Genomic DNA, 144,179 nt, shown 5'->3' with positions numbered 1-144,179 from the left:
CGCATTGCTTTGGATTTGTAACTCCAAGGTAGTTGGAGCTTATACACACCAAGCCTAGCAAAACACATTTCCTTGTACCCTGGTTTGCTCTCATTGGTATGGCTCTGATACAGAGATTAGATATCCAGATAGTTAGAAAGAAGCTCAGCTTTATGCAAAACTGTTTCTTGTTCTTGAAAGGTGACGGATTAATGTCCACTGGCTCCTTGGCTGGCACCATCTCATCCTTCATCTTTTCTCCTCAGATATCGCACTGTAAGAAGAGGGAGTGGGGTAGGAACATCCCTGGTTGAGAATGCTTAGTCCAGAAAATTTTGGGTTTGTACCTTAACATACAGTGGATTTAAGTCTATGTATAAAACCAATGAGGTTCCAAAGGTCTTGGGATATGGTTTAATATTGCTAGAAATGGATCAGTTTGAGTATGAGCATCTTATCTGTCTCTGTTCTATAGTCCTTGTGCTTTTGAGAAAAATGTTTGACATTTCAAAGAAAGAAGTAATACAAAATGCAGGAAAGCTGCATGTTGACTAGGGGATCTTGCAGACAAAGCAACACAATTGATTTGTGCATGTTGTCACATATTAATTTTTTATCTTTTTTGAAGTGGTTATATCCTTAAAGTAAGTATAGTTGTTTAGTTTTTAAAAATGTTTAGTTTTTTAAAAAACTGTTTTCTGTTTCTCTCCTCAGCTTTCATGCTTACACCTAAGACACATTTGCAAGGAAGGAACTTGCTTTGTTCTTCAATTATCAACAATTCATCATCAATTACAGCAGGATAGGCTTCTGACTTAACACATGTTTTATGATAGCTCTTGATGAAGTAGGTAATACTCAGCTATTTTGAGTAAGCCCCACTTAAAGTCCCATTAAGTCTTTATTTCAGAAGCCTGCAATGGAGATCAACTGAAATCACAAGACTGGGGTCAGAATTAGAAAGAATATTAGGAAATGGAAACTTTTGTTATCTCCCTCAGTACTACAGAGCTCACAGGGAAGGATACACTGCTGAGGCTGCTTTTCCTACCTACCTCACCAAAGGCAGTTCTGAAATAACTTTAATTGTTTTTGTACTTGAAGACAGTGATTGAAAGCCTCTTTGCAAGTGTACTTTTGTTAAGCAGGCAAAAGCCACTCTGAAATTGCTTTTTATTTTGTCAGGGTAGGAGATGGGGTTGTTTAGCAATATTGATTACCTTCACACTGTTTCTATCTTAGATGGCTGTAACTCATGAGAATTCACTGAAGTTATTCCTGATTTACAGTACTGTAAGAGAAGGGTCAGAGAATATTTAGCTTTAAGAAAATGGAACAGGTTTGCAATTCACTAATACCTGGCATTCCTAGAGCCTTAAATGTATGTGTGTTTGTAGAAAGGCATTTTCTTGGTCAAAATGCTGCTGATGGAATTAGTTTTAGAAATCAGGAGTCCACACCATTCAAATGGTAAACTTCCAACTATCTGCCACAGTGGATTTGAAGTGCAGTTGTGTCTGGAAAATAAATTTTTTCTTTTAGCCTGTACTGCTTGCTTCAGGAGCTTTGGATTTCCACTACCAAGGCTTCCACATCAGTGTTCAAAGGAAACTGAGATGTGCAGCTGATAGCCAAACTAGACACAAAGTTGTTATGTGCCAATATTGCTTATGAGAATGAAATAGTATTTGTTTTGTACAGGACTTAGTTCTTTGTAGGTCTGGAAATGGTGGGATGTAGTCTTTTCTCAGCTACCACTGAAGTTGATTTAGTTAGTGGACATGAGCTTCCTTCAGAAATCCTTCATGAATATTTTTGGTAGTATCAGTATCTATCTGTTAGACCAGAGATTGAATTAGGCTGGAAAAACTGCTTGGGAATACTGCATGAGATGGGTGGCACCATATGCTGACTTGCCACTGCTTGTGCTGTTGCCAGGGACAGGGAATCCTCTACTCCAGACCTCCCTGACCAACACAGATCAGATGCTCCCCTTTCTTTTCTCTTTTCCTTTTTCTCAAGTTATCTGTTTTGACTGCACAACCTGGGGGCCCTTAAGGAAAGTAACCTGGCAAGATCATCAAAGCACTGACTTATGTTAATAACAAAGTAAGAACATCAGTAGATCTGTATTTTCTACCTCTGAAGCAAATACATAGGGAGCAGAAATTACTGACCACTCGGAAGGATGTTTAGCTAACAAAATCACATTCTTTTCAGAAAATAATTTCTCTGACTAGCATCTGGTCATTTCTTGCATGATTCCTGTATCCTACTGGTCATCTTGGTGTATTTTTCCTACCTTACTTGTCCACACAGTACTCTTCTTGCATTATTCATGGAAACCTTTCCCCTGTATGCTATCTTGTTAACAAGCCATTGTTTTTATGTCCTGGTCTGGGTTATACAGGAAGAAAATATCAGTGGGAAAACTTGTATCTTGTTCAGTGTCCCTTCAAGAATGCTGCTGTTTTGTGTATAGCAGCCGCTGCCCTTGAAAGTGGAGACCACAAAGGTGAGCATATAATTATGGCTAAAGGCAGATCCCTGAAATGTTGAACTTTGGCATAGGGCTGTGGTTTGCATCAGAATTCAAAACAAGGTAATTCCATGATATAGGAGAAACAAAGGGGGAGCAGGAGCCCATAACCAATCAACTAACCAGAACAAACCCCTGCTTGATCCAAGAATGTGGGGTATGCCCAGCCCCTGTCCTGGAGGGACGCCTGCTGAGATAAGCAGATTGCTTAACCTCCCAGCAGGACTCCCTGGAAAGGCAACCACTTTGCAGCTACAGCGAGAAGAAGACAGACCCAGAATCCTCTGGGAGACCCTATGCAGATCCTTTGTAACCCATTGGCCTTTACCCTCTGACACCCACCCCCTGTATCCCTATAAAAGCTAGCCCTCTTCCCCTGTGAGGGCAGAGAGAAGCTTGTCACTAGCCTCGCCTTTGCCAGGTACAGACTAATAAAGCTACCTTGTGCGGAACTGCTACACGGGTCTCTCGTCTCTCCCCCCTGGTCTGGCCTGGAGATTGCCCTGCAGAGCAAGAGCTGGAATCACAAGCTGAAAATCACTAAGAGCCGATAGCCTCTCTGTACGGGCACTCCAGCTAGTGGCTTAGGGAAGAAACCGGGACCCGGGAATATGATCCTCCATGGGACCATCTCTCAGGACTGGTCACAGCTTCCTGGGTCAGAGCTACTGACCCCACACCAACTGCCTTATAAGAAAGGATCAGAGAAATGTAAACACAAAAGCTTTCTCTGGAGAAATGTTTGGGGATGACAGCTAGAAATTTTCTTGTGCCTTTGCATCTAAGCATAGCTTGTTGAGGTTTGCTTTTTTTTTCTATAGGAGGCAGATGACTACCTGATTGAACAGTGTTTCTTGAAAGGTAGCTGTCAACCTGCTGGGAATTACAGATCAGAATAATAATTGCAGGATTATCCTAGCTCTGCTGGATGATATTCCTTTCCTAATGCTTCCCCTGAGCTTTGTTTGAAGTCTTTTGTGAGTCTTTTTCTTAGATGGAAACAGGGAAAGAAATACTTGTTTTGCTCTTCTAGCAATCCCTAGATAGGAGAAGGGTTATGAATATTGAATGTTCTCTTTGGACATATTTGGACATATTTGGACATATTTACTGTTGCCACTTTCCAATAAACACTTCATTAACATGACTTATTGAAAGCTCTTTCATGTGATCACTGAAGTGGCGATAAATATTTGGAGCTTAATATTGAGCCAGTTTAAAGCAAGACAGTGTTTCTTGTTGACTCCAGTAATTGCTCTCAGACTACTGATGTCCACTCATCTTTCCAATGAAATCTGATGATCTTACTGTAACTGAAATGCTGAGGATGTTTGAAAAGTGAGAATAAAAAGAGGAACTGAGTTATTTGACACTAGATCTGATAGAGAAGGAAAAGAATAATATTGTAGGAAAGCAACAGATATTGTCTTGTATTAGAGAACCTAAGATCAATATCACTAACTTTTTAGAAGGACCCCAAGTTGTGCTTTTTTATTATATGTTATAAATAATTTTGTCCGTAATACTGGGCCAACATACAAACAGCACAGGAGCTCTTTAAGGAACAGAATTTAAGTTCAATGTGCTCAGGTTTTTGTTGTCTGTGTATCAGTTCTGCATATTTCCATATCCTAATGGTGTTTGGTTTTTCCCCACTGAAACAATTTACCTTCTTTGGGGGGGGGGAAGGCTGTCTTTTCTAGGGTTACTTTTTTGACTGTTGTTCAGATAGATATGAGTAAATAACAGCATCTCGCCTTCAGATATGCTTCATATTCCTTTTAGAGCTCAGCAGGGATACAGTGCCTATACTGCAGAGAGCTACAAAACTACTTTTTCAGTTGGATTTATACTGAGACAGAAGTGGGTCCTGAGGTTTTTTATAGCCACCAAGACCAGAACTCTTACCACCTCCTTGGGCCTGGGAGTAGAAATTCTGGCTGCAGCCCACCCATTTAAAAGCTCAGGGAGTTTTCAGGCAGGACGAAAGTTAAGAAGTTGTTATTTGTTCCACATCAACCTGTTTCAGGTGTTGAAATATTTCACAAGGCAGTAGTCAGTATAACTCAGTGTGGTTTCCCAAGAGCTACCAGTGTCAAAGGTCTGTAGTGGGTTGACCTTGGCTGGACACCAGGTCCCCTCCACAACTCGACAGGGAGAGAAAATATAACTAAGGGTTCATGAGTTGAGATAAGGACAAGGAGAAATCAATCACTGATTACTGTGACAGGCAAAACAGACTTGACTTGGGGAAATTAGTTGCATTTATTACCAATCAAATCAGAGCAGGATAATGAGAAATAAAATAAATCTTAAAAACATCTTCCCTCCAACCCTCCTTTCTTCCTATGCTCTACCTTCTCCCCTACAAGCTGGGCAGGGACACAGGGAATGGGGGTTATGGTCTGTTCATCACACATTCTTCCTACTGCTGCTCAGGGAAAGGAGTCCTTGCCCTGGGTCCTTCTCATGGGAAAGTGTTCTCCATTAACTTCTCCAGAGTGAGTTCTTCCCATGGGCTATACTTCTTCACTAACTGCTCCAACGTGGGTCACTCTTCCATGAGGTGAAGTCCGTCAGGAACAGGCTGCTCAGTGTGGGTCCCTCACTGAATCACAAGTCCCACCAGGATGCCTCCTCTAACATGGGCTCCTCTGTCCATGGGCCCACAAGTCCCTGCCAGAAACCTACTCCAGTGTAGGCTTCCCATGGGGTCGCAGAATTCTTTGGTCATCCACCTGCTTCAGCCTGGTCTCCTCCACAAGCTGCAGGTGGATCTCTGCATCCCCATGGACCTCTGTGGGTTGTGGGGGCACAGCTGCTTCACCATGGGCTGCACCACAGGGGGGAATCTCAGCTCTGGTGCCTGGAGAACCTCCTGCCCCTCCTTCTTCACTGACCTTGGTGTCTGCAGAGCTGTTCCTCTCATATGTTCTTACTCCTCTCTTATCTGTGCAATAATATTTTTTTACCCCCTTCTTACCCCTCTTATCCCAGAGGCACTACCACCATCTCTGATGGGCTTTGCCTTGTCCAGTAGTGGGTTCATCCTGAAGCCAGCTGGCACTAGCTCTGTCAGACATGGGGAAAGCCCCTTGCAGCTTCTCACAGAAAACCACCCCTCTATCCCCCCTGCTTCCAAAACCTGGCCATGCAAACCTAACACAGGGGCTCAGAGAAAAAGTTGCAAAACTCAAGCTGGAAAACTTCCAGAGATGAAGCACAGCTTCTTTAGCTGCTTTCTATACATTATTGTTCATTTGGTATATTTTCACATTGATGTTGTGTTACAGCAGGGATCACTGTAACACGCATACATCAAACCAGGAGTCCCGTGGAAAAGAAGTACATATGGACAGATTAGTGGTAGATGTTTCAGAGATGTTTATTTCTCCAGTCGCATGGCCGGGGCTCTGCTCAGGAACTCCCCCAGTCACGGGACCCGAGGGTCCTTGGCCACACAGGGAAACACAAACCAACCAATTGGGAATGAGGCTGACCAGGGGCAGGGAAACCCCGTGTCTCCCCCCCAGGGCCCCTCTCCCAGGGCTCCATGGCAGAGGGGAGGGACCCCAACATCTCACCTGTTTTATTTTAATAAAAGGAGAATGAAAACAACTGGATAAACACAACAAGAACAGTTTCAAGACAAAACAGGCCACCCTTCTGAGTCTTTAAATGTCCAAACAGATTCTCTGGAACATCTTAGGGCTGACCGAAGGGAGACAGAACTCTCTGGGCGTGCTTTGTGGGGAAACTGAGGCAGGAGAGGGTTTAATTTCTTCCCTCCCCCTTTTCATCCCCCCCTCGGCATCGGAGAGGAATTGTAGGGAAATGGAATTGTATAGGGAAGCCATAGGGTGAAAAACGGATTAGGAATAAACTGGGGATAGGGTAAACTTTGGAAAGGGTTCATAGTGGGTATAGGGTAAAAGGGGAAAGTAGGCTGTGGGTAGGGAAGTTGCTGGGATGGATATTGTTTATAATTTTGTGCATAACGGCTGCCCTTTGATGGAATACCTCCAGGCCCAGTAACATTTGCTGTTTGTAAACCCTTCTTTCCTTGCACTATATCAAATTGTACAGCTTCCCCATCTCCTACACTTTGCAGGAAATTTTTAGGGTTATTCCTTTTAATGGCAGTTCTATGGATGAATAAATCTTCCCCTGTATCATCTCCTGTTATAAATCTGTTGGGGAAGATGAAACAGGAAAGCCTTATAAATATGATTGCCTGACAAAAGATTTTGGGAATATGAAAACTATAAGCGACATTGAAATGAAGGCCACCTTTGAGATACCAAGTCTTAGTTATTGAACAACTGGAAAACAATGGTATGGCCGACTGAAGGTAATCCCCTCTTGATTGAACAATACCCTCTGCTTGCAGACAGGTCCAAGGGTCAGAGCAGACCCTACTAGCTCAGCAGAAGGGGTCCAAAGAGTAGTTTTTAGGAGTTAAAATGTAACACTCTATGGCAATATAATAACTCTTATAGGCTGTATGCAAATGCTATAGGATTTGTATCTTGTACTAGATTGGCTAGTGAGAATTAGAATATTCAGTACAGAAGATGATTTATTGTATTGTAACAAGGACCTCGCTCTCTTTTTACTTACTCTTGCTCTTGCTCTTACTCTCGCCCTCTCTCTCTCTCTCTCTCTCTCTCTCTTACTTACTTACTCTGCTCTTACCTTGGGCCTGCTCCGAGCTGCAGCTGGCAGCTCTAAGCAGTGCCCCTGTACCCACGCCCTTTGCAATAAACCGAGTGTTCCAAGATCTGACTTCAGAGATCTCTCATCTCTGTCTGTCCCGACTGTCCAACCCACCCCAAGCTCCTGCATAAATCCATAGTTGTTTTTTACATTGTACACAGTTCCTGTGATTTTCGTTGCTATAACTTCTCCTATCACGTGCTTGCGTGTTTGTCGTGGGTGCCGGTCCTGCGTGGCCGCTGCCTTGCCAACTCTGACGTCTCGGCCAGGCCCCCACGTTGCGGCTGCTCTGCGCTCACCGATGTTGGATCTATTTAGGATTTATACGGACACTGTTAGGTCCACATCCCCTAACCTTTGTGTTTTTAGTTTGTCAATTAGATTTAAATATAAAGCACCCTGAGTGCCAATTTAATTACATTGTATTACTGACTAGTTTTCTGGCACTATCCTGTCTCTTAACTGTCCAGGCTGACTTCAGAAGGGAGCTACTTATAAAAATATAGTCCCAAGGGCAATGATTAGAAAGGAAAGGCTAAAAGAAGGGTCTGTGCTGAAGGAGGAGTTAGTAGTCAATACAGGCAGAGCAAATTTTGCATATTATCATGCAAAATTTGCCCAAGCTCTTGCATGCGTAAAGAAGACCTCATGTACATACTCACAAATGTAAATTGAAAAACAACCCCCCTACTGAAGCAGTTATTTTAAATAGCCTCATAATAATTTGAATAATCTGTGAATTTATAATTGAAATATTATGTAAAAATAACTATTTTCTAGAAGATGCTTATTGGACCTCTAGGTCATGTGTGGATATTGATTAGTAAGCATTACATTTATTATTTCTGATTAGCCTTAGAAACCCACCAAAACACTGAAAATTATAGCATAAAAGGACACATGTTTAGGGCTGAGTTTGTGCTTAAAGGAAGGACTCGGCATCTTTGTGGAACTTAAATCTCCCTGCACTTGTGAATTCTGCCCCAAATTTCTGACCTATTTGAAGCCTGGAGGAAATTTGCAGGTAAGTAGAGAGAGCCAAACCACCCCCTCTGCTGGGGCTTGCTTCCAGGATGAGTCACTGCCATCCTCCTCTTTCAGCTGTCAGCTCAGGCTTTGTAAGGAATGCAGAGGTGAATTAGCATCACACCTCTAGAGCTGTTACTGCCTGTATCTGCTCCAACCCAACTTTGTCAACTAACTTTGATGTCAGGTTACCTTAATATGCTAAAGTAGGATGAGTTAGGAGTTGATTCATGACTGGATCAGACATCCCTGCCTTGGGGGCAGCAACATCTGTTAGGCAGGTGGGGGAGGAAGGCAGGGAGCGGCAGCAGCTTCAGCTGTCTCATTTTCTTCTGCTGCTGCATGTCTGCTTGAGTCCTGTGGTCACAGGTTGCCCTTCATTAAAATGTCCTTCCTGGACTGAGAGTTTCTGCTTGTTGTTCTCAGTGAGATTGCGGTTTACATGATCAAAGGTTTTAGCTTTGCTTGACATATGGCCACAGGCCATATTTGCTTACTGCAAAAGTGAACTCTTCCTACCAGATGAGCCTGAGCTGTGCAATGCTTTCTCCAGCCCTCAGCACGTGGAGAGGGAAGGCTGCAGTTTGAAACTCGTTTCCTTCCTGCTTTTTCAGTTTTTTAACATCTTCCCCACCTTACTGGGTTGGCACTGCAGTTTCCTAATGTGTTTCAGGAAATCTTTTCCCTGTTCATATCTTAAAGACAGTGCTCATTCAGCTGCGGGCACCAGTGAACCATCCAAATGCTTCAAGGTTGGCCTGGTCACCCAGTTTTAGGGTATCCCAGTTGTTTTCAATCAAAGGATCAGCTGTCATGGACAAAAATTTGCAGTCAGTCCTGGACACTGTAAGCAAAAGAATTGACTTAAAAAATTTAGCTGTAATTTGAGTTTGTTTGGTGGTTTGCTTTTATCTGTAGTAGCCTCTATGTTGTTTTATTAAAAATGATAAATGAATGATTTACAAATGTCTTGCATATTACAGGCTGAGGATTCCTGATCATCTGAAAATTCTTGCCAGCCTCTGAGAAATTTCAGTCACAGCCAAGGTCTTCATTGGTAAAGAAGAAGTTGCTGACATTTGTTAATTATGCTTGTATTTTTCTTGATCAACTTCCCAAATTCAAGTAAGACAGAAATTGATTTGCCTGATGAAATTTATCTGTTGGCATACTTCAGAATTTTATCTAAACTACATCTAGGCTACCTGCTGGATTCAGCTATGTTGTATGCAGGTGTTTTATGTATAGAAATGGGATTTCAGGAGCAAAAGATTGCTTGGGATGCATGCAGATGCAGAACTGGGAGAGGGTATGCACTCCTGCCAAGCCTGGTAACACAGATGTAGCTCAAACCTCTTCTGTTTCTGCTTACGATGACAAAAATAGCATTGCTAAATAGTACTGCCTTTCTTCCTGGTATGAAATCCATTAAAAAGACAGACACTTGCTCTTTTTCTTTTTTGCTGAAGAAGCTACTTGTATTGGAAGTGGAGCTGAAAGAATCTTGCTGTAGGATGTTATGGAAGTACATGCTCAGCAAACATGAATAATGAGGAGGAATATCAGAAAATAGAGGAGATACGGGTAAATGGGACAAGCCATACTGTGAAAGGTTTCATCAGAAGCTGAAATATTTCTTCTTGGTTCTCTTCATATTTTTAGAATTGTTTTCCAGTCATTGCCTCTTCTTTATATGTATTACTTAGTGAGAAACACAGAAAAAATACTGCTGGTGCTCAGCCCCTGCTAGAGTGTAAAATCTGGAGAGGACCTCCTCTCAACTCCCAGTCAGTCTGAGCACAGTCAGAGCATAAAGATGCAGATGGCCAGAATGTGGAGGCAAGAGGGGAGTGTAGGAAATAGCAATAGTCCCAGCGAAGCACATCCTTATCCTCTAAAACTTTATTCTGCCAAATGCCCCATGTTTTCCTTATAGCTAATAAATATCCTGATATTTTAAAGTTACAAAATTATTATTCTGTTAAGATACCAAATCAGATATATACCTTAGCAGAAGTATACCTGATGTATACCTTCACTCATTTTTAGTCTGCTGAGAATGAGACATGTAGAAGTGCAGAACTAGATTCAGATTAGTTGTATACTAAGTATACTTGCATGATAGGAAAAATCTGTGCTATTTCTCTGAAATAAATGTTCCACTTTTCATTTCATTTGCTCACTTTCTCTTTCTTTTGCAGAACCTCTAAATGAATAAGGGATTGTTTGTTGCCAGTTAATTAAAACTATTAATGAGATTATTTTTTTTATCCCAAATTGAACCAATCACTTGACTTCTAGCATAAGAAAGATTTGATGAGGTTGATATGTGTAGCTCAGGAAAATATCCATTTAATGTAGGACTTGGCATTGATTTGTACCAAATTTTTTTTAGAGTTTTGGTTTTGGTTTTTTAATTTGCTATAAAAGTTGTGAATAAAGCTCATCAGATACTCAATCTATCTCTCTAAAGTGAGTGCTAGACACTGAATTAGTCAGGTGTGGTGTTGGGTGTGTTCTTACTTTTTCCACTGCTTTCCTTACCCACATCCTTCCAATTCAATTGTCTCTCTCTTGTTCAGTTTCAGATTACCTGATGAAGATAGAAAACATCTGGTGTCTCCTGTGGGCTTGCATGGTTTAGGATGGAAAAGGTGCACAGCCATGGACAGACTTGGACTAGACTCCTAGCAGACTGCTACAAGACTCTTTTCCACATAACTCTTGCTACACAGCGTGTCCCAATGTGTCTAATAACACCATACCAAGTGATTAAAATCCACAACAATGACCTGCCTTGGGAGGAGAGTGGGGGAAAGGGAAGGCATTGCTATTCCAAAGTCCTGAAGTGCCTGGCTATTCTGACCCCTTTTCTCCGAGCCAGTCTTCCCCAACTTTCATTTTCATACATTCAGCTTTATATTCTTTCAGCTTCCTCCATAAGAACAATTACTGAGGGGCTATAAGTGAACATAAGTCAACCAAATGCTTTCATTATCACCTCTGAAGCTTTGTTATTTCTTGTGCTCCATCCTCTTTCTCATTCTGATTTCTTATTCTGAGTGTGTGCCTCAGGGAAGCATTACAATAACATTTAATTCTGCAGCTCCTGCCTCTCTTTCGCCAACAAGCACATACATGACTGTGAGACCCAGGCAGTGTGCACAGAGCCATCCAGCTTTGGGCTTTAAACTGAAAGAGGGTAGGTTTAGATTAGATATTGGGAAAACATTTTTATGATGAGGGTGGTAAAACACTGGCACAGGTTGCCCAGGGAAGTTGTGGATGACCCATCCCTGGAAGTGTTCAAGGCCAGGTTGGATGGGGCATTGAGCAACCTGGTCTAGTGAAAGGTGTCCCAGCTCATTGCAGAGAAGTTGGACTAGGTGACCTTTAAAACTGCAGTCTAACCCAAACTATTCTATGATTCCAAGATAATTAATCAGGAGGATTTGTCTTCTTCAGGAAAGAAGTTGTGAATGTAGTGCTTTCAAAAATCATGAAGAAACAAGATGATATCCTGTGCAGGCAGAAGAGAAAACCTGTTTAGTCTCTGTTGTGATGTCTTGGAAATAAAAAGGGTATTTCTGCTAAGCCCTTTGCATCAATAAATACTGTAAGCTCTTGGCATTATTAATTGTCCTCACATTCTGTGAAGCAGGAAAACAGCCAAAGGTGAATAATCTTAATTCCCAGTACCTTTACCTAATTTAAACAATATTCAGTGACCTTTAGCCAGAGAATGATTTTTCAAAAGCCTTTTCAAACTCTATTTTAGCATGACATCCAGACTTTCAGCTGTGCCTGAGATTTTGCCAAGCTTAGGGGAAGGTCAGGGCATTATATAAAATATACCAGCTTCTTCTAGCCATGTTCCAATAAAGAAATAAAATAGATCAATAAAGCATGTTGAAGTCATTATAATCCAGATTTTGGAAATTCCTGTTAGCAGAGCACTTGTGGGTATTAACTTAAAATATGTTTCCTTTAAGGATGAGTGGCTACAATATCTGCTGTCACTCAGTGACTGGGAGCTTTCTCTGCATGCAGATACCATGCCCAACTTAAAAATGTGTTGGCCAGGTGGCAGTCTTGATATGTGCCTTATTAAGGACACATTGGTAAAAGGAGAAGTATGTCAAAACTCTGATCATCCTTCAACTAAACTAACCCTGTTTTGGAAGTTTGGAAATTTTTGACTCAGATGTTTGTATCTAAGTAGTCCTGATTAGGCAACCACTTTGTTCCTCTCTATTAAAATAAAATGTTAAATTATTTGAATTCTGTTTGCTTGAGGATATTGATGGGCAATAAAAGACAAATAATAACAAAATCATTGCATTTGATATTATGTCATCAGTAAACCTAACAGCAAAATTAATTGCTCTTCTTAATAAAACCAAAATACTTTCTGTATTCCAGAGCAAGGAAATTACCTAGAGAAAAAGAAAATCCAGAAAGTGCATAATGCGTGACTTGCTATGGCATATTTCCTATTATAATTATAAAAAAATTCCAATCATCACCGGCTGTATTTTCTAGCTGCTCACCTTTTATAGTTCAGGAAATTAAGATAGAAGGAACAGAAAGAGATACGTATTTGCTTTTCCTTTTTTAAGTTTTCTGGGTTTGAATGGATCCTATTATAAAATATGGTTCATAAGTTGAACATATTGAACTACATCCTAGGCTGATCATACATATTTCAAAGAAATGGAGAAGAGCATATAAATATGGATAAGAGTAATTGATTACTTACTTTTAAGAAAATTATTCTATCATGTATTGCTCATGTAAGAAAGAAAATCCCAGGTGTGAAACAGCTTCAAGAAAATGAAATTTCTTGTCTAAAAGAATTTTCAGGTTTTAAATGACCCTAATTTTCTATAGAAGATATTCTTTAAATTCCTCCCATTGTGATGCTCACAGAAGCAAAACAAATGAATTATATCTGATTAATTCTAAAGTAGATGAGATAAAGCTGTTATAGGACTATGCATTTATTTGTTTATTTGTTTACAATGTTCCTAGTCCAGAGTGTTTTGCTGAGCACTGACATGTTTGGTGCCTTGTATTTTAGGGCAGGAGTTAGTTTGCTATAGCTCTGATAATTATAAGGGCATGAGATCTATAAAGAAGTAAAATTACCGCTCCGGCCAGGTGAGGATTTTTTCCAGAACAAAAGTTATACTTAGTTATGGTATTTAATAGCTGAAGGAGTGAAGCTTCCAGAAGGGACCATGCAAGTCTGTAAGTGTGGTCACCCCCAGCTCCTCTGTGAGAGCAGAACGAACTAAGCAAAATGAAGAAGTCAGCCAGCCCCACCTGAGCATGTGGGCTATGGGCAGGAAGTTTAATGCATTTTCCTGTTCTCCAATTCATCCCATTATTCTCCCCCATTTCTCATTACTCCTTGAAATCTAATCCTTACACATAGGAGAAGTCAATCCTAGTGGACATCTGAAGGATCGGGCATTATATGATGAGTGACGTCAGACCTTGATGAGGATGAGTGTGTCCTTCCTCAGGACACAACAAGCATGTTCAATCCTTTTCTTTTTTGTGGTGTTCTGGGAACGAAATACATGACTTTTGTGTTTGAGTTCTAATGCCCAAGGATAAGTTTACAGGACTGACAGTTGCTATAGATGTAGTGCTGTTTGCAGAGTGATCAAGACTTGTTCTGGAAACTACTGACATGAAGACAATTTTCTGAGGAAAGTCTCAACGTAACTGCAAGAGCCATGAACTTCCAAAGGGATATTTAACTTACAATGATTTTGTTACAGTTTGGAGACACTCCCAAAGTGCATGCAGTCTGATTTCATACGATGCCACATCCAAAATATATTCCTGAAAAATGGATATACTCTTAAGCAGAGGACACAAATGCAGAGAACTGTTTTTTGCTCATCAGTTATTAAAAATCTTAACTGCAAATGTCAGGTAGCTTTTAAAAAAAGAAAAAATAAAAATCTTCAATAATGATCCTCCAGAAAGTCTTTCTTGGGTTCCTATACCCGTAAGTGCCTAAAGAAGATAGAAATGAATCTCATAAATGCCAGAGAGAGAAGATCAGCAAAACATTTTCTGTTGAAGTCATCAATTGCAAAATGTTTTCCTTTGAAATCACAACCAAACATAGCAGCAGTTCCTTTCTCAAAAGGTTAAGTAACCTTTTTTCATTTGAAAGACTTTAATTACATACTGTTAGTGATTTGTTACTTTTCAATACTTATTTATAGGGACCTTTATAGCAGGAAAGTTTGGAGTTGTACTTTTGGTAGGATCTTTTTAATTCTTTATGGAAACCTTCAAATGTGAGGTCTTGTAAACCAACCTGTGTTTTCATAAAGTGATATGTAGGACGGCAGACCTCTATTTTAGAAAGGAAGTATAATGATCTATAGCTGTGAAGTTAATAAACTGTCAAGATTCTTAAAAAATGAAAAAATTGTTTACCCTTAACTACCCAGAGATACTGAAATACAAGCTTTGTACCAGGTTATTAAAATCCAATTCCACATTACGGTGAACATTTATCTACTTTTTATTGTTGAATATTTTTTTTAGCATTGTTAATAATAACCTTTTTTTCCTAGATATGTAAAATATAACTGAATCTCAACTATATGCCTGGAAGCATTCTAGCACCAATTAGTCACTATAAATAGTGCATTAGTGGGCCTCGCTTGAAGCTAAATGGTATTGGATTGTTTATTTTCAACAAATGGGGATAAGATGCCATTTTTTTCATCTGGAGAAGCATTCCTTGTGAAGGTGGCTTCAGCAAAGCTGTCTGGAAAGCAGAATTTACTGTTCTGAGTGCAGCAGTCTGCCACTCCTGGATCCCAGGATTTAATAATTTTGCTCTATGGCTCTCTGTACATCTTGGTCACTGCCAGCTCAGGGACCTTCACCCAACACTCCATTGGCCCCATGGGAGTTTGCCACTTTGGCTCAAATGTAGACCGTCTATTGTGTGTCTCTGTTACAGTGGGGATACTGCAACACGCCTATATCAAACCAGGAGTCCTGTGGAAAACAAATATATACGGACAGATTCTTGCTAGATGTTTCAGAGAGACGTTTATTTCCCCAGCCGCATGGCCGGGGCTCTGCCGAGGAACTGTTACAGTCGGGACCCGAGCTCCTTTGCCCGCGCAGGGGAACACAAACCAACCAATGGGGAACGAGGCGGACCAGGGGCAGGGAAACCCCGTGCCTCCCTCAGGGCTCCCGGGGCTACATGGTGGGGGGAGGAGACCCCGACATTTCACCCGTTTTATTTTAATAAAAGGAGAATGAAGACAACTGGATAAACATAACAAGAACAGTTTCAAAACAAAACAAGCCACCCTCTTGAGTCTTTAAATGTCCAAACAGATTCTGTGGAACATCTCAGGGCTGACAGAAGGGAGACAGAACTCTCTGGACATGCCTGTGGGGAACTGAGGCAGGAGAGGGTTCAATCTCTTCCCTCCCCCTTTTCATCCCCCACTCGGCATTGGAAAAGGATTTTTGGGGAAACAATTGGCAAAGGCAGGGTTTTGTGAGGGAAACCATGGATGAAAAAACGGATTGGGAATACACTGGGGGTAATAGGACATAGGGTAAAAGGGAAAGGTAGGATTAGGAAAGGGAGACTGTAGGGGGGGTTTACAATGGAGATATTGTCTAACATGACTATGATTTTTTGCATATATACTGCCTTTCACAGGAACACCATCAGGCCCAGTGACCTGCGATGCTTGTAACCCTTTTCTACCTTGTATGATTTTGAATTCCACCACCTCTCCATCTCCCAAGCTTGGGATGCATTTTTCAGGGTTATTCTTTTTAATAGCAGTTCTATGCACGAATATGTCTTGCTGGTTATCACATCTTGTTATAAAACCATAATTTTGTTTAGCATTATACCATTTCACTGTCCCTAAGATCTTAGCTACTATGGTCTTTTCCTTTTTCCGAGTGGCTGCTGTTTTCTGTCTCGCTGTGTCTTTGCTCTCTCTTTCGGTCGCTCCCGTGTTGGAACTGTGGGGGCTGCTGGTTTCGGCGCGCTTTTCCCAGGGTCGTGTTCGGGGCTGCGCGGGCCGGGCCGGGCCGCGCCGCTCCATTCTCCGTGCGTCGCCTCCTCTGCTCTCAGCTGCGTTGCCACTGCCAGGGGCTGCGCCCACGTCTCGGCTGGGCCCCTGAGCCCCCCCGCGCCCTGCTCTAGCGCACGTTCCGGCTGGGCGCGGCTCCGCTACGCCGCTGCCAGCCGCCGCCCGCGCTCCGCCCCTCTCGTTCGGGCACTTACGGAGCTCGCTCCACCACGCGCTGCGCGGGGCCGGGCGGGCACTGCCGGGCCGTGCTGCTCCTGCTGTGCCTTGCTCCGCCACTGACACTGCGGCCCGCGTGGCTCCACCCGCGTGCGGGAATTGTCTCGCTGCTGCTCGCAGAGCGCTCGGTGCACGTGGCCGAGGCTGCACGGTCCCTGAGCCAGGCTTCCCTTCACCAGGACACAGCTGACATTGCTCAACAGTCTCGGTAATCAAATAATATTCACGAAAATATTCTTCCATCGGCATATATTTTGACTCAAATATTAACTGGGTCCAAACGGTCTTCCAAAAGCTCTTGGTAAGAATTAAATCCCAAGAAACATAGAAAAAGTCCTTAAACAACCATGCCAGGAAGTGTTTCAGTTCTTTCTGAGCTTGAATCAAGCTAAAATTTACAAATCGTTGTTCAAGAATCATTTTAAGTTTAAGATAAATGTCCATATGCGGCTCTGAAAGCCAAGAGTCTTCCCATGGTTCCTCCATAGTTTAGATATGGAATAGCAAAACAAAACCAAGAAGAGGAATCCAAAGTTTCCAGGGTTTACTCACACAAATCAGTCGCTTAGGGATCGGGGATCGTTCTGCCCTCAATTCTCCACCATATGTTACAGTGGGGATACTGCAACACGCCTATATCAAACCCGGAGTCCCGTGGAAAACAAATATATACGGACAGATTCTTGCTAGATGTTTCAGAGAGACATTTATTTCCCCAGCCGCATGGCCGGGGCTCTGCCGAGGAACTGTTACAGTCGGGACCCGAGCTCCTTTGCCCGCGCAGGGGAACACAAACCAACCAATGGGGAACGAGGCGGACCAGGGGCAGGGAAACCCCATGCCTCCCTCAGGGCTCCCGGGGCTACATGGCGGGGGGAGGAGACCCCGACATGTCTCCATGTGAATAAACTGCTAGACTACATTTGCAAGCAGTGAAAAAAAAGGATGAATGTCTGGGGCACAACTGATTTCATTCTAAAGGTAGATATGTGAAAAAGGTCAAATGGCCATGGCCCTAAAAATGACCTTTTCTCTGTTATCTGTTTAACAGAGTCGATGATACAATATATAGTTGAATATCATGAATTTTACCTTATGTGACATGCTGAAGCTTAGTCATCTAAACTTAAATGTTCACAGATAATTATATGTTTTTTGGAAATTCAGAATGGTCACAAAACCAGAAGTAGTAGCCTGAGGAGATGAAAGCTGTGAATATGAACATTCATGGGTTCCACATTTAAGGCTTGCTTGAAAATTTTGGCGTTTCTTTGTTTGTCATCTTGTAAAGTATAATAATACTGCTTTTTAACTGCAAACAATTTTGTGCTCTCCATAAGGAAAACTAGGGCTACAACCACAGTCACATAAAAAATAGACCATGAAGGTATGGCACTAATGATAACTTGATACAAACCTTGACTCTTAACCCTGATTTTAATGTGTATTACATCTACACCTACAAGATAAGTGAATATTAATTACTACAATAGCTATTTCTGTAAAAAGAAGAATATTTGGTCCCTCTTTCCCTTCAGTCTCTTTGAAAGTGTGTGTGTAGATTGGTCATAAATAGCTCCACCTAAAGAAAAATGGTGTGGGGAACTCTTTCAGGATGCAGCTGTGGAATAAGATTTGCATCTACCTTATTTGTGTTATAATGCAGCTCCAGTATATTGACCTTTTGGCTCTGGGCAATGTAAAAGATGTCTAAGAGGCCAAAATAAAAGAGGCATAAAAATGTTTAAGAGGTTGAATTTCCTCTGAGATGAAAAACAGCAGCAGGATCTCAAGCTGAAAACACATAATTAATAAATGGTCAGCTGTTCTCTGTTAATAGAAGCAACATGAAGACCTTCATCCAAGTGATATTTGTAATAGAAGTTCTCAGTTTGGCCATTGGAGTCTAGATCACGCAGGATGAAGACAAGTTAAAAACGGAGAACTAATATCTCTGCTTGGGATGGTGAGAAGGAAAAAATAATAAGAGACTATAGGATCAAGGTTGGCTAGCTATGATTGAAAATTAGAAGTGTTAAACACTGTGTGATATCTTTGGTGTAGATGGAATGAAAGCAATTTTGAAAGCTTAACAAATCCATTTCACTGATGCTCTGTGTAATTCAAAGCAAGTATCTTTTCTGGTAACTTCTGCCAGAGTCTCCTGAAACCCCAATAGTTAGAATAATTCTGTTTTCTAAATTCTAATCTTTCTTTTTATTTCTTCTGAACACAGGAATCAGGGTTAATTTTGGGCAGGAAATTAACTTTGAATGTTATAAGCAGTGGCATGTAGGTAACTTGCAGAGGAACTCTGCAGTGTGCCTTGGAGTCATGGATCCCCTTTCCAGATGCCTGGGGGAACTTGCCACAGCTGCTGTCTAGTCCAGGCGCCTGGATTTGCTTTTGTTGGGGTTGGGATACTGTTGGACTATCGCCATGGAAGTTGCAGTCTGATTCTTTAAATTATGCCTTGTTCTGAAGCACTTTGCAATGAGATCTGTCCAGTCTTGTCCATTAGATACATAAATGTGAGGAACAAATACACTCAAGCTAAAGGGCAGTCTCCCTTCCATCTGCTGATATCTGCTGCCTTTTTGGTACGTTGCATTATACAAGGGCAAGAGGAGGAAATCTCACATTTTTCTAAGACAATATATAGTGCGCCAATGGACTGTGATGGACATTGCAGTATCAGGAGTAGTACTGCCACAAGGCATGTTTTTACAAGCTTAGAGCTTACAGGCAGTGAAAGAGATAAAATAGAAGTGATTCAGGTACTTAACTATAACTGTGAGAGGGACCAATCTGATTTTTATTTATGCCTCAACATATGTTATACATGAAGTGAAGAATTCCTCTAGGGGGCTATACATGTGCTGGCAACCCTGTAGCTGGGGAGACTTCGCCTGGCAGCCGATCAGGAGAGAGAGAGCTTCCATGATCAACCTGCAAGCAACCTCCCACTTGCCGGAAAAGCAGAGCCCCGGGCACCCGGGAAAAAAATGCCCGGGAAATAGGACTATGGGAGGAAGCCTTAGCACATAAAAGCAGTGAACTGCAACACAACGTGCGCCAGTTTTCTTTGGGTTTCTTGGAGGGAGTGGGGGCTTGCCTGTAGGGTCAGACCCCTCTCCCCGCCTCGCCTTTCCCTCTCTTCGGTCCTGCATCCCTCTCCGCACCCTTCCTGCCCTGCTTCGCTGCTTCCTTGAGGCAGCTCGTCTCTTCGGCAGCCCAGTGCTCTGCTGTTTCCCCGACGGAGCGGACGCTGCCTGCACCCAGCCATGGCTGTAGTTGCTGCCACCGTGTTCCCCATGTTGCCTGTGGTACCTGCCCGTGGCAGCCAGCCCACAGCCGCCAGCGCCACAGCACGAGCCTGCAGTAGCCGGCCCGCGGCAGCAGCCCGTAGCCACCGCGCCCCGACCCTGACAACCCGCAGCTGCTCCAGGAGTGTGCCCGTAGCCACAGCAACCTGTTCTTCGCGATGGAAGAGACACGCAGCCTGCTGCTGTTTGGAAAGTGCGCCAGCCCGCTACGGGAGCCACGCAGACACATCGCACCTTGTGGCACGCACGCTCCATCTGCCGAGTTGACGCTAACAGGGTGCCCGGGTTACAGGGGTAACGATTTGTCCCTGTCTTCTGTCTCTCTCTCCGTCTCTTTTTCCCTCTGCTCTCTTTTCTATCCCCCTTCAGTAGGAACACTCACCCTTCTTTATCAATAAACAGTTCTCAGATACAATATTGCTGCATTCGCGCTTTATTTTTGTCCGAAAAATTTATCCCAAAAAATCCTCCCTGACTCCCCTTTTTACAGCTGGACAGGACAACCGGCATAACAAACCTCTGTATGGTTGGCAGATGTGATACAGGATCTCTGGGATACCCATGCTCTGCTGAAACATCCAGCTGAGGCAGGAAGATACCTGAAAACATTGCAAATAGATGGGACATCAGGGTCTAGGCACATGAATTTCTCTTAAAGCAGTGAGAATTTAACTGTGACCTCTTGGCCCTTCTGCTTTATTTGGATCTTTAGTACAACAGGTTCTGATCTTCACTTACTGATGGAATAGTATTTTATGGCTGCTAGCACTTTAAAAAATTTTTTTAAAACATCAGCAAGGCCAAATTTGGGGATGACAATTTGGCTACCACCATTATAAGGGAAGAATACCTTGGCTGACACATTTTAACTGTAGCCCACTTCAAAATCAGAACTCATAATTTCTTTAATAAACAGAAGATATTCATACTGTATTGGTTTTTAGTTCATAAAGAGGGACTATGTGGTCTTTAAATTGTTCTATGGCTTTTCTTAGGATAAGTGTAAGGGAAAAAATATGAAAACATTGCAGCAATGTTTTGAGAAGTTGTTTAAATGGGTGCCTCTTTGGTTCCATGTTGTATCAAATCTGTCTTAAAAATGACAGCTGCTACAGCTGATAAAAATGCAAAAGCTATGGTACAGAAAAAAGGGCATAAGTTACCTTATACCTATACAATAGTTAAGTACTGGGCAAGAATAACTGTCTATCACAGAGGGGTTTAAGTGCATGGCCAACATGATCATTTGTGCCTTTGTGCAGTCAAAGGAAATAACTTCATTTAATTTTCAGAGAAATAATGCATAAAATTATGCTGGTTTTCAAATTAATTGTATCATAGTCAAATAAAATCAGCAAACCTGTATCTTCCCTGATTATAACATAATTTTCTGTTTTGGACATAAACATTTAGTCTAGTAACACTCTGTAAACTGGGTGAAATTTTTCAGTGAAAATGGGGGAAAGAGGGGAGTCTGTGGCATAAATTATTTCTGGTTTTAGACAAACTTGTAATGTGAGGATCCCTGTTGGGCACAATGTGACCTAAAGTTATTACACAGGAAATATAGATCTGTGAGTGCCTCGTGAAAATACAATTAGAAACTCACTTCCAGACCGAGTAAGGAAAGGTATAAGTACGGGAGTAAGAGAATCCTGCTTGGATAACGCTGCTTGCTGATGAAGATTGTGTTTAATGGTGATTGTTGTTGTTGTGCTCCTTCCACCCCTCCCAACCCTCCCATCTTGAACCTTCTTTGTACTCCCCAGTTTTTCTTTTTAAGTAGTTCTCTTCTTTTGTCCTAACATGTAGAAGAATTAAACAAGGCTGTCAAGGCTGCTAGTAAGATCATAATCTGTAAAATTAACCAAAAGATGGATACAAAACTCAGTTTGAACAATAAACAAAGAAAAATAATTATGATGAAGGTCATAAGAAGAAGATGAATCCTCAATTACCACACCAGCCTGGCCATGAAACTATAATAAGGGGAAAAGAAAATCCACCCTAGCATGTCTTATTTTAATTAAACTCTGTCATTTTAAAGTGCTCTCATAAATTTTGCAACCAGATTTATAAATCCTGACTTTGTGCCTAAGTCTGATTGCAGATTGGGAGATTCTATGTCCCCACAGATTTCTATGGATTTATTTAGAATAAATTTGATGTGGGAAAGGACTTTTGTGCAGGCCAAAACAAATACAATACAAAGAAACCAGCAGTAAAAGAAAGCACCTGCAGAACAACAGAGTATCAGTGAGCCTGGATTTCGTGTGCTACAATTAAACTTCTTCACTTTAATGGGTCTTTCTTTAGCATATCTGTGGTGGTGCTTAGTTGGTTTGATAGGAGGAGGTGTGTAGATATGAATAATTTGTGAAGCACACTGGATCTGGGATGTGTTAGGAGCTCATGAGCTCTTCTGCCTGGAGCCCAAGAAAGGCTATTTGTAATATAGGTCAGGCAATATTAGGAAAAATATACAGTAAAAATTAATGCAAGTTGTCTTATTGTCAATTTTGCTTCTTATAATGAAAGCTTTTAATTTAGAAAGAAAACAGTTGTCCACAGGACAGTCTGACGATAATAAAATCATTCCTTCAAGTGTTTATGGCGCCTTCTGAGAGAAACACATCCTATTGGTGTCCTTCTTGTAACTTCCTGAGTCTCCACAGCACATGGAAAGACTGAGCTGTAGAAAGTCAACTTGGCCACTCCTGAAATGCAATAGTCTCTTAAGAGTGTGTAAATGCATTGAGAGGTTTAACAGAGGAAATGGAGAAGGGAGGGAACAGGGGAGGAAGGCAGGGAGGGGAAGAAGGGAGGCAGGCAGGGAGGGGAGCAGGGGGCCTGCAGGAGCTGCTGATCATTGTCTGAGTTGAAATATAATTATGGCACTGTCACTGACACAGTTAATTTTATAAAATTGCTACCTGATCTTTATTGATCCCAACTGTGTTAATTTTCTTCTGTTTCCGTTTCCTTTCTTCTTTGCCTTTGTTTTGCGAGTTCTTTTGCTCAGAATTTGGATTAAAAGGCAGAAGACACTAGGTTGTTCTTTGGACTTAGATGTTTATTATTTTCTTAGCTATAGGACAGCTGCACGGGATGTCCCTCTTAGTTAACAAGTTGGAAAATGGATCCGAGTTCTAAGTTCCAAGGTCTTTTAAGGTCCAAATCACCCTATTATGGAATGCCAACTAATTTGTTTTTACTTATAATCCAATAACTAACTATTCATGATCCACTCTGCAGGTTTTTTTGACCCAATGCCAGAACACCCAGATTTGTGAAGAAGAAGGAGAAATGAAGAAGAACAAATCCACACCCCAAATCTTCCATATTGTTATACATTTATATATTATTATATCCCAGAAACCTAAGTTCTCTAAACCCAGGGTTCCAATACAACTGGACTCTGAATTTATTGTTTCTTTGAAAGAATCATAGAAACATTTAGATTGGAAAGGACTTTAGGATCATAGAGTTCAACCATTAACACTGCTATCTTCACTATTAAACCACAAAATTTTACCAGCAAGGTTATCAACCCACCCTGAGACCTTCTTTCAGGATAGCAGGACACAAACAGTCAAGGAGATTTCTAGAGGGCATCAGGAATAACTTCTTGCTCCAAGCACTGGAATGAGCAGCTAGGGCGATGCACAGATAGATCTGCTCATTGTTAACCTGGACGACATGGCTTTGGGATGTGGTAATCGGTCATAGAATGGTTTGGATTCAAAGGGACCTTGAAGATCATCTTGTTCCTATAGCCCTACCATGGGCAGGGACACCTTCCACGAGACCAGGTTGCTCAAAACCCCATACAGCCTGATCTTGAACACTTCCATGGATGAGGCATCCACAGTTTCTCTGGACAATGGCTGTGGGGTCCAGAAGACAGTGGGGTTCAATATCCTGAAAAGAAGGAGGAAGGAGAGCAGTAGAGAACAGATCCTGTACCCTGTATTAACTTATTCATTGATGACTTGGATGAAGGGGCAGGTGCCTCCTCAGTAAGTTTGCTGTTGGCACAAATCTGTGAGGAGTGACCAATACTCCAGAGGGCTATTAGCTCTTCAGAAGGACCTTGACAGGCTGGAGAGACGGGCAGAAAAGAACCATCGGAAATTCAACAAAGGCAAGTGCAGGGTCCTGCACCTGGGGAGGAATAACCCCCTGCACCAGCACAGGCTGGGAGTGACCTGCTGGAAAGCAGTTCTGCAGAGAAGGACCTGAGGGACCTGGTGGACAACAGGCCGTCCATGAGCCCGCAGTGACCTAGTGGCCGAGAAGTGGCCGAATGAGCAATGCCAGCAGGTCAAGAGAGGTGATCCTGCCCCTCTCCTCAGCCCTGGTGAGGCATATCTGGAGTGCTGTGTCTAGTTCTGGGCTCCTCAGTACAAGAGGGACATGGAGCTCCTGGAGGATGTCCAGCAGAAGGCTATGAAGATGATGAAAGGACTGGAGCATCTCCCTTATGAGGAAAGGTTTAGGGTTGATCCTGTTCAGCCTCGAGAAGAGAGGACGGAGTGGGGCCCTTATCAATGTCTGTCAGTGTCCGCAGGGGGATGTCAGAGGATGGATCGGACTCTGCTCGGTGGTGCTGAGCAACAGGACAAGAAGCAGTAGGCAGAAACTGATGTGCAGGAAGGTCCACCTGAACATGAGGAGGAGCTTCTTTGCAATGCAGTGACCAAGCACTGTAACAGATGGTTCAGAGAGGGTGTGGAGTCTCCCTCGCTGGAGATTTTTAAGAACTGTTTGGACACAATCCTGTGCCATGTGCTCTGGGATGACCCTGTTTGAGCAGGGAGGTGGGACCAGATGAGCCACTGTGGTCCCTTCCTAACCCATTCTGTGATTCTGTGACTTCAGGAGAGCTTTAGCTCAGCTTCTGGAGCAAAATGACAGCTGCGATGACACGGGAAGCAGCTAGAGGGGAAAGGAGGTCAGGAAGAAAAGCAAACTTATCAGGAGATTTCTGTGTGTGGAGGGATGCAACCCACCATTACTTCTCTTACTTTTTTTTGCTTATGGATGAATGATACAGAGCAAACAAATCTAGTCTGTTCCTCTGAAGACTGGAAAATGGCAAGATGTCCCAGTAATTGTTAAAGGACTGGAATGTAGATGTCTCCATTGCAGACAATGCTGTACATGTCTCTTCCAAAGAGGGGCCTTGCCTGGGTGAGGGAAGTAGGACAGCAGAAAGGTCGAGGGCTGGCATCTGTTGCCAGAGCCCTGAACCCAAGAGCACACTCAGAGCTGGATGTCTGGTGAGTCATGTCTTCCCAAAGCAGCTAGCTGTACAGGGTGGAGATTTTCCATCTTTCTCTCTTGGACTTGAAAAGTGGTATCATCTTTCCCTTGAATAAGTGATGAAAAAGGAATTTATAACTGAGGGGTTACTGCAGGCTTGAGTAATGACCTTATATGCTGGACCTCATGTCCTGGTATATTACCAGAAGAATAATGTAATTGAACAAGAACATAATTTTGGAAACTAATCAGTGGGGTTAAAGAGAGATCAAACCTATTTTGCTTAGTGTGTGACCTCCAGAGAGACTCCACACATTGCAGAAGCTTATTAGCAGGTTATAGCAGGTATGAAACGTATTTTCAAGAAAATCTAACTGTATAATTATTTGACTTTGATGAAACTGCTGCTGGTGTCAACTGTCTAGCAGTAATCTTAACACTGTATTGAAGCAGAATGTAGATGGCTTTACAGTTTTTCCTTTTTCTACATCTTGAAATAGTGGTGCCAGTATTGCCTGACATTACTCTTAGCACAAAAAATTACTGCCTGACATAACAAAAATAAAAATAATTAAAAAAGAAAAAAAGTCCAAGTGTCTTAGAAACTTCACTATCAAAAGCTATCCACAGAACACAAGATTACAAGTCCTTATTGCCATGGCCTCATTGCAGTGGTTTTGCTTTAACAGGTTTTTGTTCCAAAAAAACCTAGTCCTGGAATCCCCTGCCAGAGCAGCAAAGTGACTGCCCATCTCAGTCTTTGGGCTCTGGTCATTCACATGCGGCTAAAGATTTCCTTGTACAATAGATTTGTCTGTACCTTTTCTTACAGTAATTATTATACTTCTAGAAGTTGCTGAATGGTTTGACCTCAGTTGCAGCCTAAGCTGATCCTCTTTCTTTACATTTTATTCTGGTAATATTTACTCTTCTTTTGGTATACTACTGGGTTTGGGGAGACAATTTTAAGTACCAAAAGATCGAGAAATGGAATGTGACAGTGCTTCAGATTTTTCTTCAGCTATTCTTTAAACTAGCAAAGAGATTTATGTGAAAATGAAAATATTAATCTTTAGATGATGGGGCGGTAAAATTAAAAGAGGCATGTACAGTATTATTTAGTTATCCATAAATATGAATAATCCGGTAGCATCTTCATTTTGATTTGAAGTATGTTTGAGTGTGTGATGGACAAAGACCTGCTAACAGCAAAGCTGAAACAGGTAGAAATGCTTCCTCTTGGACCACAAATCTTCTTGACCTTACATGCAGTGATAGGTAATTTCCAGAAAAAGGACCCAAGTATGAGGCATTTGTCATGGGAAAGTGAGGAATGTATCATGTTATGCTCCAACCTTACAAAATGTCCATCTCCCTTGCTTACTCATATAAAGAGTTTTCAGCAGAGGAACAGTACAGAAGGTGTGCACTGGATTGTAGACTTCCACCACTGGCTTGTTTTATGTATTGGTTTTAAAGTAGACCTTAAACACAGGATGAATCAAGCTTTAGGAGATATGTTCTGCAAAGTAATTTGGTAAAAACCCGAGGATTAAGGTAGTAAGTTGTCTCAGCTTGTTAGTGTGTGATTCCCTCATACTTTAGTAGTACTCTGACTTTGGAATTTGTTTTTTCTTATAATTTTAACTACTTCTGTTCAATTTTCCTGTTTTACACTACTTCTCACTTAACCAGTAATTGTTCAGAAATTTATAGTGAGAATTCTTATATAGAAATTTTCATGCTGTCTACAGGTTCAGCGGTTGTCATCCTACTAATCTTAAGTAGTGTGGAGTTGTGTTTATCTATCTATCTATCTATCTATCTATCTATCTATCTATCTATCTATCTCTATATATATCTCCTATATAAAATACCAGGGACTGAAAGTTTGGATAGAATTTTGTGGACATGTTTGGTTCATACTCCTAAGACAAAAACAGAGAGGATTCACTGCAACAGATTTATCTCAGCATCTACCCCTAGGTGAAAACCCTGCAGTTTTCTGATACATTACGTTTCCCACTGTCACCTCTTGTTTTTCTGAATACGTCTATGTTCTGTTGTGAAACTTGTTAGAAAGCTGGACTGTTTTTCAAAGCTTCTCCCTTGGCTGGGGCACAGGCATGCAGGAATCAGTTGTTTCTTCTGTGATTCCTTTTATGTTCCCATGGTCCACTAGTACCAAGTATGAGGAAATTATGCCTTGCCATGCTTTTATGGGTATTTTTATTTTGGGTTTTTCTTCACCACCAAGGGTAGCTTCTTGCATATTTTTCTTTTAAAAAGACTTTCCACCAAATTTTGTCCATCACTTTGTCATAATAATAAATAGTGATACTTTTGTGTAGCTAGAGAGAAGCTTGCCATAGATTTGATCTAGCATAACAATGTCTTGACGTACACTAGAGGACACACAATTACTTCCACTAATAGTTAGCAACTATGGGAAAAACTTTTCCTAAAGAGATGGAGCTTAAAAATAGCCAGTGACTTCTGACTCTGGTTGAAAGCTGGGCTGTGTAATGCTAGATAAGGAGAGGAACTACATCACCTTTTGTTGTGAGAGCCTTTTATGGTCCAGAAGGATAATATGGATATGCTTGAAAACTAGAGGACCTAAGGGACAGGTCAGAAAGACAAGTAGAGGAAAGGAAAATGATGACATGTTTTCAAGTTCCTCTTTTTCCCTGAATTATTCATGCCCTCCAAAAGTCTCCTTTCCACTTTTCCCTGTGTTGTTTTCTTTGGTTGTTAATGTTTTCTCTGCCCAAAGATATGCCCATGCCAAGACTACTGGATTCAGTTTAAGGATAGGAGTTCTTATGTTGGTTGGTGGTTCTTTTTCTTGCTTTTCTTGTGCCACTATTATCTGATGCTGAAGCTTTGTAGTGGATACACTCTGTTTTTACCCTCCTTGACGCATTAAGGGGTAGTTAAGGCAAACACCTCATTCTGCTCCCTCTTCTGTAGTTTGCAACTTATCCCCCTCATTGATGCACTTTCATATGCATCTTAAATGGGTCATCAGCTAATCTTGAAATGGCAGATGGTAATTGCTGTATTAAAATTCTACATAACTTATTTGCCATGTAGAACTCCGCAGAATTATATGTGCATCACCAGTGAGTTGATTAGAGATGCCTTAACCATCATATTTTCCAAGTTTTAAAAAATCAATCACTCATAGTTTTCATAGTAACTCAGAACAGGGCAAAGGTTGAAAACAACACAGTTCTTGGAGCACACTCTACATGTTCTGTATCTTTTTATGAGCCCAGTCTAACCTCTGTCTGCCTCCAATGACCCATACCTGAAAGGAGAAAAGGAGAAATATTGTAATGAATCCACTTTCTCCCGGCAGGGTTTCTATTTCTTGTAAAAGAGATGCAAATGAAGAAAAAAACTGGAGTTGCTGAGCATTCCTGCTGACCTTGCCTGCACTGGAATGGCTAAAGTACCATGTGTTGATGTATGTAATGATATTAACATGGTGGAGGTGGAGATGTTGTCTAGCAGAGGTGCAGAGTATTTTCATAGTACAAAAAATAACAAATGACATACCATAAGCCAGCAAAAGTACTCGGCTCTTAGTGAATCTCTTTCTACATTGTGGATTTTGCTATCCATACTTGGGCGGATTTGTTCTCCTCTCCACTGCCAATGGGTATGGTTGTAATTGAAAACTTTGTTGTATGGACAGTGTCCTCTCAAAAGAACAGTAGGTCCTCTCAAAAGTACAGGAATTACAGTGATCTAAAGAGCCCCTTTTGCAAAATATTTGAGGGAAGAGAGCAGGTGACACAGGCTTTAGTGGTCACCACTCTTTACATAGCAGATTGCACCAATTTTAGTGAAGAAGCAGTGGTCTTGCTCAGCTTCCCATATTAGAAGGAAGTCTTTTGTTAGGGTCTTTCAGCAGAGCTGCACAAGAAACTTTGTGGCTTTATTTTCCATAGCCTGGGGTCTAGCTGGATTTTGAGAACTGTCCAAGTCTTGCTGGTGTAGTTATATTACAGATGAGAAAGGTGTCTGCCAAATCAATGAACAGCTTAGGATGGACACTTGCACTGGAGCAGCCACAGGAATGTGTATACTAGGATGAGAAGATGCCTGTGTGTGCCTGTGTACAGAGCAGTCTGAGGAATTTCTGTTGTGTTGATTGGTTTATATTTGTAAATTAAAGACCCAAGTCCTGCCTTAAGGGCTTTGCAGCTCCAAATTCTGTGTTCAGTTTTGGGCCCTTTGTCTCAAGAAAGACATTGAGGTGCTGGAGCATGCCCAGGGAAGGGCAGCAGAGCTGGGGAAGGGTCTGGAGCACATGATGGAGGAGGAGTGGCTGAGGGAGGCAGGGGTGTTCAGTCTGGAGAAAAAGAGGCTTGGGGGAGAGGAATGGAAGGTTGTAGTCAGGTGGAAGTTGGTCTTTTCTCCTGGGTAACAAGTGATAGGACAGGAAGAAGTGGCCTCAAGTTGCACCAAGGGAGGTTTATATTGGATATTAGGAGAAATTTCTGCACAGGAACTATTGTCAAGAATTGGAAAAGGCTGCCCAGGGAAGTGGTGAAGTCCCCTCCCTGGAAGTGCTCAAAAAACATCTAGGTGTGGCACTTAGTGACATCGTTTAAAGATGAAGATGGCAGTGCTGGTTTGTTGGACTGGTGACCTTAGAGGCCTTTTCCAACCTGAAAAATGCAATGATTCTTAATACTACTGAAATACATGCTATTACCTAGTGGAATAAAATTAAATATAGGTGTCACTGGGCAGGCAGTGGGACTGGAGATGTTGGCTGTAAATACAAGAAAGAGGATGTGGCAGTGGTGAAAAGAGAAGTTGAAGGATCCTCCTCCTATGGTCCACAGTCATTTGGAGACTAATAAGGGTTTTCATAATTTTAAAAGCAGAGTGAAAAATTCCTTTTTGTTTGTTACTTACATTAGGGAGGTTTTGAAAAAATTACAACAATTTTGCATTAGAAAACCTGATGTACTCTAAAAGAAACCTATTTTTCCATTTATAATTCACTAAGATGTAGTGATCTTCACAACAAAAATGATGCCACAGGCGCAAGATTATGATGAAACTTATGAGAAAAGCAATATAAGCAACTTACTTATTGATAATAGGCATAACCAAAGCCAACAGACAAAGGAGGGTGGACTGCTTTCTTTTCAAACGAAATCAATTGCTCAATAGTCACGTAAAATCAATGATCAGTGCCATCAGTGTTTTTGCAGCTATGCGCTGAGATTAGTCAATAATTATTTCACTGGATGAGATTTTGGAGTAAGCATAGTTAAATCACATAGACTCATACAGGCATTTCTTTCTGCACTGGTATGCAGAATGTAAACATAGCCATTACTTCCCTTTTCTTCCATGCAGCTTGTGTGGTATGATAAATAAATTTATGGTGTTCCTGGTTACTGCTGCCAGCTGGTGGAGTCACTTTCGCAGAGGAGGTGGTTTATATCACCAGGTTTAGCATTTTCTTGATGGTTCATGACAGAGATTGTCATGTAGCCTGTGCATATTTCTCTGAACAACTGGATGAAATAAGCTGCTTAAAGACCTGCTTAAAGACCCTGCCTTCTTCCAAGAGAACGTAAAAATGAATTTTTCTTACCCACATATTAGGAGTAATAGTAGATTTAGCTATTTAAATGTACAAAAATCATTAGCTTCAGAATGAGGAACTGCTAAATTTACTTTGATCCATAAAATCTGTCTGATTTTCCTTTGTTGTTTAATTTGCTATTGGATATATATTGAAAAAGTTCATGGCTGATTATCTGCTGAAATGGTGCTCCTTATATGTAGAAAACTACCTGAATAAGGAGCTAAAGATCTCTGTGAGAACTGAATTCAAATAGTTAAAGCTTTAAGCATACCCAACTAGTATCTCTTGAAGGATATTTTGTGCTCATCAAGGTCCGAATACATAGATTCTCTGGTGTAAGGAATTGAATGAAGAATGTATTCATTACAATAAATGAAACAACTATAGCAGAGAAAAATACTGTTTATTTTATTATGACATCCAAATTTTTGGAGCCTGATCTGAGAACAGAATTGGTCCATATATAGTTGCAGAGAGAAGGACAAGAGAGGAAGGTATTGCACTAAAGCATTAATCTGTTGACTAACAACTGTAGTGAGATCAGTTTCTCACTGTGCTCACGTACCACTTTTTCCTGTCTACAGCTCAGATTGGCCCAGCCAAACTTTGTACTTCGAGAGAGTTTTACCAAAATAAGTGAAATATTACTTGTTCAAAGGTTTTTCTGGAGGAATTAGTTTGAAATATTTAAGCACTACAAAGTTTTCTGACCTAAATGAACAGTGCAAGAGACTCAGAGGTCTCCTTTACCTTTGGCTTTCTTTTTTACCACCTGGAGAAAACTCAATGTAATAGTGAAATGTGCTATAATATGTCTCTCAGAGGTCCCATTCAGAAATTTACCTTCCTCTTCTTCAGCATTTAAGCCTGACCATTACTTCCTTAGGAATTTAAAAAGGAACTGTTGAGATGTTCATAGTTTAAGTGCATACAGATGTCAAGTTGCTTTGTGAATGATATTCAACCATGTTAATGAGGGGAAAAAGTCCTATGAGAGATACTGGTGAAGATCAAGATTTGGGTTTTCTTCCTCTTCCTTTTTTCATATGTTTCCTTAAAGTGGTTTAAAAATACATCTAAGAAAACTTCCCTCAAAAATGAAAGGAAGCAAATTAAAGGACAGGACAGCATGAAGTTTTAATATGAGTGGATGGTCTAAAATAAAAGATATTTTAAGCAGAAATAAAGAAAACTTTTTTTTGTTTTGTTTTTTTTTGTTTTTTTGTTTTCTCAAAAGGACTTATGCAAATTCATGGTGTTCACGTGTTCTGGCAGTTAAAATAGGGGTAATTCAGAGGCAATTTTTATGTCAAGAACTCTTGAGATTGCAGCTGGGGTCAAGCCGATGTCCTATAGGTGGATGGTGTTTGTTGGAGAACCCGATTTGCCAGGCTTTGAAGCACTGCTATGATGAGAAGGCTATGATGACATTAAGCTAGTGTACAGCAGTTACTGAGGGAACCAGAAATGAATTTTTTTGTTATGAAAAGAGATGATCCTAGAAGAGAAAGGTGAATAATACCAGCTCAGTACTAAACTCTTGTCTCACTTTTCTCCACCAAAAAATAAAGCTTGGTATTTTTTCTTTCTCTTAGCTTTTAGTTGAGAGTGCACCAAGAGGACATCAGGTTATCATGGAAAGACTTCAGCATGAATGAGACTATTGATTAAACTATTCAGATGTCCAAAAATGGTGACATCTGCTAGTTACAATGTTTGTTTCTCTGATTTTCTTGCCATACTCAGCCAACATACTGTGTGTGAGCAATAACTGTAGAACTGGGCCAAACTGTGATGCCTTTAATGTTTTGGAGATGTAGATGAAAGCTGGCCAGCTGATGGGATGAGGCTGCACAAAGGTGCTGCGTTCTGCCTTGATGTAGGTGTCACTTTGAAGGCTGCCTTTCAGTGTGATTCATTCAAAGCATTTCTATTTTATTTCTGTCTGCACAGACTTTGGATGCTAAGCCAAAGGTGTTTTTAAGACTGAACAGGTTTGTTGATATACAGAGTGGGGATAGTAGAGAATAAGCATGCCACAACTGAAATGTGTACATGAGCACTTGAGATCTGAACTGTTTCATTGGTTATGTGATTTTATACGCTCTGCTTCAAGTGAGATTCACTTTGCAGTCTGCATCCTCAGAGTTTGAAGCACAGAATTTTGTTGTGCTAGATGCATCGATTAAATGACTTGTAATTTTCTTTATGTGCTATGGCAAAAGGGAGAAAATATATAGAATAGAAGGCAAAAAAAAAAGTTAAAAAAAAAGAAGAAGTTTTATTACAGCATAGAAAGAAAGGAGGATTTAAAAAATGGAAAGAAAAAAACCTGGCATTTACTAGTTGGCTGCTCATGTTAATCCTCTTTAAGATACACGTGACCTCAGCTGGAAAACCTCTCACATTTTTCAGTCTGTTGTGAAGCAGCAAGCTTAGTGACAGTCATAAGAACCTCTAAAAATTCCTGAGCAGTTTCTAGCCACTCTGTGTCACTCTCTGACTCTCTAGGCTGGCAGACCAGCACTGCTCAGAGACTTGGACTAAGTGATAAATACTAACCCTGCTTCTATATATATCAAGTAGTCTGTTCCAGGACTACTGGTTCAAAATGACATGTCAGAAATTGATGTGTGGATTTTAATGCCATTTTTGAAAAGAGACTTGAACAGAATTTTTATTTTTGAAGTGGAATTTAATAATTTGTAGTGTATGCCAAAAAAACATGCCCTGGAATTCCCTGATTTCAGCTGTTAAGGTAGTTCAGAGGAGTTACTAAAAGTCCTGAAAGGACAAAGCAGAACATAAAGCTTTCCCCTTTGAATGATTACAGAGGTAACAAATTAAAAAAAAAAAGTAAAATAAGGTGTAATACAATAGATCACTTTGTCTCTTACATTGTCAAAGTTGGAGTAGGCTCACATATTGTTATTTTCAGTACTTATCCAGATTAATTTTGGTTGTTTCAAGGAGCTGGATTTTATTGCCATATATGCCCAGAGCTACAGACATGGGGTTATTTCAGTTTTTCTTTTCTGGGAGGGATCCGAAATATATTACCAGGAAATGAGGGCTGACTGAGAACACTAATAATGTGAGACCATGTGGCTCATATGGTCTAACTGTATGGATTAACTGTATGACAATGGTTTTAGACCTTAAAATGCAACTATTACCTTTCATAATTCAGAGGACAGAACAACCTAGAAAAGAAAGAAAATGGTCAGGTTTTGGGGTTTTATTTCACCATTAATTTTTCTGCATTATCTAAGCACAGGAACTGAAGAGAACAGCTGTCTGCTTGAAATGATATTCTATGCTGAGTTCAAGTGAAGTATATTTTTATCCCTTTGGTGCTATCATACTGTCTTTATTTCAACTAAATTTTTAATACAGTGATACTGACTAAATTTCATGTTGTATGATTCCTTTCCTATTGTGAGAAATGAAATATGTAGCTGTCTGGAAACACCAAACAAATTATTTGTCTTTTCTCAGGTATCATCAATTATGAGAGCTTGGGTTTTTCTGTGTATAAATACTTCAGTCAGATTGGTTGCCAGTAAACCTGGTAAACCTATAGAAACTGAATGAAGGGTAAAACATAGAAAATATATATGAAAATATCTATTTTGTGGGATGGTTGTGAGGTGATATGTCATGAATTAAGTATGAGGATGTATTTTGTCATACCAAGATATCACTCTTAAATGAAACCTTTTAGTTCATCCTGGTAGACTCTTTCTTCTTCCTAATTGATTTCCAGGTCCTAACTAGTGTTAATGAATTCAGTGACAATTTTAAGACTGTGTTTTTTAAATATAAGTGTGCCATCTCTGGTTTCACGTACTGCTTCCTATCAACTAAAAAGGTCATCTTAAAAATTCACATGTGAATGTAAATTTAAAGAAACTTAGTTTTTCCTTGTTAAATGCTCCAGTGAGAGTGATTAAAAAGCATCCTGGAAAGTGATACATCATAAACAGAGGAAAAGCACTTTGGGAATGTGACCTTGAAAAGTCTGGGATCCCAGTCCACAAATCCTACTGCCACTAAATTTCTGATGGCAAGTAGTAAAACTCAGTGCAAAGGTTGAATTGTATTTGAAATTATATTTTAAAATGAGCTAACAGTAAAGCAGTGTCTGACTGCACTTAGATAAACCTTCAAGCAGGTGATATATGAAGGATAAAACTTAAGAAAAGACAATAAATGATGGAAGCAGCCAGGCAGGCTGGGGGCGTGGCCCTCAATTTATGCACACAACTGCATTTTCAACATAATTAACTGTCTAATTGAGCATTATGATTTAACTGACACATTTAAACACGTAATTTATTTGAATGCACACTGCTTGTAATCTGTTTCTAATGTTTGCTCTTCAAGATGTCATCAGACTCTAGAAGATGAAATTATTCTTCTGATGAACAGAAAAAAGAACCAAGAGTATATTGAGGAGCCCTGAATGTAAATAAATTTCTGTAACTTGAGATCAGAAGAGGAGCATGGAAGCAGAAAAGCCATGCAGAGAAAGTTAAGTACTGAGCATGACTATAAAGACACAACTTAATTTCAAATACCAGAGATGTGCTGCTCTTCATGTTACCGGGCTGCTGTGCAAATCTGACTGGTTCAGCTGGCACCTAGGCAAGAAGGATATTGTGGTAACTGAGAGGTTTAAACTGCACATCTGGGTTGTCCTGAGGAAAAAATCATGCTTTCAATGTGATTGATATTGCCATATAGATATGGCTGGCTTTTCTCATTCCTGAACTGGGACAAGGGCACATCATCCCTACTCTGTTAAAATATACAGAGCAGCCTGTCAGCAAGCTGCAGAGGAAGGAACCAGAAGTTCCTTTATTCACAATTGCACACTCTCTGGTGTGCCGAAATTTCACTCTCTGGGTGATAGTTAAGCACCTGGGCACTTATTTTCAGGGAAGAAACAAACCAATGCATATTTGGTTTTGTTCCCAGATTTTTGGTTTTTTTTCAGGACATTCTTTCAGGACTTTGTTTCTGAACAAAATAGTTGCAGGTTTCATTTTAACCCAGTAAATTTTAGTAGTTACACCTCATTATGTATTTTGTGGTGCTGAGCTATGAATCTGCTGCTTCAGTTACAGAAACTGCCAACATATAAAAATCCAGAACACAGAGGCTGAACCATTCCTGCTTTTTAGCTTTGGAATTACTTTTGCATACTCTGACAATTTCCCCTTATAAACAAAGCATAGTAACAGCTATAGTTAAGGAATGCAAAACAACTACTGTGAAACTTTGCTGCCAAAATAGAGAAGAAAACTGCTTTTTCAAACCTGAGGTTGGCACAATTCGTGGCTTTTCTCCTCACCTTTCCCTCTGCTCTCCATGCTCCTAAGTCATTAATTATCAGAAGGTAAGAAGAGGAATTAAATGCAAGGTCATGCAAGTAGAAATAAAAATGTATGAGTCTTTCACCCCAAGATGAAGATGATGAATTCACTTATTAGGAGATCCTGAAGTTTATACCAGTGGATTTTGCATATCTGGGTAGATAAGATAGAATAAGCTCAGAAGATAAAAATAAAACAGTGTATGTAAAATGATCTCTGAAATTTGCATGGGTTCCCAAATACATGGCTGCCATGCAGAAGCCAAGAGGAAAGGGAACACTTACAGAAAAACTGGTCTTTGTACCCTTCATGGGGAGATGAACGGAGAGTTAGGAAGATGGACTGTGACTCAGAGCATCGTTTCTCATTTCCAGTTTTCTGACAGAACAATTGTCAGGAGGTAGAATTTCAATTTTGTTGCCCAGTGTGTTCAGAATAGCTCTTGTCAGGAGAAGGAATATTAGAAATATAGTGAGAAATATATTATAGAATATAAAATTCTTTACTATTTTGACCTTTCAGTCTTTTACACCATGCTTCATGGTGATATCCTCCATTCTGTGAAGAATAGCAAGGCTGTCGATACAAAGAAGGGAGCACTTCAAAAAGCTCCCTACTCGGGTTATGGGATTTGTTGGAACTTCTGGGTTAATGCCTCTTCTATTGTACCATTATGATAAAGGAACAATTTCCCATTTGGAAGGGAGGACCTGTGGAAGAGGACAATCAGTGAAATCAGTCCCTAATTGCCTCTAATAGAGTAGTTCCTATTTTAATTATATTGCTCATTCTTGCTTTGCTTGGAGAAAAATAGAAATTCCCATCTTTGGACTCTGAGTTGACTCTGCTCTGGAGGGAAGCAGGAATGGCACCAATGCCAAAAGGCAATCTGGGAACTACTGTCTCCTCACCAAGATTTCTGCTTGTCTGTACACTGTCGTGGACACACAAAGCAGCCTCAGCTGGCTGGTCATCTCCTCCTCCTCCAATGTGCAGAACTGGCATAGCCTGAGGGGCAGGCAGGACAGTGAAAAGATCTAGATTAAGCTGTTTTGCTTGGTGCAAGCTTTGTTGAGCTATCTGGGATAATGATGGGTATCTGGATCAAAGAGTGAATTCTACATTATTCATGAAGATTCACTGAGACTTGGGCATTAACTGCCCCCTGGAAAGCGGCATGAAAAAATATGGAAAGTAAGAAGAAAGTCAATTGGGAATGACCCTACTTTAGTTCAGACTTTATAAAGTGTGTGCTTTCAGGTGGAAAAGCAAAGGGTGAGAAATAAAGATCAAAAACTAAAATAAAGCAACAATTAATGGCAAGATATCCGTTATGTGGCAGATTCATTGCTGTCAGGTCTGAGGAGAGGCCTTTAAATATATGTTGTTTTCAGAAAGCTGAATCGGGCTATTTTCCTTAGTTTCTCTGAAGGGTTTTATAAGTTGAAGATAATTATTAACAAAAAATATACTCAGATGATTAACATAATCTCTCTGCTTAACTTATACTCCTGTCCAAGTAAACATTTATTTATTGTTTAAATTAAGAATAAATAAAAGTCTATATTGTGAAACCTGAAGAGAAATTGATACAGGAGCAGCTCAAGTTTTCCCCAATTTAAGTTTCTGTGGTATTTTGACCTATTCTGCAGTAACTGTTTGTGTGATTTACAGTGCAGCATCTTTCTGTACTCCCTCTCTTCAAGCCTTCTGTCTACCACAGGAATACTTTTTACAAAGAGGTGTTGTGCTACTTGAAAATGACCACAGTTAACTTGGTGTGCTGTTTTAACTGAAGTACAAGTTGTATTTTGATTTAGCAGATGGGTACCCAGTAAAAGGAGATACCTATATATTCAGGGTTGCATGTTCAAGGGGAGGGCCACTTCAGTGTCAGACAGGTCATGCAGTGGGAAGGATTTGCTTTAGCTATAGACACAGCTGACTAGATATGTTTTCTACTCTGTATATTAGCTCCAAATTTCAGCTGTATGCGTCTGTGTGTGTTAAAGAGGAGTGAGAGTGTTTTATCCCACTGGATCCCTCTCTGCCACCATCCCGTGTGAGGGGACTGTTAGGGCCCTGAAGCCTCTAGAAAAGTGTGAACAATACTGATTATATCAATTTATTTTAAGGCAAGAGCCCTCAAATTGTGCTGTCTTATACAGTCCTCTCAACTCTCCTCTTCAAAGTGCTAGCAAGGTGTTAACAAAGAAGAATAAAATTCTGAGGTTAGTGTCCATTTTGTTGTAGAAGAGCCTATGATAAGAGTAGAAACACTTGATAGGAAAGACTCCTCTCTTAACCTTTGGGCTAGATTAAAGGTGGAAGGGATGGAAAAATGCTGGAAGTGGTGCTTTATCCACAGAGGGGGTCGAGCTGCTGCCTGTTTGCAAATTTATATGTGAAGCGTGAGTTTGAAATGTGCTTAGAAATCCATGTCAGTACTTTTTGTTGTCCTGGAGACTGAACTTGTCACGATCTGGGTAAACTGTACCTCCTCACAAATGTGGGGAGGGGGAAGAGGGCATATTTCTGCATGGTAGCTGTTTTGCACAAAATTTTTAAGTCTAGAAGAGGCAAGTCAGAGATACCCTCATCAAACCCACACATTGTCTATTTGCCATACATCAGCTTCTTAATCTTCTTACTAAATATCACTAAACATGATAAAATTACTATACTTTGACAGACAGTGTCTCTGAAGAATAGATTGTGAATGTGGAAAATAGGAACTTTGTTTTCAAAGTAAAAACAGAGGCTGACCTCAGCACTAAAATGCTCCTCTCTATTGAAATGTGGGAATAATGTATGGAGCTGCACTAGTACAAACTGCTGAAGCACCTGGGCGGTGCTCCAAGTGAGTGCTTTTTCTGATGGAGATTTTAATACTTCAAGAAGATATACTATGTGTATTTAGATGCAAATAAAGTGATTCCGTGTAGGACCCACAGGCTGCATTTCAACGCTAAACTGCTATGACAGTGTGAATGATTGACTGCCAGTCACTGCTGAAACATTTCTGGGCATGTATGTGCTTTTGCTTATCTGCAGGTTAAATCCCTTCTTGTGGTAAACTCTATCACTGCTTCAACCCTTAACTGAGATGCTTCTATCCATCTCTATTGATGGAGATGTTGTGCCATTGCTGCTAAAGAAGCCCTGACCACCTCAGAGCTCATCGACTGAAGCCTGACGTTCCTGCATTCATGACCTGCACAATGTCCCAAACAAGATCTCTTTGGTCTCCAGACCAAAAAAATCTACATTAAATGAAACAAAAGGGAAAACCATAGGTGCAAGTGTTGCTGCATATGGCAATTGAGAAAGGAATGAGAACAAAATGGGACCTACAATTCTCATTACAATTATTCTTGGGTAAGAGTGTAGTTTTTCGCTTAAGAAAAATCAAATAACTTTGATATATTCTGTGTCTAGTCTAAGTCGTATGCAGCAGAAGGGGAATGAGCTTACTTAATCTGGTGGGACAGACAGGTGACCTTCTCTTAAGGGTGGAAGTAAGGAACTGGGCTTCAGGTTAAGACAAGGGATCAGAAAGATTCAGTAAATTAGTAAAATTTAGGTCAGTAAATTAAAACTTTGCTTCTTGAATTCTCCTCTCCAAGATTTTGCATAGATTCTTTTCATAATAGAATTCAGCAACTGAATCTACCTGTCACACCTGTGAACTGGGATAAGTATCATCAACCCTTTTAAAAAATGGAAAGATTTGATTTATAATGGAAAACCATGTTTCACAGAAAGTTCAGCACCTGGTCAAATAGAAGAGTAATGCAAATGGAAAATGGTACTGTATAAATTGTATGAAAAATACAATAAAAGTGAATATGGAGTTGCTAAAGCGCCAAGGTTAAATTTGACAATCTATGCAGTTGTATATTTTCTTTACATTACAAGCTTTTTATCTACTGTGAAGAATTCTCCTATGAAAAATGGGGAAAAGGGTTAGAAAACATTCTCAGGGCTAATTCTGTCTCTGATTTTTTCAAAGGTTTTTTTTTTTTTTTTTTTGATGTGCCAAATTCTCTTCACATGCCCAGCCTAGCCTGAGTCATCTCAAGTAAAATCCTGACTCCCTGAAGGTGCCAGCAATCTTTCCATCATGCCAGGTATCTGGCACAAGCAGTTTTAATGGAAATTTACCCTGAGGTCTTGATTTCTTAAGTGCCATGGGGTATCTCAGTGTTTGCATCCAAAAGCTGAGGAAAAATAACACAGGGATTCTGAAAATTGTTGCCTCATTCTGCTAATGAGAAACGCAAACACAGAAAACTCAAGAATAATATTTATGTACAGCACTGTTTAGGTTATGATTACACATATCCTGAATATGAAAAATGAGATGGTATATAACACACTCATATTTTCACATACACAGGGCTTCGGTGAGAATTTGCTTTCTCATGTGGAGAATGCTTGATACTAGGTGCTAATGAGTCCTGTCTGCTTAGAAAAGACCCATTAAACTGTCAAACCATGCAGCCAAATTCATCATGTCTTTTGAAAGAGAGCTTTTATAGTGAGAAAAATCGGAGGGATTTCCGAAATCCCTTTTTTTTTCCTCCTTTTCCAGCTGAAAATTGACTGGCAGGTATCAGCAAATTGAAGATGGGGAAACTTTCAGAAGCATTTGCCTTCTAAATTGCTGTTGTCTGCAGTCTTCTTGATACCAGATTTTTGTTTGCTTCCTGCATTTTCTTGGAAGCTTTTGACTGAGAAAACAAGAAAAAATATTTCAAAGGCTTTTGGATTTCATGCAGAGATTTTATCTTATTTTTAAAATCCGTGATCTTGATGTGTATTTCATTCCTTCTCATTTTTACTTTTTGGTGCTAAATATCATCTTTGTATCCCGCACAAAGTGGAATGCAAAATAATTGAGTAACTTGTAAGACTCTGACTACAAAATAACACGCCCACCAACACCCTCAGTAACTCCTTTTTATTTAAAGATTTGACCTGTAGTAGAGAGAAAAAAGTGTTTTGATATTCTCACAGTTCTATGTTTGCATTAAAATTTCATTAAAAAACCCGTCCCAGTCTGCTGAGATTTTTGTTACTTCATGATTATTTATTCTCAATGACACCTTAGTTTTTAAATGCTTATAGATTTTCCCCCCCCAATGCTGTTAAACTCCTTCTCAACACTGCAGTAGGAGCTAAAATCCCCAGTCAGAACTTCTCAGTGCTAGATTATCTACATTAAACAAATACTTTTAGGTATTTTGCCATCCCTTTACATTTGAAACCAGACTACTGCCTTTCTACAGAGCTGCTTTCTGAAGCTCACAAACAACTTGGCATTATACACAGAAGACTCAGATCAGTTTTCTGAACAACATTTTTCATGCCATGCCACCCACGTATAAGAGTTTGGAGCTTTCCTTGCCTTTTCAGTCTTGCTGTACTTCCTCTTTTATTCCCGTGTCTCCAGTCAACATGATAATGTGCGGCTAGAGGCTTGACTTGTGACTCTTTGGATTTGTTCGATGCAATAAGCTGATAGAAAAATGCCTGGAAAGAGTGTCAAGGTATGCTCACTACATCTATAAATTATGGAGTTTTTGTGGGCTTGAGAGGTGGGAACTCAAGCTAGGCTTGAACTTTAGGTCCTTCACTTTGCTGTGTTTGTTGTAGCATTACCATAAAGGGGAATGCTTTGTGTGTGCTTCGTAGCATTCCCCAGGGGAAATATCAAAATAATAGCTTCTTTGGAAAGATACAGCTGTGCCCAGATGTTGGCACAAACACTATTAGTGTGATAAATGGGTGTGACACCATGTCAGGTGTGTTCAGCCTCAGGTACTGAGGTTTTGTTATTCCCTGGGATGCTCAAGCACTGAGAGGAGAGCTGGCAGAAAGCTTATTCACATCGTGAGAGACCACTGATGGCATTCAGGCAAACCAGTCTGGGCTGCTGAATTTTCTGGCTGATGTTTTAGTTCTTTGCAGGGTGTAGGTGTAGGACTTGCAGGCTTTTCTGGTAAGGATTTGTGTTTGGAACAGACAGTGGATAGACTAATCAGGGCTGATGGTGAGATTCAAAAAGGAACCATTTCATAGTGATGATCTCAGTTATGCTCTAAAATGTTTGTTCAGGAGAAAATGTCAATGAATTGGAAAAAAAAAAACCTGAAGAGAAACAATAAAAAGGCTATGCACAATGCCAGATGCCATTAGAGGCTGAAGTTTTATTTTCAGAACATATTTTTAGAAACATTGCTTCAAATTATTTCATCAGTCTAAAGAAAATTGTACCTTATACCTTTTTGTTCTGCTTTTAGAGTGAGTTTTTATGGAAGAATGGGGCTGTTCTGAGTGTTGGACAGGTTAAGCCCTGTGCTTTCAGGAAAGCTCTTTGAAGACACTGAGTATTGTTTGTTGTGTTTGCATAGTGGTCCTTGCCCTGTGATGAATAATTGAAGTAAAAGTGGCTGGTGAGATACAAATAATCAGAAGAGATTTTGTGAGTATACTGTAAGTGGGATCAGCAGACAGTTATGATCCTCTTCCAGCTTCATGACCTCCTCAGGACTGGGCTCAGCTGATGGATAATTGTAATGAAATTCCCAGAATATAACAAATAACCCCCCAACACCAAATAAGTATTCTTTACCCTGAGTGGAACTAATAATTGGAAGTAAGGCTGGAACTCAAAGAAGAAAAGCTCCTATTTTTCTTATTTTTAGTGGATAACATTGAGAAGCAGTATACACAAACATACTCCCTGGGAAGGCTACAAATAATGAGATCACTAGAAAGCTGGCAGGAATTAGGAAAAGGAGTTTTCTGCATCCAGCCTTCCCCAGGTCCTACCTTATGAATTTCCCTGAGAATTTCACAATTGTCCTAAGCTTTGCATGCATGCTATCCCCATACCACTGAAGGAGCAAGCACCCTTTTCCCTTCATGGGAGAGTGTTAATTGCTATGCCCAACGGGCAAGCATGTGTTCTTCTGGCTAGTAATCATATGATATTTGAAAGCCATTATTCTGCCCAGCATTTGTACTGGATGTTTGTTGCAGACAACTGGCTTGCTAGGAGCTGCCTCGGGGTCGTCTGGGTATTGAGCTTTTGGTTTGATCTTGGAACCAACTTCCTGTGTAAATAAAGGGTAAACATTAGTTAAGAATGTCTACCTTAAAGTATCAGATGTTTGAAGATGTCATGTGTTTCTTCATTAAAAGGCCTTTGAAAATTAAAATAAAGGTCACCAGCAAACTCAGTTCTCTAGTTAATGCTTTTTGCTGGTTTGATTTGATCCACTTGCCTAAGCTTATTGGGGGCAGCCTGTGAAACGTGCATCAAGAGAAAACAACTTGGCACAACATGCCACCTAGCCCTGGCTTTACTTGTAACTAAGTGCCATGGAAATTAGCTTGGACTGTGGGGTGACCAGGGAAGGTCCTGCCTGCAATCAGTCTGTGCAGTCACGTGTGGGCTGTACAGGGAAGTGAGGGATCAGCTCTCAGCACATCAGTAGGTGGAGGCAGAAGTAGGATATATTCAGAAAACAGGCAAGCACTACTTTACTGTATGCAGTCAAAAGCTACAATCACTTTGCTTTTTACTTGTGTGCATTTAAACCAGATAAACTTTTTTTATGCCTTCTTTTCTCTCAGTGCCAACTATTACAGGTGAGTTATAACTGAAAATACGAAGCTTTAAAAACACTGAAGTTTTACAGTTGCAGCATGTTGGTAGTCCAGGATTTCTTCTTTCTCACATAAATTTGAAAGCACAGTTGTGCTCCGAGCTCAGTGCCTGCTGTTTGAATGATAAAATGGTTTAACTGATCTTATTTTTACCCCCAAACCTAGTTACTAATTAAGCAATACCTGTAAGAGCAGTAACTGCAGCAATAACATCTCACTACACTGATCTAATCTGAAGCTATTAGCAGCTGCAATAGCTATACCACTAAGAATTTTTCCCCTTTGGCATATATTATACAGGCTGTCCCTTGATTAGGTCAAAAGTGCTTGAAGGGTATTGATTTTTGCTCTGTTTTAGGAGAATGCATCTCTTTTTAACACTTTATTCGCTCAGTTTGAATTTGAATGATCAGGTGAAGCAAATGTATTTATGCATCTGATTACCTGTTTATCTGGTCAGGGGAGCTCTGCGATAACAAAAAAATCCCATTCTGACTCCTGAGCTGTTGGAGATCCCGCGCTCTGCGGTGCTGCCCTGCCCCTGCCCGGTCACACATGCGAGCTGCCTGTAAACCTTTGCAGTGTATTTAACAAGAAGTGGTGTTGCGGTGCTGCTTCCTGACACCCCAGAAAACAGCTGCGCCTATGAAAATGCCTGTTCCGTGAAAATAACCCGTGTGTTCTCGTTAGGCTGACTGGGGTGGGGGGGTGGGGGGGTGGTGTTGCTACGTAACTCGGGGTAACACCGGGGCTATATGTATCCTTTTCGTAAGTCCTGATCCCTTGAGAGATTTCTAGAGAAGTATCATGGAAGTGAGAGAGGCCGATCAACTGCGATACTAGAAGTTCAGCCCCCGCAAACTTAACTTTTGTTGAAAGTTTTTCAAGAATGAAATTGGATTAGACCCAGGGATGACGTATCCTGTTTGATTTCTTTTCCCCTTGTGCTCTGACGAGCTTTGTGTTTAGGCAGGCTTTTGTTTCTGGCTCTGAGTTGCTTTAAAAAAATTGGCAGTGTGTCTCGGGGTGTCGGGGGTGATATGCTTGCATTGACTGGCGAGATTTGGCTCGAGCTGCTTGCGAGTGCTTTGTTCTTCTCACCACCACCCTCAGGTCAGTTGCGCAACATGCCCCTGCGGTTTAAAAAGGGGAAAAAAAAAAGGGGGGGGGGGGAACCAACAACAACAAAAAAAGAGAAATGCTGAGTAATGCCAGCGGTTTCTCAAATGGCTGATGCAAACCTGGAGAATTTGCATCATCATTCAGCTAGAGTAACTTGGTATGACAAGAGCTTAAATACAAGTCCATGCGGAAGCTGAGCTGGTTTCCAATGATAGGGCAGTACCAGCTCACAGTCTGAAAACGCAGGTGTTTCTGAGCTGGGCTTGGATCGCAGGAAGGGCTCCCATACTCTTTAGGAGCTTGTTACCTGTGCGTAGGAGCAGCTAGAAAGATAACAGAAGACAGAGAAAGAGCCAAAGTAGTTGGCTACCTAGAGTGAAAAAAACCCCTTGAGTTTCTGCTGAAAACTTTTCTGCCTGTGCTTGCCAGCAGTGTGCTGGTGGCACTGTAGCATGTTTAGGAAAGCTGCTGTGCCCGCAGTCTCTAACGGAAGCTACTTGCAGGGACAAGCTAATGGCAAGTTGTCCTCTATGGACAGCGGACAGCGAGCCCAGGAGGGAAAAGTTGTGCTGAAGAAGAAAGTGACGCTTTTGAGGGGGATATCCATCATAATTGGCACTATCATTGGAGCTGGCATCTTCATCTCTCCCAAAGGCATCCTGAAGAACACAGGCAGCGTGGGCATGTCCTTGACTGTGTGGACAGTGTGTGGTATCCTCTCGCTTTTTGGTAAGTCCCTGAAAAGTTTCTAATTGGTCTAGAGGGGCAGCTGGTGAATTATTGTGATTATTTCTCTGATTTTACTATTGGATAGGAAGTCACAGTGCAGAGCTTAAGCACCAATGGGACTACAGGAGGTCTGTGCTGCAGGATGGGTTTTGTGGAGGGTGCAAAGATTTGCAATCCCTGTTGCCGCTCCCGGCACCAGCTGGTGAAAGTTGGAAGCATATTTTTTTTTTAATGGGTCCCTAAAGGAACAGGAAAACCAAATGTCCATTTCCCCCCGTAGAATGTGCTGTATGTATATTTTTTCTCCTGTCTGTAAGACGTATTTATGATTTGCTTGTAAAGCCCCCGGCAGCTGGATGAGCACACTGCTTGAACACCACTGAAATGTTTAGCCAGCTCAACTTAGTTCCCTAGAGGATAGAGCAAGGTCTGAGAGGAATAATTCCCATTGTATGTAAGCTGTATTGGCTTGAAGGGGAGCAAAACAATAATACTAATCACCCCTCTTCCCAGCTCTTTACTTCCTTCCTCACTCCTGATGTTGCTTTAAAAGATTGGGCTACAAAAAACAGTGTGATGGAAGCAAATGTTCTCTAGGAGTTTTATTGCTGGCCTGCTTATTGTGGGAGTTTTTACTAATTCTTTTTGTTCTTGAAGAATGTTGAATTCTGAAGAAGTCCAGTTAAGTTGTTCTGTACACAAAACCCTCATTCAGAGTGGAAAACTCCACCCTGGCCTCTGTAGGACAGAGGGTTCATTGACCTAGTTAATGAGTTAATCTCAAAGAAACTGAAGAACTAACATGAATATTGGCTTTATTTGAAAGGGAAGCTACTTGTTTACTGGCAGGAGGTGAAGAGGAAAAAGAGGGACAAACGTGTCTCTTAATAGGCGGAACATGCAAATGCCACCTTGTGTAAATTTGCTCTGAGCTTAAAAGAAATACTCTTTTCAGGCTAAACCCACCCAGGCCAAAAAAACAGTCTGAGTAAGTTAGGACCCATTTGGGTCAAATGGTAAGTGTATTGGTACAATGTGCAGCATAATCTCTTGTACAAATGTGGAAGTTCTGCCTGCAACAAAATTCCCCTGCTAAGAAAAACCTCAGATGCTATTTGTAACCCTGTCAAAAGACCTTGGTCTTTTGAGTTACTTAACCCAGAATTTGCTTAAGCACTACATTTCTGGATGTAACTTTAGTAGTAGTAATCTTCTGGCTATGAAATAAAGTCTGTACAACAACAACAACAAAAAATCTCTTTTATCAGACAGATTTTTTTAGGTCATTTTCCAGACCTCTAGATATGAGTAACTGTGTAATTTGCCACAGCAAAAGATAGTATTTTGTTCTCAGAATCGACCTGTTACAGTTTATTTTTTGGTTGTTGTTGCCTTTTTTTTTTTTTTTTTTAATTTTTTAAAAAATTTAGTTCCCTGCATGACTCAATTGTAATTAAATCACATGTAGAGGTCACTTAAGGTCTTGCTGAGGCTGTGTGCATAACATATATTAAACCACAATTTCATTTCATCCTGAACCTCAACAGAAGAGTCTGGCAAAAGAAAATGCAAAACCAGCTTTTTTTTTTAATGTGTCTGCAAGGATTCCTTTAAGTACATCTTCATGTAAGCTAAAGAATAGTGGATAAAAGTTGCCACATTTTTGCAAAGCCCTGAACAAAACAAATGAACAAGGCTGGAGAATTTGTCATCATGTGGTACAGCTTTAATGGGCTTGTACATGTGATGTGGTTTTGACAACTGTAGTTTTTATCTAAAAGTGTTGTAGCGTAAAAGCATGCAGGCAAGAGAGCTGAAATGAGTTCATGTATGTTGCTGATCTTAACTCTGTGTGATGCAGTGGTAACAAACTTTATTAATGTTTATTACTGGCTTCTCAGAATCTTCCAAAAAGGCTGCCTATGTCTATTGGTTGTGAAACAGTATTGATGTGGTCTACCTATGGAGCTGTGAATCCCCAGCTCTGTAACTGGCTGATGGTTCCTGACCCTTCACTGCATTTTTAGCACACAAAAACACCCCACCAGTGTTGAAAATCCATGACTAAGCCATCCCCTGAGTTTTGCATATAAAACATTAGAAGTAATGTTGAGGAAAATTCTTATTCTACAGATCCTGCTTCCAAATTTTGGCAATTCAGTTGCTTTTGTCCATGGCTGAGGAGAGGTAATACAGTTTTCAGACCTTCAGAGTTTGAGCCAGGCATCTCTAAGGCTGAAAAGAGCTAATCAGCCTTTGATAACAAGCAAATGTGTCAGAAGTCTTTCATTTAGTGGTGCAGTCTGGCTGCCTGGGAAGTAGAGTGGGTGGTGTGACACCCCATTTTGTTGTCCCTCTTCACAAGATGCAGAGGAGTGTCAACACTTATTGCAAATAGCTTGGCCAGTGGCTTTAAATAAAACTGAATAGATGCACAGTTTGGTTAACTGCGTATCTAGTTGAATGAATTAAAACGTACAAAATTAATTGGAAAAAAATTAAAACATATAAAAAGTAGTTGTGAAACCATGACAGGTCTGTTGGTTAGGCTATAAATGTTTTGATAGGTATTTCTGGGTATTTCTCATGTTGCCACAATTGAATTCTCACAGGTGCCCTCTGCTATGCTGAACTAGGAACGTGTATTAAGAAATCTGGTGGTCACTACACCTATATCCTGGAGGCCTTTGGCCCATTACCTGCATTTGTGAGGGTCTGGGTTGAACTACTCATCATTCGGTAAGTGTATTGTGACTCCTCCATTTCTTTTCTGATGGCAATGCACTTGTCAGTCATAAATAAAAATCTGTGATATATGTTGGGCAAAACAAATCAAACATATTTTGGTCAATTAACTGTGTTCTTTTACTATGGTTGCTTCAGAGAGTTTAAAAATGCTATTTTGCTCATCAGCTTTGAAATGTTCAAGAAGACGTGTGCATGTATGGGGGGAATAAGAAAACTCCCTACCACAAAAATTCAATTACTTGCCTTAATTTTGCTAGGCTTACGACGTCCACTGATGTCACTAATAATGTTGTTAGCCATACCTAGATATAGTACAGTGAAGAAGGAAGTCGCCTTTACATTTTCTCAGTCTTGGCACTACCTTCTGGAGCAATTGCTCTTGTCTGTGGATACAGGAATAACTCCTGGTGAAACTATTGTCCAGTAGTTTTCAGAGTTGGGGCACCATATATGCTTTTTATGTCAGATTGGGCCCTGATTTTTTGCTTTTGTGGGGTGTTGGAGAACTTGACTCTTACTGTGAAAAGCGCTAACTGACCAAATAAAGAAACATTGTCTTCACATACCTAAAATGTCCAATATACTGCCTTGGTGTGTAAGTCTGTGACTCATGCAGCCTTTGACATTGTAAAGAAGAATTACAATATGAAGGTGTTGAATCATGTAAAATAAACTTTCATAATGTAAATGGATCAACATATCAAACTCACGTGTAGCCTTTGAACTTCTCTTTTTATTTTTACAGTATTGTTGAGGTTGGAGATCTTGATACATGTAGAACAGAGCAACTCACACAAAATGACTTTGGGAATGCTCCATCCCCGCCTCGGGCTGGTTAGCACTTCTTTCCCCTCTCTTCCGCAATCAGTAGATTAGTCACAAATGAGGCACAAGCCTCATTTCAAATCACAACTGTTTACATAACATTGACATGTTCTAGCATAGACTGTTGAGTTTAAAAGTGCTGATGGTGCTGAGTCATTATGAATCTGTAAATCCTTATGTTGTTTCCAGAGGAAATCATTTTGTATGTCAGATGGTCCAACACAACCTCCCCACCCAAATGTAACCTTTGAATTAACTGCATGTTTTCCATTAAATATGATGAAAGGGCAGATGTCTCAACTGTATGAACCTTTTGCCAAAAAGGAAAATCAGGCAGTGGAATGAGACCTGTGTTTTCACAGTGCTATGAACAGCTATATCAATTCACATCAGAGAATCAACCAAACGGAATAGTATTAGAAATCGCCCTCTTAATCTGCATCTTGTTAGGCAGAGACACCTTATTAACCTAGGCACAAACACCCACAAGAATCCAGGCATCATAAATTCCTCTCCTCACAAAATAATTATTTTTTCATATATTGAATTGTCCCTGGAGTGTTGTAAAAACGCTCTTAGTCATCATGATCTGCCCCACACCCAGAAAATAATCATCTTGCATGGGAGAGAACATCAGTGGATTCTTTAATCACCCAATCTGAGAGGCAGCGAGGAAGGCGTACATGTTGTAACTTGCGATGATCAGAGCAGCACTGCTGAAACTCTGTGTAGAGTTTTATATCTGGCTCCTGCATCAGGAAACTAATTGGCTGCTGCTATCAAAGAACTTGAGACCTCATATGTGTTTGTTTTTTGTTTTCAACAGATGAAGTTGCACAGATACTTCTCAGCTAGGCTGGTTTTTCATCTGAAAAGTTGCAGGATTATCACACTCATAGGCTGGTGAAGCAGTCACAAACAAAATAGAAATTTCCTGCTCTCATATATATCTCTGTAAAGCCACTACTTGACAGTGGAGGACACACTTAACAACTCTGCCTCATATTGATTAGGTCTGCCTTACATTGCACTGCTTCTCATCCAGTGCAACTGTGAACTTTTTCTCTCCAAAAGCCTGGTTGTGTGTGTTTTATGTATATTTATATACCTTTGAAGAAACCCCAACATCTACTTTTCAAACAAGTGGAGACAACAGTGTGAATGCATTGTCTGTAGAGCTTCACTGTAATGGTTGCTAAACAGGCTGTGTGAGAGTGTGCTGCCAGGTGCCTGACTCACCTGTGGTATATGATGGGACACTGTCCTGCTCCTCAGCTGGTGTCTGCTTGTATCCTTGCTCCTCAGTGAAAGCTAGTCATGAACTTTCTACCTGCTCCTGAACACACAGCTATTGAGGGCTGCCAGCCTGCCAGTAGTACGGCAGTCAAAAGGAAAAGCACAGAATCAGTAAGGTTGAAAAAGACTTCCAAGATTATTGAGTCCAGCCATTAACAGCACTGCTGAGGCCACCACTGAACTGTCCCTAAACTCCCCATCTGTATATTTTTTTAATACTTCTCCATTCTTTGAACTTCCACCTCCACTGATTGACTGCACTGCCAGCAACTTCTCCCCTGAGACATGGGAATGTCAGAGACACAGCTATTTATTAGAGGTATAATTAGGAGCTATGATTTAGAAACTTAGTGGTGTGGCCTTCTTTAAAAAGGCTTTTCCTTGAAATAGGAGGGCAAAATTCAGGTTCTGGGGAAAGGAGCTGGGGCTGAAGAAAAAAGTCTGGGACAGCTCCAGAGATCTGATCTTTCCTCTTATCTAGGACACTCCAAAACTACATATGGCAGGCTGCAGTAATTAAAAACCAGAAGCCTGGTGATCTTCTGATATGAATTAGAAATATTGCACTGAAGTGAAGTCAGTAAATGTCTATGAAAATCCAGACAAAATTTGCAAAGCCGTTTGCTGACCAGTGAGAGGAACATCCCCACGGGTGGGAGATACACATGCAGCAGCCCTTGCTCGTCCATGCAGAAACTTTCTGAGGAAGATATTTCTGTTCTGTGCTTCTCTGCATCTTGGTCCAGCTCCAGGTGTGACTTCTGTGTTGAGTCATAACACAAAGAAAGTGGGTTTTGTTTCCAGGTTGCAACTCCCTTGTGGAAAATTCTTTTATTGTTTGATGGAGAACAACAACATCTCTGCAGAATTTTTACCGTGTTCCATAGATTTTTTAATCAAAATTCTGTGAAGTGTTGTAAATGTTTTAACAAGAAATTTGCATGGACTTTTGTTCAACTCAGAAATTCTTCAAGAATCATATGGCCTTTTGTACTACAGTGCATGTGTGATAAACCACAGATGCCACCAGCTGTCCTAAGAAGGGTGACAATGTCCTCCCAAATGGAACATGAACAGTAATATGCGGGCACAGGCTAATTTGCTACTAATGTGTGTCAGTGCTAAGGCTTTTGTCAAACAATTAGCTCCTCTCAAAGAGAAAGGCTGTACGAATATTATGAACATTTCAAATTTGTAAATGCAACAGCTTTGTGGGGTGTTGGATAGCTTAACTCTTAATACGAAAAGCACTAACTGACCAAATAAAGAAACATTATGTCTTTTTTCATATTTCTTTGTTTCATGGTATTCTGTGGTGTATTTCAGGGATTTTTGCTCTCACTTGCAGTGCTCAGAAATTGTAACTCAATAAAAGAAACAAATTCTGTTTGTATTTTAGAAAATCCCATTTGGACTCTCTCAGAATTTAATAAAAGATCTGGGTAGGTTTTGGATACTTATTTCAGTAAACCAGAATTCTCAGCTTGAATGAAATTAATTTGCTTGTGTCTCTGGGGGGTGAGATATATCTGGCCACTAAAATTCACTGACTTTTGTGCAGGGTTTTGCCCATGTAATCCAATTCTGGTTATGTTTGCTTCAAGTGAGTGAATGAAGATTTCTGCTGATACTTTTCCTTTTTTGTTATGACTGCTTTGCAACATGGAAGTTGTAAGACCCACCCTGGTAGCAATTGTTGCTGTCAACATCAGAATCACTGAGTAGTGCTACATTCAGAAACCACAGTACATGTCAGCAAAGCTACAAGAAAGCACCAAAATTAAGGTTCACAATTCTCTGATAGTGAAGTTACAGCATAATCCTACAAGAATAATAACTATGTACTATTGCAGATTAATTTTTTCTCTTTTTTTTTTTTTCACTCTAGCCCTGCTGCCACAGCAGTGATATCATTGGCATTTGGACGCTACATTTTGGAGCCTTTCTTTATGCAGTGTGAAATCCCAGAAGTTGCGATTAAACTTATTACAGCTGTCGGCATCAGTAAGTATCCAATTTTAAATTTCAGGGAGGGGTAAAATTATATCAATTGAAAAAAAAAAATAGCACACTGAGCAGGTAGTTGTTTGATGTAAATTATTAATTACTGTGCATCCAATGCCGGGGGCACCTGTGTGACATTTGGCCTGGGTGTGTGTGTGTTAGTGAACTAACACAGGAGTAAAAAGAACAGCAGATTTTATCAATGGCAGGAAAAATCTATCACCAAGGCTGATTCTGTTGCCACTTGAATTAATGGCCAAACTTTCATAATTTTTGTAGAAGCAATTTCAGTCCATAAGAGATGGTGAGGCAGTGCCAGAGATATGGAAGAATGATTACCTGTTTTTAAGTGCTTTGCACTACCTTGGTTTTAGGAGGCAGTTGAATGCCAAGTATGATGTCATGAAGAAATGTAGTTCTCTTGAGTGCAGACAGGCAACATGAGATCATCTTCCCCAGTCCCACTCTTTCCATCCTGGCAATAATCCTTATTGAGGCACTTGTGGTTCAGGAAGCAGGAACTGAATATTGGGAGCAGAACATACAGCCTGGTGCATGGTTGTTGCCAGCTTGTTGTCCTGTACTTGCTAACTCTGCATTTAGTGTAAAAGGGATCATTTAGGGTTACAGAAAGCCAATATTTGCACTACAAAGAGGGACCACTACCTTGAGAGCAGAGGCTTTTCGGTGTACCTTGGCTGGTGTGGAGGGTGCATGAAATGGGATGGCACAAAAGGTCGTGGGAATGGGACTCTGGAGCTTGTAGCATTAGAGGCTTGTTTCCAGGTCTGTCTGGTCACTGGTGAGGATGCTCCTTGTGGGCACACATTGGAATTCAGCTGTGCTGGGAGGGAGTACAGAGTACACCTGAGTAATTAGTAACAGATTGTTCCTTTCAATTTGCTCAGTGCACATATCAGAAACAAAAAGACTGGAAAAAGGAATTAAGACATGCAAAATGATCAAAGGCCCACAGGAGACCCCCTTCAGTTTTGCACAATAATAGGTTCAGATGACTTTTTCTTTCTTCAGGGTAAGGATTTCAATTGACATTGAAATTTCCAGTCTCCAGGTTATTGTGGCTTTTTGTGGGAGCTCTCTTGATGAGATTTCCGTTCTGCTGGGAGTGTTAAAAAACTCAGTATGTGAATGCATTCCTTTCTAACTTAATTATGCACAAACTATAGGTTTCATAGGAATAATTGAATTAAGAGCTTGAATTTTGGGGTCAATGACTTTTTACAGCTACATCTGTCTAAAACATTTCAGTGCAAGGTAAGAGTGAAACAGATGTTCAGTAACCTTAAGGTCACTGAGACAGAAGGAATGTTAAGTGAGTGAGGACTCCATCAAAGCATTTTGTTAATTGCTTGTGATTCAAGCATAATAGGTGAACAATTTGAAATATATTTTTATTACTTGTAATTTAAGTTAAAATCTGTGTGATAAGCCAGGGCTTGGCAAAATAGTTGAACAAATAAGTAGCATTGCAGGGGAGGTGGAGTTAGGCGGAAATAATCACAGCCTAAAGGGAGAGGGGAGGTCACAGCAGATGCTCAGAGTGCAGAGTGGGTCCATACAGCAGAGTTAGGATGAACTGGTGTTTCACTGAAAGAAGAGATTCTTGTAGAAAACTTGTAGTAGTGAATGGGATGACACTGATAAAAACAGTGATATGTCAGATTGAGGCTTTATTTTTTGCAGTATGCTCTACAGTGGAGTTTCATTTGTAGTAATTCTTAGAACTTCTGCTGCACTTAAGCTCAGGGATCCCAGAGTGTCTGACTGTTATCCTTGTATGGTAATCAGCTGCTGTGGTGGTAATTGTTATGAATGTTTGGTATTGGACATGTAGGCAGAGTGATTGGCAAGATTAAGGTGGTGAGCTGAACAGACACTTTGGAGCCTTGAAGATCTTATGAGCCAATATAATGGTTCAAAAAGTAGTATTTGCTTCCACTTCAAATTTTAAGTTAATCAGAAAGTGAAATAACACGCCTTTTTTCTTACCCATGCCTGGTTCCTTTTCCTTCCTTGCCTGATGAGAGAGTGCTGGTTGTGTATATGTCTTTATTGAACAGGGAAAGGCAGTGGATGCACCACTGAACTCTGTCCTTGGCTGAGACTTTGTTCCATTGTTTTACCTTGTAGTTTCTCACTGTACTAGAAAGGAGAGGGAGAAATTTTGAAAAATCTTCAGGCGATCCCCTGATCCCAAACACAATCAGTGTTATCTAAAAAATTTCTTCCAGATGTTTGTCTAAACTGGTCTTAAAATCTGCAGTGTGGGAGTTTTTAAACCCTCACTAGTATTGTAGCCCAGTTTTTTCTATCCTTGTCACAATACAGCTTTTCTCTTTCCTTTTTTCCCTCCCCACCTGAATCTCCATTGATGCATCTTAAGCCTATTATTAAAAGGTTGACTGAGGTGAATGCAACCAGGATTATGTTGGGGAGTGGCAAGTACTATTGCTTCTCTACTAGCTGCCAAAAAATATTTCTCATAGAGGGGCTACAGCCATTCTGCTCCCCACCACTCCCCGTCTGTGCCACTGCAGTGAAAAAAAATGATGGTGCAGAGGAGATGTAGATCAGATGAGAGTTAAAATGCAACTACTGGACATGGTGACCTTTAAAAATTCCTTGTTCTTTCTTTATTACTTATAGGAAGAGACATATGCTGGGCACAAAATTCCCCTCAAAAAAACCTGTTCAGAGCAATCTTGAACAATCTGTAAAAGCAAATTTTCTATTCTACAATATGCTGCTTTCATTTTTAGTTGCCATTATTATGTTTTTTTTTTTTTTTTAACATGACCCAACCAACCACAATGTCCAAACATTTCAATGTCTCACTAGAGAGAAGGACGCTTGTGTGGATTCTCTTTAGAGATGCCACAGCTTTCTGAACCTCAGAAGCAAAACCTTACTGTTCTTTTCAAACTTAGAAATCTCTTGAATTCACTTGGTGTTTCTTAAGCAAATCTTCATAAGGAGGAAAACCTAGTCAAATACTGTATGTGCAGATCTCAATTTGTCAGTCTGCCATAAACTTTTTCTCAACTCCATTGATTTAACTGTATGTGAAAGAAGAGCAGATATCTCAAAGATTTTTATTACACTATACATTTCATAGACTCATAGAATCATATAATGGTTTAAGTTGGAAAAGATGTTAAAGATCACTCTGTCATGGGGAGGGACATTTTCCACTAGATCAGATTGCTAAAAGCCCAGTCCAACCTGGCCTTGAACACTTCCAGAGGCAGGATATCTAATTACTACAATTTTATGAAAATAAATGGCCAGGTAGAGGAGAGAGAAGCTGGATGTGCCCCAGCACAGGGAAAGACAGATGAAGAAAATGCAAGCAAGAGACTAGCCCTTCTAACTGCCCAATTTGTCCCAGCAGGACAAAATAGCTCTAGGACATAAAGCAAAGGGATGTTTTCCACCTTTGTTCTGATGTTGAAGGTAGTCTTTTTAGGAGAAAGAGTTTAAACTCATTTTTCTCTTGAAGTGAAAGTTGGTAGACCCCTCTATATTTTTTGTTTCTTGCCATGAAAAATATCCTATCACCATGCCTATCATTGCAAAAAAGGCCCTACATTCATATATTGCTTTATTTGTAACTATTAATTCTTTTCCTAGTGGTAAGCTTAAATCTAATGGTAACAGAGAGGGATAAATTGCACTGTGCAAAGGTATCAAACTCTTCTATCAATATGTAGCCTGAATAGGAACTGAGCCTATTCCAAACTTTTCACATGGCCTCTATATCAGAAAGCAGATAAACAGGTTTCAGCCATTATAAACTGTGAGACTGAAAACCAGTTGTCATCTCACATAAGTATTTACATTAAGTCGTGCATTTTGGGCATTTTACACTGCAAAAACATATAATTTCACCCTCTATTATTTTTTTTTTTTTGGGAAGTCTGCCAAAAAACTCAAATACCCCAAACTTTGGCTGTTAGGCTTGAAAACTGAGGTCAGCTGTACAGGTCTATCAGTGCTTGCTGGCAAATGCTCCAGCCCCAAGCTTTATTGGTGTCTGTGTGAGTCTATAATTAGATGCCCTTTTCTTCCCTCATCATGGCAGATGTTGCAGATGCCACTCTCTACGGCTGAAAAATCTTCAGACAAGCAGTTTACATTAAAATATCTCTTGGCTTGCAGGGATATGCTCTCAAATGCTCTTCCAGCTATGCTCTGATAGGTGCTTTTGTGCTTCCTGTGGCTTTTAATTGGCTCACTAGGGTCTGCAAATTGAGGGCATTTTTTGACATTTTTTGAATGCCTTGACCCTAAAAGTCTGACAAGTTATGGGAGGGCAGTTTTCTTGGTCTCCTGCTGAGGCAATGGTACATATACTCTGAAAAGTAGGCCAGGATGTAATGCTCACTGCTGCTTCCCCCATTAGATTTTGTTATCCATCTATAGCTATGTCTATGGGAAGGAAAGAGATTGTGAAAAACATGCTAGGTGTTTCCATTGTGTTTAATTGTTCATGAACCCCATTTTGTCCTCCCTCCACACTCCTCTTGGTTGGGATTAATCTTGTTTTTAGCAAGGTGTTTAGTTTAAGGTAATCTTCTATGCTCCCCATAAAGTCAGTGGAGAAAGAAGAGGAACTTCCTGAAGGTAGACTATCTCATCTGGGATAGACATCTCACAGAGGTATTGTTATCCATCCTCTGGAGCTAGTTGTCTCTTCATTGAGGATGCAGCCACACTTAATGCATGACTTTTAGTTAGAAAAGTTAGAGTTCTCCTTTCTCTGCTCTTTTTCTGAGAAACTGCTGCTTCCTTCTGATCTTTGCTTGTGATCCCTTATCAAAGTGTCTACAATCAGTTTCTCTACATATCTCCAATAGGCCCTATTCTGAAGAGAGGTGTTGACTAATGGCCATAGTCCCAGAATATAATGTCCTTCCTGAATCCTGGCACAGCTGTCATAATCTTTTCTTGCTTTTTAGCAGCTTTCTTCATGACTCCACTTCCCCATTGCCTTTCATTACCCAGTTGCTAACACAACCATTACTATGGTGCTGGTACATGATACTAGTGTAACGCCCACATTTCTAGACAAGTGTCATGCTCATAGAACCATTGAGACTAAATATTTTATTATAAAATTCTACCACTATTATTAGTAGTATATAATAAGCAATAATGTATTTATATTATGTAATAGTATATTATAAAGAAGACTGTAAACTCTTATAGGCTAATAAGTACAATAAAATAAAATTTAAAAAATATAAAACTGGTCTCAAATCTTCTAAGCCCTTCTTAGCACTTAAGTCTCAGCCCTGCAGCCTGAATTACTACTAGTGCAGTCCTCCAACTCTGCACTTACTCTTATGAAGGACCATCAAAGGACATTTGTATCAAGGGACTTTTTATGAGGGCAAGCAGTGATAGGTGTCCTGATTTCAGCTAGGTTAGAGTTAACTTCTTCTCAGTAGCTGTTACAGGGCTGTGTTTTGGATTTGGAATGAGAATGGTGTTGGTAACACACTGATGTTTTGTTTTTTTTCTAAGTCCAGTTTATCCAAAGTAAAGTTTATCACTTTTTCCCTGTTTCATGCTCTGCCAGTGAGGAGGTTCACAAAAGAAACTTGGAGGGAGCATAGCTGGGACAGGTGACCCGAACTGACCAAAGAGATATTCCACACCATAGAACATCATGCCCAGTATATAAACTAGGAGGACTTACATGGAAGGGCATCTGATCTGGGTTTGGGAATGGCAGGGTCTGGTTCTGTTCAGTGGGTGGTGAGCAATTGTCTTGTGCATCACTTGCTTTTTTTCCTTTTTGTTATCATTATTGTTATAATTTACCATTATTACTGTATTTTACATTGTTTTCAATTATTAAACTGTTCTTATCTCTCTTATCAAGTTTTACTTTGATTCTTCTCCCCATTCCAGTGGTGGGTGGGGAGAGAGAGGGGGTAGTTGAACAAGCAGCTGCTGGGTTTAATTTCCATTTGTGCTTAAACCGTGACAATGGGAAAAGGGGAAATGGCTTCAAACTGGAAAAGGACTGGTTTAGATTAGATTTATGGAAGAAATTTTTATGATGTGGGTGGTAAGACACTGGCACAGGTTGTCCAGAGAAGTTGTGGCTGACCCATCCCTGAAGTGTTTGAGGCCATACCATCCAGTGCCATTCTCATATGTGTATCAGGAAGGTGAAACCAATGCATTAGAAAACCTGGAGGAGCTCTCTCTGCTCATGTTACCTACTCTGACCTGTACGGTGACAGACTGATTGCTGCAGTCAACCTGAACTCTGAGTAAGCTGGATATCAAATTGTAGATACTCTTACCCAAAAAACTCCTCCTTGACATTTTCTTGTGCGCTGGTCCATGCCTGGGCTTCACTTTCTGCAGAAGAAAAGTATGATATCCTGAGTCTTCTAGGAAAATTAAAATAAACCACTGCTTGACTATGGCACTAGATTTTTTTATAACTTAAACACTTTTGGTCAAATGAATACTTTAAATATATTTTGCTTAAATGACAGTTGTTAGTCTTGCTGGTAATCAAGCCCCATGAAAAGAAGGGGAGAGTCAAATAGCACTAATATTCATCAGCAACCTAAAGGGTTAAATGAGTCAAGATATGTCAGTGTAGTATTGCAACAATAGAGTAATAAATCAGGGCCCTGGGATTTTCTGGTGCCTGCCAAATAGAGGTACACAAGGAAGTAAAAAAGTGAAGAAAAAGTATTTGGGTCTCAAGTGAAACTTTGCAGAAATCCGAATGACTTCTTTGTGACTTAGAAAAGAGCACTTCAGCTCTGAAATATGGTGAGATACAGAACTGAGTAAAGATTTTGATCTTTAAGATTCTTTTCTGGCGAAAAAATTTTGTTAGGTGATGTTGTGAATATATATCTACTTGTAAATTGCTCATTTGAGAGTGGGACTGTCTCTTTCCCAAATAAAAATTCTAGAAAAATATTTTTTTTCCTGGAATTTTTATTTTATTAAAAATATGTTAAAAATACATTGGGATCCAGATTAGTTGGAATTTTCTCCCTTTTCCATTGAACTCACACTACTTTCAGTTGAAATGAGAAGATTTTAAATATTTTTTAACCTTGCTGGTGAGGAGAAACTGTGTAAAAGACTCGAGATAAATCAGTGGGCTTTTTTTCCAGAAAGCCTGTGCCGTGCCGGAGTTACAATGCTAGCTCCTGCAAACTAGCAAATTGTGCTTTTATGTGTCCTGAGATGTGTGATGTGGCTAACGATTTATGCAAACTGGTGCTCTTGAGAGAGCTTGAATTACAGGAGGATTGAGATGAGGAGCTACTTCATTAGCTCCATATGATGGCAAGAAAGAGAGGAACATACTTGACCATGTTCCCCTGAAGCAGCAGGAGAAAGAGATTTTTTATCTAATAAAATGGCTCCTATTTTCCATTCTTTAGGGAAATTTTTATTTTGTTTTTAATATCTAAACTCCTTTATTGATTCTGTTTAAGTAAACTAGAGTAACTGGCACTAGAATGCCAAGACCTGCCATCCTCCTGTCAGCCAGTGCTGTAGGAAATGCCAGAAGATGCTGTCCCTAATCCAGAAGGAGATGTGAACTGACCAGACAGGATGTAAAAACCCTTCTGACTGATCTCTCCACATGCTAGTGAGGTGCAGACATGGGCTTTGTTTTCAAGAATTAAAAGGTTTCTGTTTCTTCACTGATTCCTAGCAAGGATGGGCACAGTACTTGCACTCTGGCCCTCCTGCATCTCTGGTAGTATGACAAAAACAGGGGAGAAATTGGAAAGGAGGACCAGAAGTAAAGCAGTGACAAATTTATGCATGGCCTAAATGATGGTGAGAAAGTTTAATATGATTATTAATTGTTATTGTTTTATGAAAGATGTAAATCTCTACTCAAAGCAGTGCAGACAAAGAAATCTGGAGTGACAAGGATTGGGCAATTAATTTCTTTCATCCAAAGCAGGGTCCCGTCAGCCCATTGTCTACCAGCAGCTGACAATTCTGGGTTAATGAAGCTGTAATTTGGTGTGATGGATGTCAGGCAGAGAAGGGACAGCTGGATGGTCAGTGCAGTGGATGAGGCATAGGGGCTCAGCTCAACTCTTTGGTGTGGTGCCTTGAAGGGGAATGGGGGAAGTGGGAGGACAACAGCTGGAGAAAGTTATCGGGGTGTATTTCCTTTAATGCATCAGGATCTGTTGTTTTTCTGACTACTATGCTGGCAAAGAATTTTGTGAAAATTTTTTCTTTCTCATTTTTCCCCTCACAGCACTGGTGATGGTCCTGAATAGCACAAGTGTCAGCTGGAGTGCCCGCATTCAGATGTTTCTTACCTTTTGTAAGCTTGTAGCAATTCTGATAATTGTAGTCCCTGGAGTTATCCAGCTAATTAAAGGTATGAGATGAAAAGTAAATGCTTTTAAAGAGCTTTTATCTTTACTCTCTGCAATCTTTCCCCACTTGCCTCCACCACATAATGCTTATAGCAGCAAAATCTCTTAATTAGTCTGTGCTTGCTTAACTGAGGCTCTAAACTGTCATACCATTGATTAGAAGTGGAACTACACTGGGATGACCTGGTATTTCCTTCAGCATGCCAATGAGACTATTCCAATCAAACTTGCTTTTCAAAGGAGCAAATGGACTACTCTACTCTCTAATTTGTCTTTGGTCTGAACTTTGTGAAAGGGACAGGATGGGATTTAAAGACAGTTGGGCATGCACCTCCCCAGAACACATGCTTAGTCCAGGCAGGATGTCTGCTCAAGCTGTGCTAGAGTCCCTAGTCATGGTACATATGTGGTAGAGGGGGCTCACAATTCACAGAATCACAAAATCACATGGTAGTTTAGATTGGAAGGGACCTTAAAGATCACCTAGTTCAAACCCTATGCCATGGGCAGAGATATCTTCCACTAGACCATGTTTCTCAAAGCCTCATCCAAAGCCTCGAACACTTTCAGAGCATCCACAGCTTCTCTAGACAATCTGTTTGAGTGCCTCATCACGGTCACAGGGAAGAATTTTTCCTAACATGCCTCTGATGCCCTCTGTCAGTTTATAGCCATTCCCCCTTGTTCTGTCACTACATACCCTTGTAAAGGCCCTCTTTTCACTGACAGATGCTCAGCTATCTGTAGAGGCTTTTCCATTCCAGCCCTCTGAGCAGCGGATGTGAGATGGTGAGAAGGCCCAGCTCACCCTCCTTATAACAACTACACAGAGCACAAACAGCCATTCAGCACAGAGGGGCAGAGTAGGGAGCAGTCCTGAGTGATTTGGTGGCAGATTTTATCTAAGAAAAACTATCACAGTTTTTGGCTATGTCCCAGGGGATGCTCTTTTCTGATGTTTGCAAACCCTCCCACCCGAGTGAAGAGCACAGTGTTAGTCTGTGCAGTGAGCTCAGTTTCTCAGGGACAGGTGGCTCTCTGTGGTTAGTATAGACTCTGAAATAAAAGTTTTCCTCTGTAATACTCTGCTGATTCACTATTTCTGTTTTCTTGTTTTTCACTTTCTTTCTGGCAATTGCAATGCTGTTTCTTGTTGCACATGATACATGAAATGTGCAAAATTTCTCTCTTTTCATATCCACCTCACTTTTCCTAGACCTTTGGAGCAGGTCAGACCCAGGTTTGGTTGGGGGTTCTTGCCCTGAAGTAGTAGTGTCCCTGATTCCCCACTGGGACCTTCCTCTGGCCGCAGTTTCTCCCTTAACCAAAAATCCTCTCCTTCAATGGGAATTTTGACTGAGGGCTCAGTAAAAACAGAGTAAAGGTTAGAGGATTTGACTCATTGCTAATTTAACTCTGAATGAATGGTTTCTTCCTGCTCTGTATCTGTGGAGGATCATTGCTTCTTGGGAAATTTGGGATATGGTCGGGACATCTTACAAACCATAAAGCACTTTGTAAATGAATAAGAGCATAACAAAAGTCTTGCATATTTGCATTTATAGATAAATAGATAATTTTTACTTGGTGTAATATTAATACAGTATTGACTATCATGGTAGGGAGCTGCTAAACTCATTTTTCACTGGTAGAAATGTTTAAGATTTTGGGTTTATTTATCTTAGGAATGTTGCTTTGCCAGCAAAGTTCCTTCTGATTAAAATGTTGAACAAGTGAAATTTTCATCATCAAAAACTACTGAGCTCATTCTGCTCTTTCATGTTGATGTAAGTCGCTGCTGGAAATGACAGAGCAGTGAGTGTCATCAAGCTCAGAATGCTTTGAAACAAACTAATAGGTAGGATTCTCCTATTGCATGAATGCAGATGCTGCAAAGCCTTTTACAATTGCTGGCAGATTATGGCTGAAAGGATTGGGTCAGAATTTAAGGTCAAGGGCAGAACTTGATGTCAGTGAACTGTTGGGTGATTAAATGTTCCATGATGTGTTTTTATATATATATATATATATATATATATATATATATATATATATATATATATTTTGTTAAGTAGTTATGACCAAAGATCTTATTTTTTAACATTTTTTTGTTGATGTTGCAGGAGAAACACAGCACTTTAAAAATGCCTTTGCAGGGAATGATGCCAGTGTTATGGGATTACCACTTGCTTTCTATTCAGGAATGTATGCCTATTCAGGCTGGTAAGTGGATGAAATTTATACGTATTTATCCTGAAAACAAACACTAACATGCTCTAACAAAGACATTTATTTATATGAAGCAATGAGTAGCACATTCTACATCTTTTGCTAGGGTATCTACATCATACAGCTAGGGTAGTTCTAACCACTGTTCCATATGCTCAGTGGTTATAGTGCAAACAGCTCTACAAAGGAAAGATTTTTCTTTATCACACCACAAGGAAGGAATATTCTTCATTTTTCATTAAATATTTTAATAAAAGGATAAAAGGAGTAATGAAGCTTTAATTTTTTGAAAAAGTCAGTAATTATATTAAAAACAAATCTGTGATTCTGTTACAAAGCTGTATGGCCCTTAGCCTTGCTTTATAAAAGCAGTATTTGACAAGTAAGAAGCAATGAGATTGGTATGGACCACAAAATAGAATAAAAATCTCTAGATTTTTACACTTCTTGCTCTGAGAGATTTGGGCCACACTTAACGAGAAGTACAACTGGCTTCCACAGAAGTCAAGTGCGATTGACTGTGAGGAAGGGTATGAGAATCTATCTTCAGGTATCCTGCTCAGAACTTTCAAGTTCTTTCTCTCTTTCCCCTCCAAAGTATATGGCAGCTGGTTTGAAAGGTGCTGCTGCTTCTCAAATCTGCCTTTACAATTTATTCATGCTCATGAGGGCTCCACATTTTGCAGTGCCAAAGGGCTTTTGCAGCAGCAGCATGGGGGGAAGAAAGCAGACTACAATGCACAGAGTGGGCTTAGTTTGAGATAGCTTTGTCTGCAGGTCTTCCCTTTGCTTTCCATAGCCTCACAGGCAGCCAAGTTCTTTACCTCGCACAAAAGGCGAGAGCTGAAAGATAAGGGGGTTTATTTATTTAATTTGGAGGGACAATGGGCTGAGCATTGGAGTTCTCTGCCTGTCTGTAACTCCCTGGTTGCAGGAGCATTATAAATCTGCACACTGAAGTATGAACAGAACTTTATATATTAAATGGCAGCAGGGGAAGAAACCCAAGAGAGTCCAAAGCCTTTATCTGGGATATATATGAAAGAAAAGAGCCTGGCATTTTGAAGCCTCAAAGAAATGGAACTGATTATGAGGACAATCTCTACTTTCTTCCCCATCTCTCCTATAACTGCCTTTGTCTCTCATATCCATACATGTTATGGTTTCTCACTTTTAAAATATTAGGCTAAGTTTTTGTATGAAAGCAATTTTAAAAGCTCTTTAATATTGTTCAGAGTTTATTTCCTGCAAAATGCTTCATCAAAAATACTGTTATTCTGTTGCTTCTTTCCCATTTTTCACATAACAGTTCAAAGCCTAAAATAAAAATAATGTCTTTTTTTTTTTTCTCTCTTTACACCTTCTGACTTTTATTTCAAGGTCCTTATTTTCCACTTACAAAAGAAATTAGCAGGAAAAAGACCTAATTTGGCTTGTGGTTCTTCCCAGCTCTCTATTTTTCTTTGTCACCAGCTAAAATTCATCACCTCAGAGCACGGAGGAGCAGACCATTAAGTGGAGTGTTAATATCCTTGCACCATCAGTTTCATGGGGCTAAATCAATACAATTAGCTGAATATGAAGGTGTGTTGCAAGTGTTGGTGATGTGTCCTAGGATGCAGGCAGAATTTTATGCACAGCGCACAAGACTGTTAACTTTTAATGATAACAGCTTTGAAGAAAAGAAAGGCAGTATCTCTTCTGTGCGTGGGTTCATCCTGCCAAGAGCAAGTGTAGACTATTGGGTATGTAAAATGCTGGTTGAAAAAGGACAAATGGAGAAAAGAATGCAAGGAAATGTCTTTGCATCAATAAAAGGACTGATGCTGAGCTATCATAGAATGGTTTGGGTTGAAAGGGACCTTAAACATCATTTCATTCCAACCCCCCTGCCATGGGCAGGGATACTTCCCACTACACCAGGTTGCTAAAAGCCCAGTGCAACCTGGCCTTGAACACTTCCAGGGATGGGGCATCCATACCTTCCTTGTGCAACCAGTTCCAGTCCCTCACCACCTCACTGTAAAGACCTTCTTCCATATAGCTAGCCTAAATTATCTTCTGTGCTCTATGCACTAGAAAGTTTAAAACCTAATGCTGAGGTTTTTGCTTAAGGTGACAAAGAATTTCATGCTCAGTCACAAAATCACTGTTTTTAAAAAGCCATGAGCCAGCGTTAACTCATTCTGCTAACCCAGTTCTGCTCCAAGACTTGTGATGGTGCAAAGCTCCCAGACTTTCTGCCAAATCAGTTACCAGTTGTTTATTCACTGCAGCACTGCTGGCTCAGGTGCCATTTATCTTTCTGCACAAGAGCAGAAGGCCAGCATAGGCACTGTATTGACTGCTGTGTTTAATTAGCCAAGATCTGCCTTTGGGCCTGTCTCCGAGCCAGGCACAATTGTGATCCAGCCAGGCACAGACCTAGTACTAATAGATGCAGAACAGAGAGTTCATTGACCTTGAGGCTTACGGTTGCTTTGTATGCAGGGCTGTGCCTGGTGAGCAGTTCCTATGAATTCCCATACAGAGCTGTGTCTTGAATGCTGCTGGAATATGATCAGAGTGCAACCTGTACTGAAGGTTGTGCATGAGCATGCAGAGCTAGCAGCTTGTGTTTGAGATTCTGTGCAACAAACTAGCATGAAAGTGCTTGGTTTGGGAGGGGTTTTTCTAAGGCTTCATTTATTTGTATTGTTAAGAAGCCCTTGCTGAGTACTCTGATGAGACTTTTTGCCAATATAACCTGAAACTGTAAAAGACAACAAGCACAAATGGAATATAAAGTTTGGAGAGTACATGTGTGTGTGTATGTATGGAATTAGGGTAAACCATAACCTGCGTAATATGTCAGGGAAAAAAAAAAAATTTACACACTGACTTTACAGAGTTACTGTCTTTTTTTCCCTGTTTTGCTGTCTTTTCTAGGAATTCCCTTCCTTATGTGGGGATGAGGGAAGGTTAGCTATCACTCTCTCCTTAATCCAAACACGGGCCCGCAAAGTCTACTGTAATTAACAGCAGTGCTTAACTGAAGGCATCCTCTTGATTCTTAGTGAAAGAAATACAGAATAAAAATATAAGAATATAAGAATAAATCTTATAATACGTTTTATAACTATTTTCTAGGTTTTACCTCAATTTTGTTACCGAAGAAGTGGAAAACCCTGAAAAGTATGTACTTAATGTTTTGCTTGACTTTTGGAAAATGATTGTGAAATTTAAAATGTTATCAAAGTAGTGATCTTCAGAAGTTCTGTATGCTGGTCAAACTGCTTGCCTTCCAGCAGATCCGGTATCCATTTGAATTGCAACTGCTTGAAGATTTGCTATTTTTGGTCTGTTGTGACCTTGTTATGTATTCTGCTTTTACGTGCACAGAAAGCACAAAATTAAGTAGATCTCCAGGGCTCTGGTTGTCCCCCTCAGGATCCGAGTAACTGTCAGTGGCTTCTTTCAGTGGAAGTTACTGGTATCCTGTCAGGGAAATCTTGCCCAAGAAACTTATCTGCTGCAATATTTGTCAGTTTTGCTGTGTTTAAATATTAATAAAATACTTAGTTCTACTTGTTTTAGATGTCTCAGAGATGCAGGATCTTGAATACACATCACACAGCATCCAATCCAATTAAACCGAATAGGGGATATGGGTCAAAGCCTGTTTCCAACTGGATATGAACACTCTCTCATCACCTGCCTGTAAAACATGGCAAGAAAAGTTGTTCTGTTAGGGAGAGTTTGATTTGTCCCATCTATTTTGGTAGATATGTTTTGGTATGTGGGGCCAGTAATAAAAAACTATTAACCTTTTCTAAAAATTAGAGAAAATATGCCTTTTCAGATTAATGTTTTCTTTGAGGAAGATTAACTATTTACTTGATAAATTAATGGCTAAATATAATTTTCTGGGGTTTTAAAAATAAGATAGCTGGCTGGGTACCAAATTACTTATTGTTTTAAAATGACCCCCTGCACTGCACACTCAGATAGTACGAACCTGAGACATGTAGGGAAAGAAAATCCCAAGCCATTGATTGGGCGCATGCAGAAAGCTTTTTTTTAATTTCTTCAAAGTCTGAACCAAACCTGGTGCTGTTTCAGAGGCCTGAAAATTGTTATAAGGAAATGGATGATAAAACATGAGGCTGATAGAAAGACTGGCAGATTTCCATTGTTTCAGTGACTTTGAGGTGTGTTGTGTGTTAGCAGGCTCTTTGATGTGATCAGGACATGTAGACTGAGAATTGAGTGATTGGAATCGCAGACCAGACAAATGCAGGTAGAAAATACTGCATTAATATTTATGACTAATCGTTATGACAGATACATATATACAAATGGGTTTTTCACTGGTAGTCTTTAAGTTCTGATAAAACACTGTTTTAGGAGCTGTGCTTTAGTAAAACATGATTCTGGATGTATTTAAAATGTGTAGATGTGGCACTTGGGGACATAGTTTAGTGGTGGACTTGGCAATGATGGTTTAATGGTTGGACTCAATGGTCTTAGAGGTCTTTTCGAACCTGAAGGCTTCTGTGCTTTGTGTCAGTGGAGAGCAGCTGGGTAAAGTTTCCCAGGCCTGGGACACACAATAACTCAAGCTGGATGATCTAGGGTTTAACTACCAAGTATCTGTGCTCTTTATAAAATCATGGGAAGTAGACATTAAAACCAAAAGACAACCTACAAATTTTTTTACTTTTGAAAAGTTGTTGTATGACAGAACGACTTTAAATATGAAACTAAACGAAGGAGTAAAGGGATTCTGGTCCAGGACATCTGCTGCTTCAGGAAATTCTGGAGAGATAGGAGCCAGAGTCTTGGTGGTATGATCAAATTCAGCTAGAAGCAATATAATTTGTAAATTATTGTGTGGTTACCATCTATACTGTGTGATGTTTCTAAACATGCAGATGTCTACACCCTTTGGGACTTTACATACACATCTGTGTCTCTGCAGTTCTCTCAACTGGAATTCTTGGAAATTTTCACTGTAGCTGTTTTGATATATATTGAGGTTTTTTGTCATTTGAGTCAGAAGAGTTCCTATTTTTGAACATTTTTCTCTGCTGCATAGGACAGAAAAGCATAGTTCCTCTTTTTTTTTTTTTTTTTTTTAAGAACTAAGCACCCCTTGAAGCATGATATATCTCAGCTAAGAGAAGTGGTGCTGGTTCAGTTCTGATGTTTTTTTTCCATTGCAGCTGGGATGTCAGGGAAGAAGACTCTGTCTTTTCCCATCTCAGGAGAGCTTCTCTGTTCTCCAGGTTATCCTTGGAGAACTGCTGAAGTTATTTGTGCTGCTAGTGAGGATGTTGTGCTGGAGGGCAAACCACATAACCTGGCTGGTTTAGGGTATTCCAGGATGGCACTGGAAAAACCAGCTCAATATTACATGTGCAATGTTATCATAAGGCTGTTAAAGCTTCCCTTCGTCACTCTTCCTCTTGAGGCTGCACTTTGAGAGGATGAGAAGATGCCCAGTTTTTACAATCTCCATGCAAAGGTATAATACAGAACAGAAGAAGGTGGGATTTTAAAAATTGCTAAAAAGTGGCAGGTGATGCTGGGGCAAATAAATTGTTACTGCCTGTGCTGACAGAGACTGCTGCACCCCCTGTAAATGGGGATTCTGGACTCCCTTGAGCTGAAACAAGCAATTAAATGAAACATTTGGAACATATTTTTTTATCTGGTTGCCACCTGTGAATGGCCCTGTTGGAAAGATGTCCTTCTGAACCAAGGCCTGCTTCACCATTGTTCCCAAAGCTACAGGGCAAGGGAATAGTATGGATTAATCTCAGTGGCAACTGCCTCAGCTCCCACTAAATCCAGTGCAAATGTTAGATGAGCCACTAATTGTCCTGCTGTTGTAGGCATTTATTAGGACACAACTGCTTTTTTTTTTTTTTTTTTACCTTATAATGCTGTCTTTCCTTCTTGCTGTGAGCTTTTTGCCGAAGATTGCACTGAGCAACCTGGTCTAGTGGAAGGTGTCCCTGCCCATGGAGGGAGATTGGAGCTGCAACTTTAAGGTCCCTCCCAACCCAAAATATTCTGTGATTCTACTGTATTGTACTTCTCTGTAGATATGATGTAGCTGATTTTAAACAGGAAGAGGAAAGTGCAGGCTTGAACCACTTAGAGCCTGTAAGAGCTTCAGGTGTGCAATTTGTAATGTTTGTCAATGGTTAGGGATGAAAATTACTTACAGCAAAAGAGGTGACTACAGTGAGGTCTTCTGCCCTGAACCTGCCAAAGTAAATATTTGCCTGAAAATCAGTCACAGTTGTGCATTTCCAGGTGTGTGACAGCTTTGGAAGTAACTGAGGTGAATGACCATCTCCATCCCCATGTGAACCAGCAGGCTGCAAACCCCCAATGAATGTACCAAAGGGCCAGGTTTACAGCAGATGGATGTCAGGAATGCTCTAGCAGAGAGTGGGGATGGGGCTTTGACCAACCTTGTCTAGTGGAAGGTGTACCTACCTATCGCAACAAGATTGGAACAAGATGATCTTTAAGGTCCCTTCCAACCCAAACCATTTTATGGAGGTGGGCCCTAGAATATGTCCTGAAATGCATAGGAAGGTGGAAACATTTGATATTAGACATTAAATTTCCCAGATAGGGATTGCATTTCTTTATGTGATGTATGGCGCCAGGAAAACCTTTTGGAGTATGGCATGTGCCGTTGGGAATGCAGGAGAGAGGCGGGGAAAGGAAGATGCTTGTGCCCTTGCCCAGTCCCCTTTGTGCTCCAAGCAGCTGTTTGTAGAGGCAGGAAGGGCTTCGAAGGCTATGGGAATCTGTGGAGGTGCAGCAGCCTGCCCAGGCACAATAAATTGCAGACTTAGGTCTATAAGTATAGATAAATACTCTGGGCCCGAGGCACTGAGATGCTGAGGCAATATGAAACCCTAGATAGGAAAAGCTGAAACAGAGACTGTGGGAATAAGCGAAGCAGGGAGAAAGCACCCTTTACATTACAGAAGGGAGAACAGAAAGGCTTAAAAAAAAATTTCAAAGTGAATGTCATTATTTTTGAACAGAGTTTTGGAAGTAGTGTTAAATTTTCACTTTGGAAATGCCATTGTTCCTTCTTTTGTGTAAGGACATTATTATAACCCCAATTATCATAAGATGTAAAAGTAGATGTTTCTGTCTCATGCTAAAACCCCTTTTGTTGTCTAATTTTTAAGCCTGAACTCATTTCTTTATTCCTCTTTGTTCAAGTGCTTCTCTCATGCAGCTATTAGTAGGACCTGAAGAAACATGAACTTAATGTTTATTTTAGAAGAAGCTATGGTTGCAGTGTTAATGTACAATTTTTTAAAATAGCCTGAAATAATTTTATTATCAAGAATATGTGGAACAACATTAAAGTACGACAACAAATTTATTTTCCTTTTTTTGAAAATTATGCTTTGCATATACATGCTGGGTGAATAGCAATTTTTGTTTGAAATAAAATACCTAAATAATCCTTGAAGCAGAACTTCACCAAAACAAACTTGTGCAGCCACATCACATGCAGCTTTGATCTTTTTGATTTTCTTGCACTATAAGGATCAGCCTCAAACTGAGGTCTTATTGTATTGCATTGTCTAAATATAGATGAATGAAGAAACAGCCAGGTCTCTGAGAGAGTTTGTCACCTGAAAGTTGACAGGAGCCATGTGGTCTGGAGCAGCAAATTTAGAGGACTAGAAATCATGCATGTTGAACTTTCGGACTCAGTTTTTGTACATAGTCTTTGTTCTCATCTGTATTCTTGAACACCCACTATGTAATCTCAAGAAATAGGCTGATTTTTTTCAATCAAGACCCCAAAAGCAGCTCATGCCCAAAGGGCTTTTCCCTCTTCCCTTCCCAGGCTGAGCAGAGTCCAGGATCAGTGCTATATAGTTCATCAAGAATTTTGGCGGCCTCCAGATAAGATGATAACACAGGAGTGTTTTCACATCATAGCAACATCTTCAGAGCCTTGTCAAAGTCAGGGCCAGATTGTGTCAGATGCTGGCCAAAGAGAATCCCACTTTAACAAAATTGTGCTTCATCCTCACTCTGAGTAGATGATTGGCCTAAATGCTTCAAGTTGTGAAGATTAGGCTTGAATTGGAAGAGAGAGAAAATATTATTTCACTTTAAGGGGAGGGAAACTTAGACTCAAATTCCCTACTTCAAGGCAATCTGAGATCAAGTGGGCAACTAGAGAGAGGTGTCAATTTATAGCTCTTGTTTTACTAAATAATTTTATTTCTTTGGCAGTATAGGTTTTTGTTGGTGTGGTTGAACTTAGGAAATATTTTTCATTTGGTGGACAAAAATAATAGAATTTCAAAGGATGTGGATTCTGAAAGCATTTTACAGCATGGATTACTTTGCAGTTGCAGTTAAATACAGCTGCTATTTGGCATAATCCTTTCTTTTTCTCTCTCTTTTTTTTTCCCCATTTCTTTTCCCCTCTCCCTTATTGAACCACATCATTTGCAAATATTCCATTTCTGTTTGCAAAATAACTTTGGCCCAGCCCAGGCAATCTGTCACTGTTTAAAAAGTTACACAGTGGGAAGAACATATTATTGAGATGTATAGTGTTTGTAAGTGTGATCTCAGATTGATAAATCATGTCTTGTGCTGTTGAAAAACCAAGAAGTGAATTGCTTTGCTATGACCTTCAGGTCTGAGATTAGTCAGTTTCTCTATTAAATTTTTCCAGTGTTCTTCTTACTTCATTCATTCCTTCTTCTCCAAGGCACTGAGAAACAGTAGCTGTATAGCAAGTCACCAGAGCTTGATGTCATCAGACATTTTGTAAAATCAGGATGATATAATCTATTTTTATATTGTTTTTAAATAATGTGAGTATCATGTCTAGCTCATGTCTGCTACCCATTCATTCTAATTACAGAGTCAATTTTGCATCTATGAGGACTGAGTGAGAGAAAAAAGTATTGGGGTGTTTCCTTCAGTCTGTCTGAGCATTATACAGATGCAGATGGATAAGAGGGGAATGGTGGCTAAGATGCTACAACTCTTCCAGCTCCCTTGTTATTTGTAGCCATCTGATTTTTGGCACTTTGCATTAAAATGCAGCCCTCTACCAAGGTCACTCAGAAACTTGAATTGCACTGTTGCTCCTTGTTGATCTAGCTACTGATTAGGGATCAGATTCCTAGTAATAAAAAAAGTAAAAAATATTTTCAATGTTAATTGAGGGGATGCAAGCCTTTGCTATTTCTGCCTCTCTGCTTCTTACATATTATTTTGTTATTTTATAATTTAATGACAAGATTTACTCTGAAGAGGAATATTAATATCAGTAATCTTAGACACCAGAAATGTTTATCTGCCTGGAGTTTGAAAACTTTCTTGTGTCATTGTATTCTACTTATTCCTAAAAGATACATTTGACTCCAATTCATTTTCTTCATGTCAGGCTACAGTGCCAAATATTCAGTGCAGAAATGATAGGATTACATTGTGATATTTTGCCTGAAGATAATCAAAAGAGACAAATGCTAATCTTTCCAGTATTTTGTAAAGTCCATTTGCTCATGTGAATTCATCAGATTACCTTAAAGGGAAAGCCAGGTTGGTTAAGTGAGTATTTGCATTTTTTCCTCTGTATATTATTTGTGTCTTGGTATTTTTTTGTACTTGAATACTTATTCTTCATCATAGTGAGGATACTCTAATTAGCCTCCCCCCCAGCTATTTTTATGTCTCTTTATTAGGAGTTTTATACTTTCTAAATTTTACTGTATCTAGAAGCATTATAGTCTGCTTAAACTCTTTCAGTTATCTGGGAAGCAACTCAGATGATACCTCATCTGAGTTGCTTCCCAGATAACTGAAAGAATTTAATTTAAATTCAACAACAATTTTTACAGTTTATTCATGCCCTCTTTAAGTGATAAAATCATATTTTCAGATTTATAAAATCCTTTAATGGGGAGCTGAAGCTGCCAAATAAAGAAAACAAATTCATTTACTAGCTCAAATGTACTTACACGAAACCAAGCATGGGTTTTGCTATTTGTAAAAAGTATGAAAACCATTTAATTAAGAACATAATTCAGTAGTATTTGTGTGTGTGTGTTCGAGAGGGACAAATAGACAATTACTAGCTCTCAGGGGAGTTGACTCACCAGCATGAGACTGTTCTTAATAAAATGATCTTTCCTTTACTTCTGCTCTCTCACTAAGCTTATTAGCTCCTTACTATTTGCATGCCTCACATCTTCGGCTCATTCATTATTGTTTCTTTTAGAAATTACTAATAATTCATTTCTGAAGCTAAGTATTTCAGTCTTGGATGCGTGTTTTAAATGGATTCAGATTTCTGAAATCGTGGTGTGGGAACTAACTTTTTTCCCTTCATAAATTTCTTTTATTCTTTTTAGTGAAAGGATGTCACTCTTGCTGGAAGTTGGAAATTCTCTTATTAGTGGGACTCGAATATTCTGAGTTGCTTTGCCTCTATTTATATTCTTTTCCCATTCCTAGTTTGGGAGATTTTAGACCAGGCTTTTCAGGGCTGCATCCAACCTGGCCTTGAACACTCCTGAGTTCTGGCTCCAACCTTTCCCCTCTTCACTCTCCATCCCACCCCCCCAGGAGATGTGCCATAAATGCCTTAACCATGACAATCTGTTGGTTCTGGTGACAAAAAATGTGATTGAGTCACATGTGTTACATGCAAATGATTCAAGGGTTGCAACTTGCTTGTGAGCCATAATTGGGGTCTGTCTGTGATAGGATTTGGTGGGGGTCACCAAATCCACAAAATATTTCCAACCAGAGGAAGAAGGGAAACTGTCATGTTAACTGTGTTATCAGCTTGACTTAAAATGGGAAAAGGGTCAGAATGGAATTGGAAATGGTAACCCAAACTAAAATCCAAGTAATTGGTTTCTTTCTGTTTTCATTAACTTCAATTACATTGGACTGGATTTTTGGTTTTGATAATGTGGATAATGTACTATTGTAGTGAAGACAGTTCTTTGGCCCCATAATTTTTGAGAGCTCCAAAACAGTAGCTACCATATATAATATAATTACCTGAGGTTGCAGATTCGGTGCTTCTGTTCTTATTTTCCTTATTCTTGGCCATTGAACACAAATTCCTCCCACCACACCTGGGTGTCCCCTGTCCCACAGGTGCATTGGGTCCTACTTAACAGCAGTGCTGTGTCACAAGAGAAAGGGAATAGAGAGCACAGCTGGAAAGCACACTGTGCTGTGCAGTCTGAGTCTGGAGGGATCCAGATGTATGCAGAAAAACACTGCAAATCCCCTGCCTTGTCTTTGACAGATGCACTTAGTATCTGAGCAGTGCTCTGAATTCACCAGAGCAATAGATGCAGGCAACAGAGGGGCTGGGAACATGACTCACTTCATTAATTCACTTGTCATATGGGTGATCACAGGAAGCAAAGGCTTCAGCAGCAAGGATAACAAAAAGGCTGCAGATTTCATTGGGCATTATTCCTCTTCCTTACCTCTGCAGACAAGCAGAGACAGCCACTGTGTGAGCCTGCTGCTTTCCAGTGGCTGCATTTTTTCCTTATGCATTTAGTTAGGGACTGACCTAAAGCGTGCTGTTACAATCTACGATGTTCAGGGATGTGTACATGACACGCATTCAATGCATATTTTTATTTCTTTTTCCTTTTCCCGTGTGCGGTTGCTTGCTTTTTTTCCTCCTACCCCATTTTTTTGGTGGTTATATCACTGCTGAGTCCTGTGGTGAAATTCTACACCATGAGAGAGATGACCCACAGGTACTGTATCTTTGTCACTGGCAGCTGCTTTCTAAACACCAATTTGGCATTTGAATTGGTTCAGCTGTCTTCAGGTCTTTCTATCTCCTACTTCCACTTTATTATCTTTAAATTTTAATGTAAAAAAAAAAGAAAAAAGATGTTCTGTTTAGAAATTGACTGCAGTGAAGAGCTGCCTGTGGCAGGATTTAACTGATACGCCAGTCAATATATGTAAATCAGAAAAGAGACTGATGTGATCTATAGTGTCTGTAAAGATTTCAAAGATGTACCTTGATCATTAATTAAGACAATAAGGATGTCTTATTAAACTGCAGTTCAGAAAACTAATAATTCACTATTGAATGAAGTCAAGGCAAGGTCACTTGTATGTTCTAACAAGGCCTTCTAGTCAAGGCCTGTTCTAACATTCCTTGTATAAAAGGCTCCTCTGATAAAAGTCGAGCTGAAGGCCATGGAAATATTCAGGACTAGGTAAACCATGACACTAGGCAATGCAGATTTCATACCTAAACTTTGAGGGCACACTAAAGAAACACAGTAGTTGTCTTTTTCTATGTATTTTTCTTATTTTTGTAGACCAAATTATTATTTCATACAGAGTTAACTTATAGCACACACCTGGCATGGGTGTTGGAGAAGAGCGAGTGGGAAAATGGAAGAATAAAAATGAGTGCTATAGATGCACGGTTAGATACAGTATTGCTTTGCTGGGTTTTAGCTGTGGATATGTGTGTTGAAATTAATAGTGTTACCTCTGCTCTTTTTTCCCTAATTGTCTGATATAGAATCTGATTCTAACTCCTTTTATGTCTCAGACGTGTAATAAGGATACCACAAAGACATTAGTCAGAAATCAGGAAGGTAGTCAGCTACCAGAAAAATCAAATCTATTCAGCAAAGACAGGTAGAGGATGGAAGGAAAAAGATAAATTGCAAGGGTAGAGAGTGTAATACCATACTTCTATATACCACGGGTTTAGTAGTGATTCTGTTCTGTTTGTGCCGTTGGGAGGGAGGATGGTAAGGCAGGGTGGGAGTACATGCTGCCTGTGGATTTGTCCCCCCCTAAGGCAGCATCTACATTAAGGCAATATTTCAGAAGCCATTGCTTTGAAATGTTTTTTTTCCATTTATGTAGACTCTGTGGCTGAAGATAAAAGAACCAACTTGAAATGAAAATGACTGAATGAATTCCTTCATAATTCTGGAGACAGCTGACACTTTTTGAAGATTATTTGTTAGAACTATTCAATAGTTCTAAAAATGCATCATTGGGGCAGGATCCTACTGCAGGAGAGATGGGTGGGAGAGGTTCCTGCAAACTCACTGGATGAGTGGACATGCAAATGCCTGGGCTGCTGTGATGCATGTCCTTATTCCTTTTTTTATCCAGGGCCAGTGGAGAAAGGGGGTCTGAGCGAATCTCTTCTGAGGGGATGAGGATTGAGCAAACTAGTCAAGGGGAAGGTGTCCGTACCCATAGCAGAGGGTTGGAACTAGGTGGTCTTTAAGGTCTCTTCCAACCAGAACTACTGTATGATTTCAATCTTTTGATTTTTACAAGTGACTGCTTTCGTTAATTCACTGGGGTCAATGGAAGGTGCCATGGCCAGGTATGGGTGAGGTTTTGCTTGCAGCGTACACAGAAGGGGCAAACATATACGAGGAAGTGGACACTTAGGATACAAGCCCTCAAACAGATTTTCCTCTGCCAAACTGTGGGACCTCATTTGAGGAAGCAAAAGCCAGGGAACTCAGCTGGAGCTTCCTGCCCTCCCTCCTGCTCCAGAGCAGAGAAGGTGTGTCCTGGGTGCTGGGACTGTGGCTGGCTGCTGCAGAGGCTCCTGAAGCCACTCTGTTTCATGAAGATTTGGTGTCTCCAAGGTGTGAGGATGTGACAAGCCCACATGATGGCCCCGTCTGTCCCCACAGTAGCTATCCAGTGTGTGGTGCATGGTGCCATTGCACAGAAGATTGCTTCTTTCCAGCGCTCATGGCTCATTTTCTTTGCCAATGTGATAACCTGCTGAGTGTAAGGTTTGTTTTCTTTCCTGTTGCTGATTTTACTTTTTTTTTTTTAATAATTTCTGTTTGTTTATGTGAATCATGGTTACTATGAATCAGCTCTCCTAAGGAAGTAAAACAAATGTTTATCCACGGTCTCTGGGTAGCTGGAAAAAATTGTAATCTGCTTTACCAGCAGGGTAATGTAATGTAACACAAAATATTGTAACCTTTGAAGTTTCCATTGCCCTGGATTTCCCTTCATTTTCACCAGCTGAAACATATGCAAAACTGTTCTAACATCTATTTCAGTTGCACTGAGGGACATAACAGTACCTGTACAGATGGGTGACAGTTTCCTCTTTATGGGGAACCTGAACTACTCAGCAAAACATTCATTGCGGGAATAAAAATTCCTTGCAAGACCGATGTCCTGCGGAAGGTCCAGAGCTGTAGAACAGAGTGTATTTTACTGGAGGGATGATGGATTTCTCAGGGCTGAGCAGCTCTTCTCTTGGCCACAGGGAAGGTTCCATTATACATTTTCATTTTCTTTTGGTGGTTCATAAGCAGGAGGCCTGACTGAAATTATCGGAAAAAGAGATAGACAACAGTGTGTTAGGGGTAGATAGAAAAATGAGTAAATTCACTAGAGTGACAAGTCCAACTGAGGTGGTTTGGAACAGACACTGCAGCTCCACCTCACATTCTTGTCTTCGGTCCTAGGGGTGTTGCACTCTTTGGGAAAGCAAGAGTGTTTTATGGAACTTCTAGTGTGGGTGCTTGTGGGATATGCCCAGCCCTTGCCCTGGAGGGATCTCTGCTGAGACAAGAGATTTTGCAATCGCCCAGCAGGACTCCTTAGAAAGGCAACCACTTCTTGGGTCATGGCGAGGAAAGGTGGACCCACAATCCTTTGAGAGACACTATGCAGATCTTTCTGTAACCCATTGGTCTGTCCCAGACCCTCTGTAACCCATTGGTCCCCCACTGATCCCCTGTATCCCTATAAAAGGAAGCCCCCTGGCTCTGTGGGGGAGAGAGCTCGTCCCTGGCTTTCCCCATCGCCAGAGGGAACCAACAATAAAGCTACCCTCCTGTGGAACCAGCCACACGGGCCTTCTCATCTCTCTCTGGTCTGGTTTGGCCTGGAGGTGCCCTGCAGAGCTGAGCTGAAATCACGAGCTGAGAATCACTAAAGAGCTGATAGCCTCTGCAAGGGCCCCTCTGCCAGCAGCTGAGAGGAAGACACTGGGCTCGGGAAGGTGATCCCTTTCGGGACCATCTCTCCGGACTGGTCACCTCTTCCTGGGTCAGAGCTACTGACCCCACCACCAGCTGTAATAGGTGCTGCTCTGCAGGCAAACCTCTCCCAGGTTTTCTCCTTCCCACTTTAAAACTGGAACCTGGTTTTGTCTGATGTTTGAGCTTTTATTTTTGTATTTACCAACGGCATTAGCTCTTGTGGAGGTGACTCAGAGTACTTGTCTTAATGTTTTGATCTGAGATTTAAATCTGTGCTTCAGATAGCAGTGAAATCTCACTGTAAACCCCAGTCAAAACTATGAAATTCCTTATGAAATTGTAGATCAGCCTTTTCTCTTGGGTACTGTCAGTGTTGGTTTATAGCCTGGGTATAGAAAAAGGGGTCTCACAGCCATTTATCCTAGTATTTGTGAAAGCAAGCCACCCCCACTACCTATGGCTAGTGATATAGGGCAGTAACAGCTACTTTAATTCATAGTGCAATGTTGTGATCTGTATGTGGTGCATCCTCTCCTGGAGCCAGAAGGGGATGACCCTCTTTTGCCACTTTTTATTGCCTTTTCTCTTTTATGCTGAGCCTCAAAAATGAGGAAGAGCAGAGTGCTAAGGCAGTGTTAGGTAAGCAGAGTGTTATACCAGAGCATGTAGCAGCATCTTGCTTGCCATTAACAATAAATCTTTTATTGGAGCACCATTAGGCTGATGCTGGCACCATCTGACAGAGGTGGTGAGATGACTGTCAGAGAAAGTAAGACTGCAATTTTTGCTGAGGTAAGACACAGAATCAGAGAATAAAATACAAACAAAGCAATGGACAACAAAAATTTCAAGGGCCATATTCTCTTTATTACACTCATGCACATCATGATTGGAGTTTTATAATTGCACAAAGAGTCATTAACATGTGCTGTGCCACCATGAGCAGTTATTCTTTGGAAGAGCATGGTCAAAATTCCAACTGCAATGGTATTACCACACACAAGAAAAGGAATATGTTCCACTTGGTTCAGCTAGCACTATAACTTACTCTGACACAGTCTTTTTGGATGAGACATTAAATGGGGCTCTCTTATTTGATTGTTCAGCTTTAATAAGTAGTGAGATTGCTGGCTTGTATTTAAGATATGTAATAGTCATATCAAAACAAGACAATTTGGCATTGTACATCTTTCCTGTAGATGAGTACATCCTTTCTTGTGTTACAGCAGAATTTCCATCAGAGGAGCATTAATCTTAGCTAGTGAATGCTAAGATTCTTATTCCTCTACACACTCCTTCACTGCATGGTGGCTTTTTTATGTGAGTGCTTATGGGTGTGCAGATGTTCTGGGAGCAGGTTTTGATCACTTACAGTGTAGCTTACATGATGATATTTGGCTGTGAGTATGATGGAATTTTAAACACATAGTGACAGTGGTATTTTATTTAATGAGTATTGTTAACTAACTGACCATTAGGGTTTTTAGAAATTTAAATTACAGTACAGCCTATATCCATGAAACTGTAAACAAAGAGGATTTATATAAGATTATAAATGCTCCAGAGGTGCTGTGAAGTGAATAATCTGCATTTCTCAAGTTGCAGTGCTGTTGTTTATTATGTCAATCCTCATTCACTTGCAACACTTGCTGTTGAACAAGTGCTGTTATTTGCATCTTCACCTTGTCATTATGTTTTGTTCATTGTGAAAAAGTGGACTTTATAATAACAATATTTAATTTTTTGAAGTATGATGGAATGGAAATCCCTTACAAGAACAGTTTTGATATCATCATTTTAAAAGATCTAACAGCAATTTAGAGACCTCCTCCATAGATCATGAGAATGGATAATAAATAGGAGCACTCTGATGTGGCAAGAGGTTTAACTTCTATGTGGGGATATTTTAAAGAAAAGATTTACATTCATCCAACACTGTAAAGGAATGACAGGCACTTCTAGTTTATAATATCTATTTATTACAAGAAAACACAGTTGCTAAGCAAAACCAGACAAAAGTAAAGATTTATCCACAAGAAACATAGAAGACCATGAAATTCCTTTTCCTTGTGCAAAACTCCCATTAGAGAGAAAGCTGCTTATGAGTCTAAGGAAGAAATATTTCAATGGATGTGAAAATAAGCAGAAATGCTTTAGGATTCTTGCTTGGTGACTGTGAAGGCTGTGAGGAGAGGGTTTTTCTTAGTTGCAGGCTATCCCAGACATGAATAGATCCAAGCTGTAGGCCACCTAAGCTTGGTATTGAGTGTTGACAGATCATGATGCTGTACTAGAATGACCCTGGACCGCAATGAATTACATATTTTCTCTGCTTCTAAGAACATAATTTTGTCCACAGTGGCCCAAATCCTGCCATTTGCTTTGTGCTTAGTTTGGTTAGTGAAAAAATGCCTAGCAAACTATTGCTAAACTAACACATAAACTTGTCCTGTTGACCAGAGTGGGTGTTTTTAAATGGGGGCCTGCAAGAAAAATGGAGACAGGATTTTTAGCAGGATCTGTTGCAATCTGTCAAAAAAGGGGTAATGATTCTAAACTAAAGGAGGGTAGGTTTAGATTAGATACATGGAATAAGGGTTTTATAATGAGGATTGTAAAGCAGTGGAACGGGTTGCCCAGGGCAGTGGTAGATGACCCATCCCTGGAAACATTCAAGGCCAGGTTGGGTGGGTTTCTGAGTGATCTGATCTAGTGGAAGTTGTCCCTGCTCTTCCCAGGGAAGTAGGACTAGATGACATTTAATGGTCCCTTCCAACCCAAACCTTTCTATGATTCTACGATTCTCTAGGTTTAATTTCAAACGTAGGCCTCAGGGAGGCTGGACAGGGTGCTTATGGAGTACCAGGATGTAGGGATTTTTGATGGCACCAGTATATGGTCCCTTTAGGTTGATGCTATGGGACAGGATAAGAGATAGTGTGGTAAATTCTGCATAAATCCTCATTACCACTTCCATTTTAAGATGTTAGCATGTGCATTTCTGACAGAGGGTACACTGAACAGTGGGCAATTGCAAAGACGAGTCAGCCTTAAAATCCTGAGTCTCATTGATTACGCTGTCCAAGATAATTGAAATAGACTAATAATTCTGACTATTTCATGTCACTACTAACTGCAGGGAACTTGATTTGAAGCAGAATTTCAGGATTAACTCTCTAAGGTTATGTTTAAGGTTATGCTTAAGATTTCTCAGTTTGAACGCAGAAAAAGAAAACCCCAGCCTTACTGGTCATTTTGAAAATTGTGCATATTTTGCTTCATGATATAACTTCATCACTTCTTAAAAAAGAGAAGGATAAGCTTTTCTCCTATGCCTGTGATTGTGGTTTCAGCATTATGAAGGTTTAGTGAGAGAGGATTTCAGCTTACTATTTCCTTACTCAAAGCACAGAAGATAATAAAATAAAAAAAGTTGATATTCCCATCTGAACTCCATTCAAATGCTTTCAGTTACTGTGTGCTGCGAAGGCATATTTAAGCTCATATTTGGAGTTTTCTGGATTTCTATTCTATGTTAGAACTCCTACTTATTTCAGTGTGCTATATGGGCTGTCCCACATCTGTAGGTAGTCTGCTGGGCTGTCCTTAGGAAGACCATAATTTCCCTGCTTTCTGCAGAGAAAATAATTTATCTGCCAGATAGGCTCCTTCATGGCGGTGCAGTATTGTTAAGACATCTCCCTTTAATTTCATTTACACCTTTTTGTATCTTTTAAAATGCTAATGCTTTAAGGCACCTGCATTTACCATTTTTCTCATTTTGAATTCCTTCAGAAGAAGAGCCTATCTTGGTAATTGGTATTTCAGTTTCTGTGGTGCTCCTTATTGCAAGTAACTGCTCTTTTCATCACCAAGTGGTGCAATTTTCATTCATCCTGAAATATCAATGGTAACATACAGCAGCAAATTGTTCCTTTATGATCCTTGGCATTGTGGAAACCCTCCTGCTCAAAATTAAATGTCAAGGAATTTAACAAGTATGAAAAATCTGGCTCCTTTTATGCACATGCACACAGAGACATATGCTTTTCCCTCCATGCACTGTGCACCTAAGCATTCCCAGGCTGTGAGCTTGAGTGGCTCATTTTGGGAATGATAGCAGCCTTGCCAGCCTGCTCCCTTGCATTACTCAGAGTGTTTCTCTGTCATTTGCTCTGGCCCAAATTAGAAACATATGTTGTCAGTGTAGGCAATAGATATACACATAGATCAAGGCAGGGCTCTGCTTCCACCCCAGCCCTGCTCCCTGCAAACACTGAGATACTTGTGGGAGTGTGGGGAGGGTGCTGTGACAGGCAGCATGGTTTTTAGTGGGATTCCTTTCACAATCACTGTAATCTCTTTCCCTGGCCATGATCTTGTTATGCAGTAGCTGATGACTTAGGTTTCTCAGCTATGTGGCCTGATCAGCACATTTCCCATATCAGGTTCCCTTGTTTCTAATTCTAAATATCCTTCACTCCCCCACCGCCAACTACTGCCCGTGGTCCATCTTTCCTAAGAAAAGTGATCCTGCCTGGAGAAAGTAGACCCTGCTCATAAATCAGGTGCTTAGGGAATTAATAATTTCAAACTCCCATGAGAGCACCCTGTAATAAATTTAACTACTTTTAATACACAATTACTTCACTTCCTGCTTTTTACATTTATTTTAAGTCTGGCAGTGATGTATGTGTTGGTGTGGAGCAGTTAAGAGGAGGTTAGACCCACTATCACGTGCTAAATAAAGCAGCTTGGAGGAAGTACTTTGGATTTTGCCTCTGTCCCTTTCCCCTCCATTTCCATACAGGAGCTGGGTGCAGGCAGGTGTTTTGTTTTTACAGCCCTGTGTCAGGTTTGTCATTATGGCTTCTTTGCCTCCAAGCAAGCACTGTGATTTACTAGTGCTTCTCACCATCTCACATATCCTATGCTACTGGCAGTGCTGGAAGCACTTCCAATAAACAGACCTCAGAAGAAAATAAAATGCTGGAGCTTTTGAGAGAGCAGAGGTGCTCCTTTCAACTCCTGGTTGGGAGAGATCTGGGCAATAAAGGTAAAATCTGAAGTTTTGCCTCTCTGGTGGAAAAGATCACAAACTTCCTTGAGGACATTAAGGTTTCCCACAAATGAAATAAAAGGAGGGTATGTTAAATGATGATGTAGGAGAGAAACAGAGAAGTCATTAATCAAACTCAGGAGTGACAATATATTTGAATTTGAGTCCTCTGGATTTAGACTATGCTGCCTTTTAAAAGACAAGATTTTTTGAGAGTGGCAGACAACTTTTTAATTACACGTTTGACCTAAACCCCACTTTTATTGCAATACACTATATAAATGACCATTGTCTTCTGGGTATCTTCACTGCCATTTCAGATTCTGAAATGTAAAATGCACTTTGCTAGAGTTCCTGCATTTTCCAGGCACCTGGCTGTTCTCTGGTTAAACCTCCCTGACTCTAATAATAAGCACACTTCAGTTCCTAGGGTAGGCCTAGTTTCATGCAGGTATGACTATAGCAATAGGAAAGAAAAGCAGGCTTCTTGGAACTTTTAGGTTCTCAGGAGGGATGTAACTTGGGGCCAAATTACAGTGCAAAATACAAGCCAGGTTTGGTCATCCACATGTCTTTTGGAAACAGTCGTAAACTTTGTACAATAAGTTTGCTGCTGAGGTAACATGAAGATGTTCAACACTGGCACTTGATGTATTTATGGAAATAGAGTTGACTGAGAAATCACAGGGGGTGATTGATATTTTATATTTCAAGTCTGTATTCAATTTCTTCTTTTAAGGAGATTTTAAAAATTAGGCCCCATAGTAGCTCTGTGTGCTTCCTCTTGTGCTCAATTTCTAGCTCCTAATAGCGTTCACATGCCTGCTATACAAGAAACGGCTAAGCAGAGACAGAGAGATTAATATTTAGTGCTGTAATCTCAAAAGTCCTTTGTGGATTTAGCTGTCATCTTTGTTATCTGCTGTGTTGGCATAGTTTTCTTTGTGAATGCCAATATGAGATATCCACCTCATGCAAAATGATTCAGGCTCCTCCTTGACCATGATGAGTGTCTCTGGCTGGTAGTCCAAGTTTCAGAGGAATCCATTCTGCTCTTCAAAGAAAGGTGTTTCATAAAAGGTATTGACTTGACAGGGTGGGACTCGGGCCATGACGTCAATGAGCTCTCTCATCAGATCTGGTTTGGCAATCTGAGTTTGAACACAAAGACATCACAGCCAATTTTAAATCTCTATTAAAATAAAGCAAATCCCCTTGTGAGCATAACAGCTATTCTCAGTTTCTCAAGGTCTGTGAAGAGATTTGTTTCTTGAGACTTGAGCTGGGAGGGTTTGCCTGAAAGGAGATGTTTTATGGAAAAGAGTGTTACCCTGTGCAATTAATACCTAAGTCTTAAGACAGTATTTATGCTAAATAGTTTTTGAGGAAAACCTGCTGGAAAAAGTGCTGGAAACATCCAAGAAGTTAATACAATTTCCTGCCCTTTGCAGCACACTTTTAACACAGTATAACCCTTTAAAGTCAGTTGGTCATGGAAGATCTTATTTACGAACTGTAAGCAATTATAATCTGAACCAGTGAAGTCAAGCACTGGGAAGTAAATAACTAATTAGCACAGCAGAAGCTCTTCTCTTGCTAGGTGGTAGAAGGCAAGAAGACTGCAGACTGTAGCCTGATTCTTCACTCTGTTATCCCAGTGTCATGCTGCTGTGTCTCCGAAGTAAGAACTATGGAACCAAAAGCTTGGAAATGAAGGACTACAGCAGTAGCATCCATGGAACATGTGGTGATGTAAATGAGAGTGCATCTTCATGACTAGGCTTTCCTTTCTTTCATCCCTCCTCTCAAAATCAAGAAAAGATCACAGGAAGGGAAGTTATGTAATTGAATATTTTCTAAGCTGCAAGCCCACAGACTGCAAGTTCCTCTGATCTGGAACATAAGGATGGAACATACTGGGAGGCAGTGAAGGGAAGAGATGATTTGCTGATGGGAATCTTCACTACACTAAACAAAATAATAATAGCTTGTCACTGAAGTCAGCAGGTGCTGAGACACTGGTTAGCATCTACAAATATGTGGATTTGAGCGGTGCTGTGATGATTCCCATCACTTTTGTCTCTCTATTCCTGGCTTTGATTCAGTCCTGAGAGGTGGCCTCCTTTGAAGTTTTACATCCACCTTTTCTCCAAGCAGATGGTTGAGATTGTAGTTTTTTTCACCAGTTTTTTTGACATGGTGACAACTATTTGATCCCTTTAGTGTAATGTGTTGTCCTATACGCAGCTTTTTTGCATGAAAAACATGTCAGGGATAAGTGAGTTTATACCAAAATGTACTGCTTGCTGCCCAGGATTTGGGATTGCTGCAGGTCACAGAATGACTGCCTGGGAATGGTGAGAGACATAGATTGGACTCTGGAACACAGCGGTTACTAAGGCAAGCCTGTATGTCTTCTAATCTTGCACTGAAATTCCAGGAATATTAAATTTTTCTTGCCACTTTCTGTATTTGGTTATTTTTTTCCAGTGTCAGGTTATTTGGATAAATTTGCTCTTGTGATAAATTTGCTCTTTTTCTGCCAATCTTTGGTGCTATGGGAGTGCAGTGGATGACTAGATTTTTTTAAGAGTGCCAAAATCTGGAAAGAGTTCATTTGGAAAATTGCTTAGCAGATTGCAAATGGTGAGTAAATTAACGCACAAGAGAACTTTTGAAACTCCTCTGGTAGTAAATTTTCAACTAAAGAAATACAGAATATACAACATCATGTTCATGAAAACTAAGCAAATCCTTGCCCATAAATCACGAGGGAATTAGGAATTCCCTTCTCTCCTTCTTTACTATTTTCAGTCTAAATTTATATATATAATTATCTTCCACAATTTCCCTACTACAGTAAAGATGTCATTTTATGTAACTTTATCAGTAGTTAAGTGATTTATTTAGGCTTTTTTATCTATGTTTCCTGACTGGGTTCTTCTAGTGCAGCTTTGTCCAGGAAGGTTGACTATGATGAGCATTTGTAAAACCTGGCTTTGAAATGATTGCAAGGAAAAGGTTTTGGTATGATCTCTAAATGACAAAGAATGTGGCAACAAGGTGCTTCACCATTGTGAACTCAGCTGGTTTGGAGGAGTGTCTTAGACTCTGTGGTTGTCATTTCATAGAAAGAACAGCCCTCAGTGGTCACAGCTCTTAGTGCTCACTGTTTGCTGTCATAAAAGTTGCCATTAACCTGGGATATGTGCTGTACATTTCTAGGAATGTTCCTCAGCTGATTTATTGCCATGGTATTTCTTATCCTCAGGTTCTTGCTCTTGTTTTCTTTCTCTTTTCCTTTTATCTTTTTTTCTCTTTCCGCCTTCTCTTGCTTGCTCTGGTATTTTTTCTTGCAAAAATATTTGTAGGAGGTAGAGATGTACTAGAGCTGATTATCAGAGGATCTATGATTCTGCAACACTGAAGGTTAAATGCAAATCTAGTGGTTATCCTGACTGACTGAACTGAATGGCCTAGCTGTGGTGCCTTTTACAGGCTTTAGAGGAAGGAAATTTGTTTCCAAGCAATATGCAGCACTGCTTGGCAACAATTTCAGCCCTGTATAGCCCAGGATGGGCTAGCTGTGTTCCCAATGCTGAACTTCTCGGTGATAGTAGGCTCCTTGGTGACTCATTTCCTGGGAATGACAAGGTAAATGTGCTCTTTGTTCAAGTGTGATTGTTCATTACAGTTGTTTTATAGATAGAGCAGAAGGGAAAGATTTAGCTCTGAATAGTAACTAGGGGATGGGTAAGTCTTAAAAGTTATGGAGATTCAATTCAATTTAAGTCAACATTCATCTGCATAGAAGCTATCCTAATTGCCTCTCACCCACTTTTTAAAAGACTTTTTAATTATATGGTCAATATTTTCCTGATTCAGATTTCCTCAGATTCCTTTTGATACTGATTTTCTTCAAATTTTTGGGCGAAGACATGAGTATTGCAAAAATACTTCCCTGGCAGCAGCTTCCCATTCAAACCAAAGAGTAGCCTGCTTGAGTATCATCTTGACGCTAATGCTCAAGACATTTCCAAATAATTGTATAGGTTTGGAGCTAATATCAAGGCTAGGTTGGATGGGGCCCTGAGCAACCTGGTTTAATGAAACATGTTCTTGCCCACAGCAGGGGGGACTGTAAAGAGATGATCTTTAAGATCTGTTCCACCTCAAACCATTCTATGATTCTATGATGATTCTTTGATCAACGCCTCAAGGTCTACTCAGGCAAACAGCTGGTTTTAAAAGAATTGTTCTTGCTTTTGAAATCTTTTGAAATATCACTCTGAAATGGAGTGCAAAAATGGGAGTACTGCCCTATAGTAACAAGTAGCCGCTTCAATGCAAGTCAAAATCCTGGGCTTGCTTTAAGTAAATGAGATATTGCAGTCTCCTGTATCTGAGCACTCTCAGTGCCATGGTTTTTAAGCCATTGACTGTTCTGAGGTCTTCATCAGTAGGATGAGATTTGTGTTCTGCTTCTAAGATTTTTTTTCCAAAAAAATATCCTACTGATATGGTCAAGTTTCCCATCAGAACTTTTAGCTTTGATGAATCAAAATCTTTAAAAAAATAAAAGTGGAAAATACGTTTTTCTTGAATTTTCTCTGTCTAGTCCAAAAGTCTCACCTAGCTGTGAGGCAGCTGTTAATTTGTTTTGTATCAGAAACATGGCTTATCAGTATTGCAGACCCCCTGTGTTGTGTGTGATTCATAGAATGCAGAAGTGAAAAGGTGGCAACTTCATCAATAGAGGCAATTCAATGGAGAATAGAACCTAGGTATGATTTTTCATATTTAGAGACAAGATTTGGAAGTCTGGAGAATACCTAAAATATTCCAAGAAAATTAGTACAGTGATCCTCTAGGGAAAGGAGGTAGTCTTTATTGCTAATGGCATTGCAGCTTTTATTCCAGCATGGAGATTGTAGTTCACAGCAGAGAGTCTGATGGGATCCTGTTGCAAATTGGGAACTGCCTCTTAAAATGGATGGATAGAAAAGACACAATTAAAGCTCTCACTCCGTGGTTTTACATATGGTTCCTACCTGTCTGCCTGTGCTTTCAGGTGATTTGAGGACTAAATGCAAATCTGAGTGGAGGTGTCAGTGAGAAATGAACTGTACTGTATCGCTTATCCCCGAAATCTTGAAACTGGCCTTTTCTTTCTGTCTAAATCTGTCACTGGAAGCAGTGGGTAATAAGCAGCACTTGGAAGGGTTGTGCAGGTATACAACAGCCCTCTGAAAGCTCACTCCTGCCAGGAGGCAAAAGGAGCTGCAGCCTGAGCACTTGCTTCCCTCAAGAACAAGGACTTGGGAGCTTAGAAGTCACAGCATCCCTTGTGCTGCTCCAAGCGCTGAGTTATGATTTGCAGGCTTTTTAATGAATAGTGCTTGCCGACTAGTTCTGGCTTGTTTAGGGTTTTTTTTCTTCAGAATGTGTTTTTTTCTGTTGATATTACTATCCAAGGGCATTAGTGCTCTTCAGCATAACAAGGCAGGACTTGCAGTGCTAAGAAAATGGTCATGTTTTCAAGCATGATTCTTCCCCCCCCCCCCCCCCCCCCCCCCAGTTTTGAACTGCCATTTTGTTTTATCAGAAATTAAACTGGGATTTAAATTAGATGTGAATACAAGGTTTTTAAGAAGAGTTAGAACAAACTAAGCAAACAAACTTAATCTGTTACGTTTAACAGTATGCTTTCAGTCATTTAAATGGTATTTGTGAAAATAGTCCAAATTTGCTATCTTTGGCTGAAAACACTCTTTTTAAGGTTGGAGTAAGGGCTGATTTCTCCAAAAGCTTGGTGGTTGAAGCATTCATCTGCGATGCAGAAAATATAGATAATATGCCTGTTCTGAGAGGCTTTAATTCCATGTACCCCTACCTTGAATCAGGATTTAATTCAATTTTCACCCTGGTCAGGTAAGAAGCTTAACCCTGCTGATTGCAATACATCTGGCAACTGACCTACAAACCCCATTTTGGCATATGTTATCAACACACACAGCTGCAGTATTTCTTGGGTCCGTAACTGTGGGTTTTCCAGCAATACAGCACATGTATTCTGGGCTCTTTGCTCTAGTCCTTGCTGTCATCTTCTCCATCAATAAACATATCCTACAAGTTGACTGGCTTCCCTTTTTCCCATTTCTTCACTTGAGATATGTGTATGAGGTAGCTGTGGCTTAATACGGTATCATGATGTCTACCCAGTTTTGGTGTTACATTACTGGCGTGATCCTATTACCTACCTGTGTGTCTGGGTTAATGGGAGCATTTGACACCGTGGTTTCTGAGGTGGGCAAGATGTGCAACAATGATACTGTCCTGCTTTACTTATTTATAAATAAATACATTTATTTATTCAGTCTCAGGTTAGATCTTATTTTCAGCTCTATATAGCCATACTGATGTGAAGGATCTATTTGAGAAATAAGGACTGGTAGTGAAAAAAATCCTTAAATTATGACCTGGTTGTGTTTCTTCGAGAAAAATATCAGAGAAGAATGGATCTTTGCATTGGTTTTCAAAATACCTTTTCCTTTGAGGTGATTACAATAGTCCTTTACAAATGTGCTTTTGATCTCTTCCTAGTTCTGTCTTTCCTTTCTTCCAACTGCTGAGGTGACCTTCACAACAATGTTCTTTAAATATGGCAACCTCTTAATCCCTCCAAAAGCAGCTTTAATATAGACAGCTGGAAGGACCCAGCCATGAAAGAGGAGCTCTCAGCTCTCCTCAGAGGGACCGTACATACCGTCGCTCTCAGCCTTGGAACTAAAACATTCGTTTCAGGTCTGAGTTTTTTCTTGGTGTGCTGTAGATACCAATAATATTAAGTGGAAAGAGACTAGGATAATTCTTGAGGCATCTGGGTTTTCTCCTTACTCAAAGATTTGCTTGCAGTGTGGCTTTGGACAAATTCACTGTGCCTCTGTTCCTCCTTTCAAAAACAAATAATTCTGCTTTTCTGACTAGAAGGACATGCTATATAAAAGTTTGGCATTATTATATATTTGTTTGTTATTGTTCTGTCTTTTAGCTAGGATGGCAGGGGGGTTGTGCTTTTCAATACCATTTGTGCTGTGCTAAATTTACAAATTTGTGCTGTTTTTATTTCTGTGTCATATTCTATGCTCATGTTCCTCTGAATAGTGAGAGAGATAAGTGGGATGTGGTAAGGTGTGTAAGGGAAGAAACACACCCAGGAGGAAAGGGCAGAATTTTGCATGCCGGATATTTTGGTATCCAGGGGAAGATGTTGAACACCTCCAGGTGTTTGGGTTCAGCTGGCAAGTCAATCTCAGTAGGCAACTTAAATGGGAAGTGGGGCACCAATGGGAAGCATGGGGACCACAAGCCCTTTGGTGTCCCCAAAAGACTCCTCCCTCAAATGGCTTCTCACCTCTTCACTATAAACTTATTTCCTTTGTCTAGAGGGTTTTGTTTATTCCTTTTTTTACTGGTAGTTTCTAATGATGATGTTTTGGGATAACCAAATTTGCATTCACCATCATTAGTGGCTTCTTCTCATGTTATTTGTTTCATGTTTAGGGATTAGCAACCAGATTGCAAAATAATGAGCTACCTTGTGTATTTCAGAAACATACCCCTCGCAATATGCATTTCAATGATTATCGTCACAGTTGGCTACGTGTTAACAAACGTGGCTTATTTCACTACAATCAGTGCTGGGGAATTGCTGCTTTCAAAAGCTGTAGCAGTGGTAAGTTACAGAAGAAAAATACAAAGTATATTCCTGCTGCAGTCGTGTTTATTGATATTATTCTTATTTCCGGGGGGGAGAAGATTGGATGGACACATCCAGTCAGGTTTTGGTATGGTGGCACTTATTAGCATCTCGGTGAAATTTGATATTTGACTGATGAGTGGGATTGCACTTCAGGCCATCGGTAGCATTTATAATGCAACATTGGACTGTATTTATTTACCTCTTATAACAAAGTCAATAGGGTTTAAATTTTATAGCCAAGTACATGCTTGAAAAATTCAGTGCTATATTGTAAGCTCAGCTCCTGGGAAGCAGGAATCACAGATATTTATGGAAGAGAGAGCTCTGAACTGTCTTGTGTAGCAGAAGATGGTAACTCTGTCTCTGCACAATATGTGTCCTGAATACTCTGGAATCGGGTTGCTGTGAATACTGGAGCTCATTTGGGAAGGAGTTGCAAGGCAGCCTGGCTAGGAAATCCTGCTTTGATTGTTCTTGCTGAATTGTGGTGATGACACTGATTTTTATATTTATGGTATCTGAGTCACAATGAGGAAATAAATAGTTCCATTTCTTTGTCAGTAGTGACACTGCCTGTGGGTATTTCAATTGATGTGGGTTTTGAAAAACCAAATTCTGTAGTTAATAGGAGATCTAGAAAGAAAACATTTTATAAACATTTCATAAATTGTGCATGTTGCCTGTGGTGCCCCAAAGTCCAGTTAAGGCTCTTCTGCTAACCTGAAACCCTAAAGCATGAATGGATGGACTATACCACTGGGTAGTGCCAGCTGAGTGCAATGAAGGCTGTAGAAAAAAGATATTAGGTGTGCAGATCAGACCTTGATCCATTCAGACTTGATCTTCTTCTTGATCCATTCAGACTTGGTCTTCTTCTTTGGAGCCATAATCATCTAAATTGACATGAGTCAGGGCCTGATTCCACCTCCTCATCTTTGCTTCAACTGGAGATCTTCCACATGCTCTCAGGGATAAGGGTAGGACAGCTTAGCAGTAGTAGCTGTGCTCTCACAAAGAGGCAACAAATGCACAGCAAAACTTTCAGTGAGGGATGCAGAGAAGGGGTATAACTAACACTATGATAACTTGCTAATAGAGGACAATTATCTTCCCATTTTATGAAAAGTCATTGTGTGTGTCTCTCTCTTCTCTAACAGACCTTTGCCGAACGACTAATGGGAAGGTTTTCTTTAGCTGTACCAGTGTTTGTTGCTCTCTCCTGCTTTGGATCTATGAATGGCGGCATTTTTGCGGTCTCCAGGTGAGCACTGCTGATGTTCCTGGGGGTGAGGGCTTGGGAAACATAGTGAAAGTATGGAAGCAAGGGGAAGGGAGAGTAGAGTTCATTCCTTTAGCAGGACATCATAAATGACTACACTGTTTACCAGGTGTAGGGCTTTTTCTAACTTTGTTTAGGGTGCTATTTTTAAAATCTTTTGAATGGTTTGGAAATGAATTGCTCTGAGGCTACCTGTTAATCAATGGCTGCTTCTTTTCATGTGAAGGAGGAAAATTGGAGGGAAAATATTAACTCATTCCAAACACCAATCATGGGACACCTTCAGAGATGGTTTTGATTTCTGCATGTGGGTTTCTCCTGCCAGTGCTTTCATTTAGAACACCTCAGACAAGACTAAGAAGTACTGCTGTGCTCTGTGACTTTCATGAGCCACTTTATGTACTCACAGTAATGAGCACGTTTAAAGTCTGTCCACATTTATTTCCCACCAGGATGTTCTTCGTTGCATCCCGCGAGGGTCACCTTCCAGAAATTCTCTCCATGATTCATGTCCGCAAGCACACTCCTCTGCCAGCTGTCATTGTTTTGGTAAATCATACAAACAAATGTTCCTGCACTAGAATTCATATTACAGATTTGCTCTGGAGGATTCAAACAGAATTTGGGCACTGCTTGAGTCTCATCTATTAATTTGTACATGGGCTTTGGGCAGGGCGGAGGACAAGAGAAAGAGGAGTGAGATTTGGGAGTTGTTGTTATTCTATCATTTCTTCCTTGCTTTCTTGCCTATCACTGCAATCTAATTCATGTCTTATTGCTCTAAATTTCTAAGGACCTGCTAGTGATGAGCTAGTTCCCTTTCAGAGAAACAAATTACAGTTAAACAAACAAAAAAAGGATTCAGTTAACTGAAAGTTGAACTAAACACCAGCATCTGGGAGTACCCTAAAGGCTCATTATACTACCTTATAGTGAAAAATGCTAACAGTTTTGCACTAAAATAATGGAGGGAGAACCCTCAGCAGTACAGCATAGTGGTGATTAAAACATGAGAGAACATATGCCTGGGAAATAGTCTGTGAATTTTCTAAGGAAAACCACTGGTGCTTTGGTGGAAATCCTATTACTGACTTTTAAAATAGCAGGAAAGGTAAATGCAGGCCATGTGTTTGCTTTGCAGACTAATTTGTATGGTAAAATATTAGGCTTAAGTGTCAAAATACCAACTTCAAAGTTCAGTTTGCATAGTGCCAGGAAGATTTTCACTTAACTTGCAGTCCTCATAATCGTGGGTGTTCAGCCCCTCTTTTGGGATCAATGACTGCAATGTATGTGGATAGGCTGCTGCTATATTTAGGGACTTCCAGCCAAAGCAAAAAATGCACCTATGAGTCTATGCTAGTAAGATCAGATGCCTGTGGAATTTAAATTGGTTTTTCCTATTGATGCCTATAAGCTCACTGCTGAATTGTTGAATTTTATATGTGCACTTATAACCATAGTCTTTGAAATTTTGAAAATTAGGCAGTGTGATTATGGTGAAAAGTTTTAATGAAATGAATTTTCCATAAGCATTTAGTTTGAATTTTATTTCTTTGGGCTTACTCATACCTTGTGGGTAAATTGCATTGACTGTTTTTTGTAGAATGAAATGCACAAAATGTATTAATATATTATTTTTTTTCCTGACAGACATTTTCTGCTATTGCATATGGTCCTGTTACACCAGTGCATTGATTTCCTTTGAAAAAGTCAGATTCTCATATGAAGATGGCTTTCCTTCAAAGATTGCAATTTTTTAGCTCATCTTATTGCAAATAGAGCCATGACAGGATACATCCTACATCAGTAGTCATTTTAGCATTTCCCTATTTTATCTCTCCTTCCAAATTCTGCACACTGCAAGAAACGAAAGAGCTCTTGAGGATAAACTGAGAAAATGAGCATCTGTTTGAGGCTTTTTAAGTTAAAAAACAAAACAAAACAACACTTTTTTTGGAATTAAGACATCTGTTTATGTGTGTATGTTGTTAGAGAGACTTCCCAGTCTGAGCATTCACGAGACTTCCCAGCAATCACACTCCCAATGCCAGGTATGTCAGTGCTGAGACTGGAGCCCCTTCACAGTGGTGGCTCTGGTGACTCGAAGGGTCACTGCTGGACTCCTGCATATCCCACTCACAGGCCGGGTTTCCCCACTGCTTCGACCCTGAGTTTCCCATGGCAGAGTATCATTCCATAAAGCCACTTAGTCCCAGTGCAGGAACACAGAAACAGCCAAACTGGTGCCCCCGTAGAGGGACCCCCAAAAAAGGAACCCCATGGCTTTTATACCTCACAGTCTCCCCAGGCACAAGTCTCGCTCTTCCTCCAGAGTCTGGTTCCTGCCCCATCTCCATGTCCATCCACTTTGCTGGCTTCACTGGTCTTCATCTCCTTTGGTATCAAAAGGGTTGGCAATTCCTGGCACCTGCTGTGTCACCCAGTACCTGTTCATCTGGCTGGAGTCACTAGTCTTTCATACCCTTTGTTATTCCAAAGGTTGGCAATTCATGGCCTCTTGTCTTGGGCTCCCGCACAGAACTCAGTCTGTATTTCAATCTGCATCTCAATTTGCAAGTCTGGACTAGATCTACCTGGACTAGATGTATTCCTCACCAACGTCCTGGTATTTGACAGATGTGTATAGTAACTGAAAGAAATCATGCAATCTGATTGTAATCCTGCTTTATTGTATTTTTTCTTGATAGCTCTCCGCTTGCATTATTATTGTATATAGCTTGCATTATAGTTATAACTGAGATTTTAAACTTTTAGAGGCTGAGTCTTTAGAGAAGAAATCTTGCCCAATATAATTCAGTGGTACAATTTCCTTTGACATTTTCATAGAAGGAGTTTGCTTAGTATCTATGTGTAAGGAATCAAGTACTTCATAAGTCGTTAGAGGTTGGAAGTGAGAGACCCACATTTGAAATATTGATCCTTCTGGTTCAAATCCATGTTGTCTGCATTGCTTTGAAAAAAAAGAGAGAGGCTGTGAATCTAGATAAATAATACAAGTTAGTTTGCTCTGTGTAAAAATTTAGCCCAGTGTTTTACTGCATCTGCAGCTATTTCATGTGTTGCCTTGTTATAAACCTAAAGGCTCTCACTTCCAGGATCTTCCCTCTTGCTGAAGAATGAGAGATATAGTGAATTTGACTTATTCCTTCATGCCCAAATGCAAGGACATTTTTTGTCCAGATACTACTTTGAAATAGATCCATGTAGTCTACACTAACCATCTAACTCATGACAAAACAATCTAGCTTATACATAACCTTCTGCCTGCCTCACAGAAGCCTTGTATATCAGACTAGCTTTTTTTATGAGGAGCTATATTTATTATGGTGTTCCCTCTCCTTCTTGCTCTTCAGTAGCTGCCTGAGTGACAGCTAAATTCTTCCTTCTGCTTATAAATATGTGCATTTACAATGTGAAATAAGTCTACACCCTGCAAGTCTGAAAGGCAAGCCCAAGCTGGTGCCAACCCAGTGTACCCAGCTGGCTTCTTATAGTGTGAGAATGTCCTCTTTGTGCCATGTCCTCTTTGCTCACTTCCCCTTTGAAGCCTGGGGGACTAAGACTTTTTCCTTCCACAAAACACCTAGAAACCTCTACTTTCATACGATCAGATGTGACAAAAATTTAACTGTTCTTATCATTTGCATCAGCAATAAGCAAGTAAACCTGCAGTGGGCTCATATCCCATGAAAATGCTTCCCAGGATGTTCCACCGCTTTGGTGGTGAAGTGTGCCTGTGTATTTTGGTCTGGGTCACAGGGGACAGATTTGTATTGACTATGTGTGGCCACTCAGGACAGATATATATTGATCCAAAGTGGTCTCAGGGGACAGCTAGACATTGATCGCACACCTGATTGCATGACAAAGGCAAGCCTAAAGTCTGTGGCACTTTGGTGTGTGCATAAGGCTGTGTTGCTTGTCCCTGTGGAAAAATTTGACACCACTGCTGTAAAATAATAGAGATTGATCTACTAAACCCCTCTTATGCTCTGAATTTCTTTTGCAGCATCCTCTCACAATGATAATGTTATTCAATGGGGACCTCTACAGCCTCCTGAATTTCCTCAGCTTTGCCAGGTGGCTTTTTATTGGACTAGTAGTTGCTGGGTTGATTTATCTCAGATATAAACGTCCTGATATGCCTCGTCCTTTCAAGGTAACATCTGCTCTCTACTCTTTTACCTGAATCCTCCCTCCTCTCCATCCTGTAGTCAGACAGCAAAGGAGCATCTTCTGATGTAACAAGCTAACCTCTTTTTCAGAAAAAACAGAGCTAGGAGAAAACAGTGTTTTGCAGCGAAGGCTTAGAGTTTTCCTGCAAGGTCCCCAGTGCTACCCCAGCTGTGTTCCATTCTGGAAAAGAATTCTTGCCTCTTCCCTATGGTTGGGAGCCAGAGGCTGAGGCTGTTGTGCTGAGATGAAGGCGTTTGCTCAGTTCTGCCCGTCTGTTTTGTTCAGGCTGTGTGATGTGAGCTGTGTGATGCAAGCTGTATGAAAATACCTTGAGCCCTCTGCAGCCACAGAGGGTTCAGACTGCAAAAATTGGGATTACATGTGCCAACATGATTTTCAGCCAGTCCTCCATTTAATGTCTCCTTTGATAAAGGCCTGGATAGTTTTACCACCAAAAAGTCATGTCAAGCATAAGAGTTAATATAGAACATTTATGTCATTGCATATCCAATATCAAATATGCCAATTTTCTGTGCAAATAAGTGGTTAGTATGATTATTATAATATTTGGCACTTGCAGTGGATTTGCAGATGGAGTTATTGTGAACCCAGAAAGAAAATGCTAATAGTCCAGCCCCTTGAACAGTAGCTACTTTGGCTGTTAGTACTATTTTGGCTAACAGTACTATTTTTCTGGCTTGTTTTAAGTAATATCTCACAAAGTAAGTTGTCCCATTGTGTAGCCAGAAAGATAATATCCATTATCAAAAAAGTGGAGAAATATATCCCTATTTAGATGCTGCCAAGGAACCTATTTTGTGAAGAACTAATAATGCATATTGTTGCATTCATGTAGGTATATTAGTAAATACGGAGATGAACAGTACAACCTATTTTGCTTTGATTAAAAAAAATGCTTTGACAGTGTACAAAAGAGGAACAGTAATGCTTTTAGGCATGAAAGGAAAAGAGCAGTCTCCAAGGAATTCTCAATTCTCCATTAAACTTAATGTCTCATAAGCCATGCCTGTAGGCATTTCCTTCAGAGAGTTGCTAACAGAGTGATTGTAGTGGTGTTCTTGAAAATTGAGCAAATAAATTTGATATGGTTACTTTGTGTGCTTTTAACAGTGACACTGGCAATGCTATCAGTCATACAGTCAGAAAGTGCTTTTCCGATGGCTATCATGTTCTTAACACTATCAAATATCTTTATCACTAGTCAAATTCCTGTTTAATTTGCTCTCTTCCTGCTAGATTTTTATTTTTACCTTAGGAAGAAAATCAATATGTTCTTAATAGTTTTAAAAGGTGACTTGAACTCCTGGTTGTGTTTTAAAATGTTTTCTAATGGGTAATTATCAAAGCGGAAATCTTTACTGTGGTTAGAGCTGCTTCCTTTATGTTGGGGGATTAGAGGAAGAACTTTTACAATGTAACTTATTTACATTTTAAAGGATGTAAAACACTGGAGAGTTTTAGAGTGTAATTAAGAGACTTCTGTGGTACTCACTGCATAGCAGTCTGCAGGGCTTGGCTTCTGCAGTCATTGACATTTTGTGTGCCTGTTCTAGATACCCTTATTTCTCCAGAACTGTCCTGTACTGCTGGGTCTTATCCAATATACATTTCATGGAAAGTTAAACACCTTAGTCATTACTTTACTTTGATCTTTTTATTTAATGGTTCTTTGTGTGGTTGTTTTTCAGGTTCCTCTATTTATTCCAGCGTTGTTTTCCTTCACTTGCCTCTTCATGGTTGCACTGTCACTTTACTCTGACCCAGTGAACACAGGGATTGGATTTGCAGTAACCCTGACTGGCATTCCTGCCTACTACCTCTTTATTGTATGGGACAATAAGCCAAAGTGGTTCAAAAAGCTTCTAGGTAAGTCCTGGTGTGGGACTTCTTCATGCTGACTCCAGGAGTTTCTCAGAGCTCTCCTCATGTTTATAATTTCTCAGTCTTGACATTTAGGGACTAGGAATTTTTCTCTTATCAAACCCAGGAGCTTTTTGGCATTTTCTGTCATGTCTCAGAGATTTTGGAATACAGCTACTTGAATCTTTGGCCACGGGATGCCAGTGTTGAACTACATTACTTGGGCAAGAGAAAGAATATTCTCTTTAAGGTAGACTGGATAGATGTGAAGATTTTTCTGCCAGCTGTGACAATCAAGGTGAATAATTTCTAGCTTTTGAGATAACACAAAACTCTAGAAAGAAGTCTTGGTGCCTGTGTAGTATCTCTGGATGGGCATGGAGTACTGGCTCAGAGGGGAAGGCACCAGAAGCCAGTCAGTGAGGGAAACAGCTTGTTTGCTTTGCAATTATTATCCCCAAAATAACAACAGCAATGACAGAAAACTGATGCTGACAGTTTTGAGGTGGAGCAGAGTGGAGATTTACTTGTGAAATAAACAGATTTTTGTTTTCCCTGAGAAGAAGCAATAAACCTTCTGTGTTGAGTCATTAAGCTGGCATTATTTTGTGAGTGTTAAGGGACACCCATTGTATAGCCTGAGAACATTTACAAAAGGCACTGAGTGAGGATAAATTCACTTAAGGTACCTCTGTGAGATATAGAAAAGAAATTGGGCAGCTGCAAGCTTGATATTCTAACCTTGAAACTGTATGTCTTACATAAGCATGAAAGTGTAATTCCAGACATGAGGTTGTTCCAGTTTGGTCAAATTTAGAAATACATCCTCTGAGAGACAGTACAACCACTCCTCCCCTCACCAGGTTCAGGAAAAATAAATTTTCCTCGAAGGAAAGTGAAAGAGATAAAAACTATTTATTTAACAAACACATGGGAAAAGGATAATAATGCTAAATAATAAAATTTTGCTGTGGAGGAAAAACCTGGGAAAGTGTTAGAGTCCTCCCTTTGGTCTCCTCGGAGCTGGGGCTTGGCCCAGGGCCAGGCCCTCTGTGCTTGGTGGAAAGTTCTCCCGATGTGTTCTGATATTGAAGCAGTCCAGCAGAAAAGGGAGAAAATTTGAAATTCCAGGGAAGGAAAAATAAGTTCAACTCTCGGTCTCTCTCCAGAGAAGAAGAAGCTCAAAAACTGGCCAAAAGCTGACTGGAAAAAAACCCGCAAGCCAGGTGCTTCCTCGCTCCCCTGCCGCAGCTGGAAAAAAGAAGTCGCTATCTCTGTGTGACCTTGAACAAGCTGCAAACTGCTTTGAAAAAGTTTTGCTCAGTTTTTCCTTCCTCCTCTCAGGCTCAGTTTAAAGGCATAGAAAGGCACAAGAATTAATTTCTGGGCATAGGGCAGTGATATCATGATACACATCATAAAGTCACCCCAAGACATTGGTAAAGGTCAATAAAAAAAATGGGATTGTCATTTAAGAGGTAAATTTTTGCCAGAGTAACTGGGTAACTTTCTATGATTTTTTTTTTACAAAGGAGAAGGTGATGAATCCAATATACTTAGACTTAAACAAAGCATTTTTTGTGGTACCAGAGGGGAAGTAGGAGCCTGTTACTCTGAACACACTGCTGTGCCACCAATACTGTTCCCAAGCTGCTTCATGTGCCCAGATCAGTGCATGGGCAGCTGGTGTGGGGCTTTGAAAAGTCACCTTCTTGAGGCATTGACTGGTTCAGCTGCCCGGCTGTGCTTCAGCAATGAGAGATGGCTGTTGCTCATAAACCCCATAAGGTGCAAAAACCTGTGTACAGACCATGGGTACAGACCAGCCCCACATAAGGTCAGAGGTAATATCCTGAATAGGCTTTGCAAGCATCAGAGGAGAGGGATATTGAGCAGCCAGAATGAGTAGCAGGATAAAAGAGCCAGCCTGAAGATACATGCATTTCTGAAAGGAGTTTCAGGCTGATTACACTAGCAGAGCCCTCAAATGGATTACCCAAGGAATCCTCTCCCAAGACTGAATGTCTTTGTTCTGTACCTATGGCATTTACATTGCCCATTCTCCTTACAAAATTGCTGCATTGAACAAAAAGTAACTTCACAGTTTGAAGGGTTTTTAGGTTCCGGGATGGTATTTTGCAATGAGAATAACATTTTGTTCTCTCCTCTTCCAAAGGAATTTTGCTGTAGCACTAGATATGCTGGGACAAATAATTTTCAGCTAGTACAGGCTTCATTTGACCTCTGCATTCTTGCTTTTTGGAGAAGTCATGTGAAAATGAAAAAAGTTGAGCCTAGCAAATCCTAAGCAGCAGATCAGTGTGTAAAAGGATGTGTCACCAGCACAAGAATGCTTCTATCTGCCCTTCCTCAGTTGAAAACTGATCCTTATACTTAAAATGTCTATTTCTTTACAGCGGGTTGAATTGTGAGGAGGTAAAAAATTGAATCCTACTTTTTTTCATAGCTGAGCCCTTGCTGGAAACGAGATCTTTTTATATAACAAAATGTCTCTGCCAGGGTTATTTAGCAACACCAGAGGATGACACTTGTTCACTTAGGACGAAGTGTTACATGCTTAATTTGCTTCTCTTTGTTGAGTTTGTGATGGGATCCATGGGAAATTATCTCAGCATTTTGCTGTTACAGATTTCATGTCCAGTCAAATATATGTGTTAAAAATCATGCTTTCTTTCCTCACCTAAGCTTTACGTGGTGCTTGTGTAGATACCAGGTCTGGGTTTTCTTTATAAGGGTTGTCCCCTGGGACCCATTTGTAGTGAATTCTCCTCTTGAAAAGGGAAAACTAGGATTTAAAGTGGGCTGGGGAAGTTATCTGCACTGTCGTGGTATGTTAAGTTGTCTTGTGATAAATGTGAAACTGGTCCTGTTAACTCTAGGTACTGCTCCAAGCAGACAACATAGAGGTACTGACTGGAAACAGATTGGAACATTTTCATAGGGGAAAATGCTCTTATACTGATTTCTTCTGAGTACATTGCAACCAAAAAATGTGAAGAATACCAGCTCCCCAACTTGTCTGCTCTGCTGTGGCTTCATGCCAGGAGAGAGAAAAACTGCTGCATTGAAATGGAGGACTGGGCAAGGTCTTGCTGTTGGTGGGTCTTTCCACTTAGGTGAAGAAAATCACAGCCAGCTCTAGAGACACCCAGAATTTCCCTCTGCTGTTGTGCCCTTTTCCAAGAGCTGTTATGCCATTGCTCAGCTTCAAAAAATTCTCTTTTTCCCTTTGCTTGTCCTCAAAGCTGGAAAGGGCTGGGATGGTGGGGGCAAAGACCTGCTGGTTTCCTGCTGCTGGCTTTCCTCCTGTCCTTCATCCCTGCTACACTCAGCCCAGCTCTGATGTCCCCACTATGGGTAGGGAAGGCAGATGGGAGGAAAATGTAATGCTTGGAGACTCTCAGCCTATCTGCCCCTATCAATTTATGGTCTAAGTGCAACCTGGCTTTGCACTGAGCTGGTGACATGCAGAGAAAAGAGGAAAGGATGGTAGAATCTGCCTTAGACAGGAGGTCAGGGAAGTGGTTTCAGTTCATAGCTTCTGTGAGTTGCACTGTTTTACCCTCCTGGCTTTGCACTGGTGTCAACATCAACAATCATGCCAGACATTCAAGGAAAATCTGAACTTTCTTTTACAACAATTCCTGGTTATTTAAAATAGGATACTAAAAAAGAGTGATAAGTGAAAGGAATGATAAGAAAATGTTCTTTTACTATTCTGTATATGGTGTATGTAAATTAACTGTGCCATTTACGCATCAGTACCCTAAAAAGAAAACCACCAAAAGCACCACAAGGAAATACATGTCCAGTGACAAAAAGAAAACATGAAGTTGCTTTGGATGTGTGAAATTCTTAGAGACCTGTGAAGCTTTGTAATCATTATTTCATTATTTCCTTTTATTGGTTTTTTGTTTTTTTTTTTTTTTTTTTTTTTTGCTTAGGCAGGTCTTGGCCCAGATAAATTAATTTATTTGAACTCTTCTAGACTTTTATTTCACATAACATCTTGATTATAACCAAGCAGTTATGCAGAGTAGTAATTTTTAAAGATAGCCTTTAAAAGCATGCAGACTTTTATTGAATAAGATTATGCATCCATACCCTTCCATTATTATTGTATATGTATAACTTTGGATCAGAGGCAAAGAAAACAGTTAAAAAGAAGAAAATTTTGAATTTAAATTATATATGTATGTGCAATATATATGACATCTATGTGCAAGTAGGCTTTATAGAAGCTAAGATAATTTTCCTGACTGCTTCTCCTTCTTCATCTCTCCTGCAAACCATGTGTATGCTTTTATCTTTGCAGGCAGGGTAACCATAACATTGCAAATCCTCTTGGAAGTCATCCCAGCAGAGGAAGATCAGAAATCGTTATCGTCATGATCAGCTTTTGGGTTGGTGTTTCATTTCAACCTGAAATAAAAAGAGTAAGGAGATTTATCCCCTTTCCTAACATGCTGCAAACTGGTGGAACAAGACACAGTCGAGATGGACACCGAGCAAGTAACTTTCCAGAACTGTTTTTTTACAATGCTGTTGCAACCTTTTTTTTAATGTGGTTGGTTGATATGTAGAAAGCAAGTACTTGTGCTATGAGGAAACCCTTCACTACTTGTTTTGGTACCATGTTCTATTTTAACAAACTGTAAGTTCAACAAACTGCAATTTTGTTTGCCTTGTCCCTGAAGATAGGTTTAAGTGATGTGTAATAGCTGGGTGTACTCTGAAGAATATATCTTGCTTGTTGTCCCTGGAGATCCCAACTCTCACCAGAGCAAGGGTGAGATATAGCTGCTGAGTTTCAGATACTACATTCTTCCCATTACTCTGTTTGGCAGCCTGATTTGACTTCTTTTGACTCACTGGAAGGCCCATCACACTGATGCAGAAGCACCACTCCCCAAACCTTTGATATGGCAAACTCAAGGTTTCTTCATTCTGGAGTTCTTATTACATGGCCAACAGAAACGTCTTTTGAGACTTAATATTGTCTGCCAGTGGGGCAGGAAGATTTTAGCATGGGAATTTTAGCAGTAATTTTATGCATGTTAAATTTTTTACCAGGCTGGAATTGATCACTGATTTTACCAGTGTTTCTTTGTGTACCTACACACACAAAATCCAGCACAAGTTGAGCAATGACTTTCAAATGAGTCACAATAGAGTTCACCTCTATTGCTGCATGAATATTTCCCATCTGGAAGCATATGATCCTGCAGTTATCAGTCAGGCAAACCTGATTTTAAAGTTTTATATTAGGGTTGGTGGGCAGAAATAAATGTCACTGGTGGGAACATGCTATAGACATGACAATAAATGCAATCCTTTTTTATGAATAAGGTATAAGGCAGGCTACAGCAGATTTGTTGATTTGAGTAGGATGTGTGCCTGATCTGTGGGCTTTTCACTTAAGCACGCTCCAGTTAACAGGGCTTTGGAACACTGAGGAACAGGTGCTTTTCATGTCTTCTCATGGGTTTTATCTCACCAGAAACAGAGAAAGGCCTTCAAAACTGATAAAATCAAATGAAATTCATTTCCAGAACTATTTTTGAGCTGAGCTTCAGCTCAAATATGAGCCAAAATTTTGCCCTTTTTAAAAGATAGTTGTATAGATAAAGAAGTTTCTTAATACTTAGAAATTGTGTTTTATATTCCTAATGACTACTCAACCTTAAGGTTAAGGTTTATTATCACTCTGTTGAGAATATAACACGTAACTATTGGATATATTAATATTTGAGCTGTCTGATTTCAGCAAGTCATGTTCCAGGAAAATTCTTATGGAACTAAGCAACATTTAACTTCCTAAATTGGGAGAAAAGCACAACTAGTAGCCAGACCACTACAGTAAAGGGAGACTGTGTATTGTATATGTGTTGTATATATCCAGAATATCTACTGCTTTAAAGGTGTACAGTAATATGTCTTAAATATATACATATTTTTTGATTTTGTATCTCTGTGGTGGAATTTCATAAAAGTAGGGAAATGCAAGTAACTGATTATGTAGAAGAGCAGTAGTTTAAGACAGAGAAAGCATTTTGCAAACAGTGTTTTTCCATAAATGTTTTCTGTTTACAGTAACTTAAAGTGTTATTTGAAACTTGTTATAGGCATACATTTTGAGAGAGGTTTTTTTGTTGACAGTGAATGTGTTTATTTAGTACTTACATTTGGGTCACAATTCTGCCTTTGAAGTTGTCTCCTGTCATCCCCGTTCATCAGGATTTGTCCTCTCTCATCATGGAGCATCTTCAAAGTACACAAACTCTACTCCTCTCTGACAGAAATAAACTGTCTGGCACCCTCCAGGAGTGCACCTAACCCATTCCTCCCCTAATGAATACAAAGTGCATGGGATCCAGAGCAAAACCACCTCAAGATCAACAGTGGACGCAAGTTTTTCACTCAGACTGTTTCATTCCCATGTATTCATTCCTGTTGTGCCACATTACTTGAAAGTTTAATTGTAGGCAGTGTTAACTTGTAGAAATAAATGGGCTCCATAAATATAACCTAATGTTGCTTTATTTTCCCATTGTGGTCTTTAAGGTTTAGAAATGTTTCTGAAGCCTGATTCAGTGAATAATTTTACTAGGTTTAGTTCATGTAAAGGGTTAATTTGTCCCAAAATCGTAGGACTTGTTGATACTGAGGTTGTATATTTTAGGAAGGAAAAAATTACTTGCAAAATAAAAACCTGGGTTTTTTGAAGGTGCACAGGGATTTTAATTTCAGGTTTAGTTTCTTTAGCACATGCAACACAGTACAAAATAATGAAATTGGGTTTCCACTGTATTATGAAAGTCAGTATTAAGGATGTTTATTACACTTGAAAGTGAGTCATATCTTCAGATATTGAGGAAAACCATTTTTTCTTAAAACATCGAGTTCTCTCTTGACATTAAGTATTTTTTTAGTCACAAAGGAAATTCTTCTAGAATTTCTAAAGGATAGACTTTATATATACTTTTTCTTATTAGGGTCTGAGGTGGTCAGGCCAATGAGACTATTTTTGTGGAGAACTTCAGTGGTTCTTTTTTTTCCTTGTCTTTTGCAAAAACTGGATGTGTCAAAAGAGATTTCTTTTGGTTTAGGTAGCTGCAGCTGGTTTTTTTTTTTCTTCTTTGAATTTGTTGTTTTCTGGGGTATACGTAGAAGTATCACTGAAGGCAAGAGAAAGGAACATATTACGTGAGTAGCAAATACTGCTGAGCTTTAGTATAACATAGAGAAGCAGTTCAGCACCTGAAGCCTCTGAAGGGGCTGACCTACCTTTGCATCTCCTTATCTGGAACATCAAAATTCCCCCATAAAAATTATTTATTTTCAGTTCAGTTTGCAATAGAGGCTCCTTTTGACCACACTACATTTTCTGTATTTTTCAATCTGAATGAAAAACACCCCAAAAAATTTGCTTGCCAGAAGTTCATTTGCCTTTTACTATATGTATGTAAATATAACTCTTTGGCTGAATGTTTATACTCCTGCTTTTTTCATTTTCAGAGGAAAATCAGACTTCAATTTAAGAATAGTTTTCAAATATTTTTCTACAGAAGAAGGTAGTGGTTACCTATATCCACAAGGTGCATAATTGTATTGATGTAACAAGATGAAAAGGATTTCCTATTACGTTCAGTGCCTCCAGAATTTTTGACTCACGCATTAGCTATATATCAGGATCCAAACAGATTTTAATTAGCATAAGTCTTAGAGAAATGGGTGTTGATCTTTCTTAGGAGGAATTAGATATTTCATTTTTTCAATGTACCTATCAAATATTGTGTTTAATGACAAGCAGACCACAGATAGCTTGGACAGTAGAACATGGAGCAGGTAACGAACATACTGAAATCCTGTACAAAAATTGTACTTATGTTTGCAAAGGATGCAAAGTACAAAGTCTGGCACTTGAACCCAGGCAAGAGTGGTCAAGGGGAAGAGCAGGACAATGTGTGATGACCCCTGTTTGATTATAGGGCAGCTGCCTAAGGCTGGAGACTGTTCTGCAGGACAACCATCCTAAAAAAGTATACTTGTGTCCATGCCAGCTTGTGTCCCACCTAAGGTGCTGTGGAGTCCCTTTAGCCTGGCTCTCTCCCTGGCAGGATAACGCTCAGGGAAGGCTGGTGCTGCCAAAAGGAGATGGCAGGTTGAGATATCCCTGTGCCTTTTCTGTAGACGACATCATTTGTGATTTTTCTTTTGCCCCTTAAACATCCCCCTGCATTCTTTGAACCATTACTCTCTGGTGGAGTCTGGAGTAACTGAGGAAAGCCTCCATGCCTTAAACACCTCTGGGGATTTGTTGGAACTTGGCAAACTGATGGAGTTTTCTGGTTGTCTTCAGAAGCCTGTAGAATTTTCTTGTGTGTTAGTCCATGTTTAATTTGAGGGATGCTGGATGAGGGATGAGGGAGCTGGCAGAAGAGCTTGCAAAGCCACTCTCCATTGTTTACCAACAGTCTTGGCTTGCTGGTGAGGTTCCAGATGACTGGAAGCTGGCCAATGTGACATTCATTTACAAGAAAGGTAGGAAGGAGGATTGACACTTTACTGTGCCATAAATTGAGTCTCTCCTGATGGGAGAGAATTTGCTGGAAGTCCTTGTAAGGAGTTTGAGAGATAAACTGAGACGTCTCTTCTAGTTTCAATGCTTCCAGATAGTTGTTTATTAAGTCTTATCAGAGGAACAGAGCCACTAGCGTGACCCAGGTACAGCATAGAAGGAGGAAAAGTAGGAGTGAGTCTAATTATCAAGATTTACACAGCCTTTTAAAGATATTTTAACCAATAGTTGCTAAAAACGTACATTATTTTCACTTTCCTACCAATTATTCAGAAACATGACTAGGAACTGCAGAATTTTCTATCCAATCATTCCAAACTACTTTTACTGCAGAGTATGGAGTAGTAGAAGAAGGAGAAGAAAGTTTAGAGAACAACAACAATCCTCCATTTTGATGTTTTTTACTCTTATCTATGTACTTCAAAGAGAAGCCTAAAACCTCTAAATTTTTCACCCTGTGACAATCTTACATAGTAGTCTATCACCTAATTCACACCACTGTATTTTCTAGTTGCTGTCTGACTGTTGGCAATTTTTTCCAAGGTTTGAAGCTAAAGCAGTGTTGTTCAGGGGGGTAAGAACCCTTAAAAACAGGCAGAGAAATATTCTCGGCACTCTGGGTTCCTACAGAGGATCCTAGTAATTATTTGCCGGTTCGTTTGACCTCAGTACCCGGCAAGGTAATGGAACAGTTTATACTGAGTGCCATCACAAAGCACTTACAGGATGGCTAGGAGATCAGACCCAGCCAGCATGGGTTTAGGAGGGGCAGGTCATGTTTGACCAATTTGATCTCCTATGACCAGGTGACCTGCCTGGTAGATGCAGGAAGAGCTGTGGATGTTTTCTACCTGGACTGCAGCAAGGCCTTTGACACTGTCTCCCACAGCATATTCCTGGGAAAGCTGGCAGCCCACACCTTGGACAGGTGCTCTTTTCACTGGGTTAAAAACTGTCTGGGTGACCAGGCCCAGAGAGTGGTGGTGAACAGTGCTGCATCCAGTTGGTGGCCAGGTACTAGTGGTGTCCCTCGAGGGTCTGTGCTGGAGCCAGTTCTGTTCAGTATTTTTATTGACAACATGGATGAGGGTTATTGAGTCTTTCATTAGTAAGTTTGCAGAAGACACCAAGCTGGGAGCATGTGTCGATCTGTTGGAAGGTAGGAGAGCTCTGCAGAGAGACCTGGAATGGTTGGATGGATGGGCTGAGTCCAGTAGGATGAAGTTAACAAGTCCAAGTGCAGAGTCCTGCATTTTGGCCACAATAACCCCATGCAATGTTATAGCTGGGGGCGGTGTGGCTGGACAGTGCCCAGGCAGAAAGGGACCTGGGGGTACTGGTCAGCTGCTGACAGAACATGAGCCAGCAGTGTGTCCAGGTGGCCAAGAAAGCCAGTAGCATCCTGGCCTGGATCAGGAATAGTGTGGCCAGCAGGACCAGGGAAGTCATTCTTCCCTTGTACTTGGCACTGGTGAGGCTGCACCTTGAGTACTGTGTCCAGTTCTGGGCCCCCCAGTTTAGGAAGGACGTTGAGACGCTTGAACGCATCCAAAGAAGGGCAACAAGGCTGGTGAGGGGCTTGGAACACAAGCCCTATGAGGAACGATTGAGGGAGCTGGGGTTTAGCCTGGAGAAAAGGAGATTCAGAGGTGACCTTATCACTCTCTACAACGCCCTGACAGGTGGCTGTAGTCCGGTGGGGGTTGGTCTCTTTCTCCAACCAACAGCTGACAGAACGAGAGGACACAGTCTTAAGCTGCACCAAGGGATATATAGGTTGGATATTAGGAAAAAGTTTTTCACGGAAAGAGTGGTGAAGTATTGGAATTGTCTCCCCAGGGCGGTGGTGGAATCACCATCCCTGGAAGTGTTTAAAAAAAGATTGGATGTGGCACTTAGTGCCATGGTTTAGTTGAGGTGTTAGGGCATGGATGATCTTAGAGGTCTCGTCCAACCTGGTGATTCTGTGATTCTATGATTCTGTAATTTGTTTTCTGTTGTCTTTTTGTGAAGGAGCTCTTGGGGAACACGTCAACAATTGACACCATTTCTGTTTACATTTGCTTTCTTGTTTCTTTTTATATTCAAAGAAACTTTTGAAATAATTTTTCCTTGAAGTGCAAAGATCTAAATGGATAAAACACCTATTCCAACAAAGGATTCACTTTATCAAGAGAGAGTTTGGATCCTCTTTATACTCCCTGTAACAGGAATGTCTACAGTGTTGTGATGTGTATCAAAGGTTTGATATTTTCTAACTATGATGTTGGCGATGATCCAACATGGTTTTAAAAATGCTGTGGCTGCAGTCAGTTTTATGCTCCTGTAGCTCATTCTCAGCTCCCAACAGGCTACAAAATGCTCCCACTGCTAAGCTTTTCTACAAGCCTTTTTCAGATCCAGGAACTCACCTACATCTCCTTTGAAAGGGCAATGCCATCCCTTTCTTTGTGGTGCACCTCAGCACCTAGAGCTGGATATTAGCAGGTGACCTTAGCTTTAGACAGGCTCTTTGATGATCCCAGAGCTTGTTCAGTTCAAGGGAAATTGGAGTCCTGGGTTTTAAAAAGTAGCTGGCTTTTGCAACCACCTCTCTCAGTTGTATTTAAAGTGTTTTGGAAAACTGTTACATAGGAATTTTGGTGATTTTTTTAAGGGTGATTTTGTGTGTGTGTGTGTGTGTGTGTGTGTGTGTGTGTGTGTGATTTTTATTTTTTCCCCCTCCCTGTTAGTTATGAGAGGTTAAATGTTGTGGGATCTTTTGCTAATTTTACCCTGTGCCTTTGGCTCTGCCTGAAGAAAGCCATTTCTCTGCCACTCAGTCGCTACAATGTAATTTGATCTAAAGTACATGTGTAATTTGCTTCTAGCAACGCTGGCTCATCTTAATTATGACTTCCAGCTGATTTCTAACAATACTTTTCAATGACTATGCATAGCATAGCAGTCAGACTGGTGCAGATGAATAACTTTTCTTGAGTTCTTGAACTTCAGCTTTCACACTATCTATGTATCAAGTTGTTTAAAACATCAAGGCAGGGTCTCTGGCTTAAACTGGATGGAGGCTTTCAGAAGGGCTTGTGACACAGCCCAGGACACAATGAGTGCAAAGCCTGAGATGTTTTAGATTCTATATATGTGTGCATTCTTCCACATTTGGCAAAATTTCTGGGAGAAAATTAGGAAAATCTGATAGGTGTAAGTGTGACCTCCTAGGCAGATGACTTCCCCAGTGCTTTCTTCTACATTCACCCTGACATTTTCACTGAGAACATTTCTATTCAGTGCCTCTTCTGCAAGCAAGCTCTTTGAAACATCTGTATTTAATTTTAAGCTAGGTGCTGTTCTTGCCCATCTGCTTGTGATTTTTTAAGCCTCCTCTTCCTTTTCCTCACCAGAAAACTGGTTTTCCAGTTTTTTTGTAACAGTACTTTTAAAAAGTAACACAGTCATGAATTAGGGTCACATAAAGGTCTAAAGCTGTTCCAAGCAGCTCCCTCCTCACAGGCTCACATAGTTTTGTTTGCAGATTTCAGCTGGAGGAATTTAAAGTTTATCACAGCAAATACTCAGCTCCTCTTGGCTATCAAGGATGTGGTGTTTTAACAGAATCCTTGCATTTGCTCTCCAACACCCGATTAGAGGTTCTGACATGGCCAACTTGGCATTAGAAAATTTGGGCACGTGGCAAACGCTACTCGAGGTTATGAAAACTCTGTGGCGACAGTGAGAGATTTGGACAAGATGAAAGACTACATGCACAGCAGTGAATTTTATGATTAGCCATCTATGCATACTTAATTACTTGCATATTTTCAATTACCAATAGCTTCATTAAAAAAAAAAAAATCTATTGTACGTTTCTAGGGGGGCATTTCAGGTTTCCTGAGTTTGGTTTGGTTTGGTTTGGTGTTTGTTTGGTTTTTTGTTTGTTTGCTTTTGTTGTTCTGTTTTGTTTTGGTTTGTTGTTGTTGGTGGTTTTTTTTTCTTTTTGGTTGTTTTGTTTTATTTTTTCGTTTTTCTTTCCTTTTTTTTGAACATTATATTCAGGACAGCTCCCTCAGATGTGCTGCTTGAAAGCTGGGGCAGACAAAGAAGCTTTTAAGGGAATTCTCGCTGTATTCTCACTACACATACTGCACAGTGCAATTCAATATTCATAAATTACTTTTGGCTGCTGCTAGTATTTCCCATCTGTGTTTGCTAATTCATATGCCAGATATATTTAAAATGAATCATTAAACATCAGGGGACTTGATGCTTGTTCCACATGCAACAGCTCACTATTGAACAAAACTCCAGTGCTTTGTACTGATGCTAAGCCCTAGCTACCTTTGATTTTATAATAAATATAGGAGTCAGAGGCAGAATAAATCAGATCCTGTACTGCCAGATTGGCAGAGATGATTCATCATACTTTTCTGACAACACTGCATTTGACTGCAAGTCTCATGCAGCCCTACTTTAGATCATACAAAGGCATCTGGATGATGAAAAGCAGGCTGGCTTAGAAGACAGCATACAGTGCTGCACCATTGTCATATTTATTTAGTGGCATGTGTCTGCTAAAATGCTTCAGGTTGTAGCTCATGGTAATAGTTCTCCCTTGTGTTGAATTCATCTTGGCCCATTTTTATTCCTTTACCCATATTTTAAACAAAATTTATTTTCAAAAACCTTTCCAAAATGGAAACACAAAGCCTTTATCTAAAGCAGACACATGTGGGTAATAAAATAGCTAATCTCTTCACTCACTTAGAGTGCTGTTTTTAGAAATGAAATCATTATGCGTTAGTCAAAAGGTTAGGTGGTCACCCAAACACTTTTGTTCTTCCTGCTTTAGAAAAAAACTGTTTACTCAAGTATCAGAAACTCTGTAGTCCTACAGATTGGAGTTTGATTTGTTGCTGCTTGGCTCTTGGTGATGGATGTCTGCACCAAAGCTCTGGACTTGAATATTGAATATGGATCTGAAACCCAAAAATTTATCTGGGCAGAGGGAGCAAGGGGCCTGTGACCGTCTCCCTGTCCTGCCTTGTTCATGAGGGGTTTGTGTATCTGTCATAAGAACAGAGCTCATTTGGAAGCTGCTCTCATGGAGAAATTGTAGTTCATTAATGTTCTGAATATGCCTGCACAGAAACTACAGACTGGTGCAGCACATTGTGTTGGGCTTTCTCACAATTTTTCAAGATGTTATTTGAGATGCAACTATGTTTGGCTTGTATGGCTTTAATTTGGTTTTCTTTTTTATAATACAAATGATTTGCTGTATATACATATACATGTATGTATGTATTCTTTAGGGTTAATGATGCAGAGCTGCACTCCTGTGTTGCAAGTTTAAGACAATCAATGAAGTATTACTTAATGCATGCCAACTTCTTTTTTAATACTATTTCTAAAGTAAATTGCAGCAAGCACACAGCCATCCACCATGGAATAATAAATTGATATAGAATGTGTGGGGAAAAGGCAATAAGCCAGAATCATTAACAAGCTTAGTGCACTACTCCAGCAACACAAAGCAGTCATAAAGTTGAGGTTGGAATTGCACACAGCAAATGGTGTACACCAGTAAATCTGGCCCCAGTAATTTTTTTGCAAATGACATACAAGCCAGAAAAACATTTAGATAATTGAAATTAACACTTTTAACAATGATCTATAAAGCAGTGAATAATAATCAAGAGGTTCTTTCAAGCTCTTTGTAGTAAACCTATAGTACTTCACAACCTATTTTTCTCCAATATAAATGAGATGAAATAACACAGACCCTCTTTTCCTTAAGAATGGAACATCTTTTTTGTAAGGTATCATACCAGTCCCTACTTTGCCAAACACTGTGCATGGAATGAAGGCTTGTTATTTTGGTCTTGGAACAAAGTTAGTTAAAAAAGGAAAAGATAATAAAAGAGCTGTTGGAAAAACATTAAACAGGTGTTTTTTTGGTTTTTTTTTTGTTTTTTTTTTTTTTTTAATTGATGCAAATTTTCACCTGTGTTTACTCATATCAAAGTGACTGTGCATACCGGATCATGTGAACGTAACCTTTGGGTAGGTAGAAAGGCTGCTGCAAACTTTGTAGTCCTTTGGAGGGTATAACCACTACTGGAAGACTTTGGGTATTCTTCTTCACTGATACTCTCAAAATTAAAAAGTTTTCTATTTTGCGTGTAATCCATTCCATATTTTTCAATGTTGCTCTTAAAATACAACCATTGCCTTTCTTTCTAACTAAATTGATGAAAGAGGAGATTGAATCTGTCAGGCAATTAATCAGCTTTTTAATGTTGGATCAGCTGTTTAAATCACTGTTTGACCACATTATTGGCCACTGCCTCTCATTAAGCTGCCTCCCAAAGCCACCAGGCAGGGAGCCTGCTGTCTTACAGCACCCCATCCAGGCAACAAGCCTTTAAAATGAACCTGGGAAGAAGTCTGGGTGTTAGTGGGAACACTGCCTTGCATCATGTTGTGCACAGATTAGACCCAAATCTGTGGATTAGAACTAAAACTCCACCAGAACCCCTTTTAAAACAGAGATAGTTTTGCTTACCTGAGTTCTGTGCAGAAGTCTGGTCATCGCTTTCCAGTCTATCAATCTGAGCTCTTTCATGAATACCAAACTCATTTCAAAAAACCCAGATTCAGTAAAACAATTTCTGTAGAGGAAGCAGCAGTTGGGAGAGCGATGGAAATATGGGTTTGCATTAAATTCCCGTTCTTTGTCAGATGATAAGGATGCTTCAGAGGTACTACTGCAAATATTTAAAAAAATCCCAATTTTACCAGACTTATATGAAACATTTTTTTCCTCAAATAAAAGCAGATAAGCATGTGTGTGTGAGAGAAGGAATAAAGCGTTACAAGTGGGAGAACACATAAGAGCAAGCTGCCAAAATTTTGGGACTCTGATATTCCTGTGTCTTCTCCCAAGCACTTCCAAGCACCAGTCTTTCAGGTGCTGCCACTGTGGAGAAATTTGGCTGTAGTGGTTCTCCCTGTATGAGTGGTGGAAAAGGTGCAATGTACCTGGGAAAGTCATCAGCCCCCATGGAGAGGCAGCCCCATATCCAGTGGAACTGTGGAATATAATGAGAGCAAAGTCTCAGAAAAATTGGTGGCTTTTGAGAACCCACCCAGAAGCCCATGTTTGTGACAAATGTAAGGTACTGGAAGCTCTCAAAACATGAAGTCTTTTATACCGAGCTACCATAAACTGTATAAAAGAAATAGAGCCCCAGAGTGAACATAGCGGTGCTTTCAGTGTTGTATTTCTCTGCTCCTGTCTCTGTGGGGGATAATTAATTCAGCTCCCTGGAGAGGCAAACACATCTCAGGGAAAAAAAAAAATAATAAAAGAAGGCTCAGTTCCTAAGGGCATTTGTGAAAGCTGAATTATTTTAGGAGGCTGATAAAAAGGAGAAAGATAACAGTAGGGAGACAGGCTGAATTGAGGATCAGGACAATATGCCAACAGAGTCATTACCTGTAGGAAAGAATGGGCATAGTTTTCTCCCTATGTATTTCAAGTCCTGGTGTCTTGAAGAGGAAACTAGGCTTAAAGTCCCCTTAAAGTGGGATGCCAGAGAAACAGACCTATCTCTTCTTCCAGAGGAAACTGATGGCTGCTGGATGAAACCTGAGGGCAGGTAAGAAATGCTGGGGACAAGTTATATTGACCAGGACTGAGCTGAAAAGAGGTCAAAACTGTTGTGGTGTTCATTTGTATGAACAGAGAATGAATGTTCATATAAACCCTTCAAAATCTCTGATTTACCTTCCCTGTTTTTCCCCATATTTACATTCAGGGAACACATGCATTTGAGTGTGGGTGACATTGTACCAATTAACAAACTGTGGTTTCTTGACAGTTGACTCATATTCAACAGTATTTGAGGAATATTGTTTTGAAATCCTTAGTCTACAATTGAGGAATTATATCCATAAAAAAAATTTGTGTTTGATTGAGACAAATACTGCTTCTGTTCTGCTAAGGCACCTATTGATGTTGTGGATGTCCCATCCCTGGAAATATTCAAGGCCAGGTTTGATGGGGCTTTGACCAACCTGGTCTAATGCAAGGTGACCCTGCTCGTGGCAAGGGGGTTGGAACACAGTGATCTTTATGGTCTTTGCCAACGCGAACTATTTTATGATTCTATTCCAAACATTTACGTTCAAAGGATAACAGGAAGAGCATGCACAAAGAGCTTCAGTTACAATTACACTTTTGAAAAAAATTAAATAATAAGTGTTGGGGTTTTAGTTTAGTCCTAGTTTTTTTCCTGTTAAAGGAATTTTTTCCCATATGCATGTTGCTAGGGGACAAATGGCCATACTTAAGAGAAGACAAAAGGGCCTGACCAGGCTTTTGTTTTCACCTGAGTGTGAGTTCAGTTCGCTCTCAGCGTCTGGAGAGAGAAGCTGCAGAGAAAGGAGCTACTGGTTCCTTTTTTCGGCCGTTTTTTTCTTTCTGCTGGAAACAACGCCAGGATCCCAAAGCTGCTTTCCCTGCCCTGCTGGAGGCTGGGCTGTGGCTGCCCTGCCCCGCTGCTGCTTCGAGCCTTCGCTGCATTGTAGCCGTGCTCGCCCTGCCTGCCTGGACCTCCGGGGGGTTCCCCTTTTGGATACATCTTGTCTGCCACCCGGGATTTGTTTGTGCCTGCCATCCCAGCCTGCCGTTCCAGCCTGCTGCTCCCGAGAGTCCGGGATTGGCTGCCCAGTGGTTTGTGAAGCTTTTGTTCCATCCTTCCCCGGGATCCCAGGGCACCAGTGCCGTGTGCTCCCCGAGCTCGCTCCGGAGTGCCCCCTGCAGCCATGGGGAAACCATTGCACCTGCCCTGCTCACCGGGAGCCGCCAGCGCCCCTGCTGGCTGCGAGCGGAACTGCACCCGATGGGAAATAGCCTGACAGCCGAGAAGGCTGGGATTGGGTTTGTGTTTGCTGTTACTGCTATAGTTGTTGTTGTTTTTGTTTGACTGGTTATATATATATCTAGATAGATAGATAGATAGATAGATATAGAGTAAAGAACTGTTATTCCTATTTCCCACATCTTTGCCTAAAGGCCTTTGATTTCAAAATTATAATGACCCAGAGGGAAAGGGGTTATATCTGCCACTTCAAGGGAGGCTTCTGCCTTCCTTAGCAGACACCTGTCTTTCAAAACCAAGACAATAAGTTAAAAGACAGCAACAGATTTTGGGTTTATTTTGTGTAGCGGGTTTGGTTTGTAACCGGGCGGAAACACCAATTTAGTGTAGTGGTCTGGTCCAAAATACTCATTACTGTTTACCTTCTGTGAGATAAGAATTAGGAGAAATGCAAAGCAGGCACAAGACTTGAAAGAATATAAAAAAGTTTATTAACAGACCTAAAAGAAGAAAAAAAAATCATTGCACACCTTCAGAACTCTTCTCCTCCCCCCACCTTTCTGCCTTCTCCAAGTGACAATGTAAAAAGACAGCCCTTGAGATGTTCAGGCTGTTTACCACTTCCATAATAACCTTGTTCAGTCCATTTAGAAAGAGGAGTCTCTCTTGTCCATGCTATGAAACACATTATCACAACGAGACAGTCGCCCACTTCCAAATAACTTTGTTCAGTCCATTTAGGAAGAGGAGTCTCTCTGCTCGCATGTGAGCCCCTTCCCCCAACTTGCAGCTTTTCCCACAACTTCTTTTGAAGGGTCCACTCTTGAAGTTTTTTGGGGTACAATTTTAAGGTTGAGCCGTTCAGAAACAAAAGTTCTCTTCACCCATCTCTGGGAGCATTTCATCTCTAAGAACAGAGGCCCTTCTCCTTCCCTGGGAGCAAAGGGTCTTCCTCATCTTCATCTTTAGGACTATCTCTGGGAGCATCTCTAGGAACTGAGGTTTTCTCCTTTCCCATTTGGAGCAGAAGTCCTCATCGCTTCCATCTCTCCCTGTCCAAACTTCTCATGAAATTACAGCTGCATCAGCATCTGCCTATCTCCGCGCAGGTGCTTTTGCTCACAAGTACAAGTTGAACGCTCCACCCCCCATGCCTTCATGAAATTACAACGGGTACTCTGATATATCATAGCTTCACAACAGAATTTCAGCTTTAAGCATCTCCTCTTTCTCTTCCCTCAGGTTTTCAGCTCTTCATAGCACTAAAAGGGTTAATCTCACCTCGGCCTTGCAGCTGGAATGTTGCTTATTGCTGTTGATCACATGACCTCTGCCGGACAGCGGTGCAGCTTTAGCTGAATCTTGGCAGCACTGGAGAGGGGGGTGTGCCTGTCTGCCCACATGTCCTGGGTTGAGGTGTATTCTATTACCATCCTCATGAGCTGTTGAAATCAGGTGGGGCAGTGTTTCCTTGCCTCCTCCCCCAGACTACCTTGCTGTTAATGGCCCATCATTGTCCTGCCACATGACTCAGCGATAACTCCCTCCGGACTATCTTCTGTTAATGAGCCTAATCAACACTTGGCCTCATGACTCATTACCCCATTGTGAGATGCTCCACCCAGAGGGAGGAACCAAGCATCCCATCGTGGATATAATCTGAGATGCTGAACACCAGAGACAACCCTTTCCACTGGATTTCCAGAGGACAGGTGCTACACAGCCACCATTGGACCTTCTGAGTAAGAGCAGACCCCTTCTACTACAGGATCACCGCTTCAGAGGACTGCAGCCACCATTCTACCAGACTGCTACCACCAGCCTGCCTAACAGGGACTCAGGTTGTATCTTGAGTCTCTCAGTTTGAACCAGTGTTTTCTTTTAGTTTTTTTCCTTTTCTTTAATTTCCCCATTAAATTGTTATTCTGACTTGGTGCCTCCCACTGGTTTGTTTTCAAACTAGTACACCACAGCAGGGCTGTGGTGGGGTTCTGTGGGTGGAACAGGGCCCATCGGCTCCAGGATGGCCGTGGCCTGGCCCGGCCTGGCCTGAGCAGGGCCTGGGCTGGGCCTGCTGGCCCCCGCACAGGGCCCGCTGCCACCAGTCCCAGCACCAGAAATGAGACAGAGAGGCTCTACCTCGGAGTTTCCGATTCTTAAGTGTGGATCACAGAGGCGGTCACAACTTTAAGTGGCTTAAAGAATTGTCCATATTCAAACTGGCCAGCTGATAGGTTCTGTCAGGTCAGAGAGGAAGCTGTAAGCACCCCTTTCCACGAACATCACTTCCGGGACTATGCTTGCTAACCCATGACATTTTGGAACATCTAATTTGATATACTTTAAACTGAGTAACTGAGTATTCAAATTTAAAAGGAATTACAGAGCCATAATTTAGAAATTGTAGGCTCTTTTTGGAATGGTAATATTTTTTTTCCTCTTAACTGTGTTCGTGTTGCTTATGGGGTTCCAAAAGTACTTTGAAATTTTTGCTTACAGTTCAAGTCCATTCCTAAAAGATTCTGGTCATTTTAAAAAAAAAGTGCTTTGCTTTTATTTTCTACACAGTTCTTAGTCTTGTATTCTTGGCAATGCTAGGAGCAGACCAGGAGCTATCATTCCAGAAGCAGCTTTCTGAAGTCTAGGCAGACTTATGGATTTTACATTAACAGCCTATTTTGCAGAAATCCTTTACTCTTCATTGACGCAATACAGTCTGATGAGTATCATGATGCCGCTACATTTTTATTTATGTTTCTATTATTACAAAAATTGATTGTAACTCCACTTCAGTCAGTTTTCCTATCTATTATAATATGCCATATTCAATAGGCTTTTTTTAAGACAATAATTTATGTTTAGAAGTTCTAGTCCAGAAAATCTTATCTTTCATAATTTCTTTCTGGTTTTCATTAAGTTTATTTGTAATGATTGGTAATGCTCAGGGTCCTGCATTCTGATCTGCAGCTTTTTTGTCTTCCTGCCAAAACCTTAAGCATCATTCTCCTTTCCTTGATACTCAGTGTTTGTTCTTGTGAACCACTACAGGGTTTGCTTACAAAGAGATTATTGTTAGGACAAGGGGGAATGGCTTCTAGCTGAAGGAGGGTAGGTTTAGAAAAAATATTGGTTAGAAATTCTTTGCTGTGAGGGTGGTGAGGCCCTGGGACAGGTTGCCTAGAGAAGCTGGGGATGCCCCATCCGTGAAAGTGTTCAAGGCCAGGTTGGGTGGGGTTCTGGGCAACCTTCTAGTGGGAAGCATCCCTGCCTGTGGCAGAGGGGCTGAAACTAGATGATCTTTAAGGTCCCTTCCAACTCAAACCACTCCACAATTCTATGAGTACCTCAGTAGAATACTTTTATAAATGTAAGTATGTAGGAATTTAATTTTCTTAATGATCTATAGCTGGTTCAGCAATTAAAAAGCAGGAATGATCCCGTTAAATATCACTTTATAAAAAACATTAGGAAAGACCTGCTGTTGTGCTGTGTTATAATGTCATCTCAAGTTTTCCTATTTCTTGTTCTGAAGGTTACAGCTTGGAATATGAATATTCAGCTATCTTCAGTCTGGTGTCAAAAGTGTTCTAGTAACTGAAAACCCAGAACACACTAAATTCCTTACTGAATGTCTCTGTATCAAAATAATTGGTATCGGTTCAGCCTGGGGTAACCTTTGTGTAATGGTACACAAAGTACCTCCCCACATTACCAAAATTTCACATAGTCAAAACTCATAGTTTTTTTTCACCTACAAAGATTATAGTTTCCGTTTTAGTCTTTATAAAAAGTTGTAGTTATAATAACTTTATAGTTTTCTTTTTTCTTCTCATGTCCTACAGCAGAAAATTTTTCTTGGCAATTCCTTTTGTTTTCTCACTTTGTATTTTAGGAGTTACACAGAGAAAGGTAAAGCTCTACAAGGGTTGTCTCCTTTTGGATATATTTGTTTACACATATATATGTAAATTGCCAGGAGAGTACTTTCCTTTGCTCCTTATTTTTTTCCCCTCTCTTGAGTGGATCAAGCTGCAGCAAAAAAGTTATATTCCATCTGCATGAAGAGCCTTCCAAAAAAAAACCTAAGCTCAAATTAAGGGCTGACTTCAGAGCTGTGGGTGCTGAATCTTTGAAGATGTATGCATTTCACTTGCCTCTAACCATATGAAAACTCAGTACTTAGTGCAAGACTTGAAGGTCTCTCTAGTCTCTGGAGACAAACTGGTCTTTCCAGGAGGCAATGTGAGCTATTCTGGTGTATGAAGGATGAATTTTTCTCTGCCTACCTTCTGCTTGTAGTGCGGTTGTACCTTCTTGTCTCTCCAGCACTGTTGGACTTTGCTGCCTTTCACACACTCTGACACATCTCACCTCACAGCATTTTGAGAATGGTGGGTTTTCTCTTCACCCTCTCTGGAGCAGTCTGGTTTCCCCACTGACCACAGAGAACACCCTTAGACTATAGGAGAATATAAGTCACACATATGATGCCAAGGCAGCTGAGAATTTAGAAGAGATAAATCCCACTCTTTGAAGCAGTACTGATAAACCCAACAAGACTATCCATCCAATTTGCAGTGCACAAGACTGAGTAGGAAGCCAGGATAATATGCAGAGGGAGGAAAACATTTGGGGAAAATGCGGAATAAAGGGTGCTTCAGTCCCACTCCAAAAAGTATGTTGGTGTCTGTCACTGGGCAGATGGAGTGACCTACCTTTTGCAGATTTTATAGTTATGGAGTTAAGGGAAAACAGGTTTTTTTACTATTTTTTTTTTTTCAGTAAACCTTGGATGCAAAAATTTGAAGAAGGTACCAAATATACAGTGATCAGTGCCAGTGATGGGAGCCTCCAGTTCAGATCTTCACACTCCTGCAGTGTTGCTGGGGACTCTCTCCATCCCTTCTCCTGAGGCTGCTTCACTTCATCCAAACCCTTTTGTGGTCAATGCAGGCAGTAGGAGCAACAAGGAATCCAAGAGGAATGCTTAAACAGTCATGGCCATAAGGGATTTTTACTCCCATACTCCTTCTCTCTGGTCCCACTCAGTTTAAAATGCTGCAGACAATGAACCGATGGTTTATTTTCTGAAACAAATAAGCACTTCAGAGAGAATCTAGTGTCCTGATCAGAAGAAAGGCAGCATTAAAAACATGCAAGCAGTAAGAGGAAAATTTATTGTTTATTAGAAAAAGAATGCTTTGCAGCCCTAATCTGTTACTAAAAATTCCCATTCATCCTTGGCAATGCGATCAATCTGTGCTGAAAATTTAGTCTTATATGCATGAATTTGAAGTGATTTTATCAGTGGTTTAATATATCAGGTCCGATAAACTCCCATATCTATTTCAGTTAAATTTAAATTGATCCACTTAGAAGATAATTTTGACTTTCATTATTTTTGGGGGGGGGGGGGGCTATTTCATTTGTCTCAGACTGACGTTATGGAAAAAATGTAATTTAGCAGCTGGGGGATGCATGCACACTCCCACATGTGCATGCAGACACACAGACACCCTCCTATTTATGTAGCAGAGGTGCCTGTGTGATGTTTTGGATTTACCCTCTTGGTTCCTCAGTTCCTGATACTGTATTTGGGTCAGACTTTGGTGTCTGAACTGCAGTATACCTATGGAAAAAACAATTTAATGGGTAACAGAGACTTTTCTCAGTTCAGCTGCAGTCAAAACTCCATCTGCAAGTCAGAAAGTGTAGTACAAGTGAAAGGTATTGTTTCCAAAAGAAGGTGAAGGGTGCTGAAGAAGGAGACGTGTGAGGTCTAGACCCTGGATAAACGTCAACTGAAATAAGTTGTTGTTAGGAAAGAGGTTTCTTTCTTCTTTTCTGCAAAAAAAAAGTTAGAGTTATGTAACACCTCTCTTGTGAGAATCAGCTGAGTTAGGTTGTTCAGCATAGGAGAAGGCTCTTGAGAAAGCTTATTGCTGCATCTCAGTATTTACAAGGAACTTAGAAGATAGATGGGACAGACTTGGAAGAATTCCTCCAGAATGAGGAGAACTGTTGCTCTCAAGAAGGTTTGATTAGTTCTATTCATTAATGAAGGGTATCAGCTATGGCCACTATTTAGTTGAATGGTCACAGCAAATTTTTGTTTTTGAAAACAATGTGATTAATATTATGATACATTTAGGTGGGGACTATAGGACAAGGCATAATGGTTTTAAGTTAAAGCAGGTTCTGTTTAGATTTAGGAAGAAAATTTTTACAATAAGAGTGGTGAAACACTGGACAAGTTCCTAGAGAGGTGATAGATGCCTCATCTCTGGAAACATTCAAGTCCTGCTTGGATGGGGCTCTGAGCAATCTGATCTAGTTGAAGATGTCCCTCTTCGTTGTAGAGGAGTTGGACTAGATGACCTTTAAAGTTCCCTTCCAACCTGAACTATTCTAGGATCTTTTTCAGGTATGTTAGGCAATGCCCATAAGTGGAGGGGAATAGGGAGAAAACCCCCTTTCTCCAATGTATCTGCCAGTGGTTTTTGGACTGCCTCCCACCAGTGAAAACAGAAATAGCTCCTGGAGATGTGGAATAGAGACAAGATCTCATCCCACATGAGGGTTCATGTCTTCCTCTCATATGAGGCAAAATACTCCCCATTTCCCATTGGCAATGCATGGATCAGGACTGTGCCTCTTGTGGCCACCAGTACCAGGAGAAAAAAAATTGTACAGGCAAAACACTACACTCATAGTCAATTTACAACATTTTTTTTTAGTACTGACAAGTAGGCATTGCTGCACTTCTTCTCTGAAGTGCGTGAAGTCATTGAACAATCACAAAAAGAAGAGTGAGAAAGGCCATGAGAAGTACCCCTGCTGTGGTATATTTCCTCTGTAAAGATGTCATAGACTAGTTCCTTTTATTTATAGCTATATTAGCATATACTGAACTCAATTTTTGAAAAGGTATTTTGCTATAAACCTACTCTCTGTCTTTATAATTGTTATTTGCACTCCATAGTCAGATGAAGTTATTAACAGAAGGCCTATAAATTCAAGTCCTGGAACAGAATATCTGTCATTCAACTGAAGATGTCAGAATAATAAACTAAAAACATTAAAACCCTTTCCAAACTGAGAGGTAGACCTCTTGTCCAGAGATCTGAAGACCCTGAGTCACCTAGTAAAGGCAACTGGCCCCCTCCATCCACTGTTGCACTGTGAATTAAAAACTAATGACATTTGTCATGGTTTCCACTGCAGCAAAAGAAGAATAGTGGAAATGGAGTACTTGACCCAATATACAAAACCTCAAAAGTTTCTTACTGACTCAGGAGGTGACTCCCTATGGTCAGTCTCAGCATTTCCATGGATGCAAGTATCCTGCCTGTGCAATAAGGTTGAATCAATATAGTTGTCCTATTCCTAAGTGCAGCAGATATTACAGTCTTGCAAGCTGTCTTCTCAACAGAGGGAAACAAACATTTTTATTGTTACAAAGCTTATAAAACAGCAAACAGAAACCTCCCTTTTCAGGAGAGCCTGGCACAGGTGCTAAATTCTTTGAAAGTTACTTATCACCACGATAACTGTCAATGGATGAAAAGTCTAAAGCACAGCCTGAAATATCTTGCTTTTCCAATACTCTAAATCCACTTGGGAAGGCTCCTAGTGGCAGACTGAGCATGGTTAGTATACTGGTGCAAGGATTGCTCATGGATTCAACAGGGAAGAGGGGATCTCCTGGAATGGTATCTAGCAGTGCCACCTTGGAACACTCTGCAAATTTATGCTTGGATGACCCTGAAATGTTGAAATACCCTGACATTCAGAGCACTGTGAAGCATGTATTAAGCCTGCCTGCCTTCTTGAAATATTGCCTTATATATATTAAAATATAGTGCAAGTTTTTGTGAAACACCTAATCCCAGAAAAAAAACCCTTTAAAATCAAAACACTGGGGTACATTATTACTACTTACTCATAATTTCCATTGATTAAAATACTAATAATAGTGATCATCATCACCCTGCTGTATCTTTCCTTTCCAGTGCTCTGGCAATTTCTGCACCACATGTGTGCTATTCAGACAGTTCCTCTTAAAATACTTACTTAGATTTACTGATAAATGTGTGATTTGCAAATGCAGTCCCCAGCTGAGTAGTGCATTCCTAGTTAGCAAACCACTTCTGCCTCCTATAAATAAGTATGTGCTTAAGTGCTCTTTCAAGTGTGACTTAGATACATAATATTGGACAGGGCAATGGTCCAGTAGAAGGCAAAACTTTTTTAACATGCTGTACAGAACCACCATTTATTTCCTGCATACAACCTCTGTTCTGAGGGCCAAATTTTAGTTTAGCATGTGACAAACCACACTAAGCAAAAGAGCAATGTTTCTGTCTTGCACTGCTGTTAGTTAAACTTTGCAAAACTGGCTTTTCAGTTATTTAAAAAGTATTATTAAAAAATATCAGGAAAAAGGAGAGGGAAGAAAGAAATGTTATAAAAATCTGCAAAGATAAGTTATGTGGCTGCTATGAAATGAGAATTCTCCTGCTGGAATATCAATAAATAAAATTAAAAAAAAATAGAGAATATCAATGGAATAAACTGTAAAAGTCACCTGATCTCTATATAGGAGGAATTAGCGCATAAATGCAACTAACTCTCTCAACCTTTCATTTCTGGGAAAGGTGAAATTTTAAGCCAAGATATGTTGGGGCCCTCCCCCCCATGCCGTGGGGTCCTGGGAGAGGGGCCCTGGGAGAGAGGCATGGGGTTTCCCTAGCCCCTGGTCAGCCTCGTTCCCCATTGGTTGTTTTGTGTTCCCCTGCGCGGGCAAAGACCCTCGGGTCCTGTGATTGCCACAGTTCCTTGGCAGAGCCTCGGCCATGGGCTGGAGAAATAAACGTCTCTCTGAAACATCTATCAAGAATTGGTCCATATATATTTCTTTCCACGGGCCTCGTTGCCTGATACAGCGTGTTGCAGTATCTGCACTGTAACAAGGATATCCTCCATTACTCATCTCATTAGTCATCTTAAAATAATAATAGGTATTGCTATGCTAGATGCCTGCATCCCAGCTTTTCACCTACCCCGTTGAACAGGGAGTGCAATTAATCAGCTCTTCTAGGGCTAGCTGTCCCTCTGTGAAATGTCATCAAAAATCTGAGTACTTTTTGTGAGGGGGTGAAGGATATAATTCTGGAAGACTTCTCTCAATGTTAGTGTATTTTATAAATGAGCCTCAGGAACTGGACATTTTCCTACTGATGTTTATGAAGTACTTAACCATCTCAAATGGCAGAGGAGTTAATCTCAGGATTAAAATCACCCTGGTTTCTTTCCTTTCTTTATACTACTACCTGTTGATTCATATGTTGCTTCATTTATTTGTAGGATTTTTATATTTGCATACAAGAATCACAAGAGAAAAATTGGGTTGGAAGGGACCTCAGCGGATCGTTTGGTCCATCCTGGAATCTGGCTTACAGGCTGATACTGAGTGTGTGAGTAGGACAGAGAGAACTGGAGATGTTAGGCATTATTACCTCTGAAGGTCTGTGAACCTTTAGGCACTGTTCGTGATTTCTCAAAGAGAAAGCAAACCTCTCCTACGGCATAGCATGACAGCACACATGGGGCCAGCAGATAAAAGCATTAAAATGGCAGAAAGAGGAATCAAAGCACCTATTAGACTGAAGATAATAGTAAAATAAATTTTTACTTTTAGGATTTCACATGTATAATTGACCTTCTCCCAAAGTAACAACAAATAGGACAAGATGAAATGTCTTCAAGTTGTACCTGGAGAGGTTTAGACTGGATATTAGGAAAAAAATTCTTCATGGAAAGGGTTTCCAAGCATTGGAATAGGCTGCTCAGGAAAGTGGTTAAGCCACCATCCCTGGAGATATTTAAAAGATGTGTAGATGTGGCACTTAAGGACAAGGTTTTGTGATGGCAGTACTAGGTTAGCAGTTGGACTCACAGTTTTAGAGGTCTTTTTCAACCTAAGTGATTCTTAATGATTGTCTTAAAAAGGTGCTACTGTTGAAGGAACAGTTAAAGAAGGAAGTTAAGGCAAGTCTGGATTTTAAAACAGAAAGAGACCATAGTTTTCTTTGTAAATAGGCCTGTCAGTGCAGCCCACTCACCCAACTATAAGGCAGATTTTCACATCTCTTGAATTTTTGGTTTGTCTAAGGTTTCTTTCTTTCTTTCTCTTTCTTTCTTTCTTTCTTTCTTTCTTTCTTTCTTTCTTTCTTTCTTTCTTTCTTTCTTTCTTTCTTTCTTTCTTTCTTTCTTTCTTTCTTTCTTTCTTTCTCTCTTTCTCTCTTTCTCTCTTTCTCTCTTTCTCTCTTTCTCTCTCTCTTTCTCTCTTTCTCTCTCTCTTTCTTTCTCTCTTTCTCTCTTTCTCTCTTTCTCTCTTTCTCTTTCGTTCGTTCTTTCGTTCTTTCGTTCTTTCGTTCTCTTTCTTTCCTTCCTTCTTTCTTTCCTTCTTTCCTTCTTTCCTTCTTTCCTTCTTTCCTTCTTTCCTTCCTTCCTAATTCCTTCCTTCCTTTTTTTATTTATTTTTTTTAAACGCAGACATGTACATTTATGTATATAAAAGGTGAATTGTTTTTTAAAGAAAAGTTTTGGTCAGGAACAATTCATTACTTTCACCTCCAGGCACCACTCTAATGACCAAACCCAGCTCCAGGTTTAGAGGAATGTAAAACTTTAACTTCTGGCGCTCCTCAGAAAGAACAAGTATGTATTTTATCACCAGCTGCTGAATTTTATAGCATTGAAATCAAGAGCCAGCTGAAAGCCGACTCAGCAGATTGTACTTGTGATGCAGGCAGAAGAATGTCTAAATTATTTTTGCAGGGGGCAGAGTATGTAATCTAAATTAATACAGAGGAATTACTTCATGAGTCACCTCCTCAGCTGCTCTGCACTGCACTAGTTGAGGACCAGAGTTCAACACTAATATTGCAGTTGTAGCACTGATTCATCTGGTTTGGATCTTCATATCTTTTCACACAGACTGAATTTTAATGACACTCAGATTATTCAGACAACCACACTAGTTAGGCCATTAAACCAAGCATTAAATCCAAACTAACTCTCCAAGGAGCCTACTTCATTTAATATGAGGCTGTACAGTTTTTCTGATGATTCCAGTGAAATATTTGAAATATAGCGTATTCCATCAAAAGAGAAACAAATGTGAGAAATACATAAAAGCAGGCAACATTGCACAATTACTGCTGGGGTTTTCTTCTGCTTGTAGGGACACCAAAGAAATTTCATTTTAAACCACATGGTCACCCTGGGTGTTGCATTGTGTAGACCTGCATTTCATACTTACTATAAGCTCTCTGGAGAAGTCAGTATTGGAGAGCAGAGCAAGTGGAAAACAGAGATTTCTTCTCACAGTCTTGAGGAATTCAGAAGCCCCGGGGTTTTGCAGATATTTATTTATTTAGTTTTGCTTTTGGGGAGATGGGAGGGGGAAAGTATGTGTGTTAAACCTGTGACAAAAATAATAAAAAAAAAACCTCAGGAAAACTAGGAGGAAAAAACTTTTTTTTGAGAAACTTGTATAGCCTCTTACATGTGGCAGCCAGCAAGTGAGATCTGCTACTGGGCTATGAATCATAGAATAATTGCTGGGCTTTCAGCAGCAATGACATTTTCAGGACATACCCTAGGTTCCTGAGGGTTGCTCCATCTGGCTAGAAACCAGGCCCCTCTCACTAAAATCAGCATATTTTTAAAAATTAATAGTAAATTAATAAAAATTAATTTAAAAAATACTGGATGTTTGGAAAATCCCATATATTTCAATGAAAAAATATTTTTCTGGAATTTTCCTACTTGCTTTGTTTGGGGTATTCTCTCAGAAAAGTGTCAGCATTTATTAAGACACTCCTCTGGTCTGGTTTTGCTCCAGCAAAGCATGGCCTCGTTCCAGCCTGCTGTTAATGACAGTACTGGAGTGACACACACCAGTCCACTCATTATGGTGCAGAGGGAAGAAACTGCACAAAATAGTCTATTTAACAATAGAGAAAATAAGTAAACTTGACAGGGTTTGGAAGCAGACTAACTATAGTTAGGCACTGGCAAGTGTAAGAAGCATAATGTAATCACATGCTCATGCTTTTATTGAACACAAAATTAATTTGAGAAAGAAAAGTGGAGAATGGTTCACTCCTAAGTGATATCTCTTGTAAGGAGATAGCTGATTTCTCCAGAGGGTTGCTTAAGGAGAAATTTATATTTTGCTCCCTTGGGGTAGGGTTGGTTTGGTTTTTTGGTTTTGTATTGGTTTGTTTTTTTTTTTTTTTTTTTTTTTTTCAATAGAAATTCTTGCTGTTATAAATTATAACCTTCCTTTCCTAAGCTGATGCTTCTTTCTTTCTGGTAGGTGTTTAAGGTTTTAGCACTTTGTGACAATGCTTCAAAAACTAAGAATATTCTCTGTAGCTCCCAGCATTTCTGTTTCAAAATTCATTGCCTGCACTCTTTGTATGCTGAGCACAACACTGCCAGAACAGAGCTGAGATGCTGTTGACACACTTGAGCAAAAGGAAATCATCTGACCCAGGATGCTCTGTAAGGCCCTGAAAACAACTGAAATGAACCAGAGAAAGCAACAAACTGCAGCTCTCTTTTAGGAATGGCTTGTTTTTGAACCTCCTTTTCTCAAAAGACTGAGCTGCCAGAAGACCATGAAAAACATTGTTATGAGTCAAAGAAAAGTCATCTCTACAGCATCTCCAAAAACTGGTCTAATTCCTGTGTGCAGTTTTTGGGCTAGTCTCACAACAACAGTTTGAAAATGGTATCTAAATGATTTAGGAAGGGCAAAGAAGGGCAAGAAGTGAGTGTACTGCAGGGAATTAAATGAATGAGTTATGTATGAGGTGATGTTTGGATAGTACATTATCTCCAGGCCTAGAAGGAAGGTGACAGAAGGGGGTCTTATTGCATGATGTAGTCCCTAAGGAAGTTCATACAATAGTGAATGACAGAATGTGCTCACGCTTGAAGGGATTGGATAAATAATCCATAGACTTTGTTTGAAAGGAAGGAATGAAAAGTTCAGACTACCTATAAAGTCCCTAGTATTTCTTCTAGATGGCTTTTGGCATAAAAACAGGCTAAAGATATAACTAATTTTACCAGGTTATATACATGTGTACATAGACACACACACAGGTGTATTTCCAGATTGGATGTATTAGCTGACCAGAGATGAAAACCATTTGTTAACCTACTGTAAATAATGCACAAGCATAGGTATTCCTGCCTATTTTTTACCCACATTTTTTCACTTCTGTTGTGCATGCCTTTCCTTCTTTCCCTTTGTTAACTTTCTTACACAAGGGAAAGGGCAGAGGAGGTTGCCCTTTCCACATGACACAAAGTTTCATGACCTGATGCTACCAAAAGCCTTTTTCTGTTCTAGTGCCTCGGAAATGCTGATGGTAGAGAGAGTTGGCCCTTTCTGCCTTCAGGCAGAGAAACTGTGTACCATGGACACAAACGGTCTCCAAAGGAGACTACCCATTGCCTGGAGCAGAATAGGTTTTGTTGTGTGCTCTTTTGCTTATTCTGCCCAAGAGGAAGAAAAAACCCAAACCTGCGACAAGCATGCTGTGTGGAGAAGAACAATGGAGCCTAGGAACTCTGTGACAGCGAGGTCGCACTATTGCAAACTACACAATTTTCCCAAAGTGTAGACAAGTTGCTATGATGCCTTTTCCTGGTCTTAAAATCAAGAGTCATACACGGTTAGAAGGGAAAAGGGATTTTATCTTGGTATTTATTTTAAGGATCCTTAGGTGTACATGTCCAGGTCACATGCATTGAGATGCACCCTGCAAAGTCTATCTCTCTGTCCCCCCCCTCCCCAACATTGGGTATAATATTATAGGTTTTACTAATTAGCATATCTATCAAAGATTCCCCAATGAGAGGCTGGAGTGAGCCCCCCTCCCCAAGGAACCTTCCCCTGGATGGTTCTATCTTGGTTTACAGAATGTGTTCTGGAGAGGACCTTGGGGTCTGGGGCACACGGATCTCTAGCTATGACGCTTCTAAAATGTTTAGTCTCTTAGCTTAACAAATAAGTCCAAGAATGTAGGCAAAAAGCACTAGGAATCCAGAAGTTGTAAAAAGGTATAACATGGGTATAAAAGAAAAGGCAAAAATCTTCATGGCAGCAGCTATGTAATTATGTTTAGCTGCAACAATGACAGATATGCTTACAGAGGCAGTAACAATGATTGCTGCAGGCAAAGCAGTAATGCAGTTGAGATTTTTGCAGTGTGAGGTTACCCTGACTTTGTACACACCAATGTACCCCGCAAAGTCCAGATGAGCCCAGCTGACCCATTGGTACAGTGTGTTCAGGCAGACCAAGTCCTGCAGCCAAAGACACGAAAAGGGCTGATTGCACCTAGCATGGCATTTGCCTTCAGTTGCTTTCCAGCTTTAACTTTTTAAACATCAACCAGGTGAAGCTGCATACCGCAGCTGTGAGGCCTCTCCCTCCATGAAGAACAGCAAAGCTCCTTGGCAGACTCCAGCTGCCTGGGCTGTGCTTGCTCAGCTCCTCTGCTGGCCAAGCTCCAATGGCCCAAACCTCTTGCTGCTTGTGAGACTTGCACTTCACACATGCTTTTCTTCAAGAACCTCTAAACACTCCCCTGGTGTTAGTAAGTGTCCTGGTTCAGGCTGGGATAGAGTTCATGTTCATCTTAGCAGCTGGTACAGTGCTGTGTCTTGGATTTAGTATAACATTGATAACACACTGATGTTTTGGCTTTGCTCAGTAGTGCTTACCCTAAATAAAGGACTTTTCATTGTCCCAGGCTCTGCAGTGAGCAGTTGCACAAGAATCTGGGAGGGAGCATGGCTGGGACAGCTGAATTGAACTGGCCAAAGGGCTATTCCCTTAGAATAGAATGTCATGGTCAGAATAAAGTGGGGAGGGTTACCCAAAAAGAGGGCAATCACTGTTTGGAATGAGCTGTGTATTGGTCAGTGGGTGGTGAGCAGTTTTATCGTGTACCCCTTGTCTGTCCTGGTTTATATTTCTTTCTCTTTTTTTCCCCCCTCATTACTATAATTGCTTTTTTATTATAATTTTATTTCTTTGTTTTACTTATTTTCTATTATTAAACTGTTCTTAGCTTAATCCATGAGGTTTTTTCCTCTTTTTCTGATTTGCCTCCCAATCCCACAGTGGGGAAGAGGGAGTGAGTGAGCATCTGTGTGGTACTTAGTTGTTGGACGGAGTGAAGTCATGACAGTAAGATAGAACTCATCAGCCTTCTCTGAAGGCTCATCAGTATGGGAAAGATAGAATAGCAATACAATCAGGGAACACTGATGTTCTTCCCTGAGTGTTTTCCTAGGATATTTTAGGATGGTGTCTGTGGCACAGTGACTCAGTTCATGAACTTACAGCTTCCCAAAGCAGTAAGAATTCACCAGTCAACACTTCTCCTCAGATTCTGCTCCTGTTGTAGGTTGTTGTGAAAAATAGGGAAATATGTGGGGAAGAAGAACAGCAAAAGTTTGCTGTTCTAGTTATTTGGGTATCTCATATAGAGGGTGCATACCCATAGGCATTCTGTATGTTGATCACATTGAGCAAAATGACAGTTGTTGTGCAGAGATGTTTGTGTTAGCAAATTTGTCCCAAAGTTACAAGGTTATTTACTCTGAACTATGCAGGTACTTTGAACCTAGAGGTGAATTTTCTGTGCTGGCAGGCAATCTATTTTTTTCTCCTTAAGAGGTTTAATTGGTTCAAGCAGTAGAAATGACCTTGCCAGAACAATGACTTGTTTTCAGATATCGTGAGAAGCACACAGAAGATTCTACTAACTGTTGCACTTTATTGGATAGTGCATCTGAATCTTAAAAGCTCAGAACTCATTGACTGTGAATCTTAGAGGATGGCTCTTCCTGCCTGTAGAATACCAGCATGCAGAAATTTTAATCATTATCAGAAAGTTAACTTTCCTTCAAAAAGCTTTAAATGTTGCTTTGAGATGTATATCAAGGGAAACTGGATATCACCTGTCACTGAGTCCCTTTACGTTGAGTATTTCTGTTCGTCAGAGATGTCACTGCCAAGTGTTCCTGAGCTGAATGAAGAGGACTCCAGTGCTGGCTAGAGATCCACTGATAGGGCATGAAGGGTGACACAGATAATGTGTATTAGATGAGCTGCTGCCAGGTTATGTGTTTGGCAAAACTGGAAATCTTCCAGGGGCACTTTTAATACTTTTGGGATTAATCTAAGCTGACGCACTGATGGATGGGGGTTAACAAAAGCTGTGCTTTATCCCCTATTGCATGTTCCTGGAGGTGAAAACCATCCCTGTTAAGATGCTGGAGGTGTGTTGTGGCTTGTGAGTCAGAACCTTTGAGGAGTTTGTGGTGGGAGTTGAGAACTTATTGAAGTGTGATGTACAAGAAAACAGAAGAGCTCCTGATATGTGTCCGGTGTCTTTGTTCAGCCTGGTGAGAATTTATAACATCACGTCTGCTACCAGTGGGTTGTGACTCCCTCCTGGTGTGTTACAGGCTGTCTGTTTTCTGTACTGGGAAGTTCTTGGGATCTATGATGGCCATAAAAATGAGCAGAGAGAACCCCTGAAATGACAGCATCATCAAAGCCTCCATCCTACATAGAGTTGCATTGTCTATCTGCCCTTGATTGCCTCCTTTGGTCCCTGAGCCAGAATGCACTTACCCCCTCACAGATTTTTCTATGATGACACAGCTGAAAAACAGACTAGAGCATATGTTTGAAATCCAGATAACAGAAAGGCAGATTGTGCTGGGAGGAAGTCCAATACAATTTAAAGAAAGTCACACTGCTGTAAGGTTCCATCACTCAAAGTTACATGATACAAAAAAAAAAAAAAAAAAGTACAGAGAACTTAGTTTTAATTTAGTAGAAGTAATTTTGATTTGAGGTAGTCTGCATGCAATCTACTGAAAAAAAATAATTTATAGGCTTTAATTGTAAAAAAGAGTGAAGCCTTTTGCTTCAAAGAGCCCATCAGCAAGCTGCCTTTCCCGTTTTATCAGTAAGCGAAGCTGAGAGCAAGTAACAGATGGGTATGTCCCTTAGCACCAGCAGTGAATGTTCATGAAATATAGCACAGTCTACCTCCAATGTATTGTGCTTTTTAACAGTAGTAGTAGGTGTGGGGCAAGATGAATAATTAGCTCAGATCAAAGATCCCTTTTTTCCTACTGAGAAGATGGCAGAGGCTGGCACTTGGGAAATGACCATATTATTTTGGTGTGATGGTTGAAGCAGAGACAAACAGCTTCAGCAGACACATAGAATGAATTTTAGGGGGTGATAGGAGCATGAGTAAGATTTTAATGTCTAGATTCAGATCCCTTCAAAAGAAAAAAATGCCACTTAACTCATTGCCTCATCGGGAGGCAAATAAACCTCTTCTAGCCATAGAAAAAACTAAGATTAGATTCTCCAGTGGACTTAGTACTGCAATGCAGGGAGATGATGCAGATGGAGAGCCAGTTTGTGCCGTTGTGTCTTCTGGGAGCAGTTCCCACTCAGCCCGGTCAGCTCGGGACACATCAGGCAACGGGGGCCAGCCTCTGATATCGGAGGGATCAGAGGTCTGGCTCGTGGGTCCTTCCAAGGGACCGCGGCGATAAAGGCAGACGGCGGAGGAAAGGGGGCAGGCTCAGAGTTGGGTTAAATCCAGAAAGTTTATTGGTCCTCCAAACGGGGGGACCTCAACCACCAGGGGTGCCCAACCCAGAGCACCTGCAGATCGCGCGCCGGGGCATTTTATGGCGGGGGGGGGGGGGGGGGAATGGGGGGGGTTGTACAGAACAACCAACCAGGGAAGGGAAGGGTATGGCATACAGAACGAGGGACACATAAGGGAACCAACTATAACAGGGGAAGGGAGGGACTCCTTTCCCAGGACTAATCACCTGCCCCCCTGGCTAGAACTTTCCAGAAGCCTGGGAGGGGTGGCAGAGTGACAGACAGGGTCCTGGGAGGAGATAAAAATGACAGACAGGGTGATTTAAATAAAACGGGGGGGGAGGGGCCAACTGGGGTACACCAAACTTACAGAACATAGGGGGGAGACCCGGACTGAACTAAGCTAACACACTCCCACAAGTTTGCATTGCTTGGATGGCTGGATAGAGCACTGGAGGGAGCATGGCTGTGTTTGATGAACAGTCTCCCTGGGCACACACAACCCGGCCCAGTTTTCAGTGGACTCTGCTAACACAGCCAGAGCCCTTCTGATACCTGTGTTGCCTTGAATAGCACCACCTGGATTTGGAAATAGTTCTTAAACGGATAATACTGGGGCTTATAAAAACCAGTATGTTGAGTAGGAAGCTGTTTAGCCTGCCCAGCAGAAAGCAAGAGAAATGTTTAGATGCCTTACTCAGAAATGAGAGGGGAAGATCTCTGTGTGTGTTCAGGGTGCAGAGCTGTGAAAGTTAGCCAACCTTTCCCTGCTCTGAAAAAGCAAGCAAGCAGAAAAATCCTATGAATCAAAGAATCACAGAATGGCAGGGACAACTTTCAACAGACTGGGTTGTTCAGAGCTCCATCCAATCCAGCCTTGAACACTTTCAGGGATGGGGCATCCACAACTTCTCTGGGCAAACTGTTACAGTGCTTAATCATCCTCAGAGTAAAGAATTTCTTCCTAATATCTCTCTTCACAGAAGTGGTATTCCAGGTCTATGATCAGACCTGGAATCTCCAGATCAATCCTGGACCTTCTCTGGCCTCACTGGGAGAGGGTCACCAGTGTCACGCCAAGCTTTCTGAGGGCTTGAGGGGATTTTGGTTTCTACCACTACTGAGAGAGAGCTGCTATCTCCCTGAGTGGGGTTCCTCACTGATTTAATATTGAATCCATTTTTGCAAGCAGAGACACTTCAGCAGGAGAAATTCAGCATATCCCTGGGTGATGAGGGAACTCCGAGTGAACACTCCAGGGGATTTGTCATGGCATAAGTGCTGTGGAGGTCTGTGTGTATTCAGCCTGAAAAATTCTGTGTGTCAAGGTAAGTATTAGTCCAGTATTTTCAGCATCAAAATTTCAGATGAATGCAGATTTGGCACAAGATAAAGAACTAAGTCTCATCTGAAAAGTCTATTTCTTACTTTCCCACTTACAAAAGGGACAACTGTTTTGCATGTGTTCACTATCTGTTAGTTTATGCTTAGCTACTCAACTGTTACTCTAGCTCTATTTGATAGAAAATGCCAGAGGGCCAGATTGTTAAACAGTGTAAATTAACCAGTTCCACTGACAGCAGCTGATTTTCATAAGGAGGAATTCGGGGCCCTTAGAGTTAATGTGTCCATATTCCCACTCCTGGGTGGGTTTAAAAGAAAAGCCGTGTGATTTGTTTGCAAACAAATAGAAATCTGTAAACTGAAGTTATGCTTCAGCTGTGGTGGTTCAGACTTTCAGACTGTGAAATGTTCCAGGGCCATGGGATTTTTGCCTGGTATTCAAGTTATGTTAAAGCTTATAGGCATAAGTGACATTGTGCTTCTAAGCACAATGCATTCTAAGCTTCCCAAATACTTCAGGTGACTGCTGGTAGGTTAAATGTGAGTTGAATTTCACTTGGTTTAAAATTCTATATCTGGAAATATAAAGTAGTTTGGATAGAGGCGATGTGAATTCAGAATAAACTCAAGTTCAGATATAGTTTCACTAGGGTCAGATCTTTTGTGTGCTTGTGAACAATAAAATTCCAGGATATCACATTCAGATTAGACTTGGAGGAATGTTTTATATAATCCCCTGAGAAAGCAAACCAAAACTCCATGAAACCAAAAGCACAGGCTTTTTAATTCTCCTGGAATGGAAGATGAAGAATATTGTATTGTGCTCGTGCACCCATATAATTGCAAACAAGATGATATGTTTGTAAAAGTGAGATTCTGGCACGTTTTGAAGTATAATGGTATAAAGAAGCCATTGAGGAAGTAAGAAGATAAAACCCCAAAACCAAAGCAAAAATCATCATCAGAAGACCAAAATATAAGTTGCATACATTACCCCAGACAGAAAATATGCCCTGGAAAATAAACAGGAGGTGCTTTAGTGGCAATACCCAAATGGAGAAACAACAAGAAAATAATAGCAGAAAAAGAAGACAACAACATAAATGAGGCAAAAACATTTGGAAGTCTGATAAGAAGATATACACAAAGTTTCTTTGGGCTTTGTTTTTGCAGTGGTTTTTACACTTACATTATTGAATGGCTGTAAAATTCTGGTACATATATAGAACTGGGTTGTTTGGAATATTCATCATCCTGTAGGTGGGAAACCCTTCCAAATTTATTTTAGTAGCTATTTGGTTTACTTTAAATTTTTTGTCTGTTGAAAGGAATATTAACTTCTCATTCATGTGTGCCAAAGGGTGACAAGGATTAAAAAAACCAGTTTCCCTGAGGAAGAAATAAAATCAGACTTTCTTGGTTACTGGTACTATATAACTAAATATTACAACAGTAGCTATGAGAGTTATTTGTATCCATTACATATAAAAATCCAACTGAGGAAAAAATGATGATAAACCACTATGTAAGCATTATGGGGTTCTGGTAGTAAAAAGAGAAAAACATGAGTAGTTTATAATGTCTTCAGACTCCCAGGACACTTATATACCCATATCATGTTTTTCTAGTTTCAACACTTTCATTATCCTATACCACCATGAGGAGCAACATAATTTTCCTGTGTTTATGGCTTGTAGTGGCCAGGAGTATATATACTTATATACTATAAGTATATATAGTATACTTAGTATATATACTTATACTATAAGTATATATAGTATACTTATATATATATACTTATATATATATATATAAGCTTTTGAGGAAGGAGGTCCCCATCAGTGTAATACTTTGTGTATTTTGTCTATAAAAATGTCTTCTCCTTGTGTACTAAATCCTAGTATTGGGAGGAACCAGGGAGCCTGAAGATACTTCTTCCAGAACAGCAATCCTCCTGAAGTTTAACAGAACTTCAGGAAAAAGAAAAAAGAAATACTGGTTTTATTTATTTATATTAAAAATCCCAATTAGATTTCACACCAATAAAGTGATTTTATGCTGCTTTCATTTGCAATTGTAGTGATAATATTTCAGTGGGAGACTCAATAATAAGAAATACTGAGTTTTGTTTGCAGAAATGGGGCTGTTTCTCATAGTCCAGAAACAGTGAATGGATTATCCTTTGCTCCCTGTGGATGACAGACTCCTGACTGCTTTTAAAGAGTCCTGACCTTTCTTTTTGTTCAAAGAAAGTATTTTCCAGCAAGTCTTTCTGATGAGTTGGGGACCTCCCTGAAAAGCAGCGGACACCGTGAGACTGCTGATTTGTAACCTACTTTTTACCCTTTTCAGTGTGGTTCCAGAATTGCAAGCGTGTTAGAGAGTCGGGAAGATGCTGGACTCGCCTCAGCTGATTTTTCCTGCCTCCCTGATTTCGTTCTCCCAGCCATCCCCACTAGATGGTAGTATCAGCCCAGCTCCGAATTCCAGCTCCTCCGGCCGTCCGCCGGTACGCCTGCAAAATGTCGCTGTGACGGGGTTTTGCCTTTTTTTTTTTTATTTTGTGGGAGGAATCGGTGTTCTTGCTCTTTTGGGGTGCTTCGTGCTGCTTCTGGGGTGGTTTCTCAGCACGAAAGGTGATACCAGCATTTATTATATGGCGTCGGGGCAGCCCTGCAGAGGACTCGGGGTGGTGGTGGAAGAGAGGCTGGACATACCCTGGCCAGGTGCACTCACAGCCCAGAAAGCCAAACATATCCTGGGCTCATCCAAAGCACCATGAGCAGCAGGGGAGGGAGGGGATTCTGCCCCTCTGCTCTGCTCTGCTGAGACCCCACCTGCAGTGCTGCATCCAGCTCTGGGGTCCCAGCACAGGAAGTACATGGACCTGTTGGAGTGAGTCCAGAGGAGGGCCACAAAGATGGTTGAAGGCATGGACCACCTCTCCTGTGAGGAAAGGCTGAAACAATTAGATTTTCTCAGCCTGGAGAAGACTCTTGGGACACCCTATTGCTGCCTTTTGATTACTTGAGGGAGGCTTATAATAAAGGTGCAGACAGACTGCTTACCAGAGTCCATTGTGATAGAACAAGGGAAAATGGTTTTAAACTAAAAGAGGTTCGATTTCAATTAGATATAAGCAAGAAGTTTTTACTATGAGGGTAGTAAATCACAGGAACAGGTTGCCCAGAGAGGTGGTAGATGTTCCATACATGGAAATATTCAAGGTCAGGTTGGATAGATCAATTAGAACAGCCTGACCTAACTGAAGATGGCCCTGGTTGTTGCATGGGGGTTGGACCAGGTGACCTTTAAAGGTCCATTCTAACTCAAACCATTCTATGATTCTCTGCTTAGGGGATGAGATAATGCTCAAGACTAGGGATGCACACATGGCAGCTTCATGCAGATCAGGCTGAAGACTGTTGAGAAAAGTAAAGGAAATAAGAACAATATCTCTAGAACTTTTGGTTTTTTACCCTCAGATTTATTACCTTGTATCTTTTGCATACTCTAATTTTTCATTGCAATATTTAACATAGATAGCAGCTAAGAGGAGGGCCATTAATAATGTCTCAGAATGAGCTATATTTTAACAGTTGTATTTTGCGTCATGTAGTCCTTACGGTTGTTTATCTTTGTTCAGATGGGTCAGAAATCCTGGCCCTTGTTCTGCAGGTGTTTTATACTTTTATCTCCCTAACTATTCAAAATCAGTATTCTTTCAGTAAGTATAGTGTTAAAATAGAACTAGGAGTACAAGCTCCTGCTTTTCTTCTTGGGCTTCAGAGAATATCTAGGACAACAGAAAAATGGACTTCAGTTTCCCAAGCCAAATGTTACTTGTTTTCCTTTAAAAGACATTTATCTTTAAATCCTCCTTTCCATTTTCACTGTCCTCCAGACCTTCTTAGTTCATTTGGAGTGACAGATGTAGCAATGTATTTTGATGATGAGGGTTTTGAAGATGTTTGGTAAGTTGAACAGAAACTTTTCAAAGGGGAAGACAGGGGTTTTTTGGTCCATGAATAAACAAGTAAAGCCAAAAATTTACTGAAGATTAGTGAGGTATAAGGAAGGATTCTTGCGTGTGCAGTCTGTATATTTCGCAGAGCATAGTGAATGGGACAGTGATCAACATGCATTCTTCCAGTCATTTCTTTCTAAAGTGTTTTAAATTATGGGATCTTCTTGTTTTCAGACATACTTTTTAAAGATACAAAATTAAATAAAGACTAACAGTGACAGTATATTAAAACCCCAGATATTTTGCTCAGAAGGCAGGTAGTGACTAAATTAAAGCTTTATCTCAGCCATACCAATGAGATGCAATGGCATTGCAGTTTTTAATTACATGATCACTTGGATCAGATACTTAATGCATATAAAAGGCTGTAGCTCCATCAGAGTCAATGCCAGTGTACACTAACAAAGAATGTAACTCCTTTTCTTGAACAGAGTAACTTTCCAGAGAAGAACCTTCATTTACTTGAATTAAAAGAAATTCTATGTATAAAATATTTTAATCTGGTCTACTTACCCACAGGTGTAGGGGGTTGCACAAGCTTATCAAGGGCAGTACACCAGGAAATGTGTTGTTATTATATTACACCATTAAAGACTGATCGTATACTTAAAAACCTGTATCATCACCCATATGGACAAGGGGCAGAGCCCTGGAACCCATTTTTGGCTGCCAGCTGCTTAAATTTGCAGTCCCCATTCTATTAATATGTAATTTTATCGGGCTGCTCTAGAGCCCTCTTCTAGTATTATTGCAGCATTTCTTTCAAGTACCTCTCTCATGCCAGAATGCAAATATATTGGTCCTAATACTTCAACCTATTTTTGTTTTGCATCAGCAGTTAAGGTAAAAAAGCTAAATCTAATATTTCCATCCCTCCCCATACAATTTCCTTGATTATAAACACATAATGGTTTTAGATTCCCTGTGCTAAATTGCTGCAGGTTCCCTGTGAGCATTAAAGGTTGCTGTTAAATGCTGACCAGTTTTAAATACCTCAGCAGGCATTAAAAGCCTGGCATGAAGGTAGTGACTTGGCCACATATCTCTGACAGTGGGACTGCAGTGCTGGGTTTAAGTAGCAGACACTAAGAAAGGACCCAGGTATACACCCTGCACTTGTTGTCATATGCAGACTCCTCTTGCCTTGATTTTTTATGAAAACTCTTGTGGTTTAAACTTCCTGGAGCTTAATTAATAAACATGACAAGGAAGTGCTACTTGGAACAAAGCCCTTTCCCATCCAGCACATGGACATAGTAGGGTAATTGCAGTTATTTACATCTGGCATCCAGCTGACTGAACTAACAGCACAGTATCTTTTTTTTTCCCTCTTGGAGTAGAGAGGCTATTAAATTAATGGTTAATGTAGCTGCAGCATTTCGTCCCCTGCTATCCCTGCAGCCATAGTAAATCTGCCACCTGTTTATTTCCATAAAAATTCAATTACAGCACCACCAGTTTATTTTTTTTATGTGCATTGTTAACTTCGGGCAGTTTCAGACTCAAAGTGCGTGGCCTGTTCCTTTCCAAAGCTGTTTTTCTGATGCTTCTCCTTAGCTGCTAGCTTTTCATTCTGTTAAGTATCCCAGTCCCACACCCCTTGAAAATGAGAGAATAGATTTCTGCTGTAGTGCCTTGCCTTGGTGGTGCAAAAGGTGAAGCAACATGTGCACATACACACATATACACCCATATACAGCCATATACACACATCTCATCCCACTGTGCGGCAGAAGCAGAGAACTGGCTGTAGGGTCCCAGCAGCAGCAGTTAAAAGAGGTTAGAAAAACAGGCTAATGACTTACAGTAAACCAAATATCTTTTAAAATCATGCATAAACTCTCCCCCTTCCTTCCTCTTTCCTGACTTTCTCCTCTGAGAGATACAAACATATCTATCTGTAGCAAGGAGGTTCTAAATGAGGTGCCCCTTTATATTTGGGTTGCATTAGGTAAACCACAATCTTTAAAAGATCATCCTTGAGACTCTTGTCATTGAATCAGATGCATCAAGTGGCCTGGACTGGCTCTGTCTGTGCTGGCTGCAGGTGCTCATTTGGGTGCGAAAAGAACTGGAGGTGGGTGTCAGAGTGAGGAGGGAAAGGGAAAAGCATGAAGATAAGTCACCTGGCAGACTTGTTTCATGGTATCGCTTCATCCCCTCAGGATCCCGAAGGGAATGATAACATTTCTTAATATACAAAGTTTAGAGAGCTTTAAATTATATATAAGCACTGCTGGTTTTTATTTGTTTTACCACAAATCATACCATTCCTGCAGCTGACTGTTTCAAAAACTATCACAGCCTTTCACTCCCTTATTTCTGGTGGAACAAATAAGTTGGAAATGTTATTCTTCTAACAGTCTAATTTCTGGTCAGATGCTTTTCCATTTCATCAGTGTTCCTTCCTCTTCCTCCACCTCCACCTGATTTTGTGGTGAAGAGCTTTTGCTTCTGTCAAAAGCAACAGTTGTAATGGGGAGACTGAAGGTCAAAATTCAGAGAAAGAAACAGCATTTGACTCAGAAACATATAAGCTGTCATCCTTTGGTTCTGGTATTGCTGCTAAGCACAGGCATTATGGGAATGAAAGGACCTTTTTCTATGTGTTGTTGCTGGGAGAGCATTTAAGTAATTAAGGAGAATAGGAGCAGGGTGCTCTTACTGCAAAGAAGAGAAAACCACTGTTTTTTTTTTCCTCAGGGGATGGGATAGATTCATTTAAAAATTGCAGCAACTAAAAGTGCCTCTTTTGGGACTTATACAGAGATTCAGAGGCTGATTTCCCCCTATTTCATGCCTTGCTGTGCCCTGGGACATTGTAAGTGGCCACCAAGCCTGTGATTTCCCTAGAACATCCCTTGTGGCAGCATTTGGCAGAGGTACAGACTAATCTGCACTGCGCAGAATAGTTCACTGGGCTTGTGGAGCTCTTGAGAGAGACTAGATTTATTAACCCTTCTTCTGTGGCAAACAAGCAGGTGTTTTCCTCAGAAAAATACCACACTACCAAAAGAACATTGGCCTATAAAAATATTGACTACTATTTTTGCCTGTTGCACCATTGGTTTCAATTTTTACAAATACAGACCCGCTCACTCTGAACACGTTTTGTGACTGGCTTTATCCTCCTGAAGTCAGTTGAGAGAACATGCTCCAAGGCCACAATGCATTTGCAAGGGAAAACTGGGGCATAAAGAAATCCTGCTAATACCAAATATATGGGTCTTATCTCATGTGTTCAACAGCCTTTGATATGAATACTGTATCTACTTTCATATACTTTTTCCAAGTTTTGTATAATTATTTATTATGTATACATTGCTCAGGTTGGATTACACTAACAGTCTTTGGAAATCTCCCTCATTTTTTATTTTACTGTTTTCCTCTCCAGAGTTATATCCTTAGGAGAAGAATGGCTGCAGAATTCTGTGAAATTATTTAAATTTGGAATGACAATTCAAAGGACAATTAAGAGAGGGTAAATGGGGTTTATATTTATGTTACAGTATTTTGTCAGAACCAGATACCGGTTAACTTTCTTTGGATACCAAATTACTAATCTTTAACACAGTTAAACAGTAGTTGTTTTTTTTTTTTTTTTTCTTCTGGATGACTAGAGTCTTTTAAGCAAAATTATAATTAATTTTTTTCGGTCTTGACTATCATCTTAAGCAAAATTCAACAAGGAATTATGCCTCTGCTAACATTTACGCATGCAATTGATTTGGGGTTTCTTTACATGCCAGAGTTCAAGTTTGCCTGCTGGTTCAAGGATTTGCATAATCACGTTGAAGTCACAGTTAATGTTTGGGCAGAAAGGAGTTCTTGGCAGGAGCTAGAGCATCAGAATCTAGTCTTTTTGCAAAATACAGGATAGCAAAATATTGCTGTTTTTGTTGCTGAGTAATAAGGGTTTATTTAAAAAAAGGAAACTGGTGATGTGTTTGCTCTTGCTGCAGATGATCTCATGTGGTTGTTACAAAACTCCTGGAGTCATAAGGCTATGTTCTTTGCATTAATTGACCACAAGCTGTAATTGAAAGATTGTTGAGGAAATGATTAAACAAACTCAAAGAACATTGGACAGTTTCCAAATATTTTTGGGGGTTTTAGGGTTTAGCACGCAGCTTTAACAACACCCCTTCATAAGAATGAGTAAGTAATAAGTTATTTTATCATTATAGAGAAATTGTCATCATGGTGGAGAACTTTTCCACATGACCCCTGAGAAAAAAAAAAAAGTATATCTTTATTTATGTTCCTTGTATCTTTTCTAAGGAACAATTGACCAAGTAGCCCTGTGAAGCTTTAAAAGCTTGAAACCATTTGCAAGCAATACACAAGTGCTATTCATCCCTATTGAAATGTGGCCCTTTGCAGGATAAAATGTGACAACTCTATGATACATAAGTAAATGACCATGTAGTGAAGTTAGATTCTGTGGGCTGTAGTAAGGCAGTATGTAATTACCCCAACTAATATGTGGTCAAAGAAGTCAGAGTCTCATTTTATTTTAGAGAGACTCTTTTTCATTATGAAGAATGATAAAATTTTGTTTTTGTTTTTGTCTTTTTTGGGTTTTATTTTTGTTTTTGTTTTATTATATTGCAAATATTGAGTTTTGGGTTGGTTGAGTCCTTTTTACTATAGAACACCATAATGTTAGACTCTTTTTCGGTCCTTTTATATAGGTTAAATTTCTCAGCCATTATCCTTTATGTGACATAATCCCCTGAAGAAAGTTTTAATGCATTTAATAAAAGACTTAGGCATGGTTTTTATCTTAATTCAAACAGGTACTCTGCCCTGAATCCAGGACACTGGATTCAGATGATCTAATTTTACCAATTCCTTTCAGAATTTTTTAGAAAGGACGAATGTTTATTTATTATGCTGAATTTCCTGGAGGAGTATTAATAAATGTTACAGAATGGAAATGTGTTACTATTTATTGACACTATCATTCCTCAAGTTGCACATAGGAAACCTTCCTTCCTGTTATCTTCCAAGTTTATTTATTTTAGCCTAGCAGATGCATTTATTATTTGCTGTCTGCATCTTCTTCATAAGAAAAAGATCACTTTATCCTTTATCAGGACATACGTGATATTAACTAAGGCATACTGAGTGCTCTTTGTCACCATACAGTTT

The 144,179-nt window shown here is 40.3% G+C and overlaps 1 protein-coding gene across 1 annotated transcript; it reads left to right on the top strand.

The window, feature by feature from the left end:
• Positions 1-45,252: 45,252 nt before the first annotated feature.
• Positions 45,253-102,927, top strand: SLC7A11 (solute carrier family 7 member 11). The gene is made up of 12 exons (XM_069012081.1): positions 45,253-45,698; positions 48,311-48,437; positions 52,456-52,571; positions 60,862-60,987; positions 63,109-63,208; positions 66,344-66,388; positions 90,926-91,049; positions 92,234-92,337; positions 92,808-92,904; positions 96,389-96,538; positions 98,265-98,442; positions 102,773-102,927. Exons 1-12 carry the CDS (start codon positions 45,422-45,424, stop codon positions 102,847-102,849), a joined length of 1,521 nt encoding a protein of 506 aa, XP_068868182.1. The 5' UTR covers positions 45,253-45,421; the 3' UTR covers positions 102,850-102,927.
• Positions 102,928-144,179: the final 41,252 nt, after the last annotated feature.

Source organism: Aphelocoma coerulescens, chromosome 4 (genome assembly GCF_041296385.1).
Source record: "Aphelocoma coerulescens isolate FSJ_1873_10779 chromosome 4, UR_Acoe_1.0, whole genome shotgun sequence".
Taxonomy (NCBI): domain Eukaryota; kingdom Metazoa; phylum Chordata; class Aves; order Passeriformes; family Corvidae; genus Aphelocoma; species Aphelocoma coerulescens.
This window is presented reverse-complemented; position numbering and strand designations above follow the sequence as displayed.

Bases quoted from the DNA above. Each gene is read 5' to 3' on its own strand.
- SLC7A11 (XM_069012081.1), top strand. From the start codon at position 45,422: ATGTTTAGGAAAGCTGCTGTGCCCGCAGTCTCTAACGGAAGCTACTTG. The intron at 91,050-92,233 runs GTAAGTTACAGA...CTTCTCTAACAG, and splicing joins TTTCAAAAGCTGTAGCAGTG to ACCTTTGCCGAACGACTAAT. The intron at 96,539-98,264 runs GTAACATCTGCT...GTTGTTTTTCAG, and splicing joins ATATGCCTCGTCCTTTCAAG to GTTCCTCTATTTATTCCAGC.